The following is a 117,201-nucleotide window of genomic DNA, read 5'->3' as shown; positions in this document are numbered from 1 at the left end:
ACCCCTATAGATTTTCAGGTCACTAGGTCAAAGGTCAAGGTCACGGTGACTCGACACACAGTAAAATGGTTCTGGATGATAACTCAAGAACGTTTACACCTAGGATCATGAAACTTCATAGGTACATTTATCATGACTCGCAGATGACCCATATTGATTTTCAGGTCACTGGGTCGAAGGTCAAGGTCACGGTGACTTGTAACAGTAAAATGGTTTCCGGATGATAACTCAAGAAAGCTTATGCCTAGGATCATGAAACTTCATAGGTACATGGATAATGACTCGCATATGACCCCTATTGATTTTTAGGTCACTAGGTCAAAGGTCAAGGTCACGGTGACTTGACACAGTAAAATGGTTTTCGGATGATAACTCAAGAAAGCTTACGCCTAGGATTATGAAACTTCATAGGTACATTGATCATGACTGGCAGATGACCCCTATTGGTTTTCAGGTCACAAGGTCAAAGGTCAAGGTCACAGTGACAAAAAACGTATTCACACAATGGCTGCCACTACAACTGACAGCCCATATGGGGGGCATGCATGTTTTACAAACATCTCTTGTTTTGGATATGTTCACTAATGTCACTTTTTAAGATATGGTTTTAGTTTAAATTGTGTATGCAAATACTTACTTTTATTGACTGTGATTACTTCGATAAACTATCATAATTTCTCATAATGTAAACATAACCAATCACATAAGATGTAATTAAACATCATTAAAATGCTTTGATTATATTGTTTTACTCTTTGCAAAAGGACACTTAAGAACTGTATGTGTTGTTGAGCAGTATTTATAGCCACATTGGTTTACTAAATAAATTAAAGAAACTAATTTATCTGAAAATTAGGGAAACTATCTTTGTTAGTTAGGTTAACAAATCCTATTTTAATATACATAGGTATTTGGACTTCCGATAAAAACTAATTGTTCTATTATGAATGTTATTTTTATTCCCTCCTCCTACAGCCTACAGTCACCTAAATTTCTCATTAATCAAAGAATAAACAATTAATGGCCTTACACCGGTAAGTTAAATGGACATGTGCATACATATTTGCATCATTCAAATATATTTAAGCACAAAACAGTTTGAATTAATTGAATTTTTTTTTGAATAATTAAAAAATGAAACTGTGTCCATGAATACTTGCTCACTGTTTTAACATGCTGTAAAAATTATCAAAAATAAAATCACTTTAAATGAAAATAAACTGCCAAGAACAGTCCCAAGCCCGCGCTGAAAAAGGAGGAGGGTTCCAGGGCGCAGGGGCTAGCTAACCTACCCTGTTGAAACCTTATTGCTAGTGAAAAGCCAAACAGAATAACAACAGACATCACGGACCTGGGAGAAGGTGGACCTCCAGCTGGAGGACATACAACGCCGGACGGTGAAAGCCATTGTCAACTGGAAGCCATCAGGCCGAAGACCATCATCTCCACCAGGACCACTACCACCATCGGTACATGGAATGTCGGAACCATGTATGAGACCGGGAAGACAGCACAAGTGGCCGCAGAGATGAGGAAGTTTAACCTCACCATCCTAGGGATCAGTAAATCAAGATGGACTGGCTCTGGGAAGAAGCAACTGACTTCCGGTGAGTTACTGTTATTATTGGGGCATGAGCAGGAGGATGCAGAAAATACAGGTGTTTATCAACATCTGCCTCAGGAAGATCCTCAAGATTCGCTGGCCAGACAAGATTTCCAAGGAAATATTATGGAGAAGAACAAACCAGCAGCCAGTTAAAAAAGACATCCTTCTGAGACGTTTGCATTGGATAGGCCACACCCTTCACAAGCCTAATTCCAATCAGACAAGGCAATCCCTCACATGGAACTCCCACGGGAAAAGGAAGAGAGGGTGGCCTAGAAACACCTGGCGCCACGACCTGGATGCAGATGCTAAGCATATGGGCCAAACATGGGGGCAGCTGGAGAGACTCGCCCAGAACCGAGACGCATGGAGAAGCTTATTGGCGGTCTGTGTCCCAATTAATCTTTAATTCATCTTTTGTACAGCTGTGGGATTTTTATGCAATGTCATGATTCGGACCTGAATAATTCTGGCATGTATGCTGTTATTGTTTTTTTCAATATGCGCATACTACTTTTTATGCTCCAGAAGGAGGGCATATAGTGATCGAACTGTCCGTCTGTCTTTTTTTGTCCGTCCATCCGTATGTCTGTCTGTCCTTTACACTTTTGCGTGTAGGTTTCGAAAATGCACATAACTTCTGTCGCTTCAGATGTAACCTTCATATTTGGTATGCATGTGTGTATGGACAATGCCTTTCCATACGCACAAAAATTTTGACCCCTTTGACCTTGACCTTGAAGGTAGGGTCCGCGTTTAGGTTTCGAAATCAGTATTTAGGATTCGAAAAAGCATTTTTCGGGGGCATAATTATGTCTTCCGATGGAGACAGCTCTTGTTATCTAAAACATTAAGTTAAAAAAAAGAATATTTGGAAGATAACAGCTTTTGTAAATTACTGAGTGCACAGGTGAGCATCAAATGGCCTTCAAGATTCTTGTTTCAGTGCATGATGGGTATCAAATGTCGGTTCAATTACAATTACATGCCCAGACATTGCATGACTATCTTTGGAAAAAAAGCTGAAATATTTTTTAACAATGTCTATTTGCCAAGCTGTAAGGTGGTCTGTTCATATTGAAAAACACGTGAATTTCCTTGTTATCAGTTAGGAGAACTAAGCCCTATAAAGCTTTGCAATTGTTGGCCTTTCCATTGAGATTTTATCAAATATGTTCATGCTTGTAACTCTGTTTAATTTATTTCTAAGATTTGATGTTTCAATATTAAATTATACACTCTACTTGAGTGGACTAACCTAATATTGCGATATAAAAAATAAACAGACTTAAGATTAGAACAAATAAAAAATAAATAGTTATTTGTTGGGAGAAATCTTAAGCATGAAAACTGAGTTTCAATTTGGGCAGTAATAATCTTTAAAAACTGATTGTTTTTGTATAACTCCTTGACAAATCATCACATTATTTTTTATCGCAAATGAACTTAAAGATGGAGTATATTGGAGTTTTTCTTCGGTGGATTTTCATAAAATGTCTGTAGTTTGTGGAGAAAACAACTTATACCTGTTTAGTTCAGCTTAGGGAGGAGTGCTCATAGTGAGCTCTTGTCATAAGTCTAAATCTTGAATCATATGTCATGAATCTTCAATCATACATTTGTTTATTTAAGCTCATTATAAATGAAACTTTGTTGGAAAGTTAATTTCGACAAAATTTTGTTTATCTTGAATAAATCTATTATGAGCAAAGTTTGAAACTGTGTAAAATGGGGTCAAAACTAGGTTACCAATTTCCATATTAGATCAAAGTGCTGAAGGCACTGCAATTGTTTGCTCTTTGAATGTATTTAATATTACTTACAGTCACAGGACATGAAGTTCCACTTTTTATCCAATAATCAGACGTGCATTGTCGAAATAAACCACTGTGGAATAAATTTTCCTCTATTTCGGCAGTGCTGAAATATAGCTGTCACGCACGGCGGAGAATGGTCATATTACTCGGAATCAACTATAAAGTAATCATTTTTAGTAAAATCGAATCAGATTCAACAAAACAAACCATTTGATACCAAGATGTAATATATTTTTAACACATAATGCAACTCAAAAAGCAAAAAAACATTATTTACAAATATTAAGTGCGCGTACTCGTGACGTCAATATTAACACGTCATACGACACAATGTATGTTCTTTCACGCTAAAGCTGTCGCTTATTGTGTTTTTTTCATTATTTCTTAAAAATCGGGGACGTAGAGGTATAATAAACAGAAAAACAGGTTAGTTACTGATCTTTTTGTTATGTATTAGGCTCAGCACGATTAAAATAATGAAACAATGTTTGCTTAAAATAACTTTGGGATTTTCCATGTAGTTCGATTTTCCTATTCTATTTTTAAAGAAATAATTTACGACTAAGAAAATTGATGGGATAAATCGAATACTAGGTCGGTGCCGAAAAAAGCAAAGTTCATTTTGCTCTGCACGAAAATCTGAACCACTCGCCAAGGCTCGTGGTTCAGATTTTCTAAGCCTCGCAAAATAAACTTTGCTTTATTCGGCACCGACCTAGTATTCTCTATTTATTGAAGGCCAATCAAACGGCCACAAAAAATGCAAACACCAATGTAGTTTACTTTTAATTGTCTACAGAAGTGAGATTTTGCAAAAAACATCAAGGAGGAAAATTACATTGATTTACACTCTCTCATTAGTAAATACACGATTCACACAAACTCCACTTATGATTAGAAAGATGAAGAGAAGTTTAAACAAGAACTATCTTTAACAACGTATAATTCTAGGATGGTGCTAAGGAAAAAAAGTAGTAGCCAAGTTTCAACGTTACCAGAATAACCCAGATCAATTAAGCTTATTTGCTCTATACTTGTGGCTTTGTGTGAGTCTTAAAAATAGAATGAACCGAAAACATGTTTATAATACAAAATTTACCCCCCCAGTCACCAATATTTTTTTAAGAACGTACTATCTACTGCAATTATAAGTCGTAAATTGATGTATTTTTATGCTCCCCCAAAAAATTTGGGGGGGGAACATATAGTCATATATGTGTGAACATATATTTGTCTGTCCGTGCACAATTTTTGTCACGGCTATTTCTCAGCAACTAATGACCGGAATTCAATGAAACTTTATGGGAAGCTTCACTACCAAGAGGAGATGTGCATATCATCAGCGCGTTCTGGTCGGATGATTTTTCACAGAGTTATGGCCCTTTGAAAATTCCATTAACTGTACATATAGTGCAATTCTTGTCCGGGCTATTTCTCAGCAACTAATGACCGGAATTCAATGAAACTTTATGGGAAGCTTCACTACCAAGAGGAGATGTGCATATTGTCAGCGCGTTCTGGTCGGATGATTTTTCACAGAGTTATGGCCCTTTGAAATTTGCCATTAACTGTACATATAGTGCAATTCTTGTCCGGGCTATTTCTCAGCAACTAATGACCGGAATTCAATGAAACTTTATGGGAAGCTTCACTACCAAGAGGAGATGTGCATATCATCAGCAGGTTCTGGTCGGATGATTTTTTACAGAGTTATGGCCCTTTGAAATTTTCTATAAAAAAAATATTGTCCCCCCAACTACTGTGCCCTCAAGACGTTTCCTTTTATCTGAATATATAGTGCAATATTGTGACAAAAAAAACTTTGGGGAGCATCACCCGTCTCCGACGGTTTCTTGTTTCTATAGTTTCAATGGGTCAATACTTTCTTATTGTGTGCATTAATTCAGTGACATTTTTCATCATGAAATACTACATGCACTGAGATGCACGTCTATATTTAGTTACAGCACCTGGTCTTTTGCAACTCACACACTTTCCATGAAACAGGTTACAATAAAGGACGGGATGTACCTGTTCTCTACTGCGTGTTGTAAAGAAACTACCTCCTTCATAGCAGGTTGTTGCCGGAAAGGCCTGGGTGAAGCTGTCTGTGAACAAATTTGAAGCTTGAAAATAAGCAGAAGACTACGAAGTATTCAACCACCAAGACATGCTGCTCCAAACAATTCCTGAGACCAGTTGCAGAAGAAGAAATCAAGACTGGCAGTGAAACGTTGTACAGTGGAAACCCTCTAAACTGGATCCTCTCTGTACCGGAATCCTCTCTAAACCGGACAATTCGTCTGGTCCCACTTTTTCCTCTTTAAAACCATGCATAAAATATTTCCTCAAGACTGCAATCCCCTCTATTCCAAATACTGGTCATTCTGTGGATCCAAATTGGGTCATTCCATACGTAATTGTACCTCTCTAAACCGGTAAGGACTGGTTTATTGCACCTCAGACATAGAGTCAAAAACTTGTAAATAGCGGATTAAAGACACGTGAAATTAATGAAGGTGGTCGAACAATTTTCAAAATGTAAAAATCACAAAACAATTTAAAGAGACTTGGTCTGTGATGTACATATCGATTGTTAGAAGTGATAGCACTCAATTATAATTACTGATAACTGTACCGTTATGACACATACATAAATAAACTCAATGAATAGTTTTTTGATCTTTATTCAGTTTTTAGCATAATGCGTCCAAGTCCATATAATTCTTTAAATTAGTTGTTAATGCAATATTTCCAAGTCCATGTAATTCTCCAAGTAACTAATAACGATTCCAAGACATGACAAAATCTGTGTAACTCCACCCAGACAGGACTGCACCCCTGGACGTGGGGTCCTGAAGATAAACCTCTAGCGTCTCTCCAATGGGTTAAATCCTTCCTTTTCTAGTGTCAAAAGAAGCATTGCTTATATACATGTATCTTTACATAAACATGTCAACTTGATAGGTCAAACTAATTTGTTGAAATGCATATAAGGGCGTATTTATTATCTGGTAATTGCACCGACACAAAAACAAACATATATTAACCATATAATCTTGTCATGATCCATAATTTAAACGGACTGAACCCATTTACAAGCGTGCGTCTACTGTAAACAAACTAATAAGTCTCTGGCCACACTGTCATTAACACAGGGCATGCATTATGGCGAACAAGATATAAACATCAATTATGCAACATAAAAAACATAGGGTTCTTTAGTGTGTTTTGATTTTAATGTAGGAAGCAGTGCTATTTAATTTTGAATTTTTTATTACAATTGCTTATTTAGTGTCATGTGAAATGGTGATTTACAGAGTTCTTAAAGCAGTTGCATTTTGATATTCATTTCGATTTTCAAAGTGTCAATTAAAATAACTAAGACTTATAATGTCTGTACCTCATTCTAAGCAAAGGCGCGTGGAATTGTCTTTATCAGAAGACAAAATCAAACTAATCAAAGAGATTAAGTGACGTGTTGTTCTTATGTGATGCAATATGAATGAATGTTATATAAAAAATATACTGTACAATTTCTTGAAAGTGTGTGTTTTTCCGCATTAGGCTATGTAATTGACCTTCTAAAAGTCAAATAGTAAATTTCCCCTCTAAACCAGAATCCTCTCTTAACCGGAATTTCCTCTCGGTCCTGAGTGTGTCCGGTTTAGAGGGGATCCACTGTACACTCTACATTTTTAGTCCAATTTTCATGAAACTTTGGCAGAACATTTCATCTTATGATATTTTGGCCAATTTGGAAAATATTTCTCATCTGTAGAAAAACATGGCAGCCAGTAGGCAGTACAGTTTATGTTATTTATCTACATGTTCAGTAAAGTCTTGTAACGCTCTATTGGCCAAATGTATTATCCAATCTTCATGAAACTTAGTCAGCACATTTGTTCAAACAAAAATTACAGCTGAGTTTAAAGCTCAGTCACATGAGGTAAAAATTAGGGCTCTAGGTTAAAATATAAAAAAGCTTGTTTACCAGTACTCTAATTAAGTAATATTTTGTGTCCAATCTGCCTGGCACTTATTCAAACATTTGTTCTTAATGATGCATCAGCTGCGTTTGAATAAAAAAAATGTTCATAGAAATTAAATATATTAAATATTTAATTATGATTTCTATATGTATACGTCCATTTCGACAAACGCGATTATTTTTAAGTTTTAAAGCGCACAAAGACGGATTTCAACCTTGCTTCTTTTGACATAAAATATATAGAAATCATAATTTAATATATTTAATTTAAATGTTCATAGAAATTAAATATATTAAATTTAAATTTCTACTGGATTTTAAACTGAGTATAAATATTTCTGTTTCATACATTTATTTTATGACTCTTGACTCCACCTTCTCAGAATAGTTTGTTCTTTTTGGTCTTAGGTGAGGGCCTTTGGTCCCATGAACCTCTTGTTGTTATCCCCTACCAAAGTCAGAGGGATATAGAATTGACGTTGTACTTCTGTCCGTCCTTCAGTCGGTTAGTCAGTCTGTCACAAAATATGTTAGGGCTATATGTCAGAAACTTAAAATAATATATCAACATGAAACTTCATTATGTATAAATATCAATGAAGAGAAGTACCATGCACAAGAACAATAACCCTATACTCTCTGTAATAAGATTTATTGCCCTATGGTGTTTTTTTTGTATGATGAAACTTTTCAGGGCTACATCTCAGACACCATGCATGATTTCATCATGACACTATATGGGTGTACTGATATTAATGAGAAGTGCCATGTTTTAGAACCATAACCCTTCACTTTCTGAAATAAGAGTTATTGACCTTTGTTATGTATGTATGATGGAACTTTTCAAGGCTATATCTCAGATACCTTACATTATCTCAACACGAAACTTCATGGGTGTGTAGAAATCATTTGGAAGAAGTGCCATGCTTAAGCACCATAACCCTGCACTTTCTTAACAAAGAGTATTTTTGTATGATGTAACTTTTCAGGGCTATATCTCAGATACGCTTCAAGATTTCAACATAAAACTTCATGGGTTTGTAGATTTCAATATAGGAGAATTGCAATTCATAAAAATAATTACCCTATACTTTATTATTACCTATTAATAAGTACCGAACCCTTGAATGATTGTACTGTATATCAAGGGATTTTTGTCCCGATCCATAAATAAAATGTATTTGGCATGGGATATCAATTCAATAAATGTGCTTGTTTAATTTATAATTCTGACAAACTATATACTTCATTAGGTGATTACAATTACATTTTAATGTACTGCAAAATTTAAAGTTAAACTAAATCAAACTTCGCAACCTGACGACCTAATTTGGATCAAAGTTAACAGATTTTTAAGAAAATTTTGGTAAAACCTTCAATGCAATATCAATATGTACACACAGTTGGTGCTGTTAATAATGCTGATGTTGTCAGCCACTGATAGTGGGCAAAAATCTCAGGGCAATATGTTGTACCAAATTATCCAGTTATCTTGACAATTTGATGCTAAAAACATATAAAAGATATTTGATAAATCCATATATTAATAGTTTTAGGTCAAAGTTTGATTATGATCATCATAACAGGCATCACTTGTTGATATTATGTTTTCTGAACATCTCATTATAATATAACATATAATAATGTGACTCTGGTGGCAAGCAAACAACATAAAATTGTCCATTAAATACCTGAGATGACTCCCAATATGAATGTACTTAAGTTAGGTTGATGAAAATCTGTATGTGGCTAGTGGCTTAGGGAAATATGCAAGTTATTTAAGATTTTTTGTCAGACAAATCTTTGGTTTCTATGTTTACGGAAAAGATAAAGGCTGTTTATAAAAAACTGGATGAAGTGAAACTCTGCAAGTAAATAAACTAGGTAACTAATTGATGAACTTGGATTTTAAAATATCAAGTTGAGCCCTTGTGTGCTTGCATTTTGTTGTTTTTTGACAGCTTTTTGGTATGTAATCTTTCATGGAAATGTTTGATTCAGCATATCAAATGGGGGATTATAGTAATGGTCTTTGTCCATTCATTCGTCCACCATTCTGTTGTATCTATAACGTGTTTGTGTCCTTTCAATCAGGGTTCCCATGCAGCCAACCTGGAAATCAGGGAAAACCTGGAAAAAGACTTTCACTTTTTCCAGTTAGGGAAAAGTCAGGGAATTTGGGAAAAGTTCCTGAAATCAGGGAAAAATCAGGTAATTATGTTTGGTATGACTTTCCCGACTTGTGTCGAAAAGTCCATACAATTGAAACAGCAAATCGATTCCTCTGCATGACTATGGTGAAAATGTGTTGTTAGTAAGCTATCTGCTTCTCTGCAAAGGGTCTAGGAACTTTCTGAGTTTGAATTACATTGAATTTCTTTTAGTACCGTTGTTCCTCTTACTGTTTAAAAATGTTGAATTACTTAACAATATGTTCCAATTATTGTTGCAAAACAAACATTTAATGAAAATAAGTGAAATGGCGAGGAAAGGATGGCTGTGAGGGGAGATGGGAGGCCATTGCTATAAAATTACATTAATATAATACATGTTATTGTCTGCAACTGCTATTTATTGAGGGTGTCTAAAACAAGAAATAGGTCAAAATAATGATCCTGGAATTTTTATTTTCCATCAGGGAAAAATCAGGGAATTTTGTTCATACAAAAAGCTAGGAACCATGTCAATGTCTGATAAACCCTTTGACTGACTTGAAAGACACTTGCCTAAAATGTTAAGGTCATTAATATGGTCTACAGAAGGCAGTGTCAATTATTTTTTGCTCAATGTAAAAGTTTTATTTGAATGTTAAACGTTTGAGTCGCCATTTTGTGTCCGCTTCATATCTGCTATACCCTTTGATGGATGTTGAGGAAACTTGGATAAAATGTTAAAGTCATTGAGAACATGTGCAGAAGGCACGAGGCACTTCTGGCTCAAGGTCAAGGTAGTAGTTCAAGGTCAAAAGTTTGATCCTCTTGTTTTTTGTTAATTCCATATCTTCTTTACCAATTGAAGAATGCCCACACAATTTGGCTACAATGTTTCGATCATTGAGACAATGTACAGAAGGCATGAGTCAGTCGCACTGGCTTAAGATTAAATGTCCTTCTTCAAGATAAAGATTTGGTCCTCCAGGTCAGCTGCATATTTCCTCTACCTTTTGAAGTATTTTTTTTAAATGCTTAAACGTTAAGGTCATTAAGACAATGTACAAGAGGCATACATCTGGCTTAAAGTAAAGATCATGCTTCTTTGTCAAAATGCAAACTTGATAACATTTAAAGATCAACTGATGCAGTTAAAAATAAACTGGAATATTGCAATTTTATTGGAGATTATAATGAGCATTTTCATGCCAAAATTCAATTAAAACCATCATATTCAGCAAGTATTCAGCCGATTATTATGCCAAATTTTCGCACTTTGTAGTTGAGTAGACATTTTTGGTTCAAATCAGAAGTGACATAGTCGTACGCCACTTGCTCCAAGTTCATCAAAAAAAGCTCACTTTCAGCTATTGTCATTGTAAAGTTAGACATGTTTAGACCCTTTTTCTAAATACATACACCGAACTGCATTTCTTGATTGATTCCATTATCTGAATTATAATTGAATCAAGACAATTATAAATGACACATATTGACACATGTGTAATTATAACCAGAAACTGATTGCTGAATGAAGGTCCAAATTAACTGTTTAACTTTAACACTTCAACAACAAAGTAAAATTAAACAATGTTGATTAGAAATTAGATAATCAAGAATATTTGTATTATTTCTTTGGCTCTTATCCAGACATGGCAATTTTGTTGAAACCCGATGTTGTCCCTGCACATGATTTTTTCATTCATGGTAAATTGATCTTGTTGTTTTCACCATCAACTTCTAAGTGAGAATAACATCATTTGTTCTCCTTTTTATATCAATAATTTGTCTAAATAATTAGGCTTGTTTGAATTCATATAAATATGAAGAAATTGAATTGTTTTAAACTCCTCACAAGTACAGGTGCCTTTATAAAACTGTGTTCAAGAAGGCATGAACTAGATGTCATTTATGGAAACAAATTTTGGTGAATCAATCAAATATATATACCAATCAACAGATTAAATCATTGTAGCTCGACTATTATATATAAAATATATATAGTTGAGCTATCCTTCTCACCCCGGCGTCGGCGTTAGCATTAGCGTCAGCGTTAGCGTGCAAATGTTAAAGTTTTCGTACTACCCCAAATATTTTCATTGTCCCTTGACATATTGCTTTCATATTTTGCATACATGTTTACAAACATGACCCCAACCTATAAACAAGAGCAGACAACTCTATCAAGCATTTTGTCATAATTATGGCCCCTTTTTCACTTCCAATATGCAGCAAATGTTAAAGTTTGCGTACTACCCCAACTATTTTCATTGTCCCTTGACATATTGCTTTCATATTTTGCATACTTGTTAACCATCATGACCCCAACCTATAAACAAGAGCAGACAATGCTATCAAGCATTTTGTCATAATTATGGCCCCTTTTCCACTTACAATATGCAGCAAATGTTAAAGTTTGCGTACTACCCCAACTATTTTCAATGTCCGTTGACATATTGCTTTCATATTTTGCATACTTGTTAACCATTATGTCACCCCAACCTATAAACAAGAGCAGACAACTGTATCAAGCAAAAATTATTGCCCCTTTTATACTTAAAATATACATATTATTTATAAATCTATGTTAAAGTTTGCGTACTACCCCAAATTATATTTCCTATATCCTTTGACATATTTCTTTTATATTTTGCATACTTGTTTACCAACATGACCCCAACTTATAAACAAGAGCATACCACTGTATCAAGCATTTTGACATACTTATGGCCCCTTTTACAATTATATAATTGAACATTTTGCTTAAATTGCCATAACTTCTTTATTTGTGATCACATTTTATCATTTCTTTCACAAAACAACACTTACCTGAATACCACAATGGATTCCAACCAAACAATACCCCACGCCCCTACCCAGAATCCCTTTGCCCCCCCCCAACCTCCCCCTCCCATTTTGTTTTTATACATCATCTAATAAATTACCACACCCCACATTATACCCCCCCTCCCCCCCCCCCAACCCCCCCCCCCAATTTTTTTTTAAAGATCATCTAATCAATTACCACACCCCACATTCTCTCACCCCCCCCCCTCACCCTAGTCCCCCCCCCCCCCAAAAAAAAATTTATTTTCCTTTTTTTATTTTTGAAAGATTGTCTAATAAATTATTGCATATGAACAATTTCCCCATGACTGCTTACGTTATACTGTCAAGCACTCGAATAGTCGAGCGCGCTGTCCTCTGACAGCTCTTGTTAATGATCCAGTGTCATTAATTTTACACTCGTTTTATTATTAGCTCTACTGGCCTTAGCTCTTCTGGCCGTTGGCTTATGGGATGGTGTGGTTTTCGTCCGTCTGTGTGTGCGTGTGTGTGTTATACTTTTTCTTGTTTACGCGATAAAGTCAACAATTTTCATCCGATTCTTTTCGAACTTGTTCAGTGTCATTATATTAATGAGGACTCGAACCCTATTGAAAATGGGTAACATCAGAGTAAAAAGTCCAGAATTATCTCCCCTTGAATTTGAGAAAATTGTTAAATAAGGCTTGTTTACGCAATAAAGTCTACAGTTTTCATCCAATTATTTCCCAACTTGCACAGTGTCTTTATCTGAATGATGAGTCAAACCCTATTGAACATGAGCAATATCGGAGTTATAAGTCCAGAATTATCTCCCCTTGAATTTGAAAAAAAAAATGAAAAATTCAGTTTTTTTTATGTGATAAAGTCCATAATTTTCATCCAATTCTTGGCAAACTTGCACAGTCCCTTGACATATTGCTTTCATATTTTGCAAACTTCTTTACCAACATGACCCCTATCTATAAACAAGAGCAGACAACTGTTTCAAGCATTTTGTAAGAATAATGGCGCTTTTTCCATTTACAATATGCATATTACTTTAGTTACATTGCCATAACTTCTTTATTTATGATCAGATTTTATTAATACTTTGACGAAACAACACTTACCTGAATACCACAATGGATTCCACCCAAAAAATACCCCATGCCTTTTTTTTTTTTTGAAAGATCATCTAATAAATGACCACACCCCACATTATACCCCCCTCTCAACCCTCCCCCCCTACCCCACCCCCCCCCAAAAAAAATAAACATTATTTTGCCTTTTTTAATCAATGGATTCCACCCAAACAATACCCCACGCCCCAACCCAGAATCCCTGCCACCCCCCTCCCCCCCAAAAATTTTTTTTGTGTTTTTTCCTTTTTTTATTTTTGCAAAAAAAAATAATTTTTGTTTTCCTTTTTTTATTTTTGAAAGATCGTCTTATAAATTATTGAATATGAACAATTTCCCCATGATGGCTTACGTTATACTGTCAAGCAGTCGAATAGTCGAGCACGCTGTCCTCTGACAGCTCTTGTTTAAAAATAGCAATATCAAAGCAATAAGTCCAGAATGACTTCCCCTTTAATTGTGAAAATTGTGAAATCCTGCTTATTTATGCAATTAATTCCACAGTTTTCATCAAATTATTTCCAAATTTGCAAAGTATCTTTATATCAATGAGGACTTGAACCCTATTGAATATGAGCAGTGTCGGAGAAATAAGTACACAATAATCTCCTCTTGAATTTGAGAAAATTCTCCTTGTTTGCGCGATTAAGTACCCAGTTTCCATCTTATTCTTTCCAAACTTGGACAGTGTTTATAGCAGTAGAGCTATTCAGGCCCTCATGGGCCTCTTGTGTTAAATAATAACTTCTAATAGTGAATCTACATAATAATCTTCTGTGCAATAATTTTACCATTTTGGTAGATTTGGTAAAACAGTAAGTGTGTTTTAAATAGATAAAAGCCAAAACGCAGAAAACAAAATATAAACAAAGAGATTTGTTCTAAATAAAAATGTTTATTTTTATGGCCCCAGTAGGGTGGCATATAGCAGTCGCACAGTCTGTCTGTCTGTCCATCCGGCATTCTGTTTTCCAGAGGTTTTTTACTACGCTTCAAGATATCGAGCTGATATTTGGTATGTGAGTCTACCTACATGACCTATAACAGATTAATTGTAAAATTTATTGTTGTTTTTTTTACAAAGATACCTTTGACTGATCTACTTTTTGCCATGGGAAGTAATAAGCTTTAAAGGGGGATAATTGTTATGTATCATTTGGCAGGTACAAGGTCATTTATGACATGGGAAGTAATCCAAGATAGGAGCTTCTATTATTAGAAATTAAAAGGCATGGAGATTTGAGAAAAGAGTGGATATAGACAGTTTCTCTATAATGACAATTTCTCGGGTGTTTTTTATGCAACACTTTTAGATATTGATATTGATTTTTGGTATGTAAGTCTACATACATGCCCTCCAGATGAAGTGTGAAATTCGTTCTGGTCCTTTTATTTGTGGCGAAGTTATGGGCCTTGGACTATAATTTTCCCTGCAATAATTGTTTTCCAGAGGTTTTTTATGCAACGCTTTCAGATATTGAGCTGGTCTTTGGTATGTGAGTCTACATACACGCCCTACAGATGAAGTGTGAAATTCCTTCTGGTCTATTGATTTGAGGTGAAGTTATGGGCTTTGGACTTAGAGACTATAGTAAAACATTGCACGGAAAAAGGTTACATTCCACTAGAAAACGGCTGGAAAAAAAGTTGCAAAAAAGTTGATTTTGACTTTTGACAAGTTCTTTCATGGTTCGCACAAATCTTTTTTTATGTCCCCCACAACTATAGTGGGGGACATATTGTTTTTGCCCTGTCTGTTGGTCTGTCTGTTGGTTTGGTCAAACTTTAACATTTGCCATAACTTTTGCAATATTGAAGATAGCAACTTCATATTTGGCATGCATGTGTATCTCATGGAGCTGCACATTTTGAGTGGTGGAAGGTCAAGGTCATCCTTCAAGGTCAAAGGTCAGAAAAATAAAGTCAAAGCGGCGCAGATGGGGAAATAGTGTTTCTGACAAACACATTTCTTGTTTCTTTCACAAATCGACTCTGCTTAGGCCTTTAAGAAAAGGTATGGTTATGGGGGTCTTTATGTGCAAAATGTTGCATTTATTTTCGCATAAAGATGTCACTTTTACATTGAATTATATTGGGAAACTATTCAGTATATTGTGACCTAAACGCAAACCAGGCCCTGTCACAAAGGAGCTGTATTTACATAAAATCACCATTTTTAGGGTGGGGTATATTACACGTTTTGGCAATTTTCACGGAATAAATGCGTTTGTTTAATGAATTTAAGGAGCATTGCGAGTTTTTACGAAAAAAATGCTTTTTTCAGAAAATAATAAAAAATCATACAAAAACTCATCTTGAGCATCACAAAATCGCAAAAATTTGTGCTGAAAGGACCTAAAAACACGTTTTAATAGTTGTTTACTTCTGTATGGAGGTAGCTTGTATCAATATTCCAGTATTTTGACTGATCTATGTGAGAAAAGAGAATATTCCGGAAGACAGTTATATTGTATCAGACAGTGTTACTGTATTTTACATCCAAATTTCACTCAACACTTAGAAAAACTTCATATGAAAGCGAAAATGAAGTAAGAGTTTGTAAATATAATAATGAAGATCTGCTAATTATAAAGTGTTAAATAAAAAAATTAAAAGATGATTTAAGTCTTCCACTTTTAATACCTTCAAAAAACTATACATTTCACATTAACCTATTTAATGAAAACTTTTGACTTGAAGGTATTAAAGCCTCTATAACGCTCAAAATCAACGAAAATTTCGTTAAGTATTTAGTAAAATAAAGTTTACACCTAAACAATCAGTGTTCTTTATAGCAATAGCCACAATTTCAACGATTTATGTGGTATGATTACATAGATTTTTGTAGATACAAAATGCTTTTTTATTTATTTGTGACACAATTAATTCCATTTTAATTACCCGCAAATATATATATATGCATAGACACAGGAACACTAAAATGGTACCATGTCAGTGTTAATGTGTCGTATGAAACAATAATAAAAACAAGCATTTTGTATCTACAAACATCTATTTTAATGTCATAAATACGTTACCTGCTATCTATAGCTACTACTTCCGTAGGTTGGTTATATCATCTGGAAAATTTCTGGAGCCGCCACCATGTGTCCGTAGTTTAGACTAGGGCGGAACATAGTGTAACGCAACCTAGCAAAAAGCGACACCCTACCTTCAGTCTTCTTCCGGATACGGGGAGTAACAGCAGGTCGTTTTTGATGGCTCTGATAATTGGGTTTATTTCCATTTATTTCCCGAGTTTTGGTTGAGTTTTTGTTTAGACAAGTTTTAGTATTTGTCAAGCATTTTATTATCCGGATTAGTTCATAGGTATCGTATTAAACTTTTGTTTAATTTATGCCTTATGGCCAGTGTGTTATTAAGCGGCCACATGACTTAATCGTTTACAAAGTAAACTGTGAAAATGTCAATCAATGCTGTGTATTTGTTTGACTAGTTTTAGTATTTTTTTAAAATATGCCTTATGGGCAATGTGATTTCAAGCGTCCACGTGACTTTATCGTTTACATAATAAACTGTGAGATGTTAATCAATGCTGTGTATTTGTTTAGACAAGTTTTATTATTTGTCTAACAAATTATTATCGGTGCACCATTATAACCCCAACTTGACCTCAGTACACCATTATTACCCCAATACCCATGTGACCATTATCTCCCCATGTTCACCCCAGGCACCAGTATTGCTCCAAGTTCACTCAGTGCACCATTGCTACAATAAATTTACCGTAGTGTACCATTACCAGCCCCAAATTGACACCTGTTCACCAGAGATGACACAAGTTCACCATTATTACACCAAGTTCACCCCAAGGTAGATTATTACCCCAAGTTCACACCAGTAACCTCAAGTTCACCCCTGTACACCATTATCACCCCAAATTTACCCATTGCAACATTATCTCCCCAAGTTCGCCACATTTCACTATTATCATCCCAAGTTCACCACAGTTCACTACTATCAACCCATGTTAACCACATGCTCCATTATCTCCCCAAGTGCACCATCATCACCTCAATTTCACCAAAGTGCAGCACTATCACCCCAAGTTCACTCCAGTGCACCATTATCTCTCCAAGTTCACCCCAATGCCCCATTATCTCCCCAAGTTAATCCCAGTGCACCATTTTCTCACCCAAATGCACCATTATTATACCCCCACAAACAAAATTTAGGGGGGTATATAGGAGTGAGCATGTCTGTGGGTCGGTTGGTCGGTCTGTCGGTCCGTATTAAGTGTCCCCTCTCTAATTCAACTTGGTCAGATGTTGTATCTAGATAATGTCTAGGTCAAATTCGAATATGGGTTGTGCTGGGTCAAATACTAGGTCACTGGGTCACTTAGTGCATTTTAAACATTTAGCGTGGTGTCCGCTCTCTAATTCAAGTTGTTTTCATCTGATCTTCACCAAACTTGGTCAGATGTTGTATCTAGATGATGTCTAGCCCAAGTTCGAATATGGGTCATGCCGGGTCCAAAAATAGGTCACAGGGTCACTTAGTGCATTTTAAAAGTTGAGCATGGTGTCCCCTCTCTAATTCAAGTTGTTTTCATCTGATCTTCACCAAACTTGGTCAGATGTTGTATCTAGATGATGTCTAGCCCAAGTTCGAATATGGGTCATGCCTGGTCAAAAAATAGGTCACAGGGTCACTTAGTGCGTTTTAAAAGTTGAGCATGGTGTCCGCTCTCTAATGCAATTAGTTTTCATCCGAGCTTCACCAAACTTCGTCAGAAATTGTATCTAGATTATGTCTAGGCCAAGTTTGAATATGGGTCATGCAGGGTCAAAAACTAGGTCACGGGATCACTTAGTATGTTTTACACATTCAGCATGGTGTCCGCTCTCTAATTCAAGTAGTTGTCATCTGACCTTCACCACACTTGGTCAGAAGTTGTATCTAGATGATGTGTAGGTCAAGTTCGAACATTGGCCATGCCGGGTCAAAAACTAGGTCACGGGGTCACTTAGTGTGTTTTAAACATTGAGCATGGTGTTGGCTGTTTTTTGTGAAGACACCATGCAAAATATTCTGTGTTAATGCAGCATGTGGGGGTATTCGTCACGTCTGTGACAAAGCTCTAGTTACACCAGGTTCACAACAGTGCACCATTATAACCCGAAGTTCACCTAGGTGACCATGTGTTTAAAGATCTTTATCTGCATAACATCAATACACAAAAATGTAATTGTAAAGAAATAAAATCTGTTAGAAGTAAACAAAACTGTTAATGTTTCTGGATTACTTCTTGAAGATCATGTTATGAGATGTAAAAGTCATTTATAAAATTGCTAACTGAATTCGATTATATATACCATACTGTTATTTGATTCTATACCAATGATAATGCAGCTACATGCATGAATGTTTTTACTGTAAAACACATAATGAAAGAAATTGATGGGTTGCAAACTAAATTGCCTAACATTACAATTGAACAAAGAGTTATACAAGGTAGTTATTGGAAAATACATTATGTTGATCATTATTTATAATGCCAGTTAGAATGGGTGTACCCTATTCTGAATATTCTTGAATATCCTATTGATATAACCAAAGCATGTGGATATTTAAAACGGACCATACAATTTGTACATAATAGTGTTTATTCACTGTGCAGAGCAGTTTTATATTTTAGCTTTTGAATGTTTTGTGTGCTTGTATATTTAATTCAAAAATTAAAATGGGACCATAGATTAATTTAATGCATGTTATTTCCACTAAAATTGGTATAATAATTTTGTGAACTAAAGGATCGAATGGGTAACCGATATGGTGCCAATAGTAGACAGAAGTAAAGAGGAACATAAACGTAAACACTGAGCAGTTATTGTGCTTTTCTCATTTAAAGATTAATCTCCATAAATTATAAATTTCAATAAGTTACTGACCACTATACGAGAAGCATTCCAGCCATTCTCAATTGGAATGGACACCCACAGAAAACAGTCGAAAACTATGAACTATGTTAAATTGTCAATTAAATGATGTTTTTAGAATCCTAGATGACTTATTTATAATCTGTGTAATTGTTTTCATCATCAGTGTACTCGTTATCTTACAATGGTCGTTTATTCGAGATGACCCTGACTTTTAATAGAAGTGCTAAAAAGGTACGTGAAAATGGATACCATACAATGTAAAGCACCATTCAGTAATATATGATAAATTAAACGAAAATGAAACACATTCCTTTGGGTAAAACAGTTGTTGAACTTTATAATTTACAAAAAATTGTATGATAAGTCAGCTTTATTAAGTTAAAACTTGGTCTGAATCTATGCGAAATATCATCGAACAACTACATTAATATCAAACTATTAAACCAGTTTTTAGCTCCACTGGCCAGAGGCCAGCGGGGCTTATGTCATGGTCCTGTGTCCGTCGTGCGTGCGTGCGTTAACTTTTTCTTTAAACATCTTCTTCTCCTAAACTACTGGTCCAATTCTGATGAAATTTCTCAGGAATGTTCCTGGGGTGAACCAATTTCAAATTTGTTCAAATTATGCCCCTGGGGTCAAATTTGACCCTGCCCCGGGGGGGGTCAAAAAATTGAAAATTTGCTTATATAAGGCCTATTTTGTGAAAACTTTTAAAAAATTCTCGTCCATAACCATTGGGCTTTGGGCTACCAAATTTGGTATGTAGTGACATCTTATAGTCCTCTACCAAGTCTCTTCAAATGTTGCTCCTGGGGTCAAATTTGATCCTGCCCTGGGGGGTCAGAAAATTGAAAATTTGCTTAAATAAGGCCTATTTTGTGAAAACTTTAAAAATCTACTCGTCTATAACCATTGGGTCTAGGGCTACAAAATTTGGTATGTAATCACATCTTATAGTCCTCTACCAAGTTTCTTCAAATTATGCCCCTGGGGTCAAATTTGACCCTGCCCCAGGGGTCAAAAGATTGAAAATTTGCTTATATAAGGCCTATTTTGTGAAAACTTTAAAAATCTTTTCATCCATAACCATTTGGCCTAGGGCTACCAAATGTGGCATGTAGTGACATCTTATAGCCCTCTACCAAGTTTCTTCAAATTATGCCCCTGGGGTCAAATTTGACCCTGCCCCGGGGGGTCAAAAAATTGAAAATTTGCTTATATAAGGCCTATTTTGTGCAAACTTTAAAAATCTTTTTGTCCATAACCGTATGGCATAGGGCTTCCAAATTTGGTATGTAATGACTTCTAATAGTCCTCTACCAAGTTTGTTCAAATTAAGCCCCTTGGATCAAATTTGACCGTTCCCCAGGGGTCACAAAATTGAACATATGCTTATATTGGGCCCATTTTGTGCAAACTTTAAAAATCTGTATGTCCATAACCATTGGGCCTATTTCTACCAAATTCGGTATTTAGTGACATCTAATAGTTCTCTATGACGTTTGTTCAAATTATGCCCCTGGGGACAAATTTGACCCTGCCCTGGGAGTCACAAAAATGAACATATGCTTAAATAAGGCCTATTTTGTGGAAACTTTAAAAATCTTCTTGTTCATAATTATAGAGCCTAAGGCTACTAAATTTGGTTTGTAATGATATCTAATAGTCCTTTACCAAATTTGTTCAACTATTCCCCTGGGCTCAAATTTGACCCTGCCCTGAGGGTCACAAAACTGAACATATGACGTTTACCAGGGGAGATTACTGCGGCTGTGTGGCTGTGTCCAACAACAACAACAACATCTTGTAAACATGAGATAAAATCCTGTCATTTAGTGCCTTAGATCAGATGGTGACTGCTTACAAAGGAATTGAAGTAAGAAAAAGTGTTATGAATGTTTTTCTTATAAACTGAAAAAAGGCGGGTTTTATTTTAATATGTCGAAAGTGAACATATATCCGGATAAAAATATTTCGGATGACATGTTAATTTCATGTCTTTTTTGTAGTGTTTAAACCAGTTTAAAAATATCTTATATCCCCGCCGAAAAAAAATTCGGAGGGGATACAGTAATTGGTCCTGTCCGTCTGGCTGAAACTTTGTCCGGAGCATAACTCAAAATCTATTCAATGGATTTACTTTAAACTTAGAATATAAACAGATGGCAACTAGGAGTATTGCAGTGACCAAGAACCCTAACTCTATCTACCTTAGTTTTTGAATTATCTCCCCTTTTATATAACTTTAAAGTAATTTTTTGTCCGGAGCATAACTCTGAATATACTAAAGGGATTTACTTGAAACTTGAAATATAGACAGATGGCAACTAGGAGAAGTGCAGTGACCAAGAACCACAACTCTATCTACCTTAGTTTTTGAATTATCTCCCCTTTTATATAATTTTAAAGTAAATTTTTGTCCGGAGCATAACTCTAAATCTACTGAAGGGATTTACTTGAAACTTGAAATATAAACAGATGGCAGATAGGAGAAGTGCAGTAACCAAGAACCACAACTCTATCTACCTTAGTTTTTTAATTATCTCCCCTTTTATATAATTTTAAAGTAAATTTTTGTCCGGAGCATAACTCTAAATCTACTGAAGGGATTTACTTGAAACTTGAAATATAAACAGATGGCAAGTAGGAAAAGTGCAGTGACTAAGAACCATAACTCTATCTACCTTAGTTTTTTAATTATCTCCCCTTTTATATAACTTTAAAGTAAATTTTGTCCGGAGCATAACTCCAAATCTATTAAATGGATTTACTTTAAACTTAGAATATAAACAGATGGCAAATAGGAGAAGTGCAGTGAACAAGAACCATAACTCTATCTACCTTAGTTTTTGAATTATCTCCCCTTTTATATAACTTTAAAGTAAATTTTTGTCCGGAGCATAACTCTAAATATACTAAAGGGATTTACTTGAAACTTGAAATGTAAACAGATGGCGACTAGGAGAAGTGCACTGACCAAGAACCACAACTCTATCTACCTTAATTTTTGAATTATCTCCCCTTTTATATAATTTAAAGTAAATTTTTGTCCAGAGCATAACTCTAAATCTACTGAAGGGATTTACTTGAAACTTAAAATATAAACAGATGGCAACTAGGAAAAGTGCAGTAACCAAGAACGACAACTCTATCTACCTTAGTTTTTGAATTATCTCCCCTTTATATGATTTTAAAGTAATTTTTTGTCCAGAGCATAACTCTAAATCTACTGAAGGGATTTACTTGAAACTTAAACAGGGAGAAGTGCAGTGACTAAGAACCATAATTCTATCTACCTTAGTGTTTGAATTATATCCCTTTATTTAATGTCAAAGTAAATTTTTGTCCGTTGCATAATGAATTATCTCCCTTTATTTGTTTTTACAAATATTATTCTACTCTCTAAAACAAATGTTGTCATACAAGCAAACACATTTTGGCGGGGATTTGGCACAACTGTGACAAGCTCTTGTTGATTTTAAAAACACAACTTCCATGAACATAATTATTTCAAGAAAAGTCAATATATGATACTGCATGGTAAACTCGAACTTTGTATCCAAGAGAAGGTGTATGAATTAATGAAGTGCAATGTTCTTAACTATCGTATATGCTGCTTTTTAATAACTTATGATTCATTGTTCCATTTTGGGAATCGTGACTCATGAATTGTGGATATGATTGTCAATTGCTCAACGATCCATATATATTTCTGACCATTTTATAATTTTCTTAAAATAAGTTATGAATTGATCTTAGAAGTCAAATGTATTACTTAATTAAATACATTTATAAATATAAAGAAATAATCTTTAGATTATCATAATATTCTCAGGCCTGTTGGTCTTAGGGATGTGTGGGTTGTTAATTATATTTTGAGATGATTCTTTACAAAGAAAGATCGATGCTACTTGTATTTGTTATAAATGTGTGAAAGGCTCTAAGAAGGAACCAGAGATTATTAACCCTTTACCAAACACTAACAGGATTTTACGGGTTTGTAGCTGACAACTTTAATTATAAATAATTGTGATGAAAGGAGAAATTGCTCAAGATGAGCAATTTCTCCTTTTATCACAATTATTTCTACCCTACCTGATCATTTCCTTCATATTTCATTACAATTTAATTGTCGTCTGCAACCTCTTTCAAATTGGGAAAGTCCAAAATGTGTCGTTTGGTAAAGGGTTAAGGCATTTTGATTCCTATGAGTCTTGTGAATCTGTTTCAAATCAAATGCGTAGATTTGATCTTCAGATTTGATAGTTGTGTCACAAAAACAGTCTATGAATTTGTTACTGACAATATTATTTTTTTTCCAGAATGATCTTTTTTTTTAAAGACCATTTTATTATGTGTGGTCTCTTTTTACAAGATTGACTGTATAATAATAAAAAAAAAATTTACTGTATAATGCTGTGTGTGTTATTTCTTTGTATGCCCCCCGGATGGAAGCATATAGCAGTCTGACTGTCTGTCAGTCTGTCTGTCAGTCTGTCTGTCTGTCTGTCTGTCTGTCTGTCTGTCTGTCTGTCTGTCTGTCTGTCTGTCTGTCTGTCTGTCCCTTCCCGAAAAAGTGTGTAAAATGCGCATTTAATGCGCATTAAATGCGCATAAAACGCAGCGGTATTGGCACCGTATTATTCACTTTACCAGGTGCATTTTTCTGTGCAAAAAAGTGTGTTTTTTCTGCATTTTTCTCTCAAAAAGTACACTTTTCAAGTGTATTAATGCGCTTAAGTGTATTTTTAAGTGTATTTAAGTGTACTAAAGTGCACTAATACGCTTCAGTTTTATTTGTAAGTGCATTTTAACTGCGTTAATTAAGTGCATTAATACACTCAAGTGTATTTTTTTATACTAAAAAATACGCTCAAGCGTATTTTTGAGTGTATTAGTGCACTTAAAATACACTCAAGTGTATTTTATAAAAAAATATGCTCGAGCGTATTTTTAAGCCTATTAGTGCACTTAAAATACACTCAATTTATAAAAAATATGCTCAAGTGTATTTTTAAGCGTATTAATGCACTTAAAATACACTCAAGTGTATTTTGCTAAAGTGTATTTTTAAGCGTATTAGTGCACTTAAAATACACTCAAGTGTATTTTATAAAAAATACGCTTAAGTGTATTTTTAAGCTTATTAGTGCACTTAAAATTCACTCAAGTGTATCTTTTTTAAACGAGTATTTTTAAGATAGATAAAGATACACTTAAGTGTATCTTTGAAAAATGAGTATTTTAAAGATACATTCATTTGGACATGAAAAGTGACCAGTTTAAATATGAACTGAAACAAGTACAGCAAATAAACGTTGTAAATAAACATATTTATTAACATTAAATAACATATCTACATTCAACTAAATCACAGCATACAATCAGGTATTTTTACAATGGTTAAATAATCATTTTAACCGCACATTTTATTTACAAAGACTTCAGTCTACTTGTGCATCAGCCGCAGACGCCTTAAACAATCTCTCATCATTTCTTCAACATCCACCAGAGGCTTGTCAAAGGTTTTGGCTATGACATCTGAAAAAATATAAAAGACTATGCATTTTAAAAACATGCACAAAAAAATCTGTTCTTAAATATAAAATACTCTAGCCAGAAAAAGAGGTTAAATATTTGCATATTAAGGAAGTCAACACAAATGAGTTTAGAACTGATTGTCCTGGAGACAGTGACTAGAGACACGGACAAAGTTTTTCAATCCCTGTCTTCATGAATTAAAAAAAAACATTGTTAACTGTCACTTGGATAATAAAAACTCCCCCTTTTCACAAATGATGTAATATAATGATCATTTATGTGACTGTAAACAGTAAGTGATCTGAAAAATATTTGTAGGTTGTGTATTAAATTTCTATACGGGTAACTGGTACTTCAGATTTTTATGATGAAGAAAAAGTACCAATTATTGCATTTCTCTCAGCAGCGGGGAGGCTTGGTCTTGGTGACCCCATTGTAGTTGTTGCTCCCTTCATGGAGCAAGTCACAAGCTGGTGGGGAGTGAATAGTCGGCACATGGCCTGTGCGATGGCCTTCACCTCCCTGGTTTCGTGCTGGATTTCAGCTTTAATGATACTCTGGAACCAAAAAAATAGAAAAGGAGTTTTGACAAAATATTTAAAATTGGTAATTTTCCAAAGCTTGTAATTTACTTTCATCACATTTCAAACTCTAAAAATATTTGTCACATTGGTCAGAATTGTGACCCTTTTAAATGCAATAACCTGTATAGTTTTACCTCTCAACAAATCCAGCTTTCTTGTTCAAGGACAGGGCGAGGTTTGCCCACTTCAGTTCCCCTCAAGTTGGCCAGCTCGTGCAGGGTAAAAGCCTGGTGTAAAAGTCCATACATCAGGTAGTATGATAACCCCTTTTGCTCTTGGGGCAAGAGTTTAACCTTCAACATTAAAATATGAGGGAAAGAAATCTGTTCAGTAATAACCAGAAATATCTATAAATAACAATAAAGATGACAATAATCATAAAACACAACCACAACAATTCACTGTACACATTTACACTTTGTCATGTGTGTGTTTATCTATATTTGCTTCAAATTGTGTTGTTTTTCCTTTAAATTGCAATACAATAACTTCTCAATTTACATTTCCCAGTGACTATACATAAATATAATAATGATCATAATTAATTCAATAAACTAAATTTTAAAAAAAGTATGAAGAAATGACAATACAAACCTGTTAAAACTGTTCTTCAGTATTCCAAAAAAAACAACAGTTGAACCTCTTTTCCAGCAAACTTATTGTTGATTTCTAAATTGTAGTAAAAAAACACATTGTTTTCATCACACAAAACTTCATGCTGACAGTATTTCAATACATTTTACAGAACAATTATACGTCTCAATGTTAATTTAATTTAGCTCAATATCCAATTGCTGAAACCAGCTTGTTTTTCAAAAGTTGTTGTTTTCAAATAATTTCCTGTGCAAAAATTTGAACCAATCAAAAGTCTTATACCTCATTCCAGCCTTATGTCTCTGGGCAACCCCTATCAGTAGCCTTATCTGCCCCTAGATAATCAGTACCCTGTTTAACTCTGAATGCCTGACAGATTGTTATCTTTTTATTGTCAGTGGTGTGAAAAGGGGTGTTTTTAGGTATTGTCTTGTTATTTTGTTGACTGTTTATGTAACACAGGTCATGTTTGGCATCTTATTATTTTATTGCAAATTAAGAAAATGGATATGATGGTATAATATGAAAATATCAAAATCTTGCATAACTTATATACACAAATAAATAGATTATTTCCAAAATAATGTTTCCAATACCATAATTATTTAATTATGCAGATTTAACAAGTAAATACTGTTTTAAACAAATATAAACAATCATATAAGATTGTTTTAAAATTTTAAAAAAATAAAATAATTTTAAGACATAAAACAATCATAAGATATTGTTTATAATAAAAACAAATATAAAGAAAAAAATCAAAGTGAAACACAAACTCATTCATTTTCAGGTATAAAACTAAGTTTGATCATTTTTATAGTTTTTGGCAGTGATACTTGTTGTCCATCTGTGAACCTAATACTTATTTTTAAGAAGATACACTTGTACAGAAAGCGTATTTTTTGACAAATAAGAAGATACACTTAAATGCAAAAAAAATGCACTTCTTGCATAAAAAGATACGCTTTGTCTACAAAAGATACACTTGTTTTGAAAAAGATACACTTCTTAGATAAAAAAGTACAGAAAAATACGCTTGAAGAAAATGAAGATACAGAAAAAATGCACTTTAGTGCACTTACTAATGAAAAGGGTGCAGAAATAATACACTTTTAATACACTTTTAGTAAAAAGCGCAGAAAAAAACACTTTTTTAAGCGTATTTTGGTAAAAAGCGTATTTTATTTTGGGAAGGAGTCTGTCTGTCTGTCTGTCTGTCTGTCTGTCTGTCTGTCTGTCTGTCTGTCTGTCTGTCTGTCTGTCTGTCTGTCTGTCTGTCTGTATATATGTATGTCTATTTGTCTGTCTATCCATTCCACGATTTTTGGTGTGTGACTAACGTTGTAACCTTCAGGTCTTATAAATCAAGTTTGAGTTTTGTTCCGGTCCATGGAATTTTGGCAAAGTTACTGGAATTGGACTTTTCCCTGGAAGAACAGTTTTCAGGCCTTTTTCCTCAACGCTTTCAGATATTTACCAGATTTTTGGTATGTGAGTCTACCTGCATAACTTACTGGTCAAGTTGGAGTGTTCGAGTCCATTTATTTTTGGCGAAGTTACAGGCCTTGGATATTGAAATTTTCGCTAAAATAATAGTTTTTTAGACTTTAATGCTACTGGCTTGCAGACATTGGCCTCAATTGTTTTTGGTGTGTGATTCTACCTAGTACATGCCTTACAGATCAGCTGGTTACTTGCATAAGGAGACTAGCTAAATATGCATGTTTTACCTGTCTAAATTCATTAAAAGTCAAGTTCACACTAAGAGGTCGAAAGTCTTCTTTGGCCATCAGCAGCTCGTGTGGAGTTTTGAGACAAAAGTGAAAGCGGGGCCAACCGTACGCTATAGATGCATGTCTTATTATTTCTTTCTTTTGACAATGAAGGTATTAGGTTTGAATAATAGCATCTTTTTTACCCACAGAGAAAAACTACTTTAAAGAAGCCCAATCAATTTAGAATATGTGAAATCTCCAATTTTATGTTCAAGATACAAATTTCAGTAAAACCTGAATCGCAAAGGGCATTAACTTGTGATTGCCATCACTGCAAGGGGCAACACTCGGTCAGCTTTTTGTTATACTAATTGTATACCAGATTAATCAAACTGGGAAAATAACTGTTATGAAAATAACAAATACAAATCTTGGTTATAATGAAGCTTTTAATTCCATAGAATAATAATGAATATCAAAATGACAGAACATATCGCGTAAAACAGTCATTACATTACTGAAGGGTACTTTTTTGTGCCTTGCAAATGTCTTTTTTTTCACAAAAAGATTTATTCAAATAATTATTTGTTCGCAAATTTTCAATGAAGTAGTGCGTATACATGGATGCGCAAATTGCGCAGATTTGTTTACACAGGGACCGATTGTTAACATTACGGTACTTGTTTGGAGAACATGTAAATATATATGAAATAATTTCAAATTGAAAGGTATTTACACAAACGTTTTGTGTTTGTTTGCAAGCAGAGCATCTTAATTGTACAAAGATCGATAAAACTTTCCAGATGAAATAAAAAAAAATATAGTTAAAACTCAGTACGTGTCGTCAAACCAAGAACTAAGCAGTGAAAAAACTTACCTATGCACCCTTTAATATGCGTTTTTATAAATGTTTACAAACTCACAAATATTAGGACGAAATTTGAATTGAAAGTGCAATTTCAAGTAATTTAGTTGTTACTGAAAGATAAATTATATTGCGGCGTGACTCTTTAAATAGATCACATGCCGTTACCGGTTTTCGGAAATCATTTAACATAATTCATGGTGTGTTTAAACAGCGTTGCCCGGGGAAATTAAAAACATATTATAAGTATAACTGTAGTATTTATGTATGGGTTAAGTTTATTTCACAATCTAGTGAAGTTTACAAATTGTTGACACTGCAATAGGCCTTTTGCAAGCGGTTGAATGAATATGATATATAATGGTGTGCTTGCAAATGAAGCTTAAGAAACTGATCAAAATATTTGAAATGCTTTATAATTATTAACACCAGTAAATGTATTTTGCAATGAACAAACTCTTTATTTATTGTAATGGTGCTTTCCAAAAGAGGGGGCGGGGCCATTTACTCACTGCTTGGTCTGTCTTTATGCTCATTTTAATCGAATTCAGTTTGGGAAGGTGTTCATTATTATAGAATTTCATCATTCATCATGCAATTTTAAGTATTAACCATGATGATACAGCTTTTTGAGAATTACACATGTCTTTATAGATCCCATAGGTGAAGGGTGCACTTCAGGAGCTTAACTGTCAAATTCAGGCAAGATACAAGCTTTTTAGATTGCTATGTCATCAATCATCATACTATTTAAACTTACCACAAATGTAAGATACTTAAAAGGTCAAGTGTCAAACTTTGAGCAATATTTTGATTGACATTTATTATGCAATATAATAATTCAGAGAGAGTGTTTCATATGTTTGTAGAATTCTTCTTTTTCTTCAACCTTGAATAAAAAAAATTAAAAATATAATTTAAGATTCATAAACTTATGATTGACTTGGGGATAAAAACAAAGTGATTCTTTGAGCGGATCTTTTTTAATAGGGACATTAAAAACAACAACTGTTTTGTACGCCAACATAAAAGTGTTTATCCTGCCTCTGTTGCACATTCAGTCAACAGATGTAAATAAAATTGAGTCACAGATCAACAAAAGAATAAAAAATAATGATGATTATACATTGCACCTTATTTGGTTAATTAAAATATTGATTGCAGCTGAAACTGTGCTGTTGATTAGGTTGATCACACTATTTAAGCTTTGACAGGAGTCATACAAATCTCAATTTAGTATAAACGATAGGCTTTCATCTGTAACCACTTTAATCCAATGCTTATAACAAATAAGTTACAAGGATATACACTTCCTTTGTCTATTCTTCATTTAAGGCATCACTAACACACAATCCGAAATAAGTTTTGGATTCGTTCAATGCTTTAAACAATTTTTTTACTGTTAAAAATCATGACGTCCAAATTGTTGTCCCCAAAATGGTTCATCACAGAATGACGTCACATGAGATATGTAAAAATTGCTTAATCAAGTGATTTAAAATAAAAATATGGAAAGCTGATTAGGTAATATATTTTAAAGAAAAAACAAAATATAATGATATGAAATATAAACGATACCACAGGCCAGAGCGTTTGTTGTGACATTCATGATACGTCTCAATAAATTTCAAAGGTCAAATATTTGAACATGTTAATCATCGTGTAGGAATACGTACCAACGGCAGATTACCATCATGTGATAACTGCTGTAGATCAACTATATTATTAATTAACTGCTTTATTTGGTCACTGTTTGCAACATAGACAGGTTAAAACATAATAAGTGAGCATAATAAGCAGATAATTTTACTTGGAACATTAAAAAGAACTACTGTTCTGTACATAAAGCACGCCAACATCAATGTCTGACTTTGATTTAAAATGTGTTTCTCACTAAATGGCGGACGGGCGGGCGGAATAACCTTGTCCGGGCCATAACTTTGTCGTTCATTGTGAGATTTTAAAATCATTTGGCACATTTGTTCACCATCTTTGGACGGTGTGTCACACAAAAGAGTTACGTCAATATCTCCAAGGTCAAGGTCGCCACGACTAAAATATATTTATTTTAAAACAAAGGGGGTTAATTATAAACAATTAGTTCAGTTTGAGTTGTCTCCCTTTATCAGACTTTTTTTTTCAAATTGAAAACTTGGTTTTGTGACAATTTTTTCCCTTCTCTACAAGAGTTTTGTTATTGTAATGATCATGGTAGAAATGCAATACAGTATGCATTTACAAAAGCCACTAGAGTATTGTTATTTGACATTGTGTCCATAAAGAAAATATTTCTACCACCACTTTATTCTTTAAGTACAGTATACTTTGCCAATACCGGACTCTCAGAATACCGGAAATCTCCCAATTTCGTCATTTTCAACGTAAAATACATTGAGTACACGCGACGTCCAAATTCTCAAGATGCCTGAGGCGTGTAAATTACAATATCTAGTCAGCATGGCGAGTGCGGTGTCACACATTCTGCTCACGCAATTATCGCTCATCGGATTAAACATACCATAAAGGTGTCTTCGTTACAGCGCTATTGAAGTCGGGTTAAATAATGTAAAACAAACTGTGAATGTCTATTTTAGACGTGCTGTAACACCAAAAAGTGATTGACACGATCGTTTTATAAAGCTTATGATTAAATATTTAATTACAAAATTAATGCTTGCCGTTGCAATGATCACTTTCTTGTGATCTTCTAGGGTAGTTTAAAAGATCTGATAGCAATATTTTAAAAGCTTAAATGGTTGTTTGTTTGTTTGTCAGATAAATCTGTGAGAAATATGACCGTTATATATCCATCCATCTGTCTGCAAATTCATTCATTGCCTTTTTCTTAATTTCAAACGCATCTTCAGTACTTATAATCTAAAATCTACAAGTCTTCTCAAAACTTCATTTTTTGAAGAATACTTTAAACAAAAACATAATACATGAGTACAGTTATCACATGGTACATGTAAATGTATATTGTTTGTTGTATTCTTATATGATTTTGTACACAATGCATACAAAGTATATTTTGGCAATATTCCTACTCTTGGTAAACCGGAACTCTCTGAAAACCGGACGATCAGGCCCCAGATCATCCGGTTTACAGAGAGTCTACTGTATTTTTAAATACACAATTTTGAGATTGATCTTTTATTTGTAATTCTTATTGATTGATTTTTCCACTAATGTTTTACTGTAGGTCTTAAGTTAAATACACATTTTGATAAATAAACATAACTCAATACCGTAAGTAGACATCAACAGATCATGTGAAGCCATTGCAATAAAATGTTGCTTCAAAGTTTATCTTCATAAGAACATCATAATTTAAAGGAAATAACCTCAGGCTACACATGCAACACTTGCATCAAGGTGTTCAATAATAATTTCTGTAAACTTTGACTAATGTTAGGAGGATTCAATTTGGTTTATTTCAGTAAACTTTATACTTTGAAGCAGCACTTTGATCTAAATAGTTTGGCCATTTAATGGTGTGCTGCATTTGCTTAGTAGTGGTTTGAGTAGATATCCTGTGTGTCAAATGGTCTGTTGATGCGTCTTGTGTGTAGTGTTGGGCCCTGCGTGCTTGTCACCTTCGCTTTCAGCCTATACCGCTGGCTAGCCCTGTGCGAAAATGAAGCTGAAGTGCGTAAGTCTTCACTGCCAGTACATAGCCTCTCTACAGACAAGTCCTATGTAGTGCCTCCTAGTGGCGACACACGTCAACTGAGTACCTCGCGGCCTCAGGCTGAACTACAGGGACTCGGAGGTGGTCTGCCCCCAGACATGCGGCATGCCAGGCCCACCGGCGTATGGAAATGCCCTGATGCCCATGAACAGACCCCCAGCCAAAGGGTAAAATGGCCCCTGTGTTCCCAGGGATATAAGGTTCCCCGCCTACAGGGTTAAGTAGGAAACCACTGCCTTGTGGTTTGTCGTTGGATCGGCAAAGGCTAAGGGTGAGGTAACCCCGACAGAAAACCTAGGGAGTTGAAATCGGAGACGTTAGGCCATTGGCACTCCCTTAACAAACCATGACGTCATGTACATCGCTATGTCTACACAATCAACCGGTGTTACTCGATGTGGTGCTGAGTCTCTGAGATCCCACCAGGGAGATTCAGTGCCGGGCTCTGAGCCTCGACAGAGTCCACCCACAGCTACTGGGGGTCCCTCCTTCATTCCACAACAAGCCAAGAGAAGAGGAGGAAAGAAAGCTGGCTACAATAAGCCTAGGAGGAGAAAAGACCAACATCATCCTTTCAAGGTGATGCATTGGAACGCAGAAGGAGTCTTTAACAAAAAGACAGAGCTAGAACATATCCTTCATGAACAGGACATAAATGTCTGCTGCATTCAGGAAACTCATCTGCAGCCAGCGAAATCCTTCAAGGTCAGAGGATACCAGAGTTTCCGATGTGACAGAGAAGGCAGAAAGAAAGGAGGCATCCTGACATTAGTCCGGAACAACATCAATGTAGTCCAGACTAAAACGCATATGGATGACTCTGAATTCCAGGTTCTGAGTCTCAGGAAGAACGATTTCAATCTGAAGCTTGTGAATCTCTACTCTCCAAATGACAAAGCTCTTTCCCTAGACAGTATCCCAACAGAAGAATCTAACTTCATTGTTGTTGGCGACTTCAACAGTCATTCACAAAGCTGGGGATATGACCACATGGACCGACGCGGAGAGGAAGTGGAGAACTGGCAAGATGAAAACAAGCTTAATCTTATCAACCAGCCTGAAGATCTGGCAACTTTCTACTCTAGGAGATGGCACACAACGTCGACCCCTGACTTAGCTTTCTGCACTGCAGATATCCAAGGGCATATCAAGCAGGCTGTCAAGCGGTCATACTTTTTCCTACTTTTTCCTACTATTTCCTACTTTTTCATCAGGATCCTACTTTTTCCTATTTTTTTACCAAATCTTCCTACTATTCCTACTTTTTCATTTTCAATGGAGAATTATTTTTTTTAAAGAGTTTATTTAGTAAACTTGCAGGATGAATGAATCTATGGCATGACTGTATCCCTGTTAATGTGCATTCATCTAGATGAGACCTGACAACCCATGCTGACTGTCTGCTAGCACCTCTTCAGGAGCATAAATATTTATTTCTTATGTAACTTTTAAAATTATTGACAAGTTTTTTTTTGAAGTAACAATAGTGCCTTGTTTACTTCCTTAGCATTTGTATACTGCAGACTTCACTACCTTACACAGTTCCCAGTGATGCAAGAGCTGAGGGAACCCATTGTTTATTCCAGTTTTATTTTGTTTCCATTGACAACAATTTGACCAAACCTTATGCATGTTTACATGATATTGCTGTTTGGAATTTAGAGATATAGAGATACATGTATTGTATGAGTGGTTATGTAATATGGAATTTATTACACAAGTTATTGGAAAAAAGATCAAACTGATGCTTTGTCGAGTTTTCATCATTTACAAATATAATGTAATAAATTCTGTATTACATGACAACGGATATGATGTTCTATTGATATCATAGGTACATCATGTTTAGTAATTAAAGATAAATGCACAGAGCCTAAATGCCCTGATACATTTTTATGCTCCCGGTAGGGTGGCATATTGCAGTTGTACTGCCAGTCCGTTTGTCTGTCTGTCTGTGTGTGTGTGTGTCCGTCCGAAAACTTTAATATGGGCCATAACTTTTGCAATATTGAAGATAGCAACTTGATATTTGGCATGCATGTGTATCTCATGAAGCTGCACATTTTGAGTGGTGAAAGGTGAAGGTCATCCTTCAAGGTCAAAAATTAAAAAATACAATCCAAGGGAAGTAATAAGCTTTAAAAGGGAGATAATTTCTAAACCTGCCAAATGATATATTGAAATTTTATTTCAAAGCTGCGCAATAGTGGACATTGTGTTCAGGTCGGGCTACCGTAACCTCGTGAAGAGGCCAGTAGGACCTGTAAATAAACTCTGAAACACACACACGGGCATTGTGTTTCGGACAAACACAACTCTTGTCTAATGATGCCATAGCTAGTGAGGTCACTTCAAGGTGTTAAAGCGAAGTATTAAAATTATTAAACGGCATTATTACACTCCCGCAAAGTCATCAATAATGTAAAAGCCATTATTTGAAACTGGAATAAACAATGTAGTGCAACTGTTTCATTGCCCAATCAATGCTGTCATAAAAGATGTCAGGTGATAAGGTCCTATCTCCAGTTGCATAATCTGCTCTGCAATGACCAGTCATTTTGAATGTAACTTAAGTCATTATAACTGCACCCTATTGTCAATTTAAAGGTTTCACAATGTAGCTGTAGCAGAGCATTTACACTGCTTTATATACTAGTATTAATCTTGTAAAACAAGTTGGTGTATCACTAAATAAATTTGGTCTTCTGCTTAAGGATATAACATGCACAATATAATTACCATTTGTATATCGATACACAGAAGACCTCTAACCACTTATTTGATGATACACCAAAATGAACAGCATCTAATTACATGTATACTTCTTTATCAGGGTAGCTTTGCTTGAAACTTAATTATCATAGATACACTATAAGTGCTAAAATTCCTAGTGGGAAAACAAAGTTTAACCCTTCATGGATGGAGAAGTTGGACAACAGTGGAAAAACACTGGGATCATGGTGCAAGAGAGATACCGGCAATGAGTTTGCAAGATATTGTACTGTCTGAATGAAGTCCATCTTGTAGTGCTAATCAACTTATAAGTCATGCAGATGGATAAAAACACAAGGAAAACATGAAATACATGCATGATAATTCACAAAAGCGTTTGATTCAAGTGGGTATCCATACAGAACATGTGATGGCACTCCTGCTCTGTTTCAAGCTATGGACCTGTGTCTAAAAAATAAGTATTATGTATTCCTACTTTTGAGGAAAAAGTTCCTACTTTTTCCTACTTTTTTCCTACTTTTCTTGCAAAAGTAGTTCCTATTTTTTCCTACTTTTTGAAAAAAGGTCACTTGACAGCCTGATCAAGAGAGAAGTCTGTGAACAACTAGGAGGAAGCGACCATCGTCCAGTTCACCTCACCATAAACCATTCTACCTCTTCATCCTCAAGCATCCCCAGATGGAACTACAAGAAGGCCGACTGGACCTTATACAAACGTCTGAGTGATGACCTCTGCAGAGATATCAGAGTGGATGGTAGAGATATAAACAAAGTTGTGAAAGACTTCAATGCATGCATACTAAACGCAGCACAGAAGGCGATACCACGTGGGGCCAGAAAAGACTACAAGCCATACTGGAGTAGGGAGCTGGAAGACCTCCAGACTAAGTTGACAGAAGCCAGGGTGGAAGCAGAAAGCAACCCCTCACAAGAAAGCAACCTCTCACTACAGCGAGCCAAGGCCAAATTCCTGCGGCACAAACTTGAAGCCCAGAGAAAGAGCTGGAGAAACAAAACAGCATCACTCAACCTGGAGCGAGATGGCCGTAAGCTGTGGAGGTTAACGAAACAGCTGAATGACGATGAAGTCCAAGCGAGAGGCTCAGTAACTCTGGAAGAGAATGGAGAGCTGCTGACAGGCAAACAAGCGGCAAATGTCTTTGCCAGCAACTACAAAGATGTCAGTGACATTCCTGTCAGTAGAGAGAGACAGAGAGAAGTAAGAAGAGAACAAAGGGACAGGAAAACAGATGATGTGACATCAGACCGCATGAGCCAAAGCCTGACCCTGCACGAACTACAGACAGCAGTCAGGCAGCTGAAATTAAAGAAGTCTCCAGGACCAGACAATGTGACCAATGAAATGATCACCCATCTAGGCAGTTCAGCAATGCACAAACTCCTAGACATCTTCAACCACAGCTGGACACAAGGCCAACTTCCCCAAGTCTGGAAAGAGGCCATTATGATACCTATCCACAAGAAAGGCAAGGATCCGAAGCAGGCTGGAAGCTACCGTCCAATAAGCCTCACTAGCTGTGTTGGGAAGACGATGGAGAGAATTGTAAATGCACGCCTTAAATGGTATCTGGAGACGAACGACTTACTTGCAAAACAACAAGCTGGATTCAGGCAATTCCGCTCCACCGAGGACCAGACTACCTACCTGGCACAAGAAATTGAAGATGCTTTCCAGGAACAGAAGGTTGTCCTGACAGCATGGATAGACCTTCAAAGGGCCTTCGATAAAGTCTGGACTGACGGACTCCAAGTCAAACTGATGAGGAATGGAGTTGGAGGAAACATGCTGAAGTGGATCAAGTCCTATCTATTCAATAGAAGGGCAAGAGTAAGCTTGAACCAAAGAAGCAGTAAGAAGTTCCTTCTACGGCACGGTGTCCCACAAGGAGGAGTCCTGTCCCCGACACTCTTCTTACTCTTCATCAACGATCTTGTGTCTGAATTGCCAAGGGGAGTGAAGGCGGCACTTTATGCTGATGATCTTGTGTTATGGTGCAAAGAAGAGCATGCCACCACAGCCACATACAGAATGCAAGAAGCAATAGACAAACTTACCGCATGGGCTGAAGACTGGTGTGTAATGATCAACAAAGAGAAATCATCCACCACACTATTCACATTGTCATCAAAACAGAAAGCAGGGACGGTGAGAATGGGAGACACTCCTATGACTGAAGCAGACGAGACCACGTACCTGGGAGTCACCTTTGACAAGAGGCAAACGTGGAAGCCACACCTCATGAAAGCAGAAGGAAGGGCCCGAAGAAAACTTGCAATGATGCGAAAGCTTGCGGGAACTACATGGGGGGCAAATGAGCACATACTCAAGACAGTCTATCAAGGCACAGTGAGACCCCAACTAGAGTATAGTTCCCCCACATGGTCTTCCACAGCCAAATCCAATCGCCAGGCTCTGGATAAAATCCAGAACCAAGCTCTGCGCATCATGACAGGAGCAACCAAGTCCACACCAATTGCCTTCATGGAAAAGATAACAGGAATACAACCACTTCAAGAAAGAAGAGATGTCAAAATCCTGCTTCAGACAGAGAAGTATAAATGTCTAACGGATCACCCCATGTCAGCCAGAGTTAAAGGGTACACCAAAAATCGGATCAAGCGTAGCAGCTTTGTACACGAAGCTAAGAAGCTGGACAAGGCCTATGCAACGGATCTGACCATCCCCACCACTCTGCTTGGTCAAGAAGACATCATAGATCCATTACAAAATGACCTGTCAAATGTTGCAGTAAGATCCAGTGTTCCTCACCTACAGCCAGGTAAACAAGAGGATGAGCATATCAGAAAGAGCCTCACACTTGCCATGATCGATGACGAATACCCAAGAGAGGCATGGACTCATGTCTACACAGACAGTTCTGCCACTAGAGCAGTCATAAATGGAGGTGCTGGCATCGTCATTCTGTACCCATCCGGAAAACGAGAAACACATCATGCAGCAACCGGAACACACTGTAGCAACTACAGAGCAGAGACTTTAGCCCTCATGAAGGCAGTGTCAATGATTGAAGACTCGACCGAAGATGTCAACTCGATAGTCTTCTTTACAGATGCCATGTCTGTATTAGAAGCCCTGACCAACAACAAGGTTCCTCAGCTTGCAAATGCCTTACAAAGAATCAGCACCAACCTAAACGTGACCCTCCAGTGGATCCCAGCACACTGTGGAGTGGCCGGAAATGAAGATGCTGACCAACTGGCAAAACAAGGTGCTCAGTTAGATCAGCCACCTGTGCAAGTAAGCTACAAGGAGAAAGTTACCATCATTAAATCACTTACCCGGCCAAGACAAGAGGCAGATGCATATCATCTCCTAAGCAGGGCAGAGCAAGTGATAATGGTCAGACTCCGATCAGGGCACAACCAACTCAATGCACACATGCATAAAAAATACAGACTGGCCCCGTCACCGACCTGTCCGTGTGGCACAGAAGACCAAACAGCTGAACACATCCTCCAAAGATGTAAACGTCACGACCAGGAGCGAGCTACAAAGTGGCCCCAGGACACAACCCTCCATCAGAAACTTTATGGAGACGTGGATGACCTGAGACGGACCACATCATTTATTGAAGAAACTGGTGTGATCGTGTAGAGCGAACGCCAAGAAGAAGAAGAAGTAGATATCCTTTAATCTGCATTTACTTGTAGAAAATGACAACAATATATAATTATCATATAATTACATATACTTGTGTGATTTCTGTGAATTTATGACATAGCCCTCATACTGATCACACATGATTTTGATATGGGGAGTCAAGCAAAACAGGTGTCCTTAGCTCAAAGTCACCTGTAATATTTTAAATGTAAAAGTTTAGCATATACAGATAGTCCACACTGCAACTTCATCATTAACCATGACATATAGAAATAATATACCACTTATTTGAAGAAAGCATGTCACATGCAGGTTTTTGACCCCTTGCACAAAAATCAAAGCCACTTTTAGAAATCAAAGGTCAATTATTTAAATAGTGCAGCTAATTTTCAAATAATTATACACATTCATAACCATTTGCCTAGCTGGTTGCCAAGTGAGTCATATAGTTATTTAGCCGTTTAAGCATTTGAATGTGTATATTTTTGTGAAGAACTACAGTCAATCTTGTGGATGCGACCACTTGTATTAAGCGACCTTTGTCTAATGCGACTATTTTGAAATCCCACGGAGCTTTTTCGCTATATAATGATATTGTATAAAGCGACTTTTGTCTTACGCGACCAGCGACCGCTGATTTTTGTGTATTTTGATGTCCGAATCTTGAATTAAGCGACCACTAGGAGGTAATAGTGGTTAATCTATTGATCTTTCAGGGACAAATCCGGGTTAATTGTTTATCTAAGCCGATAAGATGTACTGTTACACCTCTGCTTTGTTTTCACACCAACCATTATGATTATGCTTTGTCTCGTTGACTGGTTCTGACCTGTATTGTTGTAGACTGCGTATCAATTTATTGAGTTGAAGAATAGAGGAACGTATTGCGCACAATCTACAGCTTAAATAGTTTACTATGTGGATCGTTAAGAGACAACGCCGAGTTTTCTTGAGTATAGATAACAGGTGCAGAAACAATGCACTGTATGCGACAAACATTTCCTGAGAAGTGCGGAAAATAAACTATTAATCGGCAATATCTGTCGAAATCCGTACATTACCAATTTGTAATTATGCTAATTAGTAGATATTTGTTAGCCAATCACATTGTTATTTACTTAATAAATTTTCCAATCAGGTCTGTTTGTTTGTTTTCAATTGGTGTGTTTTAATTTTTTCAGCTCATTATGTATCATAATCGAGTCAGATTTCCTGAAGCGTACATGCAGAAATTAAATTGTCAAAACGAAAAGTGTTAACGTTGAACGAGAAAATTCGGGTTTTGGAATTGTCAAAGAGTAAAAGTGCACGTAAAATCGCAGATGAGTTTGGAGTCGGTAAAACTCAAATTCAGAACATTCTTAAGCGTAAAGCCGAGGTGCTTGAAGACGTGGAAAATAATGTGTCAGGTGAAAAAAAACGCGCGAGGTGCACGAGGAACGAGGACATTAATGATCTTGTGTTAACGTTGTTTAAGGATGCAACAACGAGGAGAATGCCTGTGTCAGGCCCTCTCACTTGTGCTCAGGGCCTTAGATTTGCGTAAGACTTAGGATTTGAGACGTTTCAAGGCTTCCACTGGCTGGTCAGCTTCGTTTCTCCGCACATTTTTAGCCAAATTATTTGTTATCAGGAAAAATATTTCCTTGTCTATGTTGTTTTTGCAAATAAATATGTACACACAATTCATTTATAATAAATGGCAATTTATAATAAGTGAAAAAATAAAACATATTATAAGTAAAATATTGTTTATGTATTGTGTTTATATTCATTTAATTATAATAGTTAAAATCATTGTGGACAAAAGAGATTTTCCTTCATATAGATTAAAATTGAGGGTAAGCATTCTTCCAGAATGGCCTTTTTTTATTTAAAGACCATTTTATTAAGAGACCACTTTTGATTACTCCCTTGAGTGGTCTCTTAATACAAGATTGACTGTACTTGCTTTGAGATGAATTAAATGCATGCATTCAATAATTATTTCTATTCAATTTATTGATTACTATCAACTAGAAGATTTCAAGTATCAGGTAATAAGTGGTTGTCACATTAGATAAAATCCCCCTCCTTGCTTAATTAGCAAACTGCGCAGTTGGCTCACGTGTTAAAAATTGGCCAATAATAACTTGTTTATATAACCTTGGGTAACTTAATGTTCTGCACTGTAGTCAACTAAAAAGTCAGATGTGCAACTTTGGCTCGACAATAAGGACAAAATTGTGAGTTTTATTCTGTATCCTAATATTTGTATTATTTTGATCAGTTGTTTTCATTATTTTACATATATAGTTAATGATATATTGCAAGCCAAAATAAAGTTGTCAATGAATGCTTTTAAAAATAAGAAACTTTATATATAGACAAACAAACAAAGTTTGAAGAAAGCGGTTTCGCCAGCAACCATGTTGGTTGATTGTTTGGTCTGTTGATACATGTAGGTTGATATATAAGCATTTCTTTTCATAATAAAGGGGCATGAAACTTGTCATGCCCCACAGTCGAAGGGAGTAGTGTATATATATATAGTGATCATTAAATTGTTTGCTTTGATCAGAGTAAAAATGGAAGACTGGCAGTCATCTGTGGCTGTTAAGTGGTTGAATTCCATTTTAATTAATACTATCAATGATTGCAATATTTTGCTTCACATATTTTCATTGACAACATTTAAAATGGTTGACTGGCAGCAGTTTCTGGAATTTTTATTTATATGACTAATGGCCATTTTCTGCCCCAAAGTTTGTTGTTTGCATTACTAACGCAATTTATGTCCTTCTTAGTAGATCTGAACTAAAATTGGTAAATGATAAAACAGCTTTAAATGAAAATCACTCATTCTTTTAATGCACCCACATTCATAAGGGGTATATTGATAAACTTGTCTGTCCATATTATTGTTTAATAGGACTCTGAAAGCTTGCTGGAATCATGCCTCTGGGGTCAAAACAAGCAAGACCTAAATGGTCACATGAGTTACACAGAAAACTCTTCGTCTATAAGTTTGTTAAAATCATGCGAGAGGGGAGGGTCAAATAGTTAATAAAGACTTAAAAAAAAAAATATAATCTCTCTTGAAAGTAATTTTTTCGTGAGAGCATCTTGGCCCTTTTCTATTTTCTTACATCAAACTGCCACAAAAATAAGTAAATTATTTAGTATTTTTTAGCTTGACTATTCACCAAATAGTCAGAGATGTTCTACTTAACCATTTATAAGTTTTGTCTCTGGCGACTGCATTACCCTTTGGTTGATGTTAACACCCGTTACCCAACATCTTCAAATCTAGGGATGCAGTTCCATCAAAATTCATTCAAGTTTGCTTTCTACTAGGTAGGCAAAATACCTGCATTATCAGTTCCATTAAATTAATTTGAGTTTGGTTCCTACTTGAACAATTTGGGTGATGTCAAGTAATAAAAATACTGCTCAAATAATGTTAATTATTTGTATGCAACATTTTGTTGATTTTGATGTATTTTGTCAGATTTAAAATGAATGTATTTGCTGGAATCTTTCAATTAATAACTGTGAACTGCATTTGCCATTTTCTACCTTGGACCTTGACCTTTGACAGCTGTTAAAGATATGTGCATGTGGTTACCAAACATTAAAATATTTAGATTGAAAGACCAGCCATGCCACTGTTTTCTAGTCAAATGTGTTTTTAGCTCACCTGATTGCTCAGGTGAGCTTTTCTGACCGGTCTTTGTTCGTCGTATGTCCGTCCGTCCGTCCGTCCATCCATCCGTCTGTCCGTAAACATTTGCTCGTAAACACTCTAGAGGCCACATTTCTTGTCCCATCTTCATGAAACTTCGTCAGAAGCTTTATCCCAATGAAATCTCGGCGGAGTTCGAAACTGGGTTGTGCCGGGTCAAAAACTAGGTCACTAGGTAAAAAAAAAGAAAAACCTTGTAAACACTGTAGAAGTCACATTTTATGTTCAATCTTCATGTAACTTTGTCAAAATGTTTGTTTTAATGATATCTTGATTGAGTTCAAAAGTGGTTCCTGTGTGTTGAAAAACATGGCCGCCAGTGGGCGGGGCAGTTTTCCTTATTTGGCTATAGAGAAACCTTGTAAACACTCTTGAAGTCACAATTTTTGCCCAATCATCATGAAAGTTGGTCAAAACATTGGTTTTATTGATTTCCAGGGGGCGGGGCAGTTTTCTCTATATGTATATAGTGAAAATATGGGAACACTCTAGAAGGCCCCTTTTTTGGTCCAATGTTCATGAAATTTGGTAAGAACATGTGTTTTTTAGATATGACAGTTGAGTTCGAAAATGGTTCGGATCGGTAAAAAAGCATGGCCGCTGGGGGGGGGGGGGGTCAATTTCCTTATATTTATATAGTAATAACAGCTTTTGAACACTATATAGGTTATCATGTCAAGGGAAGTAACTGCAAATGAAAAATTATGTTGAACTGACAGAGTTGTCTCCCTTTTTAAAATATTTGTTTTAAGCACAATAAGATTAAGTGGAATTAATTATAAATGATAGTTTTACATTCTGAAGATACATGTAGCAAACTTTTGAATATGTTTTTTATTGTTTGATGATTCTGTACAATATGGCATTCTTTTGTCAAACAATTAAAGCAAGACTATACGATTTTTATTTCCTGTTAAATTGTAATATATTGATAAATACATGTTACAATAACACAAAATAGGCAAAATATTAAAGACGAATTTCATAAAAGACAAAGACAAATTAGCGCCCCGAGCTGATGGTGGCGAAGATATTTGTACATATTTTCCTACAATAACCGAAGAATTCGTCTTTTTATTAGGATCGGAGTTAGTGTTCGTGTGTCGAATGAATAGACATCGCTGCAGGAATTTAAAAACAACCATTAAACTAAATTAAGATTCACTACGTACATGCATGATATACATTCTGGCGAATTCGACTGTACAGAAATTTTCGATTTCAGAATTAAATATCTCGCTTATTTCGCATTTTTCGACACATGTTCTTCTTAAGTTTTATTATCCCCTGCCAGAGGCGGAGGGATATTGTTTTGGCGTTGTCCGTCCGTCCGGCTGTCCGTCCGTCCGGCACTTTTGTGTCCGGAGCCATATCTTGGAAGTTCTTTGGTGGATTTCATTTAAACTTGGTATGAGTATATATATGCATAAGAGGATGATGCACGCCAAATGGCATTGTACACCATCTGTTAAAAACAGACTTATGGCCCTTTGTATCTTGAAAAAATGCTTTTTAGTGTCCGGAGCCATATCTTGGAAGTTCTTTGGCGGATTTCATTGAAACTTGGTATGAGTATATATATGCATAAGAGGATGATGCACGCCAAATGGCATTGTACACCATCTGTTAAAAACAGACTTATGGCCCTTTGTATCTTGAAAAAATGTTTTTTACTATAGGCACTTTTGTGTCCGGAGCCATATCTTGGAAGTGCTTTGGCGGATTTCATTTAAACTTGGTATGAGTATATATATGCATAGGCGGAGGGATATTGTTTTGGCGTTGTCTGTCCGGCTGTCCGTCCGTCCGTCCATTCGTCCGTCTTCCTTTGTCTTAGTTTTGTGTTATTGTCCTCCGTCCGTCCATCTATCATTATGTTCATCCGTCCAATTTGCACCCATCCTCAAACAAAGCATATGTTGCGGGGGATACCTTGGGCCTTTCAGGCCCTCTTGTTTTAAATTATATTGAAATGTTTAACCTTGTTAACACTCTAGAGGTCACATTATTTTCCGATCATCATGAAACTTGGTCTGAAGATTTGTCCCAATGATATCTTGGAACATGGCTGCTGGGAGGGGGGCAGTTTTCTCATTATGCCCCCCCCCTTTTGAAGAAGAGGGGTTATATTGTTTTGCTCATGTCAGTCTGTCCGTCCACCCACCAGATGGTTTCAGGATGATCACTCAAGAGCGCTTATGCCAAGGATCATGAAACTTCATAGGTACATTGATCATGACTCGCAGATGACCCCTATTGATTTTCAGGTCACTAGGTCAAAGGTCAAGGTCACAATGACCCGAAATAGTAAAATGGTTTCCGGATGATAACTCAAGAACGCTAATGCCTAGGATCATGAAACTTCATAGGTACATTGATCATGACTCGCAGATGACCCCTATTGATTTTTAGGTCACTAGGTCCAAGGTCAAGGTCACGGTGACCCAAAGCAGTAAAATGGTTTCCGGATGATATCTCAAGAACGCTTATGCCTAGGATCATGAAACTTCATAGGTACATTGATCATGACTCGCAGATAACCCCTATTGATTTTCAGGTCACTAGGTCAAAGGTCAAGGTAACGATGACCCGAAATAGTAAAATGGTTTCCGGATGATAACTCAAGAACGCTTATGCCTAGGATCATGAAACTTCATAGGTACATTGATCATGACTTGCAGATGACCCCTATTGATTTTCAGGTCACTAGGTCAAAGGTCAAGGTCACGGCGACCTGAAATAGTAAAATGGTTTCTGGATGATAACTCAAGAACGCTTATGCCTAGGATCATGAAACTTCATAGGTACAATGATCATGACTCGCAGATGACCCCTATTGATTTTCAGGTCACTAGGTCAAAGGTCAAGGTCACGGTGACCTAAAATAGTAACATGGTTTCTGGATGATAACTCAAGAACGCTTATGCCTAGGACTAAGGTTCATGAAACTTCATAGGTATATTGATCATGACTCGCAGATAACCCCAATTGATTATCAGGTCACTAGGTCAAAGGTTAAGGTCACAGTGCCAAATAACGTATTCACACAATGGCTGTCAAGGTCATGGTGACTCAACTTAGAAAAATGGTTTCCGGATGATAACTCAAGAATGCTTACGCCTAGGATCATGCAGCTTCATAGGTACATTGATCATGACTCGCAGATGAAATAATGATGAAACTTGACCAGGATGTTTGTCTGGACAATATCTAGGTCAAGTTTGACATTTGGTAAAGATTGAATGAACCGACTCCTCTCAGGTGAGCAAACTAGGGCCATCTTGGCCCTCTTGTTAATCATTTAAAGTAAACCTTGTGTTTAAGCATCAAAGCCATACATGTTTGTACTGGTGGAGGTCTCGAGCTGCGAGACGGGAGAGGAGGCGGGCGGTTAACAGTTACTAATCTCTTTCTGACAACAGTTTTTTTCAGGATGGCTCGTTCCAGTCAGCCTGCAGGGAAGCCATTTATGTGCCCCGTAGTGTTATGTGTTGCTGCAGAGGTAAACACATCACTGCCAATCTCATATTCTTCCAATATGAAGCTCGTGTCCAGGGCCAAATGTGGTTGCTCTTGTATGAATTGTGGTATGTTGACTGCATTGCAATTGCTTGTGTGCTCCGTAGGTGGAAGTTGAGAGTTGAATTGAGTTGACACAGTTGAGTAGAGTTGTTGGTTGAGGCGCAGATCATCATGGGAGATAGAGAATGCTATAACTGCCATCGTACTGGACACATGGCGCGTGAATGTCCGGATGGTGATAGACGTGGAGGTGGTGGTGGTGGCAGACGTAAGTGAAAAACCTTTTGCATTCTTTAAATTGTTTTATAAATGAAGTGTCTGTTATAATACTATTATGACCAGTAGTAAATAAATTTTAAACACAAATGTTCCAGGGGCACATGTAACGATGCAGAAAAATGTGTTTTCTTATAAAACATTTGATACAGGTTTTGCATGTACTGAATAAGAATGCATGTACTTGCATGATTTTGTCTTGTGGTAAAAAAATAAATTCCCCTGGTTCTGTAGCTCGTGGTGGCGGTGCTGGTGGCAACAAGTGCCACAACTGTGATGAGGTTGGTCACATTGCACGTGAATGTCCGAGCAAGGACTCCGGGTCCCGAGGTGGCGACAGAGGTGGACCTAGACGTGGTGGTGGTAACATGGAGTGGTACAACTGCGGGGAACAGGGACACATCTCACGCGAGTGTGACAAAGAACGAAAGCCAAGAGATGGTGGCAGGCGTGGAGGTGGAGACATAGAGTGCTACAAGTAAGCATGAACATTTTCTACATTCTTGTGTCGCGCATTATGTTGCAAAACATAGTGTTATGATTTCAAACTTTTGACGTTTGTTTTCAGTTCTTGTGCTTTGTGAAAAGTATAGGCAGAGAAATGAAAATTGTAAAAAGAGTCTCATAAAAAAAAAATGGTTGCATTAATCTCTAATAAACAAGGTATAAAACTTGAATTTATATGATTTTACAAAATGGCCTTGTGTATATTCCCAAGTGTGGCATTTTATCGTTCTAAAGTCCCAGTTTAACAGACTGTTTTAATGACAAAATGACAACAACCCTGGTTTTATGCTGACTTGTTAATTCAGGGTACCCTTTTATCCATATAAAGTTGTTCATGGAATGGTGATGTTAAGCATATATATATATAAATATATATTGTGCATTTTAGCTGTCATGAGACTGGTCACATCTCTAGAGATTGTCCCTCGTCCTCTGGTGGTGGCGGTGGTGGTCGTCGAGAGGGAGGCAGCTACGGTGGTCGGGATGGTGGTGGTCGTCGACCTCCTGGCAAGTGCTACGAGTGTGGTGAGGAGGGACACCTTGCCCGCCATTGCCCGGAGATAATTTTCATCGGGCGAATTTGCTCATAATAAATCATGGTTAATGAGATGTCTAAGTAATGTTTCTGTGTAAAATTGGTTTATTTAAAAAAATCAGAAGAGCATGTAAGAAAAGTTGATAGCTAAATCTGTGTAGACTGGTGCATAAACGAGTATCATGACATGACATCTCGTCAAATTGGTTAAATGATGAACACATCTTAAGATGGGCACACACAAGTTGAAGTTGAACAATAATTAAATATTTAATGAAAACATTTCTGTGTGATAGGTAATTTTCATTATAATGAAGGAAAAGGAATGTATTCATCAAACAGCCAATTTTGGTGAAGTGTTATTCATAAATTGTCCATTTAGTTAGGGTTGCAATGGGCAGTTTTTAACGTACTGCAAGACAATACTATAATAGTGTACTGGACAAGCTAACCCTAAAAACTCCGAAGGTGTAGTTAGGAGGATTCTATCATAGTAACAACTGATGTGGTTTGGGAACATTTACTATGGTATAACGAGTGTTTCAGGTTGGCAAGGGATACATTGGAAGCAGGAATGTGAAATATTTATATAAAAAAATGTCCGTTATCGTAGGTGGCGTCGTTTGGGAGGTGGTTGGGTAAAGGTATTATTGCAAATGATTACTCCAGTCACCGTTTCTGATACTTTGGGGTTTTGGTGATTAGTTCAAAGTATCCCATTTTATTCAGTAGATTCATCTTATTGATGGGGCCCAGGAGGTGTTGACATCTGTGCCTGATTATGTTTGACACGGAATGCTTAAATATATAAGGTTTATGCATTTGGATAGTTGGGACTTCCGGAAATCCAAAAAAGCTATTTAAAACGCTTGGATGTGGGGAGGTTTGTGGTGTAGGTTGTATTCTCTATTTACAGGGGTTGATTATAATGTTAATAAAGCCCTGTAATTAGAGCGTGACATGACTACAGTGTTCTCATAAAGGCAGCTCGCGTATTAAAGGAGGTATTAAGGGATATCTGTATATAGAATGTATGACCTTGGAATTGTAATTGTTCTGTTATATTTAACATTTTATGTGGTTTTTAAAGTATTTAATGCTATGTGGCAAAATTTGGTAATTGTGAAACATTTATTTGTATTTGATTCGTCTTTTGTAGTACATTTGTTAAATGTTGGAACAACATGTGGAGTGTGAAAATAATAAAAAGTCGTTAATTATTGCGAGTTTTGTTGTGCTATTTAGGAATGCAGTACTTTGCGTAACGCAAATTAAAATACACATCCAATGATCGGAAATCAGTAATGTGACAATTAAAATTATTGACTAGATTGAGATATTATGTCCATCATGTCTCATTGTTGGTATGTGACCAGTTTCTATAATTATGCCCCCACAAACTAAGTTAAAGGGGTTATATGAGAACTTGTCGGTCGGTCTGTCCGTATTAAAGGGGCCTTTTCACAGATTTTGGCATTTTTTAACTTATTCCTTAAATGCTTTATATCGATAATTGTAAACATTGGATCGTAAAAGCTCCAGTAAAAAATCAAGAATAAAATTTAAAAAAGGAAAAGAACATTGCCCGGACCAGGTTTCGAACCAGTGACCCCTGGAGTCCTGCCAGAGTCCTGAAGTAAAAATGCTTTAGCCTACTGAGCTATTCCGCCGAGTACATATTCTTGAAATATTTTATACCTTATATAAGCAATCTTCGTAGTTTCACAAAATTTAACGACAAAAACAGAACTCTACAAATTATTCAATCGTTTCGCGTTGCAACGCTTTATAATTTTTAGGTTTTAAAATCTTCAAAAGATGCATATAATGGCTATATTAGATCATGGTAAATGTTCAGTATTACTGTTTCCTCACAAATATAACTAAAACGAAAATTTGCGAATCTGAAACAACTTTTTTCAAATTTGTCAATTTACCAAAGCGTGAAAAGATCCCTTTAAGTGTCGCCTCCAATCTTCATTAAACATTGTCAGATGTATCTAGATGATGTCTAGGTCAAGTTCGAATATTGGTCATGCCAGGTCAAAAAACTAGGTAACGGGTTTACTTAGTGGGCACTATCTCATTCAAGTAGTTTTCATCTGAGCTTCACCAAACTTGATTAGAAGTTATGTCTAGGCCAAGTTCGAACATGGGTCATTGCAGGTCAAAAACTGGGTCACTTGGGGCGTTTTGAACATTGAGCATGGTGTCCGCTCTTTAAATTCAGGGGTGTGATTTTTCCGCGGATCGGGACAAAGGGGGTCACTTCTGATTCGCGTAAATTCGTTTAAAAAAAATGTGGGGGGGGGGGGGGGGAGTGGGTACCACCGGATTCCGCGGACGTATTTCATAAGTGTTCGCGGGTCGCGAAATTATCCGCATTTTACACTGGTAGATTCTGCCTAAGCATTTTTAAAACGAGCGATATAATTGGCTGTCGTTTCCCAATCTTCCAATTAAAATCGGTTTCTTAAAATGTGTTAGGTATTTCAAAGCTGTTTCGCTTGCAAATGGCGCCGTTGTGAACCGAAAATTAAGATAATTGACAAATAACAATCGAATTAACGACTGACATCATATAGTTTCATAGGAATAATGAAATGTGTTTGTCAACGAAAAAGACTACGTTTTAGATACAAGCAACACATATTTTTTTTAGAAATTTGCACAGTGAACTTTTGTCACGGAAACCAGTGTGAGTAAATTGGAGTGCAGTCTACTCGCGAAGTAAAACAATTTAGAAGAGTATCGTTCGAACCATAGGCGCTCGATGTCAATTACAATGTTTTTTTTTATTTATTTATATTTTAGTTACCGTTGTTTATTATAATGCACGCACATACTAAATTAATAAAAATCTTCCGACAAAACGTCTTCTTAAAAAAAAAGAAAGTTCGACTATGTATGTATAGATATTGACAAGGTAAATCACTCGCCATTTTCTAAAGCAACGGAAGTGCGTCATTCGTCATTATGCATAATTAAATCGCTGTCGCCCTGCTCGCTTATTGAAATGCGCGGGGACCCTCGCTCTTTATACACAATAACAGCCACTAAACACTGGGTGTCAGATTTGATTTTTGACGTGCTGAATTTTTTCTGGAAATAACCATGGCAGACGAAATCAAGTTAAACAATTGGTAAGGAATGATTCATGTGTATGCAATTTACAATATCTTTTGTTGATTGCTCCATTAATTGAGTGAAACAAAAGTTACAATGATGTATTACATCGTCTGTGGATGTTTCTGTTGAAACCGAAAGAAGACGGAGAAAGAACGAGGTTCTCCGTCTGCGCGCGCATGACAATAAGCGAGCGGGGTGACAGAGATTTAATTATGCATAATGACGCACTTCCGTTGCTTTAGAAAATTGCGAGTGATTTACCTTGTCAATATCTATGTACATAGGGTTAGTCGAACTATCTTTTTAGTCGAACTATGTACATAGTCGAACTATCTTTTTTTAAGAAGACGTTTTGTCGGAAGATTTTTTATAAATTTAGTATGTGTATGCATTATAATGAACAACGGGTAACTAAAAAAAAAAAAAAAATACATTAAAAAAACATTGTCATTGACATCGAGCACAGGAATTTGAAATTCTATCCATAAAGCTAATCTAATTGCTAAATAAAAAAAAATACCCCTATATAGTATATAATCTTTATACTATATAGGGGTATTTTTTTATTTCGCCATTAGATTAGCTTTATGGATAGAATTTCAAACTCCTGGGCATCGAGCGCCTATGGTTCGAACATGGAAATAGACAAACGTGATTTGATTTATATGTAAGTGGATCTGTGTATAATCAGATTTATGTGCATATTCTGCTTTATTATGTTTGTCACGCTGTTCAGTTAACTGAAATAGCATTGAACTGAAGATGTGAAATGCAAGATATTGAAAGGCAAACAAATTAAATATATTAATATTACTCAGTTTAATACATCATTAACACAAGAAGAACACTCGAGTGTGTTTGTTTATATTACGTCTATTTACTGTATTTCAATACATAAAAAACTGCTGCTATTGATCACAATAAATACTGTTTACTTTGCATGCTCAGTATGTTAAATGTGAAGTTTAACAGGTTTTTATAAAGAAATATTGTTATGAAGTTCAAAAAAATTGTTTATTTTAATGACTGTTTTAAGGATTGTCATTTCGTTATGCGCATCATTCGCGTAGTCAAAATCAGTCGACAGAATTTTCCTCCCCTCTGACTTTGCCTCAATCACACCCCTGCTAATTCAAGTTGTTTTCATCCGATCTTCACCAAACTTAATCAGAAGTTGTATCTAGATGATGTCTAGGTCAAGTTTGAATATGGGTCACCTCAAAAACTAAGTCACGGGGTCACTTAGTGTGTTTTCAACATCGGCTGATTTTTGTGACGACAACATGCAAAATATTCTATGTCAATGCGGCATGTGGGGACATTCGTCACGTCTGTGACAAAGCTCTAGTTTGTGGTGGTTAAAACAGTTCAAAGGCATTTAACAACTTCTTAATAATTCCGTTTTATAACTACTGAAGCATATCGGAGCAACATAATCCAGAATCTATTAGTTGAAATCACTTAAGACCATTTGTCACATTCCCTGTAGGTCTTTATGACGCTTCATAGCTATGGATGGAAACTTAAGGGCCTGGACGTGGAACACTTGACAAGGCCAACTTACGTTATTAAAATATGTTAGTATTCGGTGGAGCACACGTAGAATACACGCTTCATAAACTGACACAATGACCGCGTATGGACAATCCGAGAATCGATAAATTGACCGCCGCCATATTGGCTATCACGTGACCCCGTCGCCATCTTAGAACTTAAGAATTTGACAAATAACAGCATTCTATACATAGATGGTGACGTCACTACGTTATTGTCACCTCTATACTAAGACGCATCACATTCCCCTGGTTTGGGGAATTATGCTTCTGCCAAAGTAGTTCTGTGTAGAAATGAAAATGTTAATAATGAAAGAAAAGTCGTTTTTTATTGTGTGTTTAAAATGGAATGTTGTTTAAAGAAATGTTATTTTATAATGTTAAATGTGATTTTGAATCTTTATTAAGACTGATAGCGATTCTTAGAAGCACGATTACCTGACCAACTTTCGCTTTGACTTTTCACTCGTAAAAGAAGTGCTACCCACAATTCCTTTCGCGTTAGTACACAGGTCAGTAAGACCGGTGTGTACACAATGAAATAACAGCGATGTAGAACTTATCCATCAAATTCTTCACGTAATAATTAAGGCCGAATTTGCTGTATTTTTTAAATAAAAACTTTCAGTTATACCTTTTGCGTAAAACAATTATTTATTTTTCAATTTTATTTTTCGAAAATAATTATAAAGGTTATTTCCGCATAGAAAGTCTGAAGAAAACTTTTTGAATTTTAATGTTTATAATTACGGATATGTTAATTTATAGTGAAATTTTTATGCCCCCCTTCAAAGAAGAGGGGTTATATTGCTTTGCACAAAGGTCGGTCGGTCGGTCGGTCCGTCCACCAGGTGGTTTCCGGATGATAACTCAAGAACGCTTAGGCCTAGGATCATGAAACTTCATAGGTACATTGATCATTGATCATGACTCGCAGGTGACCCCTATTGATTTTGAGGTCACTAGGTCAAAGGTCAAAGTCACTGTGACCCGAAATAGTAAAATGGTTTCCGGATGATAATTCAAGAACGCTTATGCCTAGGATCATGAAACTTGATAGGTAGTTTGATCATGACTGGCATATGGCACCTTGTAAACACTCTAGAAGTTACAATTTTTGCCCAATCATCATTAAAGTTGGTCAAAACATTGGTTTTATTGATATCTCGGACGAGTTCGAAAATGGTCGAGATCGGTAAAAAAACATGGCCGCCAGTGGGCGGGGCATTTTTCTCTATATTTATATAGTGAAAACATGCCAGTGGGCGGGGCATTTTTCTCTATATGTATATAGTGAAAACATGTGAACACTCTAGAAGTCACATTTTTGGCCCAATCTTCATGAAATTTGGTCAGAACATTTGTTTCCTTGATATGAGAGTTGAGTTTGAAAATGGTTCCGGTCAGTTGAATAATATGGCTGCTGGGGGGGGACAGTTTTCCTTATTAGGCTATTGAGAAACCTTGTAAACACTCTAGAAGTCAAATTTTTGCCATTTTGTTGCCTAGAAAGTCAACAAACACTTCCGTTCCTTTAGCGACCAATACACCTCCAGCGATACCACCTACGAGTGCGCCGACAGGTCCGGCAACCGCTCCTCCGATCAGTGCTCCAGAAAGGCCCCCATGCATCCCAACACATGCTCCTGCTGCCTTTGCTCCCTGGCCGGTAGCAGCGTAATAGGGTGCAGCAATATGCGCTGTTACGCTACCTCCAACGCCATCGACATGCGTAAAAACCTCTGCCGCGGCTCCGGCGGTATTTGAAGCAAATTCCACGGCAATATTGCGATCTTTATTCGACATAGTTGTAATCTAAAATAAAATATGAACATACAAGAGTAAGGCTAATGTACCTAAATAGTAAGCTTACAAAATATGCATATTTACACCGAAACATTTGAAAACGAAACATCTATACTGATACTGGTTGGTATATGTATTCATCTTTATTTTTTCATTGTGTATTCTCGGCTCTCGTAATGTTTAAAATAAGGAGCCGCCTTGCTTTACACATTGCCACTACACACACATAATTTATGTATAGTTTCTAACACTGAGTTAAGTAGCCTAATTCATTAAATTTGCGTTTTAGTAATGTTCTGTCATTGTTGACGGACGAACGACGGACGGACAATAGACACGCAGACAAAGGACAATAGATGATCATAATATCTAACTCATAAGCAATTCGTGCTCCAGTATGCTTAAAATGGGGCGATAACTTGAGTGCTACTTGTCCAAACCCGCTAATTACCGAACGAATGCTTTATGGTGACAGGTCATTCAAATTAGAATCTCAATTTAGTGTACAATGTAAAATATTGCAATTCTTCGAAATAAGGGGTACATTGTTTTAATGTTACTGGTCCGACGTTACCAATTATTATACTTATTGGAGATGGTATTGTAAAACGGAATTTTATGCAAGTCTGGATCAATGGCTTAAAAATAAAGAACATGATGTGTTTAACATTAAGATTTATTCTGGTATTTTGAACAAAAGTGAGTAACTAACTCCTATCTCGCACCATTTTAGAGTCGCTTGGGATATTGTGCTTTCATAGATTCTGTGCAAATAAGATCAATATTGGCTTAGAATAGCAAGTATGTTTAAAGGGGCCTTTTCACAGATTTTGGCATTTTTTTAACTTATTCATTAAATGCTTTATATTGATAAATGTAAACATTGGATCGTAAAAGCTCCAGTAAAAAATCAAGAATAAAATTATAAAAAAAAAAGAACGTTGCCCGGAGCAGGTTTCGAACCAGTGACCCCTGGAGTCCTGCCAGAGTCCTGAAGTAAAAACGCTTTAACCTACTGAGCTATTCCGCCGGGTACACATTCTAGACGTATTTTATACGTTATATAAGCAACCTTCGTAGTTTCACAAAATTTAACGACAAAAACAGAACTCTCCAAATTATTCAATCGTTTCGCGTTGCAACGCTTTATAATTTTTAGGTTTTAAAATTGTCAAAAGATGCATATAATGGCTATATTAGAGCATGGTAAATGTTCAGTATTACTGTTTCCTCACAAATATCATAACCAAAACGAAAATTTGCGAATCTGAAACAACTTTTTTCAATTTTGTCAATTTACCAAAGCGTGAAAAGATCCCTTTAAAGATGGACGATGGAGAAATAGAATGTATATAATGTTCCATGATGCACGATGGACAGGCGGAAAAAATCCGAAGGCAGTCACATCAGCTCACCTTTGAGAACATCGTTCTATGACCTAATAGCAAAATATAATTTATAAACATGCATGCGTGAACATTAAGTCAGTTACTTTTATAAAAGTAGAAAATAAATACTAAAAAGTTAAACTGTTTTCAGAATATTCTAGAAATAAGACTGAACATTAAGTACTGGTACTCTAGATATAATTGGCATTCAATTAAATATCAATTCGAGCAGTAATTGACGTAAGTATCCACTTGTGGAACCACGGCATTTTCATGAACATGTTTTAAGCTACACATGCCACTTTGGTTTGCAACAACATAGCATTGTACAAGTATTGTATACTAAATTGGCAAAACCACTACATATTTGTAGCCCAAACTAGCTATATGGAAAAAGCATTTCACGCAGAAACATCACACTTATATATGAAGGTAATTAATATAATATACACTAACTTGCAAATTAAAACAAATATCTAAAAAACGATTTATTCAATATCATTATTTCAAATTATAATGTAATGCATTATTAGTTCAAATTATTGTTTTATTCATGTCCACAATCGATTTTCCCTATCATCATGCCAACATACGAAATAACTTCTGGTAAATTACGTTAAATTTAACTAGGAACCACGGGCAGTATATACTAATGAAGTCATTTTGTTATTTTCATAAATCTATTATGCTTAAGTTCTGTTGTTAGACATTTTGTGTGTTTACTTTCGGAATGAAAACATGAAAATGCGGACATGATATATAGATTTCTTTATCTAAGTACATATGTTGAACACAGATTAATTTTATTGCTCGGACCTTAACTATTGACCATTCAAGATGGCTCTTCGTTAGGTTTTCTGATCCTGGGTAAATACATGAATCTGTATTGGACACTAACCTACTGTTATATATAAATGCAACATTCAAAGGGTCGTCTTATTTTTATAAAACGCGTAGCGCTGTGGTTTATAGATACAATAACAATGCTATGGTCGTATTGTGTATGTTTATTGGTTAACTAGTCTTTGCGATTAAGTTCGTAGTTTTTTACAAAAACAAACTGAAGCGCTAATTTTAGTTACTACTACTACTACTACTACTACTACTACTACTACTTCTACTACTGCTGCTGCTGCTGCTGCTGCTGCTGTTTCTGCTGCTACTACTACTACTACTACTACTACTACTACTACTACTACTACTACTACTACTACTACTACTACAATTACTATTACAACTACCACTATAACTACTACTAAAACAACAACAACAACTACTACTACCACTACAACTACGACTACTACATGAAGTTCAATAGATACATGCAAAGCTATTCCTTAAACAAAAGACTTACATTTTATGTTCGACTTTGACTTCACACAGCGATCCAAGCCCGGCCGTCTACCTCTGTTGAATGCGGAGCTCACTGTAACGCCGGCGGCATATAATGCCTGTTACTTAACGAGGTGCCCTTTGAAAATTGATTAATCATTACACCGACCATTGTTCGCAAGTAGAGTTTTCCTGTTATTTAGGAAAACTGAATGACAAAAACCCAGTTTTTTTTAAAATGTAATGCATATACCCTTCAAATTGGTCGAGTGTTTCGGTCTATTATATTTCATGTATTAATTTCAAGACGTTTTCCACGTATTTCTTTGTGTATTTTTAGACGGGTATATGAAACCACAAGATTTCAAAGAAGACTATCAAGGACAGATATTCAGCTTTTCCAAAAATGTTATGCACTAACGTTTTAAACGGTCGACTGTGCCTACACACGAGGATATTGTAAGCTCTTATTTCATGACTAGTTATTTGCCTATTATTAGACAAAGACGAAACGGTTGAAGAATCAAAAACAAGCAATTTAAATGAAGAATATAAGGGAAGATAATCGGATTTTCTTAAAATGTAATGTATCCAAGTCGGTCAGGTTTACCTTCACACTGTGGTATTGTTCGGTTATTTGATATATATATATATATATATATATATATATATATATATATATATATATATATATATATATATATATATATATATATATATATATATATATATATATATATATATATATATATATATATATATATCAAATAACCGAACAATACCACAGTGTGAAGGTAAACCTGACCGACTTGGATACATTACATTTTAAGAAAATCCGATTATCTTCCCTTATATTCTTATTCTTATATATATTGTGACTTGCGTGAGCTCCCGCAGTCGCTGATTCGATCCCCAAACCGGGATTTTTTGCTACAATGATAACTGTAGAAATCTTCTACAATCGAGAAATTTAAATTAACAGTTAAAATTAAAGTAATGTGCACAGGATTGTGTGTTAATTGCGGGAAAAATGTAAACTAACTTAACAGTTTGTATGTTGTTGTCTTTGAGCCTGACAGGTTGTTGTGTGTGGCAATGCAAGTCTTAAAACCTTTCTTGTCACATTATCCAGATGCATGGCGTCATTATTATAGGGATAATACACGTTTTCGAGGGCATGATCATGTGCGGGCGGTCGACAAATCCGTTCCCGCCCGAGTGCGCAGTACGAGGGCAGAAACGGATTTTGAGAGCGCCCGAAGATGATCATGTCCAAGAAAATGTGTATTTTCGCTATTATTGCATAAACAAATCACACATACCAAAATAAATTAAAATAACATTGAAAACAATATGTCTTGTTCATTCGACACCGACAAAATAAATCGATTATTTCAATACAGTTCAAGGTTGTGTTTTACATATGCCTCACTCGGTCATCATCCGAAATGACGAGGCTTTACCTTCGGATAGGCAGTTTTCGATTTAAAATGTATTTAAACAGTGGATTAATGCAAAGTTGAAATGCAGCCGCGCAAAGTAAGAAATGAGGAATTATTTTGGAATTTACACCCGGGGAGGGGGTAACTTCAAATATACGGGTATATTGGGGTGTGCCGATTTTATGGGGTGTGTTTTTCGACTAAAATTATAGATATGGGTATGGTTTTGATCATCTAAGTATATGGGTATTGAAATCAGAAATTTGCTTGTATATAAATGCATATAGATTTGAAAGTATCAGTATCAAATTGGGTATGATAAATGTCATTCTTGTATATAAATGGGTATCAAAACGTAAATTTCGGTAGCGGGAAAGATATAATAGCAAATTCAATAAGTATACTGTATTGATATAAAAGAGATTAAACTAGTATGAAATGTGTCCACTTAATCAAATTCTAGTATTTAAATGGGTCCAGTTTATCAAACTTATTGTATTGAAATGGGTCTTTTTTCCCAATGGTATCGTATACAAATGGGTAAGCTTTTTCAAAATCTTGTATCAAAATGGGTCTACTTTATCAGATTTCCGGTATAAAAATGGGTCATATTTCGGTAGTATCAGCGAGACACCACTACCCTAAAATTTGGGAAGTTAACCATCCCCCCCCCCCCCCCGAGAATTTACAACAGGAACGTTGAAGGTACTTAAACACTTACAATTACAGCATAGTCTTTTGAAAGTGTTGAGTAAATAACCTTAACTTCATTGACGTTGCCAATAAAATAAAGCTGTTGTCAAGAGAGTGCAGATGGTATAATTTGAAAAGTGGATTGAAATAGTCATTAACCCTGCATGCATGAGGAAACTGGTGCTTATTCAGTTCCCCATTTATGCTTGGAAAGTCGTCGAAGGCTGGAGAAGGGAAGTAACTGCGCGTGGACCAGATTATGGCTATGAAAAACACATAACAGGGCTTGAACGGCACATGAATCGCTTTGTTTATACACGATTTCTCCCGTTCAAGCCCTCCTTTTGCCAAGTTTCTGCACCCCGCCAGAGGGCATTATAGATAGAGTTTATGCAATAATATATTAACACACCCTGATAACGTGACCGCATGGACCTTTATTTTTTAACATGATGTTTGCCCGTTTGAAAATAAATATAACAGTCCCGTTTATGCACTAAAGCTTAATGATCTTTGCCAAGTTACGGAACGGAGACCATCTTGCTGAAGGACGCCATTAAATCGATAATGGAAACCTGATATAATAGTAGATAAAGTGAATTATTATACTTGCGGGTGTATTGCTGAAGAAAGAGAGTAAAACATGCCCATCACAGTTAGTTTTGTACATGTGGATAATGATTAAGGGCGGTATTCGTAGAAAGAGTCAAAGAAAAAACGTTCTTCAGATACTATTTTTGAATCGGGAAATAGTATAAATATATCCGCTTAATGATAGTACACATACTTTTATTAGTGACCTTGGGTTGAAACACACTACCTTTTTGGAAAAAGTTGTTGAACTAAACCTTTACATATTTCAGAGTGTCTACTTTAACATCTCGGCCATTATAAACTTACTGTTTGAACTTTGCCCTTTATGCCACAATTCGATTTAACAGCATCTCAAGTCTCAAAAACAAGTTGTTCGTATCATGGTTTGCATAGAAATGCGTTTTAAATGTTTTGGGATAAGTCTCCCTGGTCTACGCAGCGATCAGTAAGTATTCTAAAATTGAGCTCTATCTCACCCCAGGAAACCCGATACCTGGTGAGCAGCGTAATACCAATCGAGCTGCACTGTGTATTTTCGGATGAACTGACATAGGGTAAGTAAATTGGAAATATTAAAAATTTTCAAAGTCCAATTTGAAACAACTGTGAATTAACATTGATAATATGGGTATTGGCCTACATGTAGAAAAAATCCTGAAAATGTTTCTTAAAAAATGAGCGAAATGTGACTCCCTGAAGTAGAAGATCGGGGCAAAATGGGCCATGTTCAGGCATTTAGGGGATAAAAACTGCTTTAATTTGCAAGCCCTTACAATAATTAAAGGGTTTATACAAACTTACACATGTCTGCCATAACCTCTCAGCAGGGTTTCTCCAGAACACTATTTCTTGTGGAGAAATTTGTGTTTTTAATGACCATGTTGGGAAAACATGGAAACCAAATGGAGAAACCCAGGAAACCTTATGTGAGCAACGACTTTATAATTCTTTTTCGTGACAAAAAAACCTAATATCCAGCCATTTTGTTGCAATTTCTTTGCTTTGTAGAGACCTATAGTAAGTGTATGTGGGCACGTATGCATACAAATATACTTTTAATGCTTTATAATACATTATATGATATTATTTGCATTTCATCAAGCATCATTTCAGAAACTTGAATCCTTTGTCTGATATACAATGTGGTTATACTATGTCCACTTTTAATAGATATGTAAAGCTGATAGTCTTATCTTAATTACTAACTCGTTTGCCAGTTTGTGCTAAAGTTACAATGTATCACAATGCTAGTGTTGCCCCCCCCCACATTATTATACCCCCACAAACTCTGTTTGGGGTCTATGTAGGAATCAGTTTGTCCCGTCCGTCCCTGTCCAAGTACTTCACGTCCGTCTCGATTTTTGTCCGTCTGTCCGTCCCGATTTATTTTAATGAAATAACTTTTGAAGAAATGAACATACAACCTTCAAACGTCATATGTTGATGCACCCTTATGAACTTTATATATACACTACATCGTCTTTCAAGTCACTAGGTCAAAGGTCAATGTCACTGTTATCTCTTATAGAAAACTGTAGCCTAGGCTCCATAAGTAAATTGCGTACACCTACAGCCTTTAAATTTCATGTGTAGATGCATCTTGATGACTTTCGCTCGTCACGCCCTGTTTTAGGTCACTAGGTCAAAGGTCAATTTGATCTTTGATAGAAAACTTTATCGTTGACTGTATAATGGAAGTGCTTCCACATACAGCATTCAAAATTCATATGTTGATGCACCTCTATGAGTTTTACAGGTCAAATCCAGTGTCAGATAACAAGGTCAAAGGTCAAAATCACTTCAACCTCTTATAGAAAACTTTAATGTTGTCTCCAGAACAAAAATGCTTCCATCTACAATCTTCAGATTTCCCATGTAGATACATCTGACCTCATTGATGTCAAATAATGATGAGAAATTGGGTGAAATATTTGGGTTTTCTTTATGTACGAAATACGAAGTACGAAGTATATCAGTGGCGAGTATGCATGACGGTCAAAAGATTAAATATTTGGATCTGGTGTATGTTTAACGACAAAGGGGTTACAATGCTGTTGACACAAGCCTTAGGCTGTATTTGCATTATTTATTGGTCACAATGCTGTTTAACGTGTGCATACTTGAATAGTGACTTCTCCAGTATGTTGTAATTCAACCAATCAGGAACAAGCACGTATAGAACACTGACCAATGGGATTCATAACTGAGTTTCACGGGCCAGATGTTAGAGGGAAACAAGACAGTTAGCGTTTAGACTTGGAGACGTACGGGTCGAGAAAGACACAATCATGTAGCAATCACAACGTATTTGTATAACTGAAAATATTAAGTATGTTAGACATTAAATTGGACTAGAAACTGATATGTGGTGTTGTTGAATATTGTATCCTATATTATGCAGAGAAATTAACATAAATAGAGAGGGACCGACTGGTCCCATGCGCGGCACGAGAAAACGGTAGTTAATGCAAAACTCGTCATCTTGGCATTATGCGCATGACGAGATATCGAATGATAGGCTACACACTGGTAATTTAAGAGTATTGAACATTGTTAGTAACTATGTGTCGTCCATGAACTATGAACGATTACGCGACACAGGACGTTAAATGGTGCTCGTGAACCAAGGATTCGAACAAAGAAATACTTCCACTTACGATTACGAAACCATGAAAAACAACACGAAGATACTCCGTTTCGGCAACTTCTGTAACCAGTAACAACGACCGTGAGCCGGGAACAACTACATCAGACCACACATAGTCTGCAACTTCCGGTGAGTGACTGTTTTATTTCCTTACGTTTGTATCAAAATGGCAAATCAAATAATCCCTGAGTTATATCAAAATTTGAATGAACAAATTAAAGATGTTAAAACGGCCATAAGCACTCAGACTATTTCACAGGTTGTACATTCATTTGATGGAAATTCAAAAGAATTTAAAAACTGGATTAAAAATGTAGAAAAATATGGAACACTTACCAATTTAGATGAGTTTAAATTAAAATTTGTTGCTTACCAATCTAGTGAAGGGCTTGTTAGTGATTACATACATCGTTTTTGGACTGATGATTCGACAGGGACGTGGACAGATTTAAAGGAACAGCTTAAATTAAGATTTGCAGAAATTCAAGACCCACAATACGCTTTCTCATTATTAAAGACGACTAAACAAAAGACCGACGAAAATGTTCAAATATACGCTGAGCGACTTTTATCTCTTGCGACTGATGCATACGAAAACATGGAAGGAAATTTAGACTATAAAGAAAAACAGTTAGTAGAAATTTTTATCGACGGATTATCGCACGATTATTTGAGACTTAAATTAATGCGCGAAAATCATGCAACGTTATCAAATGCTTTAAAAAGCGCTATACATGAGCAAAGTGTCAGAGCCAGGTTTGAGTTACGATCACAAATAAATGGACTTGATAACATTACGACCGATAATATTCAGACAGATATCGATTATATTAGGTCATCTATTGTTTGCACATATTGCAAGAAACACGGTCATTCTATTGAAATCTGTCGCCGTAGGCAACGCGAGATAAGTGCATATACGGTAGGGCGGAACAATCATACGATATATCAAAACGGTATCAGGCGCAAGAACGAATATGACAAAAATTGGAAAGATAAAATTGCTTATTGGAATTGTGGTAAATTAGGACACTTTAGTAGAGAATGTACTCAAAGAAAAACGTACATTAATCGAAAAAACTAGGAAATTCTTACCAAAAAGGGGTCTATGGTAAGAATGAAAAAGTCGAGACATATAATATCGCTTTGTGTGGTAGTCCAAATTCTTGTGTTATTTCAACAGGTGGGTTTCAATTTAGAAGCCTGATAGACTCCGGCGCTGAAGTTTCCTTGATAAATAAACGTACTTATGATATCTTAAAACAAAAACCAGCACTGATAAATAAAAAAGTAAATCTTAAGTCGGTAAATGGAAATTCATTACATGTCCACGGAAGGGTAAAATTGAGATTCAAAATAGGGAGCATATATAAAGAGCACATGTTTTTTGTAGTAAGTAACGTTAATAGAAATGTTATTTTAGGAAGAGACTTTTTACAAGATAATGGTGTCCGTTTATACTTTGATTTAGGATGTCTGAGGATTGATAACTGTTATGTACCTCTAGAAGAAGATGTACATCTTTCAACGATAGCGAGATTAACTAGACATACTGTGTTAAAACCACAAACTGCATATAGACTCTTTGCTCAAGCTAAAAGAAACTGCATACGTTCAAATACGAATTATGAATTCAATGGAATAAGCAATTCTTTCTTTGATAATGAACCCGGTTTAACAATTATTAATTCAGTCGTCAAGACAACGCGTGATAGAAAATTTCCCATTTTAATTATAAACAATACGCACAAAACAATAAGGCTTAAACGACACTGTGCCATAGGGCGAATAAAATCGGTAAATGATAATGAAATATGCTCAGTACAAGAAGTTATTAAAAATAATCAGCCGAAATCAGGTTTATCTAAAGATGAAATCTTATCAGATTTACGTGTAGATGAAAATCAAAAAGAAAATATTCTACCGATACTCTTAAAACACAGAACTCTCTTCGCAAGAAATAATTTAGAATTAACACAAACTTCAGCGATAGAATTTACCATAGATACAGGGGATCATCCGCCCATTAAATTAAGGCCGTATCGAACACCATTAAACAATAAGGTATTCATAGATAAAGCCATCGACGAAATGCTAGACGCAAACATAATAAGTCCATCAAGAAGTCCGTGGAGCTTCCCTATTGATTTAGTAGATAAAAAGAAAAATAACCATGACTCAAACAAAGATAATAAAGACGAGAAAAGGTTTTGTGTTGATTTTAGACAATTAAACAAAATTACAAAACCAATTGCCTATCCATTACCATTAATAGATGATATATTGGCGTTATTAGGTAAAAGTAAATATTTCACCAGTTTAGATTTGATATCAGGATATTGGCAAATACCTATAAAGAAAGAGGACAGAGAAAAAACGGCTTTCGCTTCGGGATTCAGGGGTCTATTTCAATTTAATGTTATGCCCTTCGGTGCCTCCTCTGCCGGTGCTATATTTCAAGAATTGGCTAATAAAGTACTCAAAGGTTGTGAGAGTTTCGCTGTGGCGTATCTAGACGATATTCTAATATTTTCACCTGACTTGCAATCTCATTTATCACACGTAGATACAGTTCTACAGAGTCTCAGTAAACATAACCTAAAACTAAAACTATCAAAATGTCAATTCTTACAAAGAGAGACTAGATACCTAGGCTTCATCATAGATCAAAATGGTATAATAAGGCCGGATCCGTTAAAAGTTGAAGCGATCCGACATTTCCCTAGACCAAAGTGCGTGCGCGATGTACGATCTATCTTAGGCGCAGCGGGATTTTATAAAAGATTCTGTCCGTCGTATTCGGAAGAAGTCGAGCCTCTCATTAATCTCACGAGAAAGAATGTCCCATTTAAATGGTCAAAACAATGCGAAGACTCATTTACGCAAATCCATTATCTTTCATACCCTGATCCGAAAACAGGTTATATACTGTATACTGATGCATCCGATAAATGCCTAGGATCTTGCTTAACTCAAAAATGCGGAAATAACGAGACCTGGGATTATGTGGGCGAAAAGCCGATATTTTTCATATCGCACAGATTAAGCCCCACGCAATGCAAATATAGTACTATTGAAAAAGAATGTTACAGCATATTTTACAGTCTAAGTAAATTACACCATTATTTTCACAACGCCGAATTTGTTATCAAGACGGATCATAGGCCGTTGAAATTTCTTTTGGAAAGTCCGATGCAAAACAAGAAAATACCATTATGGGCCTTAAGCATAGCGGGTTACAACTGCAAAATTGAATATATACCGGGAAAAAAGAATATTATTGCCGACTTTCTAAGCCGACCTCCAAAAACCAAAATAAAGAATAATCAATGCGATCAAACAGAAATAGAATAAGATATTAACGATAAACATTTTACGATTAATTCGCAAATAAACGAACAAGACCAAACACGCGAAATTAATGTAATCGACTCCACAAGCATTGACCACAAGCAAATAATTGATAATATTATTACCCCGCAACCACTCCCAGTCGACGACACAGCGTCGAACGATAATATATCAGGGCTTAATATGCAAATAGAACAAGAAAAGACCCTCATATATCTGAGATTAAAGCGAGATTAAGATTAGGGAAACAGAACAAGAGTGAAGATGATAGATATTTAACGGTTGATGGCATACTGTACTACATATCAAATGTAGATGAGGAACATACTCTCAGGCTTTTTGTACCTAAACACCTGACTGGTTCAGTCGTCAAGCAATAGCATGATGAAAACGGGCATCCTGGGTCTCAAAGGCTTTTTCAGACACTAAAAGAGAAATATTACTGGCCTAAAATGTTCAAAGAATTAAATGATTATGTATCTAAGTGCATTATATGTCAAAGTAGAAACTTAAAAGCAATTAAAGCTCCCATATCGTCGGATACCTCAATACCCCCGTTTCCGTTTTCAGTTGTTTCCATAGATATATGCGGGCCATATCCGAAAACGCTTTCCGGAAATAGATATATAATATGTTTCGTAGATCAATACTCCGGATACATAGAAGGGTTTCCATCGCCAGATAAATCTTCTGATAGCGTAATACACCTGTTAATGAACGAGATTTATTGCCGTCATAGTTGTCCTATAAGAATTATAACTGATAACGGAAAAGAATTCACTAGCACAGCGTTCACGGAAACATTAAAATCAATGAACATTGACCACGTAAAAACGACAATATATCATCCCGCGTCTAATGGCATGAACGAGCGTTCACTTGGACTATGAACAATATACTATCAAAACGGGTTCAAGAAAATGTACAACAATGGGACTTACATTTAAACATGTTTTTAGCGGCAATGAGATTTAGTACATCCGAGACTTCGAAGCACACACCGTTCTTCTTACTTTTTAATAGAGACCCTATTCTTCCAATAGACAACTTGTTAAAGCCTAGACGTAAATATCACGGTGAAGATTATCATAAAATAATATTAGAAGAACAACACAAATCATTTAAAAAGGTATGTGCCCAAATTCAAAAATCGAAACGTAGACAAGCTGATTATGCGAATAAAAATACGAAAGATATTAAATTCGAAATCAATGACCCCGTTTACTACAAAAACTGTCAACGTACGAATAAATTAGACAGTAAATGGAGGCCATATTATCGTATAATCGAACAAAAGTCGCCGTTAACATACGTAATAAAGAATCAGTTAGACAACTCAACTATTAAAGTTCACGCTGATCAAATAAGGCACGCAAATATCGATGAATGGCCAGTGATAAATCAACCGTTAACGCGCCCGATTAGAAAAGCAAATTTAGCCTTTGCGGACGACACATTATCTTCTGATAGCGATTCAAATACGTCAGTACATGGGTTACCTGTCATTACGCAACAGACCCGACATATTAGATATAACACGGATGACGAGGAAAACATTCCGCTTGCTGAATTGCAAAAACATTTGAGAAACAAACAATTCGCGGATATACAGTCAAGCTCCAGTGAATCAGATACGATGCATTCCGATAACAGTAATTCACAAAACTCACTAGTACGTAGAGTTGAAAATAATTCTTCAGATGATCAGATGCAAATTGACGCGGTAGCGTTAAGAAACAAAAAACGAAAATTGACAAAAAAGACTTCACGTTCAAATAACGCCATGAAGAAAGCAATTTTCACGTGCCTTCAGACAATGGCTGAACACATGTAAATGAATGGACTACAAAGCAAAGCGAATAGATGTCGAGACTTAAAGACCCCAGATTTTTGTATATAGAGAAATATGTTTTGAATGTATATGTAGTATATATGTAAAAACAGGATTATAGAGGACGGTATCGTCCGATTTTGATAATGTATCGTCATTAGCATTTATTTACGGGTTTAGAATGAAATGAAAATGTCATACTTTAGTATACGGGTGAAATGCCAATTACCCGTGCGCAATAGCAACCAGCTCTGAAGCGTAATAAAACATTTAGGAGATATTTACATAAACTAAGACCCGATTTAAGATTTATTTCAAGTATGAACACGAATACATTTACACCCAGGTTGGAGTAAATAATTAAAAAGTTTAATACCATTGTTAAGATTAGGAAATGGAAGGATTATATAACTGACAGACATTTGATTAACAGAACAGGTCAACCTATTGACATATAGGATTGTTATTACCTCATTTATAGTCGTAACGGTACATATGAAAGCGGTCAACCGAAAATCTTATTTGTACAGGCCATATAAAGTTTTATGTCACAACGAATAATGAAGTTTGAATAATTTATTGTGCAAATATGGTTTCATTTCCCCAATGTAATTCAATTATCGGGAACTTCTGTTGATACGGTCATAGTTCTATATAAACAATTAGGCTCGTAGGTCAACGTTACTTTAAACTAATGAAATTTAAATAATTGATTATATAAGTGTGATTCCAATTTCCCAAGATTCGCAGTATTAGGCTTCATATTAACAATGAGGTTTGTCCATAGATAACATCTGGTTATATCATCAAGTATGCTTAATGAAATGAGGTTTCCTGTTCCCAAAGTGATAATTGTGTATATATCTCAATCGGGTACAAACATGACAAAAAGACCACACCTGTCGCAACGGACGGTAAATACCCAATTCGTTTATCGATCTAATCCGATTGACCGACGCTTTAGTATCGTATCAGACTAGTTTATGACAACGCACTTGACAACGACATTAACCAACGCTAGCTTATGCCCTACAGCGCTCAAGTAAAAACCATTTTCGGCATATATAACATTTAAATACAGTGTGTAAATATCCTTAAAAGCAACGCACTATACCTTTTATTAGTATAATGTAAAAGATACAACTATATTGCTATGATTAATTAAATTTTGATACTGATCGTATATATAGTTTTTTCCTTTCTTTATAAGAATAACTACATTAAGACAAGGGATTTTGTTTGTAAATTTTTGTTCTCTAAGATAATAAAACATAATAAAGCACAGTGCATTTCATTGAATAGACAACGCGTATAGTTTAAATAAAACATAATAAATTTGCTTCATGAGAATCGCGTTCCTTTAGCACATTAATTTTATTTGGGTATATCTTATCATAGGTGCGATAAGTAATCTGAGTGCTTATATAGCAAATTCCATTAATATGTAAATAAAAGGCCCGTTTATCGTTTCATTTAATTGACCCTATAAGATTTGCCAATGCGATACAAGTTAAGGAGAAAAGCAGCGCTCCTGACATCGTTGGCGTGGTTTGCCTGCAGCAACATGCGTTCACAACGCATTTGAGATCGTGATCAGATCTTAACACCCCGACAAAGAAGAAGAATATGTCATCGACATACAGATATCTTCGACGACGATGTATCCGTCGAGAATCAGATGACGTAACAGACGACTTCAATTAGGATCCAACATTGTCGACATTGATCCAAATTGTGAACCAGCATCAGTACCATACAACGAGTGGACTGTTAATGGACATTTCACGCGTCGTCGAAAATGATTTTTAAAGATACGATGATATGAAAGGACTTGATGATGAAAAATCGCGCGTACGTTGTACATATATTAGGTGAACATTTTACCGTCTATGAACTTATATATATATGTGTGTTACCTTAATTACGTGTACATAAACAATTATTATGATGCTACAGTCATGAGCGCAGTCATTCTTCAGAACTCTATATAATAAACGTTTGAATTATTCTAAATCGTGCGACAACCGAGGACCAACAGCTTCTCCGACCGACCATCATCGTCTTCATACGGAAGCCGCCGTCTTCAATCGACTGCATGTTACCATCTACAACCAGATGTCACATACTCTCCAACCGGACGTCTCATCTCTTCACCTAGACGCCACATCGCCTCCAGCAAAGATGTCAAAAATGGACACTATTCGTATTGGATTTCCCAAACCAGTGACACATTCCACTTCATTGTGATTGACATTGACTATTTAAATATTCAGACGTTTTATTCTTTCATCAGAAACATTCGATATAAATTTCATTAATAATATGCAGATTTTCATCATATATATGTTTTAGTCACTTATGTTTTCATGTTTGCGTGTTTGATTTTCTACATCGTATGAATTAATATGTTTTCGTTTATTTCCATACTTACATTCTTAAAGATTTTTCTGTATCCTAAAATACATAAAAATCAAATTGAGGGGATAAGTTTATCAAATAATGATGAGAAATTGGGTGAAATATTTGGGTTTTCTTTATGTACGAAATATTGACAAGTATATCAGTGGCGAGTATGCATGACGGTCAAAAGATTAAATATTTGGATCTGGTGTATGTTTAACGACAAAGGGGTTACAATGCTGTTGACACAAGCCTTAGGCTGTATTTGCATTATTTATTGGTCACAATGCTGTTTAACGTGTGCATACTTGAATAGTGACTTCTCCAGTATGTTGTAATTCAACCAATCAGGAACAAGCACGTATAGAACACTGACCAATGGGATTCATAACTGAGTTTCACGGGCCAGATGTTAGAGGGAAACAAGACAGTTAGCGTTTAGACTTGGAGACGTACGGGTCGAGAAAGACACAATCATGTAGCAATCACAACGTATTTGTATAACTGAAAATATTAAGTATGTTAGACATTAAATTGGACTAGAAACTGATATGTGGTGTTGTTGAATATTTTATCCTATATTATGCAGAGAAATTAACATAAATAGAGAGGGACCGACTGGTCCCATGCGCGGCACGAGAAAATGGTAGTTAATGCAAAACTCGTCATCTTGGCATTATGCGCATGACGAGATATCGAATGATAGGCTACACACTGGTAATTTAAGAGTATTGAACATTGTTAGTAACTATGTGTCGTCCATGAATTATGAACGATTACGCGACATTGAGTTCTCTGATAAAGAAACATAACATTGGCGCATCATGGGTTCTACAAACCTCATATGTAGATGCATCAATTAATTTTGCGCACGACATACGATTTATATCACAGATCAATGGCACTGCATCCGCGTTAACATTGGCTCTAAAATAAAGGGATTGCAACCTTCAAACTTCATTTGTAGCTGTACCTTTATGAGTTCTGTCCGGCATATACAGGGTAAGTTTATATCAAGTGGAAATCCCTTTACTATAATATCACATTTTCAATCAAGGCTTATGGTGGGGGTATGAATCACCTTCAGTGTTAGCTCTAGTTGTCTCAGTCGCAATAAACTCATTAATTATTCCTTTGCTTACAGGTCATGATGTTTGCCTTCATCTGCTTCTTTTGTGCGGAAAAGTGTGAAGTGTTAATAGCAATAATTAAACATCTCAACCATCGCCACCAGAAACAGGACATAAAATATAAGCAACTTGAACTAGATAGCACTACAGGCTTAATAGGGTACAGGACAAAGTCACTAGAAGGCGTTCAACCATCAACGCATGCAGTGTTGGCTTGTGATGATAACCAGTCTGTGCCGATGTTTATATTACTTAAATACGCTAAACAGTAAAATCACAGAAAACATTAGGCAATCTATTTAAAATTAAGCGCAAGTTAAGCCGCGTCATTTCAAATTCGTTTTTCTCATTATGACGCTTGCCGAATTAGTACCAAAAGTCTCAGAACACACCACATTTGAATATTATACATACAACCCCACATACACTTATTAAAACATCATTCTATGTACCTAACCAATTAATTTATGTGAAAAAGCAGTCAAGTCTTTCTTTATATTTTCCAAAATAGTGTTGGTAAAAAGAAATAAAACTGGAGCATGTTGAAAAGGCACTATTGATAATATATAAGGCATTAAAAGTACATTTGTATGCATATGTGCCCACATACACTTACTATAGGTCTCTACAAAGCAAATAAATTGCAACAAAATGGCTGGAAATTAGTTTTTTTGTCACAAAAATGAATTATAAAGTCGCTGCTCGCATAAGCTTTCCTGGTCTTCTCCATTTGGTATCCATGTTTTCCCAAGAAATAATTTCTGGAGAAACCCTTCTGAAAGGTTATGGCAGACATGTGTAAGTTTGTATTAATCCCTAAATTATTGAAAGGGCTTGCAAATTTTCTCCCCTAAATGCATGAACATGGCCTATTTTGCCCCGATCTTCTACTTTGGCCACAGTTCGCTCATATTTGAAAGAAAATTTGTCAGGATTTTTTATACATGCAGGCCAATACCTTTGTTATCAATGTTAATTCACGGTTGTTGCAAATTGAACTTATATTTTTTTATTTTTTTCCAAATTACTTACCCTATGTAAGTTCATGCGAAAATACACAGCGCTGTTCGATTGGTATTACGCTGCTCACTAGGTATCGGGTTTCCTAGGGTGTATCTGGTGGATGAAGTCCACATATGGAAAATCTGACCTATTTCGAACATGTGGTATTCAGGTAAGTGTTGTTTTGTCAAAGTATTAATAAAATCTGATCATAAATAAAGAAGTTATGGCAATTTAAGCATAATGTTCACTTATCTAAGTATAAAAGGGGCCATAATTCTGTCAAAATGCTTGATACAGTTGTCTGCTCTTGTTTATAGATTGGGGTCATGTTGGTAAATAAGTATGCAATATATGAAAGCAATATGTCAAAAGCACAGGAAATATTTGGGGTAGTACGCAAACTTTAACATAGATTTATCAATAATATGCATATTCTAAGTATAAAAGGGGCCATAAATCTGTCAAAATGCTTGATACAGTGGTCTTCTTTATAGGTTGGGGTCATTTTGGTAAACAAGTATGCAAAATATAAAAGCAATATGTCAAAGGACATAGGAAATATTTGGGGTAGTACGCAAACTTTAACATAGATTTATCAATAATATGCATATTCTAAGTACAAAAGGGGCAATAATTCTGTCAAAATGCTTGATACAGTTGTCTGCTCTTGTTTATAGGTTGGGGTCATGATGGTAAACAAGTATGCAAAATATGAATGCAATATGTCAAGGGACAATGAAAATAATTGGGGAAGTACGCAAACTTTAACATTTGCACGCTAACGCAGACGCAGACGCTAACGCAGACGCTAACGCAGACGCAGGGGTGAGTAGGATCGCTCAACTATATATATTTCATATATAATAGTCGAGCTAAAAATGGAAATCCATGGGAATATTTAAATATGTGGGGGGTTTTTTACATTTGATGGTAAAACAATATATTGTAACTCAACTCTAAACATATAACGACATTCTGCACATGATGCAATCTCTATAATAGTAATCATGATTATTTAATCGTATATTGTCATTCTTGTAAATCTTATAAATCCCCAAAGTGTTCAGGTTGAAATGCTTGTATTCTAATGCGTCGTACCTTTGAGCTTAATATCTTCTTTAATAGTTATTCTAACAATAGACACATAATACATTCCCCACTATTGCAAATGAGTATTACACCACTGGCATGTGACCACAACTCATGCTGCATTTTCAGTTTGGATCGATAACCTGAACTGCACACTGTGAGCAGTAATTCAAAACACAGATTTGTAAATGGTAAAGCCGTTATTTAACAATGGTGATATTATATTAAACCCACGATACTGTCTTTATTTGGATATTTGTGTTTTTCGGCATAGCTGTTTAACGTCACTTTTGACCTTACCTGACCTTTGTAAGTGTCCAATAAAATTCAAATCAAATTTCCCATGGCTAGACACGAATGAATACACTTCATTTATTCCATTGGCTGATTTGAGCATACCACCAGAACATTGAAAACATGACCGCGTCTTTGTAACACTGTTTTACTGCGTCTTCAGCATGATTCAAAATTGTATCTCTCATGAAAAGGCTTTAAAGATAGAATAGTTTTACACTCAACTCTTGACATCAATACAGTTTGTGCGTGCACCTTTTATTAACAGAGGATTGCCAGCGCAAGAGCGTTTGTACCTAAAGGCTATGTTCTCATATTTAGTAATTACTTCCATATTCCTGTCTGTGTACTAGTATATTTAGGTTCATAAAAATATCGTTTTTCCCTATCCGGATATTCGTTTTGGCTAAACCATTTTAAAGTGTTTTCGAAATTGAACATTTAACATGTAAAAGCATAATATTTTCAACAAGCCGTCGTTCCAGCAGTGGAAGCGTGGCCTTCATAAATCTTTGCCACTTTCGTCGAAAAACAATGTCATCTTGTAGTCTTAAAAAAACGTGTTACTACTTTAAGGGCCATATTTGTAACTCAATCTTGATGAAACTTGGTTAGAATGTTTAAGAAAGACAATGTTAATGCCAAATACAAATCGGGGTCGCTTGTGTCTCCCCCCCCCCCCCACCCCCCCACCCCAAAAAAGGTCACTTTTTCAAATTTTATATATAAACAAGAAATATCTTTAAAAAAGATATACGGCGTTGATAGTTCAATGAATGAGATCAATGATAGCGAATGTCTTTTTATGTGCAGTTCTTAGCTGCATCACACGCAGTACGGGATGTTACGCGGAGTTTTCTCGGCTTATTTTACATTATTACATATTGCTGGTCATAAACCTATAGATAAAAAACAGAAAACCAAAAGAAGAATGGAAGTGATATTAAAACATATGAGTCGACCGGCCACACGCGAAGTATCCGTATTTATAGGCGCGTTCTTAATCTGTTTTAGTGGTTTGTCGGGCATTGCTATTTGATTCGATTATTAACAATTTAACAGTATCGAGAATCATCGCGCTCATGCTTAATACATTAGTCAATATGGTGGAATAATTATTGTTTAATTAATCAAAAATAATATGTATCATTGTATTGTTGAAATCACATTAAGAATCTATTATTGACATACCATAATTATATTGCTGAATATCTTCATTTAACATATTTCTGGTCTAAAGAAAATTCCAGGTCACCTAGTTCACGGATAGCATCTTTATTATATAACGATTATTTTACTGGCTGCGAACTGCGGTGATGACCTGTATATAAACTCTGACATTCACACTCTGGCCGCGAATTGACCAGATCCCTCGCGGGTTGAAATGCAATGCATTAAATTGAGGCCTCGCTTCCACTGCTCTTTATACTTTTACATGTTAACATGTCGACAGGAATATGGAAGTAAGACCTAAATATGAGCATAACCTTTAAATATAAACGCGTTTGCGCAAGCAATCCTTTGAAAATCAAAGGTGCACGCACAAACTGTATTGATGTCGAAAATTGAGTGTAAAACTGTTCTATCTATTAAGCCTTTTCATTAGAGATAAAATTGTTTCATGCAGTAAAACAGTGTTACAAAGACGCGGATATGTTTCCAATGTTCTGGTGGTATACTCAAATCAGCCAATGGAATAAATGATGTGTATTCATTCATACCTAGCCGCGGGAAAATTTTTTGAATTTTATTGGACACTTACAAAGGTCAGGTAAGGTGAAAAGCTGGCTTATTACAGCTACGCCGAAAAAACCACCCTCGAGGTCATATTCATGACTAAATCGTGTAAACTTGGCTTGAATCACAATCTCAATGAAACTGGGTCAGAATGTTTATCTTGACAATATGCTTTATTCAAATCTGGGTACGTCATGTCTTATAAAAAATGTTACCACTCTGGTGGCCTAATGTATGACTCAATCATGATGAAACGTCTTTGGAATGGTATCTTTATAAAATTAAGGTCGAGTTAAAATCTGGGTCACAAACCTGTCTTCTACTCCTACTGCTACCACATGATGGCCACTATCAACTACCAGTAATTGAATAAATGATCATACTGCCATATTAGGGTATGCGCGAGAAAAAGAGAGAAAGTTTAGAAGGTGATTTTATGTACAGTGATAGTTAAAATAAGGTGCCTAAGTCTAGACCAAGAATTGTGCCACTTGAGTCCTAAAGGACTCAAGCGACTCTGCTGACACGATATCTGGAGGCAACGCATTCCAGTCTCGGATAGTCCTTTGAAAAAATGTTTTCCAATAGACCGTTCCATAATCGATAAATTGACCGCCGCCATATTGTCAGTCACGTGACTGTCCGCCATTACACTGCTGCTAACTTGTCCGAGTCTGCGATTCCAAAAGTCAAAGACGTAGAGAATACCCGCTTCGCCGTTGTCGGATAAATAAATTACTTAATGAATTAATGTGAGGCGATTATCACATTTTTGTTGTTTAAATGATTGTTTGAAGTTGACATTTGATTGTTACAAATAAAATGTTTAAAATGCTTTCGTGTATTTGTTTTTTTATCTGTAAACAAGTGGTAATCATCGGCGAAAATTTGCCGGTTCAGTCGCTCATACTATGTCTTTGATTAGACTTGTTACTTTTAACGTTTCACAAACAATTCACGCATGTATTGTTGTGTTGATTTTAATAGCCGCAACATCAAGCAGATTATATTTTAATTAATATTTATAAAAGATTCTCGCGCAATTAATTACCGCTAATTGTTTGTAATTGGTCTCATTTGGTAAAAATCTACATTCCAAAATCATAACATAGTATATTAAGTATGATATTTTTGATACGCCTTCCATTATTTTTCTTGTTCTAACTGATATCAGAGATACAAAAATTTGGTTTGGATTTATTTATTTTTTTATATGGAATTTTGTCACGTTAAAAAACGAGCTTTTTATCATGAGAGAGTGATATTGATCTTGACGATCTTTTATGTGATTATTCGGAAGATGAAGAGAATGTGATCTATGTGATATATCTATATTTTCATCTTTGAATCATTTAACAGCTATAAAGCTTAAATACTAAAAAATGTATTTTATAGGTCTTTGAAGTAACGCAAAACATATGGATAACGACACCAAATGTTTAGTCAATTAATCCACACACAAAAAAACTCCGAAAAAAAACAACACCTAAATAATGTTTCAAAAATATTTTATTAAACGCCAAACGAATTTATTAATACATTTATTTGCAACTTTCAAAACGCGGCATAAGCATCAAATTAAAGATTATCTGAAGACTGAAAGGCCGACAATTTGACACAACAAAGAGCTCTATGCATAAGCCGTAATATTTTTTTGCAGAAAAGCTTCAATAAATTACAATAGTAATACATCTAATTATAAAAATATAATTATCAATGGCATGAGTACGTAAGTGTGATAAATAAATGAGTGTTAGAAAGTGTAAGGGGTGCTTTGAAAATAAACATACTACAAAGCCATATTAAAAGCAAAGGACATGACAGTATTTACATGTAATTTTAATTTGATGGGTTTTGTACAAAGAATGACGCTATTGAGGAATATTAACATACAACTGAAAAAACACAACTTCATATGATGCAAATTGAACTGTGTACTCATGTATATTGAAAACTCGTTACTAGTGAGTATGAGTGACACATATCGAACATTTTAACACACATATATTTATATACATATATATATTTTTAAATATTTTTTACCTCTGTTTGGTGTCAAATGTAATTTCTTGTTTTTATGATATCGTTCGTGCATTGCCGTAACATCAAATCTTCATACGGAATGACGTAGTTTTAATTAACCTATACCCGCTAAATACGTTAAATATTGTTGTTGTTTTTTTTAAATACTTTATTTTTTCATAAATTAAACGGGCTAGTATCTTTACGGTGTACAATTTCTGATATTCTATATTGGACATAACTTTTAATTTGTAAAATATGTAACATATGTAATTTACGCAATTGTTAAGTATGTCGGAGGTAAATTATCTTACCAAATGACTGCTTAATACTACCAGGAAGATGAGACATGGTGGCATCATCAATTGTGTTTAATGACCAGACTGTCATCTGCCACCCAGTGTGGTTTATGACACCATGTGGTAAGTTAAGTCTGAACAATATCTGATCAAAACGAGATAATCGGATTATGCAGAACAAAGGGGCAATTAAACACTGGAATGCAAAGGCATACACGATATAAAGATTGATGCAAATAATCAAATGGAAAATAATGCATTTAATTTAATTAAATGCTTTTTTTAATGTGTCAATGTGTTAGTTTTCCAAGACAACCAAGACCATGTAATGACGGCCTTAGAATTTAGAAATTCATCCGTTGAATAATCGGTGCTCTCTTATATATGTTACCGATTGTTAAGCAGCAGTGTAATGGCGGACGCGGAGAGAATTCAGGGGAGGTAATTATGTAATGACTAAATTATGGAACGGTTTATACTAGTTCACCAATTCTAATTTTTAAGAACACATATTACCACTCTAGACTTTAAGATCACATATTACCACTCTAGACTTTAAGATCACATATTACCATTTAGACTTTAAGAATACATATTACCACTCTAAAAGACACGTGTACAACCAAGTGTTGATCAATCTTGTTCAGAATATATATATGCTAAGGCCATCTTCGAGACTTGGTCGAGCCTTCAACAATTGATTACCAAAAACTCATGTGAGCGCTTTTTTGTTGAGGTCTCCCCAAAACGTTTTTTTTCCAGGCATAATTTTCTTTATCATTTCAATATAAAGGGATTTGCACAATTCACTGCAACATAAATTGATGAATATCTTATTCTTTGGATATCAAACAACAATATAATTATTAGCCTCATTCTCTTGTTTCGCACAATCTGTGATGTAGCATCTTAAGGTAGCGCACCTCTAATGGTCACATATCCAAATATAATCTAATTAATTATTTTCTTAATCAGCATCATTTCACTGAACTACATGCAAATTTGTAGGTAGGCTTTCCATGCTTTTAAAAAAAATATACAGATTTTTTTAAAACCACCCCCACGCTCGGCTTTTGTCCAGTTTATTTTCACCCCTGGGGTATATAAAAGTTCCATAATTCATTCAAATTTCCAAATATGGGCATGCAGTTGGTGTGTACAGATGCTGTAAAGGTGTTTAAAGTTTAAACAAGATGAAATAAGTATTCTTTTACAGACATTTATTTTTTTACAAATTTTTATCTATGGAAGAGCGCCATGAAATGTAAGTGATTTCAGCAAAGTAAAAATTGGGTCGGTTAAAAACAAAGTGTCATAAAATTCAAAATAGTATCATTTAAGTCATATTTTAAACTTAGTTTTTATAGAAACACTATATACAGCAAAAATACCAAGAACTAGACAGATTTACCGTTTACTTTTTGAAATAAAAATAAAAATGCAACATGCATGGTTCGTATTTTCAACAGTAAATCACCCAATTTCGCCATAACGTTGTTTTAATTTTAATTATTGAAGAATGTGCATAAAAATTGCAACATATTTAACAATAAATATAGCTTATATGCCATATTAAATCAAATTACGTTAGAAAATAAATAAAACGCGTCGCAAAAACAGTATACGAACGTTGATTGTTATTGTTTACATTTAGTTTTTTCCGCGCATGCGCATTGACTGGAGGGCAAAAACACTGGTTACAGTAACGTAAAGCATGTATAAAGGGCTTTTGTTTAGTCAATAATTCGATAACAAATGCGAAATAAAAATGAATATCTTTAAAAAAAATAGTGCAAATATATTATATTTAGTACCAATAAATGTATATTCATATGCATATCGATCCCTCTTCATAAAAAAACGAAGTAGTTATAAGCATCAGAGTAAACGTGGTCGGATTACTAAATACTGACAATCCCACAAAGCAAAACAATGAACTAGCAGTATTGTTTCTATGATATTGCAAAAATAATAAAACACTTATTATTTATATTATAATTTTAAGTGGTATGGATAGTGGTTTTTTCATCAGCGATCGACCTTGTAAGAGGTGCATTCAATCAATTATCAAACAAAGCCAAAGACGGAATACATTACAATTTTACATGTTGTGGTTATATTCTTTTCCAATGAATACATTTTCGTTTCGTTAACATTGAATGCCAATATTAATTAATTTGACGCGGAAAAAAACTTGAATATTATGCAAATTGAATTGTCTTTGCATGTATATTGAAATCTCTTTACTATTGACACGGAGTCCGTGCTAGTGATAATTATATAGTGATTCAATTCTAGTATTCTATCATAAACACATCTATATATTTCATTTCTTTAACGCAAGTAATGTCTTTTTCACCATATTGTGATTGCTTCTTTTCATGATGGTATTTTGTACATGCACTGCATAACGTACAATCTTTACACGTACTAGCGAAGTTTACATTTGCCGGATCCTTCAATTGCGTAGCAGTAATACTGCACAATATATTATAGTTATTGAGCACTGTATTATTATGATTCAATTAGCTGCCTAATATAATGCACTAGTTCCTGTTAATCCATTTCCGACAGATTTCGTCATTTTGTAATGTTAAAATATTTTATTGAAGCAACAGTTTTTCTTTTTTGGATTTAAAATTTGGCTTAATGATTTCTCAAAATGCCAAGAGATGTCATGAAGGTATCATAAATTGTGTTTTATGACCAGACAATCGTCTGCAACATGTGGTTTATGGCATGGACCCAATGTGCCTTGGTTTATGACACACTGTTGTCTTTGTCTGGACGGCCTCCGATCATAACGAGATAATCGATTTGAGATGAACAAAGGTGCAATTTAACACATATGCTGCAACACAGAGTGTCAAAATTGGTGTAACAATTAAATAAATCAATTACATTAATCGAGAAAATTTATTTAATGTGTAACAAGATAAGTTTTTTTTAGACATAAAAAGGTAACTACAGTTACTACATTCATATGTTGCTTACATAAAATCTATCTATTTGTTGTTTGTCTTCATCCTCATTTGTTTTCGTTCATTAAATCTATTTTATTCTGAAGAATTACAATTTCTAAAAAAAAATTAAACTTCAAATGGTCGCGAAGAAGTGCAAGTAGAGAAATTTTGTGGTTACCATATACCGTGCTCTGAAATGGTTTTCCATTCCCTAGTTCGTTTGAAGTAAAAACAAATAATAACAATATAATCCAAAAATAAATTTCCTTGCATGCTAATGTCTTTTCAGACATAATAAAGTTTATTATTTTTAATATTATGCATGATTATCAACAAAAACGTTGATTTTGTCAAGGCAGTACTATGTGATAGAGATTGAGATAAACCTTCTTTATATGCGCTTTTTGCCCTCCAGTAGAAACTCGGGTAATTTCGCAGGTGCGCGTGACGTCACTCGTCAACGTTCGTATACGTCGTCGACAGGATTCGAACCTGCGCGGGAATATCCCAAAAGATTTCTAGTCTATCGCCTTAACCACTAGGCTACGGCACCTATTAGTACAATCGCACATTCTCGGCCCTTTCCGTCAAACATCGGATAAGTACCTCGAAGGAGATAGTATGAATACACATTTCGGAAGCGGTATTGCGGTCTACCTACGCGGGCCTACGCGAATCAAAATTACATAGTAAAAACAAACATGGCCGGTTTTGCGAGTTGTTTACAGTTTGCAAAGATGAAAATGGGGATTTTCTATGCTCTGAAGTACAAACTCTACAGGAGTTATGGACGCCATCGTTGTTATTGCTTTTGTTGTTGTAACAATCTTAGAATGGTATCACGTGGGCGGACTACAGTCAGTTTATCTATTCCGGCTCCTGTCCGATTCCGACATATTTCTAGATTGAATGGCTGGTACGGAGAGAGTATGTTTAGAAACTTAATTTTGTCTGTTGTTTCATGTAAAGTAATTATTTCTTTGTCTACTGAATGGATGTTTACAAAATGTATGAACTCTTGGTCTGCCAGCGCTTGGATTTCCAAAACGAGGCTTCAGATCGGTTGAATTTCCGGCGCGTTTTTTCGGACGTCTGAAAAGTCGGTGGACAACATTAATCTGTTCAATGACCGAGGTTACCAAAAGGTTCGTGTTATTTTCTTGAATTATATATATTTTACTCGTTACAGTCATCAATATGCATTTCCACCTTCATTTAAGAAAGATAAACACCATTATATAAAGGCCAGTCAGTGTATCTATTCCGTACCACCTGGATGCATAACTCGGGGGCCGTATAAACATTACCGTAACTTCGACAAACATTTTTGGTGCATGTTTTGCGGATTTGGTCTGTTGTTTAATGCTATAGTTCGTCATTAAACTTGGTTGACATGCAAAGTATGCCTTGAAATAAAATGTTTGCAATATTTTCTCCCATTTGTAAATGTGTAATGAAAATAAATAAACTTTCAGTGGTCAGACTAAATGTATGCTGTCTCAGAACAAATTTAAAGAGTATATGCTGACAGATATTATTATAAAGATAAAGTTATAATATTAATTCAAATAAATTGGCGGATTTCTAAATATTCATGAAACATTCTGTGTAGCCCGCATTACCTTAATTTTTAGGTTTAGACCATCCCAAACTGAAAGAGGTTGCAGATAACACACTAAGTTGTAATGTAATAAGACAAAGTTGATTTAGAAGGTTATATATCATTTTGATAAAAAGGGAAATTGCTCAAATTTGAGCAATTTCTCCTTTTATCACAATTATATCTAGTGTCATCATCAAAATCTTGTAAAACCCTGTTATTGCATTGTAAAGGGTTAACACTTGTTATATCATTTACATTTGCAGATACAATTGCCATGGGAAAGCAGAAGACAAACAGATCATCAGTACATTGTAGTCCAGCTGTAGAGGCAGCACAATCTGTAAAGCGGGTAATTAATTATCTTAATCAATTAAATAGTTATGCGGTAAAAAATATTTCAAAGTATAATGTGCATCTTATAATGGTACACATAACAATTTTGACTTAAATACCATTTTGATTGCTGTGTGTATCTTAGTTGTGAACTTCCTAAAGCCATTTTCAAATTCATTGAATACAGAGCACAGTTTCATACTTAACTTAGCTATAAATTAAAATGTATGTTATACTCACGCAGTACTGTATAAATAAACTATGATATCATAGGAAATATTGCCTTTAATAAATGTAAACATATAAGGTTACATACAGTATGAACTGTAATAAAAATGAATACAGTATGGTACATGTGGTATTTTCTCACATGATCAGTTGATCACATTGTGCAACAAGGTGAACACAAAAGGATTTAGTTTTTTATATTTTACCCCATGTACAAAGTATGGGGCTGAATTGGATTCACATCGGTGGGTTGGTCCAGTGTCTGTAAACAAAAGTTGAAAATCTTTGTGGCCATTCAACAGAGTCAAATGATATGTTATACTAATATGCAATACAGTACTCCACAATTGCCTGTAGGTTTGTTTAATGATTCACTTCAAAATATACTTGTGGCCATTTGAATATGCCTGTCATTTATGACAGGTTGTATAATGTGATCACTTGTAGCTGGTGTGTGGGTGGGCTTCAGAGTTTGATTTGCTAAATAACTTAAGTACCCTTGCATAATGAACACCAAACTTTGTGTATAGACAGCTGGTACTTACATGAAAATCCCTTGTTATTGATTTTAAACCTTTCAATGCTGCATTTCAAGATTTGGAATTAATGTGTCTATGGACTGGATTTAAGCACTTGCATCCAATTAGCTCAGCCTTCCAAAATAGCCAAAATGATTTGAGACAGTTTGTAACAAAGATTCAACTACACGAATGTGTGTGTTATCTTTGAAACACATTGTTGATAAGACGGGCAAAAAATATCCAGCATTGAAAGTGTTATTTCAACAGGCAGTTGATTTGCTAGAAATAAAATTGTAAAATTATTACTTAATCGTGTTTTTTATTTACACCCCATATTTTGTAACAATGTCTCGATACCTTTTTGTACAAAAATCTGCTCAAAGTGACAGTCAAAAATCATTTTGAGATGACCCCCGAGAGCACACATCTAAAAATAGATATGCGATTCGGAATAGTTTCTCTGCTATCGCAAACGGACACGTCGGGTGCAGGTTTACACGCGTGGTTTTACCTACTTACACGTGCTCGATTTAATTCAAGTAAGTCTTAAATTATCGATAAAAAAAAGTGTCTCTCATTATACGAAAACAGAGAAATGTGTCTATCGCACGTGAGAAATTTGCAGCGAAAAAGCGTAAGGTGTGACGGAATAGATACACTGACTGTACTTTCAACCCGTATTTCTCCCGAGTCCGATTATGATAATCTGCGAGGGGTACCGAATGCTAATAGTAGGCTCTTCAACCTTCGAAGAAATCGCGGGAAATCATTAGAGGTGCTGTTACTGTTTTTGTGTCAAACATCTCCCCACTTTAAAGATCAAGGTCACACTTAGAGGTTTAATGTTAAATTTTGCCATTACACAGCTTGTCTGGAATATCTTCATCATTAGTCATTCAGTTTTAAAATAATTGACCACAAATGTTCATCACATGAAGAAGGTGTGTCAACCCTTGGCCAAGGTCCAGGTCACAAAGAAGGCCAAATGTCAAACATATGAGCATCGCTCTGTGAAAAAGGGCTTCAATGCATGTGCGTAAAGTGTCGTCCCAGATCAGGGACAAAACTTTCTGCAAAAGCTTGTTTTTTTGCTTAGAAGAGACTTAATTTAAACAAAAAATATCAAGAAGGCAGAAAGTGTCATCCCTGATTAGCCTGTGCGTTGTGCACAGGCTAATCAGGGACGACCCTTTCCACACATTCAATAAACCCCATTTTCATAGAGCAAGGCTCATATGTAAGGTGCAGCTTGTAAATAATTACTTTCCTTAATGACAATTAGTCAATTTATAATTGAACATTGGTAAAGCTTTGTCTCAAGCCAATATAACTAAATAAATTCATCTAATGTATAATGTATGTTTTATTCATAGGAGATCATAGGAATAATAGCAGCAATTGTGTGTCTGATGCAGCCATGGTATTGATTATCTCGGGCCATCGGAAGCTCATGCAGACCGCACATGTATTTTAATGTGGCAGACAGTCTGTAGCATTGATGCAACTAAGGAATGTTTGTATTACTGGACAATAAGAATCTATCAGTACTTAAACATTAGGCTTAAAATTACATTTAATAAGGTAAGATTTCTTTTTTTTATGTTATCTATTTAATAATAGGTGTTTTGTCTTCTGCAGTGTGAAAGTATGAAAAATTGAATTTTTATAGCAAGGAGGTGAATTCTGTTTTTTATGATGGTTGTCCACTGATTACAGAATTTTTATCTGGGTATGATGTATCCGTATGTGATATGTCTTTGAGGGAGACTTAAAGAACACTCCCACGTTGGAGATCGAACCCATGACCTACCGGTCGCTAAGCGGACACCATACCCATTACACCACAGCCACATATGGAGTGTGTATTGCATTAGTATTAAGTGATTTAACTTTATATTATAAAATTTGTTTTCGTAAAAAAGAGTAATAGTTTTATCAAATAAATGTCTTTACGTTTATTGCATTCAATAGCTGTGTGTGTTAACATTTTTTTTTGCTTTCAATTATGCATGTAATTATGTGCGTCCGTCTAGAATACTTATGAGAAACCCCTAAACTAAAAGACAAGGAGAGTCATGATTATTACAGAATGTGTTGTATGTGTGGGTTATATTTGATGGTTTCAGAGTAGTATCATAATGATACACAAATCAAGGCTGCTGCAGTTTTTCCTGTATTCTAGCCCAGGAGGTATTATTTATAAGTTATTGTAGTTGCTAGGAAAGAAATCTCTCAGATGCATTCATCTTTTGTCTGTGATTTGAACTTTTGTTGTAGTTGCACACTTATTTAGCTTTTGTGATTTAAATAGCTAAACTTATATAATTAAGGTTTAATATTTTTGAATAAGCTTTGGTACAGTGGTAGGTAGAATTAACATAATTATCGGCCTCTTCAGTATTTGATAACAGCCTGTACGTCAAATATATAGCTTCAAAGCGGCGCAGAAGGGGACATATATTTGTGTTTCTGACAAACACAAATCTTGTCATATTATTATTTTCAAAATATTGTAATCATTTTTTGGCATGAAAACATTACCGGTAATCTCCGGTGAAGCCTCTCTCTATCAAATTACCTGTATTTAACACTCACCTAGTACATGTATACCTTAGTGTCATCCTTTTATTGGGTCATAATTTTCAGGTGACAGCTCTATTTTTAACAAAACCAAACTTTATGATCTGCAACTGATATTATCCAAACTTGATTGAAATCTTGTAGGATTAGATGCTTCAGTATCCCTTAATTTATTAAATTCTTTCCTGTGAATGTAAGAGGAACAACTTGAAAACTCAAACCGGTTGTCTGTTCATCACAAAGGAAGATTTGTAACCTAAGTGTTGATGGAATTTGCTTAAATAAGCTAGTAAAGTGTAAGGAATTATTCATCCAAGTCTACTGGCAGAACAAATTTCTCTGTCATTCCATTGGCATTGAGAAAAAATCAAAACCTTGGCTGGACAGCAACGTGTAAAACATATTTATTGAATGTAATTCTTTTTGCCATCATTTAAACACAAGAACACACAATTTTAAACAAAGCTAAATTATGAAATTGTGCAGACGATCATGTAAAATAAAACATCTTGAAATGACTCATCCTGCACTACATGAACCAGGGGGAACTACTTGCATTTTTAGCTCACCTGATTTCTCAGGTGAGCTTTTGTGAGCGGTCTTTGTCCGTCGTACGTCCGTCCGTCCGTCCGTCCGTTAACATTTGTTTGTAAACACTCAAGAGGCCACATTTATTGTCCGATACGTGAGTTAAGTTCGAAAATGGATCCGGTCCGTTGAAAAACTTGGTTGCCAGGGGGAGGTGGCAGTTTTCCTTATATTTATATAGTAAAATGGCTTTTAAACGATCATGAATTAAGGTCATGTAACATGCGAGACAACTCTTCTAAATATTGCATTTAAGTTTACAGTAGTTACTCCCCTTTGATTATTAATTATTTCATAATAATACCGTGTAGTTGTGTCATTTATGTGTTAATTGTTATTCGAGGTTGGATGTTTTTATGCCCCCTTTCGAAGGGGGCATATAGCGATCGGACTGTCCGCCTGTCTGTCCGTCTGTCTGTCTTTCCGTCACACTTTGCGTTTAGGTTTTGAAAAATGCTCATATCTTCTATGCCCCTTGAGATAACCTTCATATTTGGTATGCATGTGTATATGGACAAGGCCTTTCCATACGCACAAAATTGTGTACCTTGTGACCTTGGCCTTGAAGTCAGGGTCCGCGTTCAGGTTTCAAAATTTGCGTTTAGGTTTTGAAAAATTATCATAGCTTCTATGTCCCTTGAGATATAACCTTCATATTTAGTATGCATGTGTATAAAGACAAGGCCTTTCCATACGCACAAAATTATTTACCCCTGTGACCTTGACCTTGAACTTAGGGTCCACGTTTAGGTTTCGAAATCTGCGTTTAGGTTTCGAAAAAAGCTATAACTTCTATCAAAGCATTTATAGGGGGCATATGTCATCCTATGGTGACAGCTCTTGTTTTTAGCTCACCTGTTTGCTCAATTGAGTTTTTGTGACTGGTCTTTGTCCGTCGTCCGTCCGTCCACATTTGTTTGTAAGCACTCTAGAGGCCACATTTATTTCCGATCTTCATGAAACTTGGGCAGAAGATTTGTCCCAATGATATCTCGATCGAGTTCGAAACTGGGTCATGCTGGGTCAAAAACTAGGTCAAAAAAAAAGAAAAAATTTGTAAACACTGTAGAAGTCACATTCAATTCCCAATCTTCATGTAACTTTGTCTAAATGTCTGTCTTAATGATATGTTGGTTGAGCTCAAAAGTGGTCCGTTGAAAAACATGGCCGCCAGTGGGCGGGGCAGTTTTCCTTAAATGGCTAAAGAGAAACCTTGTAAACACTCTAGAAGTCACAATTTTGGCCCATCATCATGAAAGTTAATCAAAACATTGGTTTTATTGGTATGTCGGACGAGTTCGAAAATGGTCCAGATCGGTAAAAAAAACATGGCCGCCAGTGGGCGGGGCATTTTTCTCTATATGTATATTGTGAAAACATGTGAACACTCTGGAAGTCACATTTTTTGCCCAATTTTCATGAAATTTGGTCAGAACATTTGTTTCCTTGATACGAGAGTTGAATTGGAAAATGGTTCCGGTCAGTTGAATAACATGGCTGCCGGGGGGGCAGTTTTCTTATATTTATATTGTAAAAAAAAGCTTGTGAACACTCTAGAAGTCACATTTTTTGCCCAATCATCATGAAACTTGGTGAAAAGATTGGTTTTATATATATCTCAGATGAGTTTGCAAATGGTCCCGATGGGTCAATAAACATGGCTGCCAGAGGGGTGGGGCAGTTTTCTTTATGTAACTATATAGAGGGAAACCTTGTGATCAAACACTATAGAAGTCACATATTTTGCCTAATCATCGTGAAACTTAGTGAATACATTGGTTTTATTGATTTCTTGGACAAGTTGTAAAAATGGCTCAGATCGGTGAAACACACTTTTTAGCTCACCTGATTGCTCAGGTGAGGTTTTAGGATTGGTCTTTGTCCGCTGTCCGTTCGTCCACATTGGTTTGTTAACACTCTAGCTTTCACATTTTTCAAGCATTCTTTATCAAAGTTGCTAAAAAATCTCAGTCAAGTTTGATGATGAGCAAAATCACATAATTAATGCCATAATTATTTTTTTTTATTCAATATAAGACGTTCATTGCATACATGCATATGATCACACAAAAAAAGTTATATCATGTAGCAGCAATAATGTTCAAACATGTTATACAAGATATGCTAATATGTAGTTTTAAAAAATCAAAAAAAATCTACAGAATAGTTATGAATATGAACGAGTTGCATAAAGTTGGTAGAAAGCATTCTGGACTTGTTATAAAAGTTAAATGTGTTGCCATTTTTGTTCAAATATATGAAGTTTATCATTGTTAAGGGCAATTTGTTTTTCAATTTGGATCTTAAGTTTTAAATAGTTTATAAAACAGTTGAAAGTAGGTATTTTTTTTTTGTATTTGATGCTGAATATAAAATATTTCATTAATATGATAATGTGGTTCACAGTGTTATTAATTTCTGGTATTTTAAAAGTATTTACACCAAAACTGATATTTAAGAGAGACAGTTTTATTTGTAATTGTTGTTTCTCTAGAAATGTTGTTAACTGGTTCCATAGAATTTGAATATGTTTGCACTCCCAGAAAAGGTGTTCTATTGTTTCAATGTGTTTGCTTAAAAAGATGTTTATTTGTAGCTATGATTCTATGGACATATTTATATTTGAAAATTTCTCAGTGTGCTATCTATAGTTGTTTTATATGGCACGATAAATATTTGTTTCCAATTAAATTCTTGTTCTTGAAGAAGGCTTTGCCATTTATTTTGAATCTTGGAGTTTTCTGCTGGCTGTTTAATTTGTAGTTTGTAAAATATTTTGTTTGTTTTGTTTTGTTTTGCAAGTATGTTTTCCATGAATGATGTTTGAGTACATGGTGTGTTATTTGTATTAATTATAGATTTAATATGTATGGGTATGCTTTTAATTAATGTGTAATACATTAGGAAATTGCTTGAAGGTATTCCGTATATATAACATATTTCTCAAAAGAATAGAAGTCCTTTATTCTGTAATTGTACAATTGGTCGACAAATTTAATGTTTTTTTCAAACCAGTGTTTATAGAAAAAAGTCTTATTGTTTGAAGTTATGTCTTTATTGTTCCATAATTAGTTTTACTGGTGATTTGCGTTTCTAGATTATGAGTAACATTATTCCATGCCGATAAAACACTAGATAGAAATATGTTTTCGTTTGCAATTTCATGCAAAATGGTATTGTTGATGTTACATTCAAAAAGTTAGGAGTCACCATATTTTTTGGTAGAATAATTTCCATTTACTCGTCTTGGTATTATCTAGGTATCTTTTAACCCAGCTGCATTTGATTGCATTCAAGAATAAGTTGATGTTTGTTAATTGGATACCTCCATTTTCTACAGATTGAGTTAACTGAGTTCGTTTTATTACCGTCCCATATGAAATTAAATATTGCTGATTTTATATCGTTAATAATATCATTTGGTGGATTTGGGAGAACTGTTAGTGTATAAATTAATTAAGGGAGTGCAAATGTTTTTAACACGGTGTTTTTTCCGATACGTGTAAGTTTACGGTGTTGCCATGATTTTAAACAATTTAAAAAATTTTGTAGTTTAGGCAATATGTTTTTAAGAATTGTTTCATTTTCATTGTTTGTAAAAATTATTCCTAACGTTGTTGCTTCATCTGATGTCCAAATGAATTTCATTACTTTTTTAAGATGCATATTACTTTGTTTAAATTTACCTACTCTTAGCACAGTACATTTACTTTTGTTTAATTTAAGACCCGATGCCATTCCAAAAAGGGTTAGCGATTCTATAAGATGATTGAATGAGTCACTTCTGTCGTTTAAAAAATAAGTTCATCGTCAGCAAATAGGGACTGTTTAATTTCTTTGTCGGGTTCTAGCGATATTCCATTTATATGTTCATTTGATTGTATATAGTGTGATAGACATTCGATGCATATAATAAATAGCGAGGATGAAAGTGGACATCCTTGTCTTACCCCTCGTTCAATGTTAAAACTGTTTGAGAAAAAGCCATTGTTAATTATGATACTGTTAATATCGGTTTAAAATAGTTAAACCCATTTAATAAGACTTTCACCGAAATTCATATTTTCTAAACAAGAGAACATAAACGAATGGTCTAGTGAATCGAAAGCCTTTTCGAAGTCTGCAAAGAAAATGAGACCAGAATTGTTTGGTTGGTTGAAATAATTTATGCATTCTTGTATTAGACGTACGTTTTCACCAATGTAACGTCCTTTAATGAAACCAGATTGAGATCTTGAAATTATTGATGGTAATATTTTTTTAATTCTGTTTGATATACTTTTAGTTGCAATTTTATAATCATTGTTAAGTAAACTAATCGGGCGCCAGTTTGATAAGGATTCTTAGTTTTTTTCAGGTTTGGAATGAGTGATATTATACCTTGTTTTTGTAGCGTAGTTAAGTTTTTGTTGTTAAATGAAAAGTTAATTGAATTAATTAAATGTATTTTAATATCATTTCAGGTCATTTTATAAAATTCGATAGTGATGCCATCAGACCCTGGACTTTTGTTATTTTGCATTTCTTTTAGAGCTAATCCACATTCATATTCATTAAGTAATCTGTCGCACAGTATTATTTCCTCTTCATTTAAAGCATGATGTGTTTTTTTAAAAAGGGTGTTATTTTCAACATGTTTTCGTTTATAGAGGGTTTCGAAAAATAAACGTTGTTCTTCTAGTATTTGGGTTTTGTTTGTTATATCTTCGCCATTCACTACTAATTTGTGTATAGTTTTTTGTTCACTTCTGCGTTTTTCGATGTTTGCGAAGTTTTTTGTATTTTTTTCATTATGTTCAACATGCTGTGCACGTGCTCGTAGTAGTATTCCATTGAGACGTGTATGATAAATGTCTTCTAATACTTGTTTTTTTTTTATGTTATTTCATTTTCAATGTCTTTGGTGTCGTTTGTGTTTGTCTCATGCAATTGTTTTTCAAGTGTTTCAATGATTTTAATGGTTTTAGTTTCAAGTTTGTGTGCTTTCTTTTGTTTAAATGATGTGTATCTAATTGTTGTGTAACGTATATTTCCTTTAATTACTTCCCATAAGGTGTTTGGGTTCGCATCTTTATTATTTTGAACTGTATTGAATATTTCTTGTTTTATTTGTGTTTGATATTCTGTATCTAATAAGATGGTGTTATAAAGTATCCTGGGCCTCTTTCAGGTTGTATTTGGTGCAGTTTAAGTGGTCAGCATAAATCCTGGTTTTATGCTACATGTGTCAACAATGTTGCAATGTGACTCAGATATTATAAAATAGTCTAATCTACAGAATATTGTTGGTTTTTTGTTTGAATGCCAGGTGTTTTTGCTTTCGTTTGGATTTATTGTACGCCAGATGTCTATTATATTGTAGTTTTCAATTATGTTATTCAAAATGTTTCTATTTTTAGAATGAGTGTCAAGGTTTCCCTTCTTTTTATCTAATAATGGGTTAAGAACAGTATTGAAATCACCACCGACTATGATGTTTTTATCTTGGTTATTAATTATAAAGGATTGTAATGTTTCGTAAAATGTGGAATCATCTTTGTTAGTGCCGTAAACGTTGATTAATGTTTATTGTGTTTCATGTATTTTGATGTCTATGCTTGCTTGTCTTCCAATTATTATTTGTTTAAGTTGTCGACTGTGATACCTATATTATTTTTTGTCAGAAAGGCATTGCCTTGTTTATAAGTATGCTGTCCACTAAGATAGATGTCTCAGTCCCATTCATCTTTTAAGGTTTGTAATAAAGTATGTGTCAAATGACTTTCTTGTAATAGACATATACTATAAATTTTTTCGTCTAACCATTTAAAGATTTTTATGCGTTTATCTTTATTGTTTAGCCCTTTTACATTCAAAGTACATAATTTAATTATTTAAAAAGATTAAAGGTGGAGGGTGATGTAAATAATAATTTGTGTGTGCTTGTACAGTTAGTTTCTACTTTAAAACATGTCCAGTTGGTTTCTATTACAAAATATAGGTCAATAAAAGTTTTCCATGATTTGGTATTTGATGCAAAAGTGATTCGTATGTACAAATATAGTAAACATTTCATCATGACGTATACAATGGAATAAATGCAAAGAAAAAAAGCAGGAACAAAAGGACAAAAAAAACAAAAACAACAAACAATTGAAACAAAGAGATGCAAAAAATGGATAGAAACATACAGTAATGGTATGGGTTTTTATAAAGTATTGATATATCTGTCCAATGTACTGTTTAAATATCTAAGACGAGAACGAAATATGTAGAAATGTTTACATATGATGTTATGGATACATTATCCAATATATAAAACAACAATTTTAAAAAAGCAGGTTCATTATCCTGTTATCATATTTACGTACGTATAATATATATATTAGACAAATCAATTTAAGTAATGTATTTATATTAGATCCTAGACTATTATGTATATAACGATATAACAGTCCAGTTCATATACATACATACACATATATATATATAAACATACATATACATTCATACACATACATACACATATACATATATTTATTTTTTTTATTTATTGTTACCCATATGTATGAGGGTAGTATATAAACTTTACTAAGTAATTATATAAATATATTATCTAAGTATCTATTGTTGCCCATATGTATGAGGGTAGTATATACAATTTACTAAGTAATTATATATATATATATATATATATTATCTAAGTATCTATTGTTGCCCATATGTATGAGGGTAGTATATACAATTTATTAAGTAATTATATATATATATTATCTAAGTATCTATTGTTGCTCATATGTATGAGGGTAGTGTATACAGTTTTTCGGAACAACAACACATGAAGATACATTATTTCTTGATCAATTTTATGTATTTTAACTAGATATAAGTGCCGGAAACAACACAAGCAAAAAACATTATTTCGTTATCAATGTTTGGTAACTTTAACTTAGGATATTGAATATTTTAGTACGAAAATAATGGTGGTAAAAAGCTTCAGACTCTACTTGATTTCTCTTCACAGTGGGAAGAGGTATCGTAGAGAGAAATAGTGGGAAGAGATATCGTAGAGAGAAATAGTGGGAAGAGGTATCGTAGAGAGAAATAGTGGGACGAGATATTGTAGAGAGAAACAGTGGAAAGAGATATCGTAGAGAGAAATAGTGGGAAGAGATATTGTAGAGAGAAATAGTGGGAAGAGATATCGTAGAGAGAAATAGTGGGAAGAGATATTGTAGAGAGAAATAGTGGGAAGAGATATTGTAGAGAGAAATAGTGGGAAGAGATATCGTAGAGAGAAATAGTGGGAAGAGATATCGTAGAGAGAAATAGTGGGAAGAGATATCGTAGAGAGAAATAGTGGGAAGAGATATCGTAGAGAGAAATAGTGGGAAGAGATATCGTAGAGAGAAATAGTGGGAAGAGATATTGTAGAGAGAAATAGTGGGAAGAGATATCGTAGAGAGAAATTCTAACAAGATGTCAGTACCTGTATCAAATGCCTCCTTCGAAAAACGAAAAAAGGAGATATTGTTCAAGGTATATATTATTATATATATAAACGTATACACCCTCACATACATGTACATACACATATACGCACATATATACACACAAATGTACATGCAATTCTTGTGAATTTCTGTTTTCCTGTTTGTAAATATTCTCTACAAAAAAACTAAGCCATGTATCTACATCTTCACTTGATTTTAATATGCCTATGCGATTATAGAGTAAGGGATAGTTGTAAAGAGTTAGGCTCTACATGATTGTCCTTCACAGTAGGAAAAAACAAAGTCAAATGCCTTCTTAAAAAACAAAGTAAGGATATCTTTAAAGTTTATGTATACATTGTAATGTGTGTAATTTTCAGTGTTTATGTATATAGATTTTCACTACGTAACTAGAGTATAAGGTGCATAGGTATACCAAATTTAAGGTTTTCTGATCTGATAGTTATTTGTTACAAAAATGTGCCGATCATGTCATTGTATATATTATGTAAAAATTAATTGTTTTCCTTATAATTAGTTCATCAGCGTAATTTATATTTATTTAAAGAATACCATTGTTTATATTATGTATACATTAATTGTTGTCCTTATATTACAATATGTTTATCAGCGTAATTTATATTTTGTTTCATAAATACAAATATTTGTTATTGAGTATATTATTATATATTTGTTATTGAGTATATTATTTAAGGTACAATTGCCAATATATTACCGTACAAACATGTCAGGTTGAATGGTGACTCTTTAGAAAAAACATTTGAGAGATCTAGGTACTTTACGCGTCTGAGATGATACATTGTAGTTAATACACATTTATCAAATTAATGCCATAATTATTGCCCTTAGATTGTCAAAACTTTCATTATATTATGCAAAATCCTTGTAAGCAAAGTTTGATGTTTGGTAAGGGGGGTCAACTAAAAATATAGGTCACCATTTCAAATCTTACAAAAACAAAAACACTCCCTACGCCAGAGTTTTGGTTCAATAATGATGAAACTTGACCAGGATGTTTGTCTGGTCAATATCTAGGTCAAGTTTGACATTAGGTAAAGATTGAATGAACCGACTCCTCTCAGGTGAGCGAACTAGGGCCATCTTGGCCCTCTTGTTTCCTCTTCACATGCCTCTCTTGGCATCATGATTTGGGTTGGCAGGGCAAAATTATTTAAAAAAAACATGAAATTCAGGTCGGTTTGTATCAGGATTTAAAGAAGTTTTGAAAAAAATTAAACTGCATTTTATGATGCGTTTTCTTAAGCAAAAGAATGTCAGAAATAAAGACGGTTATTCTATTTGAAGCAAGAGTATTGTGTTTATATTGTAGGGCAATAATGTCATTCTTTTTATCATTATTTTCTGGTTAAAATGGTAAAAGGAGAGGAAAATCTACTACACATGTTTATCCTTTAATAAAACATTTCTTACTTTAATGTGAAGGCATAAAGGAAATGCTGCTTCAGAAATTTGTCATTTATTTGTCCCAAATATTTTTACCGTTTTCAGAATACCATACATCGACTTACTCGCATTTGTTGTGCACATTCACGTTATTTGGAATGAAAAGAATGCTTAAAATGAACTTTTCGACAATATAACCCCAAATATATAATTTTATCTACAAATAATTTTCCCAGATCCATGAGTTATTTTTGTAACTGTGAATCGGATTCAAGTTTGACCCCCAATCATGGTATAAGTGTTTTTTTCATAGCCTTACAGACATTTGAATTTTGGATATCTGAATTTCCGAGGAAAAGTTTCTTGTAAAACATCGAACACCAACATTGTGTTATTGTCCCACAGAGCAACAATCAATGAGTCAGTGTTGGTGTTGTAGTAGAGTGACATTGGGCCACTCACTCCATCTTGCTCTGTGGCAAGGGTAGCCAGTTTGCTCTTCCCCTCTCCATCCACCTGAATGATAGTTTTGGATGATCCATCACAGACTAACACTTGCCCCAAAGGTGTCACGTATACTGTGAAAGCATCAGTAATTTGGGGGTCAGTGAAGGTCGAGAGAAGAGCTCCATCCACATTGAGAGTAAGGAGATTGTTTTGATCCAAATTTGTAATGTACAGCCTTCCACAATTGGGTCCAACAACACACTTGTGAACTGTAAGAAAAAAATTGTAAGAATAATTGTATGTTACACAATAGCATACATTTATTTTAGTCAATTGACTTGTAAAAATGAATATTTTAAAGGTTATATGTTTTATAATTTGAATTGTATACAGTAGACATGCTTGTTACCTGTTCTAAGACCGGATGGGTCCTGGTACATTCTTTTTACCAGTTTGCCAATCATAGAGTATTGGTACAAGGCAGTGCCTGACGTGATAAATAGACTGTCTTGATTGTAGGCGATACTGGTGCAGGTATGTTCTAACCAAAACATTTTTCCCTTGTCCAGCTCATTATCAATCACATTTATGAATTGGACAGTGCACAGTTGACGGTTTGTGTCCTTGTTTGAAGCGATGGCCAACATAGAAGAAGATATTTGACAAATTGACTTGGGATAAGATTATGCGCAACATTGGCTGACAATCTTGTAGTGTTGATCCAATAGTGTCAGTGTTTTGGTACCCTTGTGAGCAACAACGATCTGGTCATTGGGAAGCCCACAAATGTCTATGATATTAGTCAAATTATCTCTGTCTACGGTGGGAAGTTTACCCAAAGAGTACTTGGTCTTCTTAATGATGGTCATGACCTTATCTGGGTTCCCATACAGAATTGTTCCTAGGATGAGTTGTTTTGAGAGATACTGCAGAATGTCGGCGTTTGCCTGGAATATGAGTACATTTGGAAACTTTTGATGACAGGCTGTCTTCCCAAGATTTTCTTCAGACCACTTCATTTTGTCATGGCATTTTCTGCTGGCAATGAATATCAGTTCTCTCTTATTTTTATTCACAAGCTCATGCAAAAATTCACTCAGTTGTTTCAGTTCTCCCTTATGCCGAGCAAAGTATTCAGCATTGGTCTTAAAGTGACATGTCAGTGAAGATCTATGAGCAGCCAGTTGTGTACCAGTTGCACTTTCCATCTGGTCCAAAGCGGCATTTATTGTTTGCCTGAAATCTCTGATACCTTGTTGTATTTCATAAAATGAGTTTTCAACTGACTATGCTCTTTCATTGGTTGTTTTGCATTTCATTGAGCTTGTCTAAAGTTGTGTTCATGCCTTCTAAAAGCTGTTGAAGATTGTCTGTACCATCAGGTATTGATTCTGCAATCATTTTGATCCCACTGCACTGCCTGAAATATAAGTATAATATACCTATAAGTTATGCTGTTGGAAAATCAAGCTTAACAAAAAATGGTGCGGCAGGGGCCGACGCGTATCCCCACGCCGCATGTTTGACCCAGGGGCGCCCCAGGGTTGGTAATGGGACCATGCATAGTTGAGATTGACCGTATTGTCATAAGAGATGTTCAGTATCAATTAGAAGTGAATCGGTGTAGAATTGAAGATGTTATAGTAAAAGGCAATTTTGAGTGGGTGTGGCCTATGTGGGCGGGGCGCCCATGGGTTGGTAATGGGGCCATGCATAGTTGTGATTGACCGTATTGACATAAGAGAAGTCCAGTATCAATAAGAAGTGAATTGAAGAAATTATAGTAAAAGGCAATTTTGGGTGGGTGTGGCCTATGTGGGCGGGGCACCCCAGGGTTGGTTATGGGGCCATGCATAGTTGAGATTGCACGTATTGTCATAAGAGAAGTTCAGTATCATTTAGAAGTGAATCGGTGTAGAAATGAAGAAATTATAGTAAAAGGCAATTTTGGATGGGCGTGGTCTATGTGGGCGGGGCGCCCCAGGGTTGGTAATGGGGCCATGCATAGTTGAGATTGACCATATTGTCACAAGAGATGTTCAGTATCAATTTGAAGTAAATCGGTGTATACATGAAGAAGTTAATGTAAAATAACCTAAAAAAATGTGTGAAAATCTCTGACCCGGCCCCACCCCAACCCCCGGTTTACTTTTGACCCAGGGGTCAGATCAAAATTCCAAATAGTGCAGGGTCGCACATATGCTCATAGCTACAATATGTGTAAGTTTCAAGGTTCTTGTGCTTATAGTGCAGAATGAGATAGTGGCCAGGACGGACGGACAGACGGCGGAGATAACCACAATATCCCCACGCTTTTTAAAAAGCGTGGGGATAATGAAGTCCGCACAGGTAAATCAGGGAGGACACTTCTATATTGGATTTTCATGAAGAAGAGATTTTTTTAACAACTACTGGTAATACAATAAAAGTGGAAAGAACATAGCTAAACATTTTACACACATGCATTAAGTCCAGTTTTCCTGGAACAAGGCTGAATTTTATTTACTTATTCATGTCAATTGTTAATGTCTTTCATTATTATATTCAACCATTATTGCAAGAAATTTATAGTTTGTACTATGGCAGTGCTCATTTCATACCATTGACTGAAAGCTTCCGTGTGAATATTTTTGATGTTGTTAATTAAGCAACCATAAGGATCAGATATTGTCAGATTTTAAGGCTGTTTTGCAATAGATGTAAGATTGAAAACTATTGGTGATTGGCTCCTTGGATTAAAGGTCAGGGTTAATCAGCCATACGAGTTAAGAACGTTAATGGTCAAGGTCAATCAATGAAATGAGGAAAGAAATTAAAAGTCAATTACAGAACCTTTAGATTGGTTGTTTGTGGTGATTTTTAGCTCGGCTGTTTTTGGAGAAAACCCGAGGTATTGTCATAGCAAGCTCGTGGGGTCCGCAATCCGTGTCAAGGTTTGTAAAGGTTTTTAACATTGGCTCTAAAATCAAAGTCCTTCCACCTACAAATTTGAAACTTCATATGTAGATGCACCTTGATGAGTTCTACATGCCACACCCATTTTTGTGTCACTAGGTCAAAGGTCAAGGTCACTGTGACCTCTAAAAAAAAAAAACAATTCTGACAAGCTTTCGCAGCCAAGCGTGGCACCCGTGATGCGGTGCTCTTGTTAGAATATTTGGGACACACACAAATCTGAGCCTTGTTTATGAAATTATTTATGAAACTTGGGTCTAAGCTGTTCAGTGTAGTATTGTAGGTTCCTTGGAAATTACAAGTACATCTGTATAATATTAAATCAGTGGGTAATCAGGCCCATAATGAAAACAACATGTCAGGCTGGGCCTTGTTGTCCTTACAATTTTTGTAACAGATCTTCTTGACTTAACAGGGTCATAAACATGTTCACTTATGACTTTTAATAATATTTAATCAAGTTATTCTCTATAATGTGGGAATAAATCATCGAAGAACATGATAAGTTTGGTACCAGTGTGTGTTTCATACCTATGAATGTCCACATAACAACTACTACAGCACAGTTCCCTGTGGTCCTCACAGAACATCATTACTTTTTGACCAGCATGTGCTTCACATTTTTCTACCAAGTCTTTGGTGGCCTTGGAAACTGGCCATTTTTTCATGTCTCCCCTCCCATATGGGCTGTGTGTCTTGTACAGTTGTGTATGAGGTTTGCAACAATCGCCACAAAAAAAATTGACACACTGTTCACAGTAAAATATAGCTTCAGTTTCCTTCCATTCTTCACTGCATGGTGAACAACTAAAATCCAGAAAAGAGTCTGATCCTTTGTGAAATGAAGATACAGCAGCCATTTTGTTTTATTGGTAGTTTAAACTTCTAAACTTGTCTCTGCTCTCAGATTGTTGAATGAATTCCATTTTCAACGGCATACAAGCACATACAAACATACAAGTTATTTAGTATTTACACTTTGTTTTCAAATCTTTTACAATTGTTTTCTGTCATTTTTACAAATGTTGTGCCAGTCCTGAAGTCTTGACTCTCAATTCAACACAGATGTAACTTTCTGTCATGTCAGCTACCCCTGAAATGTAAACTTTAGAAGGGTAGTTTCATATTACAATATGTCACCGGTGATGTAACATTAACTTTGTGGATTCATATATCAAAATGCATATTTAAACAAAACCTTGCATTCTCAATATTGTCCACTTCTGTTCTAAAAACTTTTGGCAAAATTAAAGTGGCACATACTCTTTTCGCTTGACCATTCAACAGATTTACTAAGCTAAACTTGAAGTTACCCAAATTTTGGCATCGGCGGCCATGTAATGCTCTGGTTGAACTCTTTCAGTGCTGGAACCGGATTTTGAAGGCCTTTGCAAACAGTTTGGATTCAGATGAGACGCCACAGAATGTGGCATCTCATCAGGATCCAAACTGTTTGCTATTCTGATAGTATTCTTTGAAAAAAATCGAAGAAAATGCTTATTTTAGAAATTCAGCAGACAACATTTTAGCAGATGACAAATTTCCCAGCATGCAAGGGTTAAGTAAATGTGAACCTCTCTACAACACTGTCTCTACTACACGTATTTTATTAACACATGTGTTTGGGTTCATTGTGTGAGATCACTTAAGAAGTTCCATTACTCTTAACTGCGATTTAGGTTAAAAAAAAAAAACCCTGCCAAAATGAGTGCTTTTTTAGGTACTTGTACACAGTTTGTCAAAATGATTATTTTTCCACAAACTTTTTGTCACAAATTCAAAAAATACATGAACAATATACATCTGTGAACAAAATAACACAAATGACAGAGAATCATTCTGAAAATAAATTTTCGTCTACGAAAAATCATCGTTAGAAATTCATAAAATTATAAAGTGTTACAATCACTAAACGATTGAAAAATTTGGAGGTTTCTGTTTTTATTATAATATGCTGTGGGACATTACATGGATTGCTTATATAAAAATAAAAATTAAAAGAATCTACAGTAGCACAGATGACCGAGTGGTTAGGTGCAAACCTTTTACTCCAAGACAGTGAGACAATCTCAGATGTGGTTAAAAATTATTCTCTTTTTTGCTCTTTTTTTTCTTGTTTCATATTGAAGCTTTTATATTTTGGTGGTTATAGTTAACTATTTAAAGCATTTAAAGACAAACTTTAAAACGTACCAAAATCTGTGAACAAGTCCCTTTAACAGTAGCAGGTTTGCATGGAGACCCTGTATTTTGCTTGTGGGGCTTGTTGGGTTACCTGATAAAATGTTTCTTTCAAATTAATTCAGTATGGATAGTGATATTTTTATGATTTTTTGTGTGTAGGTGGACTACATGTGGATCTTACATTGGATAGCATTTGAGGCCAGTCAGCTGAAGAACAATGATATTAAAATAAGAAAAAAAAATGTTTAATGACATATGTTAAAATTGAGGTATTTTGCTGTAATTTTGTGTTAAGTTAGTGTGCATCTGAAAATGTACAAAACACCAGCAAGGTGAAAGATTATAGTCTTGCTTGATGTCTTTGGACAGATCTTGTTTTTAGATCACTCACTTTATTGCAGATCACATAATGTACAAAATTATTATTCTAAATTTTCTGTGATAACTTTGCAGTTTGCAGAAGATAAAATTATAGATAATCAAAGTGACAACTTTCTGAAACTGCAAGGTATTAAACATTTTGTCCAGAACATAACTTTGTCCAGCGTGGATGAAGTTTAACATAAATTGGCAATAGTAATAGGCATACTGATACAAAAGCACGCACTTTTGTTTAAAGTTCCAGGTCACATCTCAAGGTCAAAGGTTAAATCCAGCAAGGAATGAGGAGTGTTTCCAATAACTCTGCAACAGAGAATGATGGGCAATGTGAGCCAGAACAAGGTCCCCATGTCAGAGGTCAATATCATATTCAAATGTCAACAGATTGTCAGAAGCATCATTGTTGACAGCATGGGTTGAATACGTAATTGTGTTTTGTTCTGAGAACACTGGGCTTAACCCATTTATGTCTAGTGTCTAGAAAAAAGGCCTTGGCAAACAGCGTAGACCCAGATGATATGCCGCATGATCTCATCTGGGTCTGCGCTGTTTGCTTAGAGGAATTTCTGTAAGAAATATTCTAAATATAGAAATAATGTACCAGACATCCCTAATTTTGGAAATAAATGTATCCAACTTAGAACGATGGGAGAGTCCACCAGGCATAAATGGGTTAATGCATGTGCATAAAGTGTATTCTCTGAATAGCTTGTGCAGTGTGCGCAGGCTAATCATGGACTACACAATGCCCTTTTATAGTATTTTTAGTTTAAAGGAAGTATTTTTTAGCGAAAATCCAGTTAAGGCAAAAAGTGTCGTCCCTGATAAGCCTGTGTTGACTGCAAAGGCTAATGAAAGACACTTGATGCACATGCATTAAGCCCTGTCTTCCCAGAGCAACGGTCAATTACATTTGCAGAAGGTACAGACATATCAAAACAGGAGTTTTATACAAAATAAACTGGCCCCTTAGGTCAACATCAAAATCACATCTCAAGGGCATTTGTAAAATATAAGGAACTGATGCATTAGACTTTGTCCAATAATAACCTCTGAAAAAAGGCTTCATTGACAGATATATCCATGTAACAATGACACTTGTTTAATACTAAGTTATGTCTTTTATTGAATTTTGTTTTGTTTGATGCAGTTTCTGAAATTTATTAACAAAAGGTGTTAATTTTGGAAAACCTGTATGTCTTAAGTATATTTTAAACTATGTATTAAATACAAATAAACAAACTTAATAATATAGTTTTAATCCCACTGGACTATAATTGTGTGGCATGTTTACTAGTAAATTACATGTATATAAAATAAGACCACAAATTTCTCCATCAACCCTTTAACTTAAATGATCCTAAATTGATTTGCACCAGCACTTCATTACAGCAAGTGACTGTTCATCTGTACAGCCCATACCTGTGTAATATTGTTAAGCGGAGTGGTTTAATGTGGGAGTTTTATGGTGGGTTACAAATGGCTGGCTTGAAATGTGACAGATTTACCTGTGGTTTTAACAGTGAAAAACATTTACTGCTGTATTTGTAACTGTCACTGGTAGTCTAGCCTGCTTGGGATTGAAACTCTTTGGGGCTCATTGTTAGCTTGGAGTTAGTAGTAATCAGGGTAAGTGTTTTGCTACTTGTATTTTAGTGTATTATTTACCCTTTGGTTTAAGTTCATGGCTGAACATAATACATTTGAGAGTGTGAAAATTGTAATTATTCATGCAGTTAATATGTCTGCACATTAATATTCATATCAACTGATATTTAATGCACACAATCATATCTTTTCTGCTGCTTTATTTTTTAATGCTTTCAGATTGTTATGCTGAAGAGTACATGTGTATTATGAGTTAACTCACGCAGCTGTGCATAAAATATGAGTTGCTCCATGCAACAAATGGGTTTTATTCCATATGCAGCCAATATATATATATCCTTACCAGCCTGCGCATATGCACAGTCTTGGGACAAGTTACCAGGAGACTGTCCACAAATGAAATCTTGCATGACCCATTCCACCCATTTTCATATAACCAAACTCAAATTTTAATTGTTAAATAGGTTAAGGTAATTGATAAAATGCAATATTTAGACTTTATAAGGACTTTGAAAAATATATGCATATTTTTCTTTGGTTGACTTACAAGTATTTATGTATATTTGTGAACTTTTATCCTATATAGTACATGTATGCATACATTCATCAGTGTCCCGTAATCGTTCATGGTTCATAGACGACACATAGTTACTAACAATGTTCATTACTCTTAAATTACCGGCATGTAGCCTATCATTCGATATCTCGTCATGCGCGAATTGCCAAGATGACGAGTTTTGCATTAACTCCCATTTTCTCGTGCCGCGCATGGGACAAGTCGGTCCCTCTCTATTTATGTTAATTTCTCTGCACAATACAGGATAAAATATTCAACAACACCATGTACCAGTTTCTAGTCCAATTTAATGTCTAACATACTTAATATTTTCAGTTATACAAATACGTTGTGATTGCTACATGATCGTGTCTTTCTAGATCCGTACGTCTCCAGGTCTAAACGCTAACTGTCTTGTTTCCCTCTAACATCTGGCCCGTGAAACTCAGTTATGAATCCCATTGGTCAGTGTTCTATGTGTCTTTATTTCTAATTGGCTGAATTACAATCTGGAGAAGTCACTATTCAAGTATGCACACGTTAATGAGCGTTGTGGTACAAATAATAAATAATGCAAATACAGCCTAAGGCTTGTGTCAACAGCATTGTAACCCCTTTGTTGTTAATGCATACTCGCTACTGATATACTTGTCAATATTTCGTACATAAAGAAAACCCAAATATTTCACCCAATTTCTCATCATTATTTGACACATGGAATGTGGTGTAAACCATATGAATGATTATAATCAATAACATTTGCATTTATTTAAAGCACCATCTCTATTGATTTGGTAACACAATTGTTTTTAAAAAGTGAACATAAATATTTTTTCTGATAATTACATGTTATTGTATATATATTTTCCATCAGATACTGATATTGACATAAAAAGCTTGACACAAAAGGTATTACAATTCATAATGGCAACAAATTATTGATCAATCGCACAACTTTGACATTGTCCCTAAGACGTACATGTATGTTACTATATATTACTAGATATTATCAGATATCTGTATAGAGATTGGAATTCAAATAATTTATTATCTTCTTCTCATTGTCTCCTTCCTCCTGAAAATCTGAACAGTAATCACTCTTGTCATCTTTACAGTATTGATAATTGATTTGTTGAGTTTCTGCGTTAAAGTCTACGACATTATCAGGTTCAGCAGTCTCCTGCTCATCTGAGGTACCTTCAATTAATAGATGATCAATCACTTGAGTCTCGACAAATTTGTTTTGCCAATATTCTCAATATAATAGTATCAGTACCAGGTAATACTTTGGTAAGAAACCTCAGCATATCAGGCAAATCTCACAATACAAAATATAAAGACAATAAAATTAGTTGTGAAATAATCTTTTGGAAAGAAGACAACAATATTTTGAAAACGAAATCACCTGAAAACAATTATACGTCAACGTTATTTTCGCTTCGCATTGCTGTTTACATTGAAGAGATTTGACCTCTAATATATGCGAGCACCTTGCTGCATGGTCCCGGCTCTAGCATTTTGCGAATTGACATGCACATATGAGCGTGGAACTAGTACTTTATAAATATCCGTTTGGAAATTTCCAGACGCTGTCACGGAATATACCGAGTTGCAACAGTTTGTATTTCAGATACATCGGAACACACTCGGCAAATTCCGTCTCTTCGTTCAGAATATTTTACGAATATAGTATTGCGTGATCCGAGTTATTTCGGAAAATAACGTGTATAACCGAACATGTGCGAGCTATTCTTTGGAGGACACAAATAGATCGAAAACATAAAAACGACACTGGTATTAACGTATTTAGTTCTACATGTTTAGATGGCAAATATTGGAATCCCACGGAGCATCAGATGATGATTATTAAAGATATTTATTATATTTTTTGGAGTTGGACATTTTGGTCCGTCGGAATTGCAAAATAGATCGGACCTTGTCATAATCTGTCAGATATGTCCTTCGGTCCGACGAAGTTTGGTATTGTCTGTAATAGTCCTCTGCACAAAGTTTGTTCATGCCATGACCCTGGGGTTAAAAAGGGTCACATGGTTTATATGGACTCATTGGACTTATATTGTAAATAACATAAAATTAATTCTTCTTCCAAACCTCATCTCTAAGCATATCAATTTTGTATGAATCATCAGAAAGAGATCCAGTGCGAAGTCCATTGATAACACAATTTGACTAATAAAAATATTGATTTCAATTGAAACTGTAGAACAGGTCAGGGACCTTATTTAAGCTTTAATAGGAGTCATCAAAGAAATCTAATAAACAAGACGCATACCTCAGTGACAATTTAAATCCAATTCATATAATTAATTACAGCAATTTGTTCCATCCATTTATCTTAATTCATACACGCCATACATCCCGGATTGTCCTGGATTGTCCCGGAAATGAAGAACATGTCCCGCAGTCCCGGAAATCTGTCAAATGTCCCGGCATTTACAAAATTCATATATACATGTACCTTATCTTAAGCTTAACTGCATCTCGAATCTGTGTTCCCATTCATCCGCAGCGTCTCCATGACAACGCCTACCTGAACAGGTGACTAGGCTAAATGTCAAAATCGATAAATTAACATGGGTCCTGTTATCATATTGATTGTCTCATGTTTGCCGTAAAACCGAAAAGGCGGCATTGTTTAATGTTGTTATGCCCCCCTTCAAAGAAGAGGGGGTATATTGTTTTGCACATGTCGGTCGGTCGGTCCGTCCATTGGTTGGTCAGTCCGTCCACCAGATGGTTTCCGGATGATAACTCAAGAACGCTTAGGCCTAGGATCATGAAACTTCATAGGTACATTGATCATGACTCGCAGATGACCCCTATTGATTTTCAGGTCACTAGGTCAAAGGTCAAGGTCACAGTGACTTGAAAAAGTAAAATGGTTTCCGGATGATAACTCAAGAATGCTCAGGCCTAGGATAATGAAACTTCATAGGTACATTGATCATGACTGGCAGATGACCCCTATTGATTTTCAGGTCACTAGGTCAAAGGTCAAGGTCACAGTGACTCGAAATAGTAAAATGGTTTCCGGATGATAACTCAAGAATGCTTAGGCCTAGGATCATGAAACTTCATAGGTACATTGATCATGACTGGCAGATGACCCCTATTGATTTTCAGGTCACTAGGTCAAAGGTCAAGGTCACAGTGACTCGAAATAGTAAAATGGTTTCCGGATGATAACTCAAAAATGCTTAGGCCTAGGATCATGAAACTTCATAGGTACATTGATCATGACTTGCAGATGACCCCTAATAATTTTCACGTCACTAGGTCAAAGGTCAAGGTCACAGTGACTCGAAACAGTAAAACGGTTTCCTGATGATAACTCAAGAATAATAAGGCCTAGGATCATGAAACTTCATAGGTACATTGAACATGACTGGCAGATGACCCCTATTGATTTTCAGGTCACTAGGTCAAAGGTCAAGGTCACAGTGACAAAAAACGTATTCACACAATGGCTGACACTACAACTGACAGCCAATATTGGGGGCATGCATGTTTTACAAACAGCCCTTGTTGTTAATTGGCTTTAATATACTACGTTTTAATTTCCCGCTGCGTAAGGGCAAAGGAGTTGTTCACACATCTGAAGTCCAACAACCTTGAGTAAAAAATTAAAAGCAGGTTATGTTCGCACGTTTAACTGACAAAGAAGTTAAGTTAAAAAATTGTATGTATGTAATTTTATATGAATGTATGTTCCCATTTCATGATTTGTTATAAATGTTATAAATGAAATAAGAAGTATCAACAACTACGCGTTACAGATTCTTTATACAAAAGTAATGATCTCAAATTTCTCTGCGCTACAAAGTTTGTATGCGGCCGTGAATACGCCCACACGTTTCCTGCAGATGATGTTACATTTACACAAAAGCAATTTGGTGCTCTTTTCTAACACGAAAAACACTTGGCTTGTACCTAGTAATGGAAGTAGTAATGTTTAATTTAACGTAAATAAATCTAGTGTATTTCGGATAGGCTTTCTAACTTGGCAATAAACAATGTGAAAACAATGCGTACAAAAAATGCATATATTATGTCTATATATATCGCTATATCTATACATGTCCCAGAAAATCTGTAAAAGTCCCGGAAAATTGAGCTCAATGTCCCGGAATTGGTCTGAAAATTTATGGCGTGTATGCTTAATTGTATTTTTATCTCACTATTTTTTGCACTTGTTTGAAACAAATTTTAGCCATTCTGACATAGAGCATGATTCACAAAAATCAATGACTCAATGACAGGTAAGAACAATACATTTTATCCCTGTTGAAATGTATTATTATGGATGAAAAACAGACAAGCTGAAATAAGTTTTGGATTCATTCGATCTTTATTTATAAAAAAAACATTCGACCTAGTTGTTGAAATCAGTTTTTCACCTTAAATGACCTTTATTAACATCTTATGAAATGCTGGGGACATTTCCTGCCTGTAGACCTAAATGATTACATGTGGTGTTGCGGGGATTGGTCACTACTGTGACAAATGGCACAGTCGAAACCAAAAAGCTAAAACTCGTTAATAATGACTTGAACTTCCAGTTAGCTTTCAACTCATTTTTAACATAGGACAATAAAATCACACATGGACAAATTCATATCATACAGAACACTATCTGGAAGTGTAAATAAATCTACATTTAATTGATTTAAAAAAGGTTATAAGTTCAACATAAAATAAATAAATAAATAAATGAACAAACAAACGAATGAATAGATGGATGGATGGAAGGGCTGCAGACAGACGGACGAACAAAGGGATGGATGGATGGAAGCATGAACGAACCAATAAACCAATGAACAAATACACGAATGCACAAACAAACAATTCAACAAACGGACGGACAAACGGATATACGTATGACTGCATGAATGAATAAATAAGTAAATAAAAACATAAATACATTAGTAAAAAAATAAATGAATGAATAAATGAGAGAGAGAAAGAATGAACGAACGAACAATTAAACAAACTAATGAACCAACAAAACAACCAACCAAACAACCAACAAACAAACGAACCAACAAGCCAATAAAAACAGGCGAACAATCGCTCAAATGCAAAAACGCCCTAACGCATAAACTAACAAACAAATGGACAGACGGATGGAATGATGAATGAATAAATGAATGAATGGATAAATAGATAAATAAATAAATAAGTAAACCACTCTGTGACAAGATTCACTTTAGTATGTACATGTATTATATTTAATCTTAAAATGTTCCAAATTCCTTGAATTAAATAAATATTTATATTCAATATTTCAATTCTTTACTGAGTTCAAAATCTAAAAGGGCGTTTTTCTTGCATTATTTTTTATAAATTATTGAGAAGTTCGAGATACCGTAGCCTAATCCGTTGTTCTTTTTTATCTAAAAATAAACTGTTTATTTATAGATCTAAGAGCCAGGTTATCTAGAGGCTAACCCAACACCAAATGGTATGATGGTAATACCATTGCCTATCCATACAGCGTAACTACGTTAACCTAGGGCCTCTTGAACAGTTAACTCGAGTCATATCGGGTGGTAGAATATGATGTCCGAAAATTTGAATAATTAATAATGGACGAAAACCCGAATGTCGGAAAATTTAGAGTCACAAGCAATAATTATTTTGGCCTAAAAAGGGGGTGTCGAATGACAAAATATATGAAAATTAATTTGTGGTGAATAATAATCAGGCTTTCCACTGGTCCCTACTTTTCCTTCTTTTTCCTACTTTTCCCTACTTTTTTTTCTTAACCCTACTTTTCCCTACTTTTTTCTAAAATAGCCCTATTATCCCTACTTTTTCATTTTGCAAGTTAAATGAATAAAATGTGAAATGAAGGCTTACATGATTCTTCTTTAGATATTTTGCAGAATTTCCATTCATTATGAATCAGATCAGATGTGTTTGGGGGATCTCCTTGTGATGTCCATCCTTGAAAGCACCATGGCTCCTTGGCTAGTCAGTACAGACATACTGGTCTTTAGGTAAGATAATATCTTTTTACACTGTGAAAATACATGTATATTCTATTTAATCATAACATATGTGTTTCTTAAAATAGAGGTGACAGATTTGCAGCTTCATCTAGACTTAACACTGCTAAGTTTCTTTTTTCCCAATGATGCTACTAGCTGAAGGAACCCACAAATGCCATGCTGTTTTTTAAACCTTATGGGTTAAATTCGTAATTGCAGATGCTGCTATCCTTTCTTACAAAATACATGTAAGTTTATATGTAAAGCTTGCTTTTCCTAAATGTCATATTAATCATAAATAATTGTGTATGACCCCACAAAAAAGCGAGGGGGTGATTTGCCATAGTTTGTCTGTCTGTCCATCTGGCTGTCCATAGCCCAAAGTTTGTGTCGCGCAGAACTTTAAAGTATAACTGCTAGAGCCATCTTTCTGTAAATAGTTGTCAGCATATGAACTTGTATACCTGAGTATTTTGATGCAAGTGTATCAGATATCTATGGAGTTATGGCCCCTGATTGAGCAAAGGATAGGAATCTTTGTGACATAGCCAAATTGTGGGGGCATCTGTGTCCTATGGACATACATCATCTTTAAAATTAATAAATTTATTAGAATTTGATAACACCGTGGCATTTGTAGTTTGATATAAGACGCTGCAGTGACCAACTGCTTTGACCAGCCTTGATTTGCTTTGTGTCAATACTATGTTGCAGCAATGACATACTAACAACTTAGATCCATACAATGTCCATTTTAGTACTATAGCTAGTCAGTTTCACTGAATTACTCGTAACCACTCTTAATCATTGTTGCAGATGCTTCATGTACTTGTCAAAATTATTTCAAGTTCTTTGAGTGTGGATGATTTAGGAAACTGATTATTTTGTGATTTTTACAGAAGATCAATGTTGGTTTTCTGATCAATCCATTATGTTTCTTATTGAGTTAATTAGCAAACAGGTGATCTTGCCATTAATAGTAAAAATATCAACTTGCGAACAAATGTTGTTGACATCAGTACCCTAGCATCTTGTAGCTTATCTGCTTGTACATGTTTATTTAGCTAACTGTCATTACAAGTATTAGATGCATTAGTTCTCCTGTATGCTAGTCAATACTAACCAGCCATAATGCCACTTGGAAAAAACTAATTTAATGCTTCCTGGCTTGGGAAAAGCGACTGTAATGTACATCAACTAAATACTTTGTGTGAAAAGGACTCTTCCTCTGACTTTGCTGGTGACTGGTTTCTTTGTACGAAAACTATACAGTGTGGAAATACTGGTGCAACACAAATACTGAACCATGCCCAGGGTCAGAAACACAAAGATGCAGTATCACAGGCATAATATGGTTCATATAGATATTTTAGGCCTATAACTAACGGCGTATATTACTTAAATGTTTTTCCAGTGTATTGAAGCGTGCTTATCCTATTTCACTTCATTGTGTTGTAGATAGCTTTTTATGTATATTAAAAAATGCTGAGCTTGTGTGTTTTGCATACTTTTTGCATAAATGTAACCTTGCAATCAATTATGTTTTCTAACTGCTTATGATCGTGGATACAACACACAATGGTACATGCCAATACTCATGCTTATGTAGTATCTGTTTGGCTCTTACACTTACTAACATGTATGCTTTGAAACTCATTTTACTTAACCCTTTACACCATGTATACTAATTTTAACACCTTTGCAAACGAAATAGACCTTAGTCTCTGTTTGCTTATACAATTATAATAAAAATATAAATCTTCACTATTTCCTGTGATGAGAAAATTCTTTGTTTTAGTAAGAATACTTATATATTCATAGTGGGTGAATTTTTGTAAAAATTCATGGAGGAAAGGGTTAATACTAAGGGCTTTTGTACTTTGCTTTATAAGATTTGAAGTGTATGTTTTGAATGTCATGTTTATTATTGTATTCCATTGTATAAATTGATGTTTAATGAGAAATAAAAATTTCAGGTGCCTGTATTTCAAGGATGGGCAAAACAAGGCATTCTCACAGCATCAGATAGACTAGGATATGTATTAATTAAACGGTAATTCCAGCTGAAAAAAGGTAATAATTTTCTTATTTAGCCCTACTTTTTAACAGTAAAAATCCCTATTTTGCCCTACTTTTTGCTAAAATCTTGCCCTACTTTTGCCCTAGTTTTTTGTGGAGAGGCAGTAGAAAGCCTGAATAATGGATTCATAGTATAGCATAATTTTTAATTGTAAGCTCATTTTAAGATTTTGTCTACTTAACAAGCTTGATCATGTCCTTTGTCCTTATATTTCAGCATGCAGAAAGATGGGGAAAGCACATTGTGATTACAGACACGCCAGGTTACTTTGATACCAAAAAGGATAATGTATTCATTGAAAAACAGATGCTGGCCAGCATTGTTGCCACATATCCAGGCTTCAATGCAATTCTGTTTGTTATCAAAGCAGAGCGCATTACAAAGGAAGTGCAAATGACAATTGATCTAATGATGAAAAGTTTTGGGGCAAATGCTGCAGAATTTGCATATGTTGTGCTCACTAACATTGAGAATGAAGAGGAAAAAAATGAATATTTGTCCACACCTGAACCAAAATTAAAGCAGGTAATAGATTCATGTAGAGGTAAAGTTTTATTCATTGATAATAAGGCAGACCCAAAAGTTGTGGAAAAAATGGCTCAAAATATCGTTCAAGCTATTGCCAAAGAATCACAATCCAGCCACTACAAACATGAATGCTTCACTCAGGTTGCGCAGGCTATGACGAATATGGGAAAAGATAGGGCAGCAATTGAAAATTTCGATCAACGAAAACAAATGGTAGAAAGTGATAGCTTTTTATCTGCATTATTGGGTTTTGTTTCAAAACCTTTTGTGGCTGTTTTAGAGGCAGCATTGAGCGTTGTAGAATATTTTTTTTCAAAATAAAATGTACATAATGCAGCAGATATATAATCTTTGTCTCAATTAGAAAAAAGTATAAGTTTTCTCTTAATTGTGTTTTAGACATAGATTTATTAGAACATCATATTATAATCTGGTGCTTGTTGTTCTTGTTCATTTTTGTAAAAGAGTGGACATCCCTCCCCATGGATGAGCTTCTCCCAACACCCCACAACAAACCTTACTAGGGGAGGATCACAGTGTTATCATCCTTCATTTCCCCCCAATGGCCAGACGAGTCAATTAAATGATGATAATGTAACTTGTTGTTTGATTTAGTTTTTATAAACAGTGCTTCTATGTTACTCTTATGTTGGTCATGATAAAATTTGTATATGTTTGATTCTTTTATTTAGACTTAATTACTGTACCCATGAGACATTAAAATCCAATGTAATGCACGCATACATATTTTGAGTTGTTTTACCAGAATTATTAACTGTTTTTTACCAATTATGGGATGTGATATATATTATGGTGCATATTTTAAACTTTCTTGTAATATATTAATCTTGTAAATTTTTTATACAAACTTATCAGTTATATATGGTCTGTATTGGATATATTTAACATGGATATCATTATAATTTAATGTTTGCCCATCATTTGAAACTGTCCATAAAGAAAACCCTAACAAAAACAAGGGAATGTATTAAATGAAAAAATTTGCTTCTATCAAAGTGATAAGTATAAATAATAGCATGTACAGTAAATAAGTACTTTATGATGGTAAAATAAATCAATTTGTGACTCATAAACTGTATGTCACTGGTTTGATCACAATTAAAAAACAAATAAATGTCTGTGAACTTCTCTTTTGATTACTCTTTTTTAAGAATTATTTTAACTTCATTTGAGTCTTTAATAGATTATTATATATTTATTTTATTGAAGTTTTTCCAGTGTTATGCATAAATTGCAAAACAATGATACAAGTAACAAAATAACTCATTAAAAATTGGTATATACTTGGCGTCTCATGGATGCTTCTTTGGCAAGCAGTAACAGTATTATATGCTGCAAAATTTTGCCTAATTATGTTCACTTCAATAACAATATTTTTTTAAAGAAACGAAACAATAAAGAAATTAAGTTTAGTCTCAACTTTTTAAGCAACAAGTAAGTTGCTTAAAATTGTTACAATAAGGCTATCAAGTCAATAAAATAAAGACATTCTATACTTGGATGTACAAATGTTGTTTCAAATCTGTATGGACCTAGAATGTATTTGTTATCTTAAATTAGATTCAGTTACTATTAGCAACAGATTTTATGGAATATTGGCCAGGTTAAACCTTATTGTACGATACTGTACTTATTGTTTATATTGAATGTGCTTCTAGCTTATTAGCTCAGCTGTTTTCGGAGAAAACCTGAGGTATTGTCATAACTAGCTCGTCGTGTCGTCCACCGTCGGTGTCGTGCTAAAACCTTAACATTGGCTCTAAAATCAAAGTGCTTCCACCTACAACTTTATAACTTCATATGTAGCTGCACCGTGATGGGTTCTACGGGCCACACCCATTTTTGGGGCTCTAGGTTAAAGGCCAAGGTCACTGTGACCTCTTAAACAAAACAAAAAATCTGACAAGCTTTCATTTATTTCAACTGCATCCGCAGCCGAGCGTTGGCACCCGCTATGCGGTGCTCTTGTTTGCTTTATTTTTATAATATGTATACACATTTTTTTATGTCTTTTTTTAAACATTTGTTTGTGCACAGACTGCATGTCTCTTTTACACCAATGAAGAACAAAACTATTTGAGTTAGAAGAGCAGAGATATAAGAAAACTTCTAGATATTGATATGACAAAGACATAAAATAAAACATCAATTTTGATTGTAATATGTATTCAAAACTTTTGCGCTCCCCAAAAGGGAAGTATTAAGTAGCTGCTTTTTTCTGTCCATCCGAATTCTTTCTTTTTTAAATTTAGTTTGTGCGGTTATGATGAAATGCATTTGCTGTGTCCTTACAAAGTGGACTGGTTGTTACATTCCAATGACCTTTTTAAGGAACCTTTGAATAATAATTTGCTTCCATGCTAGATATTAGACACCCATGATCTTAATTCTAAAAAAGGTTATGTACAATATTTTTACAGGGTGAACAATTACAGAAAGTTTGCTTCCTTACATTAATAACATGACAATTTTCAAGATTTTTTTTGTTTTCACGCAAGATCTCTGAAAATTATGTTCTTTATTTAAGTGTTCATTATAGAAGTATTCCTATAGAGTGGACATGTGCATATTGTAAGGAGCATAATTCCAATGTGATGAAACGTTCTTTGTTTATAATGTGGATGTACATATTTCCCATAAGTTCTGCTTCATTGATTTTTAGCTCATCTATTTTTTGAAAAAAAATTATGAGCTATTGTCATCACCTTGGTGTCGATGTCGGCGTCGGCGTCCGGTTAAGTTTTGCGTTTAGGTCCACTTTTCTCATAAAGTATTAATGCTATTGCATTCAAACTTGGTACACTTACTTACTATCATGAGGGGACTGGGCAGGTAAAGTTAGAAAACTCTGGCTTGCATTTTGACATAATTATGTGCCTTTTTTATACTTAGAAAATTGAAAAAAAATTGTTAAGTTTTGTGTTTAGGTCCATTTTATTCCTTAAGTATCAAAGCTATTGCTTTCATACTTGCAACACTTACTAACTATCATAAGGGGACTGTGCAGGCAAAGTTATGTAACTCTGACTGGGAATTTGACAGAATTATGTGCCCTTTTTATACTTAGAAAATTGAAAATTTGGTTAAGTTTTGTGTTTAGGTCCACTTTTTTCCTAAAGTATCAAAGCTATTGCTTTCATACTTACACTTACTAACTAGCGTAAGGGGACTGTGTAGGCAAAGTTATGTAACTCTGACTGGCATTTTGACGGAATTATGGGCCCTTTATACTTGAAAATTTGGTTAAGTTTTGTGTTTTGGTCCACTTCACCCCTAAAGTATCACAGATATTGCTTTCATACTTGGAACACTCGCAAACTATCATAAGGGGACAGTAAAGGACAAGTTGCATAACTCTGGTTGTCATTTTTATGGAATTATGGCCCTTTTTTGACTTTGAATATATGGTTACATTTTGTATTTAGATCCACTTTACTTCTAAAGTATCAAGGCTATTGCTTTTAAACTTCAAATACTTTCATGCTATCATGAGGGTTCTGTACCTGGCAAGTTGAATTTTACCTTGACCTTTGAATGACCTTGACTCTCAAGGTCAAATTATTTAATGTTGCTAAAATTGCCATAACTTCTTTATTTATGATTAGATTCGATTGATACTTTGACAAAACAACTCTTACCTGACATACCACAATAGACTCCACCCAAACCATCCCCACGCCCCCCCCCAAATCCCCCCTCCCCGAATCCCCACTCAATCCCCCCCATTTTTTTTTTTTAATTAAAGATCATCTAATAAATGACCACCACACCCTCACACTATACCCCCCCCACCCCACACCCCAAAAATATAATTTGTATGCCCCCCGTAGGATGGCATATAGCAGTTGAACTGTCCGTCAGTATGTCAGTCTGTCCGTCCGTCTGAAAAAAACTTTAACATTGGCCATATCTTTTCACTTTTGAAGATAGCAACTTAATATTTGGCATGCATGTGTATCTCATGGAGCTGCACATTTTGAGTGGTGAAAGGTCAAGGTCATCCTTCAAGGTCAAATGTCAAATTTATGGTGTCTGTCCGTCCGAAAACTTTAACATTGGCCATAACTTTTTCAATATTGAAGATAGCAACTTGATATTTGGCATGCATGTGTATTTCATGGAGCTGAACATTTTGAGTGGTGAAAGGTGAAGGTCAAGGTCATCAATCAAGGTCAAATGTCAAATATATGGCGTCTGTCTGTCTGAAAACTTTAACATTGGCCATAACTTTTTTTAATATTGAAGATAGCAACTTGATATTTGGCATGCATGTGTATCTAATGAAGCTGCACAATTTGAGTGGTGGAAGTTCAAGGTCAAGGTCAACCTTCAAGGTCAAAAAAAAATAAAAAATCAAAGTGGCGTTCTCATGAAGCTGCACATTTTGAGTGGTGGAAGTTCAAGATCAAGGTCATCCTTCAAGGTCAAGGTCATCCTTCAAGGTCAAGGTCATCCTTCAAGGTCAAAGGTCCAAAAAAAAAAGCGGCGTTCTCATGAAGCTGCACATTTTGAGTGGTGGAAGTTCAAGGTCAAGGTCATTCTTCAAGGTCAAGGTCATCCTTCAAGGTCAAAGGTAAAAAATAATAATTTAAAAGCGGGGTTATCATGAAGCTGCACATTTTTAGTGGTGGAAGTTCAAGGTAAAGGTCATCCTTCAAGGTCAAAACAAAAAAAATAAAAAATTTCAAAGCGGCGTTCTCATGAAGCTGCACATTTTGAGTGGTGGAAGTTCAAGGTCAAGGTCATCCTTCAAGGTCAAGGTCATACTTCAAAGTCAAAGGTAAAAAAAACTAATTTTGAAGCGGCGTTATCATGAAGCTGCACATTTTGAGTGGTGGAAGTTCAAGATCAAGGTCATCCTTCAAGTTCAAGGTCATCCTTCAAGGTCAAAGGTAAAAAAAAAATATTTCAAAGCGGCGTTCTCATAAAGCTGCACATTTTGAGTGGTGGAAGTTCAAGGTCATCCTTTAAGGTCAAAAGTGAAAAAAAAATTCAAAGCGGCGCAATAGGGGGCATTGTGTTTCTGACAAACACATCTCTTGTTTTTTTCAAACATGGTTATAAAACACAAATATTTATTAGTCCCCTACCGGTTTCACCGGAGGGGACTTATGGTTTTGTTTCCGTCCGTCAGACCGTCAGTCCGTCACACTTTTCTGGATCCTGCGATAACTCTAAAAGTTCTTAATATTTTTTCATGAAACTTGGAATATGGATAAATGGCAATATGGACATTATGCACGTTATTTCATTTTGTTCCTACGTCAAAAATTGTGGTTGCTATGGCAACAAATAGACTAGAAATACTGCTGAAAATGGTGTTTTTTTCTGGATCCTGCGATAACTCTAAAAGTTCTTAATATTTTTTCATGAAACTTGGAATATGGATAGATGGCAATATGGACATTATGCACGTTATTTCATTTTGTTCCTACACCAAAAATTGTGGTTGCTATGGCAACAAATAGACTAGAAATACTGCTTAAAATGGTGTTTTTTTTTCTGGATCCTGCGATAACTCTAAAAGTTCTTAATATTTGTTCATGTAACTTGGAATATGGATAGATGGCAATATGGACATTATGCACGTCATTTCATTTTGTACCTACGTCAAAAATTGTGGTTGCT

The 117,201-nt window shown here is 35.2% G+C and overlaps 1 protein-coding gene and 1 long non-coding RNA gene across 3 annotated transcripts; both read left to right on the top strand.

The window, feature by feature from the left end:
- Positions 1 to 44,959: 44,959 nt before the first annotated feature.
- On the top strand, positions 44,960 to 106,104 carry LOC127868616 (uncharacterized). 2 transcript variants are annotated; one of them, XR_008044202.1, is made up of 2 exons: positions 44,960 to 45,021; positions 105,890 to 106,104. It is a non-coding gene; the product is annotated as an uncharacterized LOC127868616 (long non-coding RNA). The 2 variants fall into 2 exon arrangements; XR_008044201.1 differs by lacking the exon at positions 44,960 to 45,021 and adding an exon at positions 105,671 to 105,744.
- Positions 45,891 to 48,567, top strand: LOC127868564 (DNA-binding protein HEXBP-like). Its single transcript, XM_052410439.1, has 3 exons — positions 45,891 to 46,297; positions 46,540 to 46,783; positions 47,201 to 48,567. The coding sequence occupies exons 1-3, from the start codon at positions 46,201 to 46,203 to the stop codon at positions 47,400 to 47,402; spliced, it is 543 nt and encodes a 180-aa protein (XP_052266399.1). The 5' UTR covers positions 45,891 to 46,200; the 3' UTR covers positions 47,403 to 48,567.
- Positions 106,105 to 117,201: the final 11,097 nt, after the last annotated feature.

This window comes from Dreissena polymorpha, chromosome 1, assembly GCF_020536995.1.
Source record: "Dreissena polymorpha isolate Duluth1 chromosome 1, UMN_Dpol_1.0, whole genome shotgun sequence".
Taxonomy (NCBI): domain Eukaryota; kingdom Metazoa; phylum Mollusca; class Bivalvia; order Myida; family Dreissenidae; genus Dreissena; species Dreissena polymorpha.
The sequence above is the reverse complement of the archived record's forward strand: the minus strand, read 5'-3'. Positions and strand labels throughout refer to the sequence as shown.

Bases quoted from the DNA above. Each gene is read 5' to 3' on its own strand.
- LOC127868564 (XM_052410439.1), top strand. From the start codon at position 46,201: ATGGGAGATAGAGAATGCTATAACTGCCATCGTACTGGACACATGGCG. The intron at 46,298-46,539 runs GTAAGTGAAAAA...CTGGTTCTGTAG, and splicing joins AGGTGGTGGTGGTGGCAGAC to CTCGTGGTGGCGGTGCTGGT. The intron at 46,784-47,200 runs GTAAGCATGAAC...TGTGCATTTTAG, and splicing joins GGAGACATAGAGTGCTACAA to CTGTCATGAGACTGGTCACA.